General features: G+C 36.3%; 7 protein-coding genes across 7 annotated transcripts; 4 read left to right on the top strand and 3 right to left on the bottom strand.

The window, feature by feature from the left end:
* The first annotated feature begins 3386 nt into the window (after positions 1-3386).
* On the top strand, positions 3387-20445 carry LOC140154982 (uncharacterized). The gene is made up of 4 exons (XM_072177647.1): positions 3387-3714; positions 11608-11723; positions 14603-14793; positions 18036-20445. Exons 3-4 carry the CDS (start codon positions 14624-14626, stop codon positions 19108-19110), a joined length of 1245 nt encoding a protein of 414 aa, XP_072033748.1. The 5' UTR covers positions 3387-3714; positions 11608-11723; positions 14603-14623; the 3' UTR covers positions 19111-20445.
* A 15926-nt stretch (positions 20446-36371) lies between these two features.
* Positions 36372-39767, bottom strand: LOC140154984 (uncharacterized). The gene is given in 3 exon segments (XM_072177650.1): positions 36372-36891; positions 36894-37487; positions 39476-39767. Coding segments are annotated over 2 exon segments (1110 nt in total). The 5' UTR covers positions 37486-37487; positions 39476-39767; the 3' UTR covers positions 36372-36373.
* A 7222-nt stretch (positions 39768-46989) lies between these two features.
* LOC140154355 (uncharacterized) lies at positions 46990-70369 on the bottom strand. Its single transcript, XM_072176922.1, has 20 exons — positions 70262-70369; positions 70096-70173; positions 69277-69385; positions 68151-68267; positions 66383-66444; positions 64931-65083; positions 64164-64277; positions 63380-63457; positions 62621-62720; positions 61970-62046; positions 61093-61157; positions 60265-60448; positions 57790-57942; positions 56956-57024; positions 55779-55926; positions 54681-54826; positions 53722-53816; positions 52701-52779; positions 51118-51235; positions 46990-50088 (listed from the first exon to the last, which is right to left on the bottom strand). The coding sequence occupies exons 1-20, from the start codon at positions 70367-70369 to the stop codon at positions 49991-49993; spliced, it is 2151 nt and encodes a 716-aa protein (XP_072033023.1). The 3' UTR covers positions 46990-49990.
* Positions 70370-80052: 9683 nt separating this feature from the next.
* LOC140154986 (aminopyrimidine aminohydrolase-like) lies at positions 80053-85195 on the bottom strand. Its single transcript, XM_072177652.1, has 4 exons — positions 84997-85195; positions 84633-84759; positions 83609-83801; positions 80053-83179 (listed from the first exon to the last, which is right to left on the bottom strand). The coding sequence occupies exons 1-4, from the start codon at positions 85109-85111 to the stop codon at positions 82943-82945; spliced, it is 672 nt and encodes a 223-aa protein (XP_072033753.1). The 5' UTR covers positions 85112-85195; the 3' UTR covers positions 80053-82942.
* On the top strand, positions 80698-82769 carry LOC140154354 (uncharacterized). The gene is made up of 2 exons (XM_072176921.1): positions 80698-81308; positions 82757-82769. Exons 1-2 carry the CDS (start codon positions 80698-80700, stop codon positions 82767-82769), a joined length of 624 nt encoding a protein of 207 aa, XP_072033022.1.
* Positions 85196-95275: 10080 nt separating the features above from the next.
* On the top strand, positions 95276-96687 carry LOC140154353 (probable G-protein coupled receptor No18). Its single transcript, XM_072176920.1, is given in 2 exon segments — positions 95276-96202; positions 96205-96687. Coding segments are annotated over 2 exon segments (1077 nt in total). The 5' UTR covers positions 95276-95608.
* A 9125-nt stretch (positions 96688-105812) lies between these two features.
* Positions 105813-107243, top strand: LOC140154352 (5-hydroxytryptamine receptor 1D-like). Its single transcript, XM_072176918.1, has one exon. The coding sequence runs from the start codon at positions 105813-105815 to the stop codon at positions 106812-106814; it is 1002 nt and encodes a 333-aa protein (XP_072033019.1). The 3' UTR covers positions 106815-107243.
* The last annotated feature ends 20569 nt before the right edge of the window (positions 107244-127812 follow it).

Below are 127812 nucleotides of genomic sequence, written 5' to 3'. Positions count from 1 at the left end.
TCGGCATAGTTGATGATATCTGATTCTGATAATTCACTAGTAGCAGCGAAATTACAGCGCTTTGTATCCTCTGGTGCACTATATAAATCTTATATGGATTCATGTTATTTATTTATTTTATAAATATTTCTTGTAAACACAATCTAATGTGGTGCTCACTACATGTAGAAGGCCTGGTCTGCAAATGTTCAGTGCATAAATCTAGTAAAGATAAAGCTTCATATGTTTAGTGTAATCAAATGAAATACCAAAGCTGGATATTATACAATCGTGATGCATTCCTTCTTGTTATGGACGACAAGTATTAACTTTGATATTATTATGGCAATATCCATTCCCTTCTCAATAATTGATTATGCTTTCTTTTCGAAAAATAAACCATGAGGCCTAGAGGCCATGATATAAACCTATATTCGGTATGCGGAAACCTTCCACGGTTAGGGCGGCGCTTGCACTCGCATATTCGCTAAACTGCCGCCTCCTTCATTTGCCAACCTTTATCGAGGGGCGTGTTTGAGGTTTTATAGTCATACATGTAGGCCTACCATTTTCCAGCCTGATGTGGCAGTCAACGTCAACGTGTTGAAGCAGCTGTTTCGCTCGCGCATCTATGTGGCGTATTAAGCGTGTGCATGTGTACACCAGCGCTTTGACCGAACGCTAGTAATTATTTGGCTGTGCCCAATTAAATGCTCACTGTACTGACATCACTACCACATCAGGATGAAAAATCGCATATCGCAAACCAGCCGAATTTGTCATAGGTTTGAATTGTAATAGAAAAACCGTGAATATATGGTCTCAAACTCTGAAACATCTGAGCAGAAACGTGTCCTTTTTACTGGTTTAAAGTGAGTCTGTAGCTGTCGCCATCTTTGGAATATAATACAACATTCTCTGGCCAAACATCGGGTTAAATGTAAGTAAATAGTTCAAATCGTCTAAATTCAATAATATCAAACAGTCACGGACATTAAGTCAAGGTTACATGAGAAGTTTGGGGTAGGTCACGCATTTCCTTGGTATAAAAAACAGCCAAAAGGATGTCCAAAATTCCCTCTTTTTATCACAACGCGATTTATTACGAAACAGCATTTTCATAGGGCATACGCTGGTTCTTTCAATTCTAATTTAAAATCTGTTCGTCACATGCAGTCTGATTTGGTATCTATGTTTTCATCAAAGTCTTGGGAACTAATGTGGACAGTAGTTTCGTTTAAAAACGGATACTGTTTAAAATATCAGTATTTACGCGAGCGACATTTTGAGTGTGTAAAATGCATTGAAAATTGTCGGCTAAAGAATGCATAAATTAAAATCGCGAACAGTAATAGCAACAATAACTATCTACATTCCAAGCGGAAACGCTTTTCATAAGCATACCACCTATTTTTGGGCAATCGCTGCAACCGAAATATGAAATTCCAGGCCATCTGTAAAAAAGAGCGTGAGCATATTTTACTATGAACTTGGGACATCAAAACACATGTTTTAATTGGTGTCAGACCTATTTTAATGATACGATAATTATGCCCCCAATAATGGCTTTCATTTGAACTATTATTTGTTAAACTGCTATTTTTACTTTTTGAGAAATTAATGAATTTATCGAAAAACTCAACGGAGAGTGTCACCGTAACAGCTACATGCCTTAAGGCCATAATCACAAAAATAATCTACACGCGTTCCGTGTTTTATGGAAACTGGTCACGGATGTATATCCCGGATGAAGTAAAGCTACAAACCGCTATCTCAACTTAACCCTCGTACATCGTAGCTCCGACCAGAGGATGATTTAAGCACTTCCCACCACGCCACTGTGTTGACTTACGGTTAGCACAGCTTTGTGAGTGAACATGACACCACTGCTCACACATTGCATTGACGGGCATGGTTAAATTTGAATTTGGACAAATATATTTACAATAAAAACGCATTCAAAATGCTAGTCGATTTCACTTTTGATGTTACCTACAGAAGGTGTGAATTATCCTTTATGCATACATCACTTTTGTTCTAAAATCGACCAAGTAATAATGACACACGCACAATAACAACATCTTTTGTACAGAATTCAATGGGATTTGAAAAGTAAAGTTGAAAACTCTAGTATCATAACACGTTTGCAGTGCATGATGGGGCTTCCTTAAATCATCCTCTGAACTCCGATAATCCACCACAGTATTAAATGATGCTATGAAGTCATAATGTGAAATGTGAGCGTACCCTGGCAAAATTGTGAAATTCTGGCTTTGTACAAACTGATATAGGCAAAATTGATTCGGCTAAAAATTCCCGTTAAAATTCTACAAACACGTGATTTTCACCGGCTTTTCTCCTAAAATAGTAACCTGGAATGACTGTTTCAATCTTCCTAAAAGTTGGTATCTCAGTCTTGGAATAATTAAAAAAGAGCAGCATGAAAATCATGGATTTTACTGTAGAATCTGTATGGCCTCTACCCCACTGTATGGTCACATATTTAATGGTCGGCCCTATCCCCCTGGTATATGTGCTGGGGTAAAAATCACGAAAATGAACGCAAATGATGGATCCACGATTACCTCAAGTCATTTGGGTCCCGGGGTTTGGCGAAAATACCGGCGTTTTTTGACGCCGGATTAAAACCTTACCTCATCACCATGATCACCCACTTCGTGTAATGCGGGCGATGCGGCCCATACACGATCAAAATATTGATCAATATTGGGGATCATAGTATAGATGCAGAAGTGGATACAAAATCTACCATTGAGCGTGTTCAATGGTAGATTTTGTATCCACTCTTGTACTCTTTTTTTTATATTGATCAATAAGATTGAACGTTTATGGGCCGCATAATGCGGCCCATACACAATCAAAATATTGATCAATATTGGTGACCCTAGATGCAGGAGGGGATACAAAATCTACAATTGAGCGTGTTCAATGGTAACTTTTGTATCCACTTGTATTCAGGGTCTTTGATATTGATCAATAAGCTTGAACGTGTATGGGCCGCATTAGACAGGTCTAACCATATAGGCCTTTATGTTGTCGTTGAAGGTGTTTGGTTTAGGGGTTTAACATCTTCGCAAACTGGCAAACTAAATCAGTCCAAAGGTCATCAGCCGATATTTCTATTAAAACTACCGTTATCTAGTGTATAAGATGATATCTTGTGCTTCTTGGATATGGTTGCATAATAACAGCAATATCAGGAGGAATATTTGTGTTTTTTTACTTGCATGCCAATAACATCATGATCAAATTAATATCCTTTAGTATATTTAAACCTTTACTTCAGATTTTGGGACGTTCCCGTTGTCAATGAAGGATCTCTATGCACTACTATATATTATATAACATTATATGCAAATAAAATAATGGTCGACCGTCAACTCATCCTTTTGCAATCTAATAGCTGATAGCGGTTGCTTATGATTTTGGAGTGTTTTTCGCCACACACTATCAACGATCCGTTGCGGAGTAATTTATTGCAAGCAATATAGGTGATATTCACGCATCAATTATTCACTTCTTAATTACCGAGCAAGCAAAATGAATCAAAACTATCACAAACGTTCTGAAAGAGTGAATTGACTGAGTGATGTATTCAATATAATTCTTGAATATAGTAAGGTATTGTCGGGACAGTATAACTACATTGGCTGGTTCTGATTATCATAAATTTTGAATCTGCTCTACCTATTGGAGAGACCATTCTCAGACAAGGTAAGTTTACATGGTATAATTATAAATCTGTAATGGAGTAGTATATAGTTTAAGAAACTGGTTATCTAGGTCAAAGCGCGATAAGTGAACACAAACGCGAGATTATAATTCAAGAAAAATATATACAACACTAATATTTTGGGATTAAAAATATTATTCTGTTTTGTCAAATGAACATAACTTCTTTATCACTAACTTGTAATAAAAGTCCAATTTTAATATTTTGGTCAATTTGAGGCAATAATGAGCCAAAAACATAAATTGTGCATAGTTTTTACAATTACAATCATCAAATTCAAAGACTTGGTACAAGTATAAGGGTTCAAAATCTTGAGTATATTAAAAGGTTCGTATTCACGAAACAAGTTAGACCAGGTCTAACTTAAGACGTGGCTTTAGACGTGATTTAACCATCGAGATGTAGCTCGATGGTCCAACTATATGGAGATTAGTTCTACAACCCTGGACAAAAGGGTTGGAATGAAATTAGTACAGTATTGCAAATGAGCCCCCGTTCCCCCCGATCAATGTTGAATCCTGACATTTTGTTCATGTGCGCTCAGTAGTACCCAACATTGATTGGTGGGGCAGGGGAGGTATTGGGGGCGAGGGTAATGTTTAGACTTGACACTCAAGAAAGTGCCATTTCATCACTTAAGAAATAACGAAAATATGGCCATTACAAGGTGCACATTCTATTTTTCATTCCAACCTATTTTGTCTAGCATTGTATTTGAAAAGTTGAAAAAAAAATCATCTAATTTTGGTTTTTGGCCATAAAATGAAAAGTAAATAAGATATGGACCTGCAATTTGGAGGCTAAGCAGCTCTTATCATTATCAAATTAACAATAGCTAATCTGTCATATTTAGGGACTGGTCACTAAAATTCCTAATATCCTATTTTTGGCCCTGTTTTGAAACACAATTGATCACTTTAAATGCCAAAAAATTAAGTCTACAAACGCGTAAAACATTATTTAGATCAACAAAAATCTTAAATCTATTCTGTAGAAAATAAATACTAAGGAAAAAATAAAATGTCGGGATCAAAAAAAAAAAGCGACCATGCGGGATTCGAACCGGTGCGGTCAAATCTGCCCGTTTAACTGGTACGCGCTCTACCAATGGAGCTATTTAATGTTACTCGATTTGTTTGCGATAATTTAGACCATATCAATGTATGAGTTTCACGGTATGCAGCCACAATAAAGATTTTAATACTATGTCTCTGTACTGTTTACAGGCTTGCATACCGTGCATTTTTTTCTATTTATGTCAAGTTTTGGAATCTAATTTGTGAAGAACAAGTCTGAATACCGTGGTTCTCTATTCAATAAGCCAATTATTATTGCATAAAACAAGTGGATTAGTTTAAAACACGTTTTATTCATTTATAAAGAATCTATAGTACAAAAGTGCACGTAGAATTACAACGCCTCAATAGCTCAGTGGATAAGGCGACTGGCAGTTAACGGAAGGGCTTGGGTTCTATTCCCGGCATTTAAAAAACCCAATTTGTTTTGTTTTAATTTGCTTTTGCCTATGAATGAAATTAAATTAAATGCTTCGTTTTTGTACTGAACATTTGATTTTAATTTTCCTTTCTACAGCCTTACAATAAGAACAATATAGCTATAAAACCTGTAAAAAAACTATCTACTGAAGACGATCTAATGATTTTCTATGTATTTTGTATATTTTTTAAATTCAAAAAACATTTATTGCATTTATAATATTTCATTTACATGTAAAGGGTAAAATGAACATTTCTTGGACGTACAACACTTATAATGCAATATATGACGTTATATGAGCTACTTTAGTTGAATTGCATGAACTTCATATTAAAGGCTGCATGTACATATATTGACCGCTCCCTTACACTAGTGACACTAAAACAATTTTGGTTTTGTCATTGAAGAAAAGACAATTAATTTTTTTATTGTGATGTAAATTTTCATGTAAATCGGACGAAGAATAAAAAAACTATAGCTATAAAACATGTGTCATTATGTAATTTCGGGTAGCCTTAGAGACAACCCTGGACAAAAGGGTTGGAATGAAATTAGTACAGTATTGCAAATGAGCCCCCGTTCCCCCGATCAATGTTGAATCCTGACATTTTGTTCATGTGCGCTCAGTAGTACCCAACATTGATTGGTGGGGCAGGGGGAGGTATTGGGGGTGAGGGTAATGTTTAGACTTGACACTCAAGAAAGTGCCATTTCATCACTTAAGAAATAACGAAAATATGGCCATTACAAGGTGCACATTCTATTTTTCATTCCAACCTATTTTGTCTAGCATTGTATTTGAAAAGTTGAAAAAAAATCATCTAATTTTGGTTTTTGGCCATAAAATGAAAAGTAAATAAGATATGGACCTGCAATTTGGAGGCTAAGCAGCTCTTATCATTATCAAATTAACAATAGCTAATCTGTCATATTTAGGGACTGGTCACTAAAATTCCTAATATCCTATTTTTGGCCCTGTTTTGAAACACAATTGATCACTTTAAATGCCAAAAAATTAAGTCTACAAACGCGTAAAACATTATTTAGATCAACAAAAATCTTAAATCTATTCTGTAGAAAATAAATACTAAGGAAAAAATAAAATGTCGGGATCAAAATAAAAAAAGCGACCATGCGGGATTCGAACCGGTGCGGTCAAATCTGCCCGTTTAACTGGTACGCGCTCTACCAATGGAGCTATTTAATGTTACTCGATTTGTTTGCGATAATTTAGACCATATCAATGTATGAGTTTCACGGTATGCAGCCACAATAAAGATTTTAATACTATGTCTCTGTACTGTTTACAGGCTTGCATACCGTGCATTTTTTCTATTTATGTCAAGTTTTGGAATCTAATTTGTGAAGAACAAGTCTGAATACCGTGGTTCTCTATTCAATAAGCCAATTATTATTGCATAAAACAAGTGGATTAGTTTAAAACACGTTTTATTCATTTATAAAGAATCTATAGTACAAAAGTGCACGTAGAATTACAACGCCTCAATAGCTCAGTGGATAAGGCGACTGGCAGTTAACGGAAGGGCTTGGGTTCTATTCCCGGCATTTAAAAAACCCAATTTGTTTTGTTTTAATTTGCTTTTGCCTATGAATGAAATTAAATTAAATGCTTCGTTTTTGTACTGAACATTTGATTTTAATTTTCCTTTCTACAGCCTTACAATAAGAACAATATAGCTATAAAACCTGTAAAAAAACTATCTACTGAAGACGATCTAATGATTTTCTATGTATTTTGTATATTTTTAAATTCAAAAAAACATTTATTGCATTTATAATATTTCATTTACATGTAAAGGGTAAAATGAACATTTCTTGGACGTACAACACTTATAATGCAATATATGACGTTATATGAGCTACTTTAGTTGAATTGCATGAACTTCATATTAAAGGCTGCATGTACATATATTGACCGCTCCCTTACACTAGTGACACTAAAACAATTTTGGTTTTGTCATTGAAGAAAAGACAATTAATTTTTTTATTGTGATGTAAATTTTCATGTAAATCGGACGAAGAATAGAAGAACTATAGCTATAGAACATGTGTCATTATGTAATTTCGGGTAGTTTTAGAGACAACCCTGGACAAAAGGGTTGGAATGAAATTAGTACAGTATTGCAAATGAGCCCCGTTCCCCCGATCAATGTTGAATCCTGACATTTTGTTCATGTGCGCTCAGTAGTACCCAACATTGATTGGTGGGGCAGGGGGAGGTATTGGGGGTGAGGGTAATGTTTAGACTTGACACTCAAGAAAGTGCCATTTCATCACTTAAGAAATAACGAAAATATGGCCATTACAAGGTGCACATTCTATTTTTCATTCCAACCTATTTTGTCTAGCATTGTAGATTAGATTTACATACATTCTACAATATTGTAGATCGTATTTTGTGCATACAGACCTTACAGTTTGCTTAGACCTAGAATTTTATGACTCTATGTTAATTTTGATAATCATGATAATTGATTATAGCTAGTTTTGTTGTACAAATAAAAGAGGATTTAGCTATGTTTTCTTTGACAAAACAGGGTTATATATTTTAATCCAAAGAAAATTAGTGCTGAATTTTTTTGACATTCAACTGGGAGTAATACTTTTTTTTGTAATAAACAGACCATAAATAGACCAATCTCATATCTCTCATTTCAGTTCAGGTTTTATTTTTTCCAATTACAAACATGTTACAAAAATACATAATGATACAAAATAGTAAGAAACATGATTAATTAAAAAATATGACAAAGTATAAGCTGTGGATAAGGATGCCAGCTACTAAACACGCATTACAGCGTCATGTTGTGGGACACTTACAATGCCAAATTAACATGATTAAGCGAAAAAGACATGTGTAATTTAATGCATTATGAAGAACAAGCCTTGTACATGTTGTTAGTAGAAATTACGCAAGATGTATAAGTGCGAGATTCAACAAAAATATACAGTTGCAAACAATTATATATATATATTTTTATAACCAGTAGGCACGTCTATAAAATAAGTCATTAAACAATTTCCACAATAATAAATGTAGGTTATTTATTACACGCGTGCCATGTGTGCAGGGGTACACGTGCAAGTAAATGTCCAAGCTTACCCCAGCTTTAACGAAGGCGACTATTTACATACACAGTACTAGTCAGTGATTATTATAATGATATTAAAATGATAGTAATAATATTGGAGTTATATAAATTGCAAAATAATTTATTGGTGAAAACTGTAAGAAAACTTTACCCGTAAGGCAGATACAGCAAAATTAGCACAAACAGACGAAAAACAAGTTCGATCAGAAATCTTGAGTCTGTTGCTTAAAGGTTCAGTGATTTGCTCATCAAAATTCAGATTTTGGTACCTTTGTCATTGTCATAGATGTGCTAAGATAACCTGCTAGTATTTCAGCCGAAAGTTGTGTAGTTAAAACAAAATAAGGCATTTGCATGAATCTGTAATTTATATCTCTCTCTGGGTCAGATGGCACAGGATTGCGCTGCTGTGGCCTTCACTTCTATCAAAACCCAAACGTGTTGCACCATACAATCCGTGTGATGAAACATTCTTCACATCATTTGTCCAAGATGTTGATGGACGTCCCCTTCCACGATGGCCTTCCACGGCTCCCTGAAGAAGCTGCTTCTCAACCCCACCATCCTTTCTTACAATGTTGCCAAGAAGCGCAATGTCCTCTCAATGATGGACTTTCTGATGTTTAAGTCTGTGCCAATCTTATTCAGGACCCAGATGTTTGTCTTCTTGTCTTTCTAAGATACTCCAAACAGCCTCAGTAGGCCTACCATCTATCTTCTTCCTGTCATTCTTTATCATTGTCCAGGATTTGCACCCGTATGTAGCAATTGAGAAGACTGTTGCACGAAGTAACCGTACCTTGAGGTTGATTGATAAACCACGACTCTTCCAGATCTTGTTTTGATCTCAGATGTGCTATTATTACCTTTTTTTGTCTATCATTGAACCCAGGTATTCAAATTGTTTAATCTCCTCAATCTTTTGACCATCAAAAAGTCCTCTCCAGTTCCATTTCTATCAATATCCATATTTATATACTGTCAGTATATAAATTAGCTACATGTATTTGAATGGAGCTTCAACGTCATCAATTCTGCTGTTTTCGTTGTTATTTGCCAAATTTGTTCATTTCAAAAATACCAAAATGACAATTTGAATGACTTATCCTTCACTTTTAAGCAATTTACAAACAATTTGTTTTTACACTTGCGCTGGGATCACTGAATGGGTCTTTAAAACGTGATTCTGTATGAGCCAGCCAAAGAGAGTCGGTACACGTTCGGATGATACTTTTTTGAAGGAGAAACAAAAGGCGACTCTAGCTGCGAGTTGTTTTTGTCTGCCCAGATAATGTCGCAGAATGAGATGTAGGAACCACGGAAATATTAAGTGTAAATAATGATTCCCGAGGAAGAAAAGGACGAACTTTATGGATAATTCCATTAGAGACTTTAATGTTTCTATAACAGATGGTAACCAGAATGGGGGATTCCATTTGAAATCTGAACTTCGTGTGTTGAAGATTAAGGTCATTTATTTCACAGGAGGTACATATTTCAACTGGAATATCTTATTATACTCTCCTCATCTTCCCTATATTATCTCTGCCTGAAAACATAAACTTATCAGCAATAAGAGGCAAAAAGACAAAGAGACAAAGTCCCGTCACATGTACAGGGTCACATGACTATAAATTACTCGTACATACTCTTATTTTGCAGCATTGCTGCTTTTTGCAGAATTCAGTACACAGTTGTTATTTAGCAGACTTTTGTGCGATTAAGGCGATTTTAGTAGAAGATCAGAATTTGACACAATTTCGTAAAATTTCCTGCAATGGCCTGCGATTTTACAAAATTGGCCAGATTTGCAGTGATCGGTCAAAATAATTTAGCAAGATTAGTAGTAATCAGGTAAAATTTATAGCATAGTTTTATGCGATTTAAAGCTATTTTTGTGAGTACTAGTTCACCTGTAGCTGTGAGAGTAACTGATAGCGATGCTATTTGACCCCTGATGACCCCTAATTTTGACCTTGGTTGACGGCACTTTTATTTCGCACATATATTCCCCTCATATCAAGGATTCAACCCACCAAATTTGAGCCCGATCGGACAGAGTTTGAAATTTGAACCCTACGTGATGACCTTTGACCTCGGTTGACCTCAATTTTATTTTAGGCATACATTTCCCTTGTCCACCTACCAAGTTTGAGCCAAATCGGACAAAGTTTGAAATTTGACCTCTCCATAATGACCTTTGACCTCGGTTGACCTCGATTTTATTTCGGGCATACATTCCCCTCATATCAAGGATTCCACCCACCAAGTTTGAGCCCGATCGGACAAAGTTTGAAATTTTGACCTTTGACCTTGACCTCCGATGACCTTCAAAACCACCCGGTCAACATGCTTTTCCCGATCCCGGACACACACACCCCCACAGACTTCGCTGGTTATTTTAGCATAGTAGATATATTGCGACTAACAGCCATTTGATCGATTATTTCCCCCATGTGACACGATGCCTGATACATAAAGAGTGGCTAAAAATGGTAAACCTTTGACACCAATTTTAACCTATACTTCCCCAAAATATTTCAAACTCCACTTTACATATTATCAAAGTATTACCTTTAAACATAAGTGCTGAAAAATCTATGAAAAAAATTCAAGAATGTTCATGTGAATGAAAATATTGAACTTTGTCGATGGGTAACGCTATGTTTGCTGGTTGCTACTTCCAGAAAGCTACATTATTTGTGAGCTATTAACTCTCTCTCGCATGCTGAATTACCACACCAGTTTACCATCATATTATGGAACACATGAAATAGTAATCATGCAGCTACATGCTTGAACCATGATTGAACCGTATGATTTTAAAAGCCAACATTAACAATGCAGTAACTAGCAATTAACCTTAACATAACATAATTGCCCTGAATAAAATAAATATACGTAAGTAGTACATTGAAAGGGAGTTGCATATAAAGCGGAATTTCGTAAATTTTATTCAAATGAACATAATAACCAGATTGTCAAAATGTGGGTGTACCTTTTTTTGACAACCCTGATGTACATCTTGACGAAGATTAATACCAATTCCGTGTTCTATAAAGATTCTGGTAATATGAATCGTACAGTTGAGAGCACATTTATTTCATTTTATTTACAACCAATGATATTACCCGCATATAAACAAGTGACATGTTAAGTTGCTTCAATCATTAACAATTCATAAATGACTAGCTATACATACGGTAAAGTAATATTGTAAAGATTCTGAAATATATTTCCTTTATTAAAAAGCAATTCTTGCAGGGCCTGTAGCACTAGATCCGGGCACAAGATACCGAGGAGACATGTTTCTTCACACCGTGGCAACTGCTATTCAGTAACAATCTGAGGTAGATTGAAGAGCTCCTTTTTTAAATACGGTAAGTCAATTTGTATATATCTTTATTTATTGCCGGTATTTGGACTAAAATGTTGAAAACGAGACACTACGTGTTTTATTGTGATATCAAACTTTACACTGTGAAGCGCCAGTAATTTAACATTATTTTATGATGACCACTGCAGCATAACTTTGGTATATAATAAAATGACATCACAAGCATCCTTTAATTTATCTCAATTGTTAGTTAGTTTGATCACAATAATGGCCTGAAAAATATGCACGCCCTTTAGATCTGAAAATCCAGATTTTCAAAGTGTCTAAATACGAAAAATAAAGCAAAAATAATCCACACTAAAATTTTTTAATTTGAGGTGCACAATTCCGTGATTTTGTATACATTTTATTACATATCCAACCAAGCTTTTTGCAGTAAAATTCCAGGCGTTTTAAGAAAACAAACCTGGAAAACCAGAGATTTCTGTTATGGAAAATTTACTCCTCTATAGCGGGGATGTGCACGTATTTTCTGGAATAGCCCAAATTTATATAATTATCCACATGAATTATGTATACAACACACTGACAATTTTATCATCCGAATTTAATCCGGGTTCTCTCAAGGTGGATATCATAATCGTTTAAAAATACATTCAAGTATAGGGGGCTGCATGTGCAAGAATTATTATGAGCCCTGAGGGAAGGTAAAATGGGGGGGGGGGGCAATTTTTGGCAAGCCGATTTTTGCCACACATTCATGGAGCTCCTACCCCTAGGTGTTTCATCCGACATAAAAAAGGCCGCACGTATTTACGCCCAAGCGACTCGAGCTAGTCGTAGATCTATCCTTTGCGTTCATTTTGGGGATAAAAGTTTTACCCCAGCTCCTAACCCAGGGGTAGGACAGCCTGTCAAATATGACCATATAGAGTAGGGATTGGTGATCGAGGGCCACCACAAGATTCTACAGTAAAATCTATAATTTTCATTTTGCTCTGAAGAGATATCAACTTTTCCCTTTAGGTTGAAATTTCTATTTAGGACACAATCCGGTGAAAATCGCATGTTCGTAAAGGTTTTCGACGAAAATGAATTTTGTCTGTATTTCTGATGGGTGATCAGAGATTATCAAAACGGATTTGCCTTTTTGAGCAAAAAATACATAAAAACATGAATTTAGCGCGGTTTTGAGACAAATTTAACCCTCTAAACAGGATTACTGAAATATACCCCTAAGCAGGATTTTATCTGATTCTGAAAGGTACCACCCTTACAGGTTTTTGATAAAATAAACCCTTAATCATATTTTTTTAGCGCGGGAAAAACTGAAATAACACTCGATGTTAAGGGTATACTTTTTCACACTGAGAAAAATAATTGTTTAAAGTGCATTCCGTGAGATCACTAATGAACAAGATATCTAGCTTGAAATGCAAGTGGCCCCTACCCATTGCCTGATTAAGCAAAATTTAAGGGGGTACTACACCCCTGCTCAATTTTGTGCCTATTTTTGCATTTTTCTCACAAATTATAGCGCATTAGTGAAAAGTAAGATATGTATATTATAGGGGCAAGGACTACAACTACTGTACTGGAAATTTTATTTCAACACAGACAACAGTTGTGGAGTTACACAACAATAAATCAATAAATCAAGCCTTGAATTGCTGAATTTTCAGTGCAGTAGTTATAGTCCTTGCCCCTATAATATATATATCTTACTTGTCACCAATGCGCTATCATTTTTGAGAAAAATGCAAAAATAGGCACAAAATTGGCCAGGGATGTAGTACCCCCTTAACCAAGTAATGCTGATCTTCATTTACGAGATTTAATAGCTTGCTTAATTATATTATGCATATAATCAATATCAAGTTAATTAAATGTGATATGCTCGTCTGAAATATTCATGTTTTATTACATCCTCACACACAAATTGATTTTTAAATTAAATATTTCCCTAAGATATGATGTGAGTATCGATCAGTGTTAAATAAAAATCACTCTTCAGTTCATTAAAGCAACAAATCTTTTAAATTAATCATCCATAGAGTATTTTTATTTATTTATACAGATAATGAGATATATATACATGCCCTTATTGGAAGACATCGACCATTTTATTCACATGTAACTTGCTTTTTGAAGTCACATTGGATTCAATGAGGTCATAATCATAATAATGTGCAGAGTGCATCTATTAAACAAATAAATTTACCCAAATAATGTTTAGTTTTACAATTAAGATATTTTTGGTGTAAGGATACTTTTTGGCGCAGTATATTATTATTATTATTGTGTCTGTGGGTGTGGTCTTTGTGGGGGTTGGGGTTAACCCCATGTGTTCAGTGCTTTGCTAACTCAAACTTTAAAAAAAAATGCAACCCCTTAAAGAAATCCTTACCGAATAGGGTGCAACTCTAATTGAAACGTTGTAAACATGTTATATTTTTTGGGTTTTGATTTAGATGAAAACGTTTTAATACCATTAAATGTCGGGTTATACATGTATAAAGATCATGGAAACGTTTTAAAATGTTTTGTATGAAAACACACTACAACAATATTTTTAAAATGTTTTCAAAACGTTATTGTAAAATATTTTTGCAAACATTTTTGGCAAATATTAATTTGTCAACACTTAAATAACATCATGTTAGATTCTTATCAACAAAAAATGTTTTTGAATGTTTTATACACTTTATATGTTCTTTATATAACCCGACATTTATTACTAACCTTTTGCGAATGATGTCAAAAACGTTTTGTGTTTGCTGTGATAGTCTCATTTCAAGACTGCCATATCCCAACCCTAAACACTAACCGTAAAAAGACTGGACTCAAATCTAGCAAGTTGTACCCAGTTCGGTAAGAATTAACCTTTATACATTGAACATGTGTTTTAATATCTATATTTAGCTTATACCAACGATCTTCACTATGCGCCTCTCTTTCAAAAGGCTTGTGATATCTGTAGTCATCGGAACTATTTTGTTATCGTACACCTATAAAAGACAACGGTCTGCTGTCCAAGAATATAGCTCATCCTCTTCAAAACCTGTTTCCATGGTATCACGATCCAATAATACAGCCGCTGCAACGAAATATAGGTAAGACTTAATAACGCGGGGGCTATAGGGGGTATAGTGTATCTCGTCTCAAGTTGAGAGAAAACACAAATTACGTGGGTTTTTTTGTATCAAAACACATGATCATACGGGTGATTTTCAACCCAAACGCCAAATGAAACCCTTAATTTTGACTTCGTAGCTTCAAAAGACCCCCCTTTTCCTGTTCGCAGCTCCAAAAGACCCCCTTTTACCGATCAGACGTCAGCTCTCAAAGCCCCACCATCGCAAAATTCCGGGGAGCATACCCACCAAAAGATTATGATTTGCCATCCCCCTCCCCCGGGGAAAGCCATGTTGGTTTTTGCAGCGGCAGGGCGAGATCAGTGCGTTTACGCGGTTACGTCGCCAGCGTATGGACAATTAGCTCTTAATTACTATGCGTTGTATCGGCCCGCGGGATCCAAACGTAACTTTCAACTTGAGACGAAACAGACTACCGTAAGTTTATAACATTAAGGGGCCATTAAACTTTATGAGTACGTACCACTTTTAAGACCCATATTTTAAGCTCCTCCCATTTTCTGCAAAATCGGTACATTGTAAATGGATTTCAGCTCTGACGAATGTCAAATGCACCTCAAACCCCAATAAATTTGATAATAACAGAACAATGTTGCATTAAGGGTACTTGCCCATGAGTTTCATTCAGGGGCGTGTTTGAAAAACGGCACAGCGCATTAGTAAAAAGAATAAAAAATACTAAAATTTTCGCCGGGGTTCGAACCACTGCCAATTGCACTATGAATGCTAAAGATGCCTATACTGTGCCACGGTGACTGTGGTTAGCATTCGGCGATTTTCAAAGATATACATATCAACACGTTTCTAGTGTATTGAAAATCAGAATTTGGTAGGAATACGGTCATAGAAAGACATATGACTCTACTTGTCTGTTTGTTTTCATTTAATACAAATTAATTTTGATGAATTGAACTGGTACGACTCTTAGCACTCGTGATAAACGACGATTAATTTAGTAATAATAAAATGAAAACGCTGGGTCATTCACGACGTCATTTGTAATTTATGTCAAAACCTGGGGAGGACCACACACATCCGTGCTGCATGTATACGTGCGCAATCGATACTCAATGATCCAGACAATAGCGTTTGAATATACCGCCCTGCTTGACACATCGGGAAGATATACTATAGGCCTACCCTAATACCTTACAATAGATACCCCACCGTAAATAGCTCTGTTCATTACCTCGCTGTGCTAGTTTATACGCGTAGTGTACGCACTTTTGAACCATATTTTGTTCAAAAATGATAGGAAGGGACTGTTTTCAGCTAAAATGTTGGTTATCAGCAGATGCTTAATGATACCGGGAAGTGTTGCAGAAAGGTAAGCGTACTCTTTATTTATTCAAAATGTCACATATCAATGAATTTAAATTTGAAATCCAAAAAGGAAATGTCAGGTCAAAATTCTCACCTTAGAATTATTGTGAAATAAAATCAAACCAAATGTAGGCTCCGCAAACAACGTCCAATTATTCCCATTGGTGTTTGCTACACGTGCATATAATAAATTATGATTTGGGGCTAATTTGAGAAGAGTTAATGCCTCGAGTTTCAAAATACACCGAGTGATGTTTTTGATCAAAACATCGACAATTCAAGACTCTGTAAAAACAAATCAAGAATTTTCTGGGATAATTGCAACTAAGTATAATGAAAGTTATGATCTAAGCTACCAGATGCATCATTAATTTCCTGACTATGATATTTAGTTGTGGGATAAGATTACTTTAATGTTTTGGCGGGATTATTTCCCGCCAAAAATTTCAACCAAAAAGAGCATGTAGCCTTAAGTACGAAATTGTGTCCCCCATTTTACATTATGAGCACCACAATGTAAACTCATGGAAAGCCCATTTTCTCTCAAACCATTATTTTACACCATCTGGCGATACACCCCAATTAATATTTAGCGGTTTATACAGACCCCTTCCAGACCAGTCTTGGTACTTCATGAAGAAATATTCCATGTTAATGTCATGTCAAGTCTGCAGTTTGTTATGTTAGATCTGATAAGAATTTAGTATACTGGTTTGAGGCGTTTTTAAAGCATTTTGGCAAATATTTGTCCACCTCCATTATGTACTTGCAAAAGTGTAACCCCCGGTGAAGCATGATTTATGAGCATGGAAGAAATCACCTCTTTCTTGTTATGATACCTCAAAAAAAGAATGAAGTATACTGTTCAAATAATTAAACAGATATGAATTTCCACGGGCAAACGTTTGGTTCTCAAAAGATGATGTTTTATTGTTTACATTGAAAGTAGGTCCATGGTTCGTGTATTTTCCAGGGCAGTCTGTCTCATTCTTGTGGAAAACCAAACGAATCCAGCTTAAAAACAAATAAATTGTAAAAATAACATCAGTGCGCATAAAAATAAATAAACTCCTCAACAAAAGTTTTTTCAAGCACCTACATTTCAGGTTATTTGTGACATGTTCATATCATGCTGCATATAAATGGATAGCTACATTATCCCCCTTTACAATATTACACCACATTTAAAACAATCACTTTTTTTCACGGCTGAATACACGTCTTGTGAATGCAGTGGGGGTCTCAAACAGAATGTGCCAAATTGACCATTATTCTGTGCTCAAACAACACTAGTCAATAACCTCAATAGCGGTTGGAAAAACCATACGCAGCCAGAATAGCCATCACCTCCTCCTCATGTTGCTCACCAGCCTGGTCACACATTGCTGTAGGATAGCATTCCATTCTTTAACCAGGATTCGTCCCAGGTAATTCAATGTGGTTGCATTGGCTACTCTAGCACGCACAACACGACCAAGCTGGTCCCACAAGTGTTCAAGTGAGTTGAGGTCTGGGCTGATGGCAGCCCATTCCATTCTATCTACTCCCATATTCTGTCTGTGGGGGCGACCTTATCATCTGGGAGGATTGCACTAGGTCCCAGGTTGTGAAAATATGGAATGCAGCTTGGTGCACATAGTAATGGTCAATTTGGCACATTCTGTTCAAGAGACCCCACTACATTCACAAGACGTGTATTCAGCCGTGCAAAAAGTGATTGTTTCAAATGTGGTGTCAAGGGAAAGGGGAGTAATGTAGCTATCCATTGATATGCAACACGATATGAATATGTTACAAATAGTCTGAGATATAGATGCTTGAAAAAACTTTGCAAACTTTTGTTGAGGATTTTCTTTTTTCTTTTTGTTTAACTTCAGAGATCATAAAGAAGAAAATACATTAACCAAGATAATCAATCATAAACAACAAGGACACCACAATGATGTCAGGCTACCGTGGTCCATCCGCCGTACTCGTTACCTGCCGAATTTTTACACCCAAAAACATGCCAATGAAACAAAGCACTACTCAGATTCAACCATTGTTTACTTGCATCACAACAAAGCAGCAGGAACAACAACTAAGAACTGTTTAATATCATTGGCAACTTCAACTAAACGTAGAATAGGAACGCTTCTAAGCAGTCAAGGAAGAACGGCTTTAGATCGTTCCTGGAAGAGTCAACCTAATCGACTAAAGGCACATATTTATATGGGAGGATATGCTTTTGGAGTCTGTAACTACTTAACATATAAGCCTTGTTCATATTTTACAATACTCCGGGATCCATATGAGCGACTGATATCTTCATATAGTTATTGCAGGAGGGCAAGAAGAGATCAGATCTGTTCTGCTCTAGGTGCAAATAACGTATCGATTAGAGAATGGGCATTGCATCAAGGCAGTTTCTTCTTCCAACAACTTTTATTTGATCCTGCCTTTTGCACATCGCATTTTATGAAGAACAGGACTTTAATGGCGATGGGCGGCATAGCTCATGATATTGTAGGATCAGATAGAATTTATGCAGCACCATGTTGGTTTAGACAAAAAGTCATTATGCATAATGCTCTGACTAACAACCAATCAGAAATGTTGTTAAATTTTTGTCTTGAAAATCTTGAAAGATGGTTTGCTGTGATTGGCTTAGTTGAAGAATACGATACGTCATTGGCGCTATTACAAGGCGTGTACAATGTTCCATTCAAGAAATGTGCCACTGGAACGGCAATAAATAAAAGCAATTATTTGAACCTGCATCCTATGGAAAAAACAACTAAAAATGACACTAATGCAGCAAGAAAAGAAACGCTAAAACAATTAAAATTAGAACTTCAGCGAGATCCTCTTGTTTCTAAAGCATTGTCAGCTGATGTTAGACTATATAAAAAGGCACAAGAGATATTTGAACGACAAAAACGGACATACAGAGAACGATTTGGACAACTATAAATTAATACAATGTTATAACATACATACATCCTGTGAATTTTGAAATGTTCTAATTTCTGGGATAGAAGACATCATACGAGTATTCCAGTGCTCACTTTATTAAAACAACGTACGTGTCAGACTGAGATTGACACCGTAAGTAGTCTAATATGCACCTTCTATATGGTCAAATTAGACCCTTTCATGGTTATAATTTGACCACAATTTAGGGGTAAGGTGCATATTAGACTACTTACGTGATCAATTTGACCACGCTGTTTTACAGTGGCGAAAATGTCCAGGTTCCTTAAGAATGGTCGCCAAATGGTTTAATTTAGTTTCCACAACTGCAGGGTATCACGAAAATAGTTGTGGAAGAAGTTAAACGGATGTGGTGCTTGAGTGAAATAACAGTCGAAGATGGGGGAAGGTGGCCGACGTCTTCCAAAAGCGGGGGGACTCGGAGTTCCGGTTGCAATAATAGGGTCACTTGATAAATGGACTTGACAAATACGTACTGAATGCACATGACAATGTATTGTGTGAATGTGATGCAAGGTCATCTCATGCCTAATATGGTAGCTAGATCCCTCATACCTTGAAGGAACTTTGTCTTCTGCTACACATCCGTGAATCATTATCGCCACCATTTTCCTGATACGTTGGAGAAACCAATCAAACCATTTGGCGACCGGTATGTTAAAGGCATCTGGACATTGTTTAAACATCATTCCGATGTAAGCATCGGAATACGCGCATGATGTCACCATAGGGTGACACTTTTATTCCATTGATTAGCCTAACCTTACTTATTTCATGCAAAGAACATTTCCAGATAGTACTTTAATGTGAAGTGGACAGGATATTGAATGAATACCGTAAAAACTCGCTTAGAAAGAAAAACAATTCCAACACTCGGAACAAGACAGAACACATTCTCTTCAGTTAATCCGACTTGAAGCAGTAGGTTTTTATTTCAATTTTTCTAGTAAAGATGGTTTGATTGTTTCGAATGGATTACTGTTCAGGCTATGTCAACGAATTTTTTCAGTCAGTTACTGTCCCATAGATATGCTGCTGCCATTGGAACCATCACCAGCTTTTAAGATATTCCACAATTTCGCCGAATGGTTGAGATCTTTAACAGAATGGCAGGTAATGAATCAAGAACAGATCAGATGTACTGCTTTAATAAAGATTGACCGACGAAAATGTGTCATGCCTTTAGTCACTTTTAAAATGCTACCGCCGTCCATTCAGAGTTATTCAGTACTTGTAACTTTGCTTGCAACGGTCGTAGGAGATCCAAAAAGGTGTCAAAATGCGCAGAATAAACTTATTAGAAATATAAAGTTATCCAATGCTTAGGTTTAAAAATTATTGGGTCTTTTCCAAGTATAAAAAAATGTTGTGCATATTATTATATAAGCTAGTCATGGACGGACCGTAGCGGTGGCGATTTGGCAATCCTCCACATGGACCACATCCTACGTGCTGTCTACGAGGGCCACTAGGACCTTCACGAGAAGGTAACATAATTATTTTATTTTATATAGCATAGAATATAAATAGCCATAAATAGGCATATACGGATTTATATACCTCATCTAAAGTTTCCCGTCATCTGATTGGTTAAAAGCGCGGGCATAGTTTTGATTATATACCTCATATATAGATTCCTGTCATCTGATTGGTTGAAAGTGCAGTCATTGAATTAACTATGCCCGCAAAATGAACTATGGACCGGTCCATGGAAATGAACTATGGACCGGTCACGTGCGTCACGTTCAAACTGCGCGTTTTTCCCAGCGTAAAATGATATTACGCACGCGTTAATGTTTTCACGCGCTATCAATACGCAAAAATCGCAGATTGTAATCTGTGTGCCGTTCGCATTGAAACTATTAATTTCTCTTCCCAAAATCGATGCTTTTAACCAAACAGATGACAAGAATCTTAAGATTTGGTATATAAAACAAATATTGACTGCTTTTTATTCGGGACATGGTTAAAATTATAGGCCCGCGGTGATCTCAAAACCATGAATATTTGTATACTATGCCCGCAAAAGTAACTATTCCCCGGGCATAGTTCTGCGTGTGCGTTGTTCCCAGCGTAAAATGATATTACGCACGCGCTAATGTTTTCGCGCTATAATTACGCGGAAATCGCAGATTGTCATGATCTGTGCAGTTCGCATTGAAACTATGAATTTCTCTTCCCAAAATCGATGCTTTTAACCAAACAGATGACAAGAATCTTAAGATTTGGTATATAAAACAAATATTGACTGCTTTTTATTCGGGGCATGGTTAAAATTATAGGCCCGCAGTGATCTCAAAACCATGACTATGTCCTCGGCTACGCCTCGGGCCATAGTCATGGTTTTGAGATCACCTTGGGCCTATAATTTTAACCATGCCCCTCATAGCAGTCAATATTTGTATAATATTATCAAAGGAAATTTCTTGAAACATATCCAGTACTCATATTTTATGGAGCTACAACGTTTCGAGACCCCCTGTCGAGACCCAACTGGTCTGATCTCTTGATCACGTATGAGTGATTCCAGGTGCACTGTTGGTGTTTCTAGATGATGGAGTGTCAAGTGCTCTGGCTAATGTGGTCATACGCGTGACTTAGGTTGAATGCGGCGCCCCTTCATTGTTCATAACTGTATCCCGTCTGCGTCTTATCCAAATGGCTTCTCTGATCCAACTGGGGTACTTCTGGTCTTCGCGATGAAGGATCTTCCAGTCTATAATATGGTTTGTTGCAGCCATATGTGGTCGCTGATAGCTGATTTATGTTGGTCGGATACTGATGTGAGTCTGCTGGCTCTGGTAGGAATTTTGCCGCATTCAACCTAAGTCACGCGTATGACCACATTATCCAGAGAACTTGTAGAAATACTCCATCATCTAGAAACACCAACAGTGCACCTGGAATCACTCATCAGTCCCAGAACAACGCCCGGGGGGGGGGGGCACTCAATACATATGTGTTTTCATCACCGAGCAGAAATCCACGGGAAAGGGTACTTTTTTCATGCATAGTCGTGGTCCGCGCGGACCGCGAATAGGGTAGCTATTTCATGCTTTTTTGGGGAAAAGGGTATACATTTCAACACAGGTCAGCGTTTAGGGTATGGATTTCACGGACATGAGGTCAGCGATTGAAGGTACTGGATTTGGAGGACATGAAGGGCCGGTTTATTGACCACCTTTTCAGGCATTTCTGGTCAGTGAAAAGGGTACCTTTTTATGGTGGTCGGCAAAAAGAGTGCCTAAATATTAGTGGTCAGTGAAAAGCCTCCCTTTTTTACAAGAAGGTCAGTGATTAGGGTAGGTATTTTCACATGCTCGAGATCCGTGTTTAGGTGTGAAATTTGAGGGCCTGCTTGATGATGACAACACATAAAAGCATATAAGTGCCCCTGGGGGAACAACGCCAAATATGGATTAAAAGACCTTCGACCTTGGATGTACAACAGCATGTTATGATCTAATGGGAAACTGTGCACATCAACAAACACCATTTCTATCAATAAAAATTCCCTTTAAAAGGGAAGGCCAGCGTCAATGCAGAAGAGGTCTTGTAAATAGTTTGGGTCACCGTGAAAGGCATTTTTTAGGATCACGCTTACATCCATGTTACATGACAGTTCACCAAATCATCAATGGTGAGAACATGCACACTGAAACAGCAAAACACATTAACTCCTATAACTCCTGTCAACTCTTTAATTCATTACTCCAGATTGTTCTGTATTTTTGTCTTTACTGCTTTTTACCCATGCTTATTATAAAATCAAGAAATACACTGCAGTTGTTAGTTAATTCGCTATGTTAACTCAACTTACATGCACATTTTATTTTAAAATAATTTTATATTATTTCGCAATGTATAGTTTACTATAAAGTAGATAGTGGCAAGCACATGATAAAGGACTAATCATTCACTACAATCTTCACTTTTAAACTGTATTTTTTGAATGTGTTGATTGTTAGTCCGAAACTCCTGCAAAGCTATGGACATGGCATCTTACCTACTCCATTCTGTAGTCTGCATTGTGTGTTTTCTCAGTCTTCAATCATTTTGTTAAATGTAATTTTATGAATCAAATAAAAAAGATAGAAATTGGCCTCACTTTAGTTATGTGTCATTTTACAGTATTTATCATTTATAAAGTAAGACAATAATTTATTTATTTTCTATAAGTGCATGTCAAAATATGGGATATATTGTTCAATATTATAGCTAGCCCTAAAAACTTTATTTTCAATCGGATTTTTCCGTTGAAAAGACAAAACTGATGTTAAAGATAGCAATAATATCATCAATAACATTTTGAGTCAATTTTATCCATAAAACGATACAGGATAGGATAGATAATTACTTTGACTTCAATGTGGTCCATATAATGAAGATTTTGATTCCACAACATTATTAGATCTGTTATCAACATATCAATTATGCACTCACAGGCAACCAAACATCATGCTATGCTCATAGTCCACTGATATGACCTCGTGATCATTCCCCCGCTTTGACCATGTCATTTTTTTTGATATGCTGATTGCTGAACAAGTTTATGTTTATATGTGTAGGCCTAACCTATGATAACTTTTTAAGTCATAATTAATTCAAACATAACTTTGGCAATACTCAATCGTTTTCGTTCGTTGAAACGGCAAAACATACTTTCTTTTCCTTGCAAATCGAATAAGCAGACATCAAAACATTTCCACCACGAGAAGTAAAAAATAATTCATACCAATAGAAGAAGGCTATAATCTTAGCTAATCTTTAGTGTACACAAACCCCATCTCAGAATTAGGTACCAGCGCCCTATGCGCTGGCGAAAAGGCAACGGCCGATATAATTTGAAACCACATAAATTACTAGAGTTGGTTCTTCTCTTGGATTTGGACCAAGCTTTAGAATATCGACTGTTGCGTTTTGAAATAAAACAAACCAGAAATTTATCACCCATAGTAAAAGATATGGCACATGTACCGAATACATGTACATACATTGGCTGACCTTGTGGATTTCCTGGCCCAGCCATGTTAACCACATAAGGAGATTATACGATTAACCTAGTGCAGCTATTGTCATAGCAGGGTATTATTATGTAATACTCCTGATCCATATTTGGCGTTCTCTTGGACTGCTCATACGTGATCAAGAGACCAGACCAATTGGATCTCGAAATGTCGTAGCTTCATAAAATGTGAGTACTGGATATGTTTCAACAAATTTCCTTTGATAATCTACACGAACTATCCTGATGAATCTCTCAAGAATATACGGATACAACAAATTATCTTTTATGCATGCTTTTCGCCAGCCCATTGGGGGGCTGGTACCTGTTTCAGGTTTGGGGTCAGTTTACTCAAGAGATTATATTTTAGTGGTATTGGAATGATTTTTTTTTTTACTTTTTGTGGTTAAATTTTTTAAAAATATTTTAATTCGATTTGTTAGGAAAAGTAAGTATGTTTTGCCGTTTCAACGAACGAAAACGAGTGAGTATTACCAAAGTTATGTTTGAACTAATTAATTATGACTTTAAAAGTTTAAAGGCCTAAATGTAACAATAATAGTTAATATATATAGCATCATATGGTCAGCAGAAGAAAATCTGACATCACCTATGATGTCATATCAGTGTCCTTGACCGGGGTCCTTACTCCTTGACCACTGAACAGCGTGATATCATGTTGATAACAGATCTATAGAATCAAAATCTTCATCATATCCCCGGATCATATCACAGATTCTCAACAATCTGTGATCATATGGACCATATTGATGTGAAAGTAGTTATCTATCATATCCTGTGTCGTTTTATGGATAAAAATGACTCAAAATGTTATTGATGAAATGGTTGCTATCATAAACATCAGTTTTGTCTTTTCAACGGGAAAAATCCGATGCAAAATAAAGTTTTCGCCAGCCCATTCGGGGCTGGTACCTGTTTCAGGTTTGGGGTCAGTTTACTCAAGAGATTATATTTTAGTGGTATTGGAATGATTTTTTTTTTACTTTTTGTGGTTAAATTTTTTTTAAATATTTTAATTCGATTTGTTAGGAAAAGTAAGTATGTTTTGCCGTTTCAACGAACGAAAACGAGTGAGTATTACCAAAGTTATGTTTGAACTAATTAATTATGACTTTAAAAGTTTAAAGGCCTAAATGTAACAATAATAGTTAATATATATAGCATCATATGGTCAGCAGAAGAAAATCTGACATCACCTATGATGTCATATCAGTGTCCTTGACCGGGGTCCTTACTCCTTGACCACTGAACAGCGTGATATCATGTTGATAACAGATCTATAGAATCAAAATCTTCATCATATCCCCGGATCATATCACAGATTCTCAACAATCTGTGATCATATGGACCATATTGATGTGAAAGTAGTTATCTATCATATCCTGTGTCGTTTTATGGATAAAAATGACTCAAAATGTTATTGATGAAATGGTTGCTATCATAAACATCAGTTTTGTCTTTTCAACGGGAAAAATCCGATGCAAAATAAAGTTTTTAGGGCCTAGCTATAATATGGGCATAATTTATGCATATAGTATTGAACAATGTACCCCATTTGACATGCACTTATAGATAAATAAATTGTCTTACTTTATTAATTTAATAACTTCTTTATTATAAATAAAATGACACATAACTATTTGATTCATAAAATTACATTCAACAAAATGATTGAAGAGAAAACACACAAGGCACTAGGCAGACTGTTATAGAATGGAGTATGTAAGATGCCATGTCCATAGCTTCGCAGGAGTTTCCGACTAGCAATCAACATGATCAGCACATTCAGAAAAACACAGCTTAAGAGTGAAGATTGTAGTGAGTAACCAGTCCTTTATAAATGTGCTGGCCACTATCTATTATAATATAGTAGGCTTAAGGGATCTAAAATGAGCGTTTATTGCGTTTCGACAGTATATTTTTTGTGGGACATGAGAGCACCTCGGACCTATCAATTGCATTCTGAATACGAAGCATGTCTTTCTGATATCAAATAATTTTCATTTTTGAAAATCACAATATAATACAAATTTTATGACAAATTATAAAAATTTGATATTTTTCAAATTTTTGATATATAACAGTCCTCGAAGTAAATTATATAAATCTAATGATATATTCTTAAAGTGTATGTAGCAGGAGGAGGAAAAGCCGACGGTCAATTGAAAATTTTGACCTGTCATATTGAAGATATGGATTTTTTCCCCAAAAAGACCTAATATTTTTTGGTGTTTTGGGAAAAAAAATCCATATCTTCAATACGAAAGGTCAACATTTTCAATTGATCGTCGGCTTTTCATCCCACCTACATACACTTTAAGTATAAATCATCAGATTTATAAAGTTTACTTCAAGAACTGTTCAATATCAAAAATATCAATTTTTAATGATTTGCCATAAAATGTGTATTAAATTGCGAATTTCAAAAAATCAAAATTATTTGATATCAGAATGACATTCTTCGTATTCAGAATGCAATTCGATATGTCTGATGTGCTCTAATGTCCCAAAATAAATACTGTCCAAACGTTCATACCCCAGCCCTTAAACTATACATTGCGAATTAATTAAGTTATTTTAAAATAAAATATACATGTAAGTTAACTCAAACCGGCAGTGTATATATCGAAAGCAGTGAAATCGGACATTCCTAAGCGAAGATATTGAGTTCGTAAGTTCTGGTATTACAAAATTGGAAATTGAGATATCGTGGGTAAAAAGCTGAAAAGACAAAAAAACCCAACGACAACAACAACAACAACAACAACAAAACAAACAGACCAGAACAATTTGGAGTACATGTAATGAATTAAAAGAGTTGACATGAGATTAGGAATTAATGTTTTCTGCTGTTTCAGTGTGCATGTTCTCATCGTTGATGGTTTGGTGGACTGTCATGTAGATGTAAGCGTGATCCTAAAATGCCTTTCACATTGACCAAAACTAATTACAAGACCTCTTCTACATTGAGGCTGGCTTTCCCTTTTAAAGGGAATTTTTATACCATTTCATTCTTTCATTAAATACATAAAATAGCTGTCATTTTGATATGTACATTTTATTCATAAAATCTGTTTATGCATGCCTTTACCAACAGTATTAGCCTGTACCATTCAACTTTTACTTGAAATATATTTGTTCAATACATTTGAAACAGTAATAGCTAGTAATACAACTTATTTCAAGCTTCAGTTTTCATAACTTTTACTTTTTTCGCCAACGTAGCATTATGAAACTAACCTCCATTCAAATCAATTAAGGGAACAGGTCAAAAGATCGATGACGTCTTATAAACGAAACTAGTTTCGTTTAGTGGGGAGGGGGTAAAATTAAAAAAATCGATTACGTTTGTAAAAAAACATCGAAGAATATGTCATTATATATTTGTAAGTTTTCCACTTTTCCTCATCAATATGGTTTTTATTACAAAAGAAATTGCAAAACTGTTTTTCAAAAATATAAATATATTGCAATATTCAAAATTTCCCCATGATTTGCATCAGTTGAATACATTGACGCAAACAATTAAGGGCGCATGATATTAATTAATATGTGACTGGACACTACGAATGAGCCGTAAACTCGGCAAATTGTTTTCTGAGTTACAGTGTAAAATGTGCGTGAACGTCGTATTCATAGTATCTGAATTCGGTGCGACAAGTTATCTCGTTAAACACTGTTTAAACCAATCAATAATCCTATTGTTGAAGAGGATAATAAGCTTCTATAGAATCCTTAAATAGTTCTTGTCTTTGTTTGCATTGGCTAAATCCTGTTCAAGTGGTGGATAACAAACCCGGGATAACAAAGCATTGTATTTTGTCTAGGTATCTATAACCAACAATTTTAATTTTAAAACAATGAGAGGACATTCCTGAACCTCGTTGACTTGGGGATGATTTGAAATGATCGCCAATTATGACTGTTTGATATTTATTACCAGAAATGTGGAAAAAGAGACACATGTAGAACCGAAAAAAGGTACAATTTTGTTGAAGGAACAGAGTTCAACAAACCATCATAACCCCGCTTCTGGATATCGTTTGAAGACAAATGATATACCATTTTAAAGCTTATGATAGGCCTATATATTTTCTAAACACGAAATAAAACAAAATTGACAGGGCCGACTTTGCGTCTGATTCGTGGTGTTCAGTCACATATATGCGACAGAGACTTCAGCTTGGTATCACTCAAAACTTTCGCGGCATGCACGTCGTACTCAGCTATCATGAAACCCCGTATCGGTTACTCGTCATTTGCATACTTAAATTTGAACTTGCTAGCCAAGCGAAAACAATGACCCATTTTTGGAAAGAGAAGGAACCGGAGTACTTATCAAATAAAATACATAAACATTATAAGGGCCTACGCCAATAATAATTACCAACTCGCTTGTACTCAGTTTAGTAGAACTTCAAAGTGAAGTAGGTCCTATACACTCCGAATTACATGTGCTGGGATTGGGCGATGTTCTTGAAGGACTGATCAAACTATACTTCTTCTGAAATATGGTGAGAATAATAATAATTGGTATGGGTTTTAACAATATTTGATCAACTTTGATTTTCGCGGACTTTTGCTATGTTATTTAATATGCTTTTCTGATATGAATGGTGATTAAATGAATTCTGTTGCAATTAGTGGTGGGTTAAACCCCTTATTTTTCTTAATTTGACTATGCTACAAGTTCAGCGCAATTTTGAGTTTATGAGGTGCATTTTGTATTTGGTTATAATTGTTCAAGTTTCGTATTTATGTGTTAAACCAGTGACAACATCAAACTATAGTCAACCTTGGTGTTTTTTCACTAAAGAAGGAACCAAGCTTTTATCTGTAGTGTAACAATAGCAAAATTAATATTTACTATTATAGCTACCTGAGATTAGCCTTGAGACGTGCTTTGAACTGAAATTAATTTCAGATACATGTAATACACGTATAAGGCAAAAATGTATATTTTAATAAACAGATAAAGAAGGAACCAAACTCTAAGGCTTTTATCTGCAGTGTAACAATAGTAGAGTTGATTTTTAATTTTATAGCTACATGAGATTGGCCTTGAGATATGCTCTGAACCACTAGACTTATAAATTGGGCTTCATATCAATTTTGAGAATGTGTAAGAAAATCAGCGTAGTTTTGTTGATATGCAGGCTTTATTTAATATTTACCCACCAAAAACAATACTAGGGATAACCATATGTCCAGTTTAATATACCCCATTTATACCTTTAAATATATGACCCAACATTTTTAACATTTCAGAATTACGTTTCTGGCAGGGAGGGAGGGGTCGGCCCCCGGGGTCGGCCGAGAAACGAAACCCCAATATGGTTTGTTGCAGCTATGTGGTCGGATACTGATGTGAGTCTGCTGGCTATTTTGCAGCATTCAACCTAAGTCACGCGTATGACCACAGAGCACTTGTAGAAACACTCCATCATCTAGAAACACCAGCAGTGCATCTGGAATCACTCATATGTTATCAAGAGACCAGACCAGTTGGGTCTGGAAATGTCGTAGCTCCATAAAATATGAGTACTGGATATGTTTCAAGAATTTCCTTTGATAATCTACACGAACTATCCTGATGAATCTCTCAAGAATATACGGATACAACAAATTGTCTTTTATGCATGCTTTTACCATTTCATTCTTTCATAGCTTAAGTGTCATTTTGATATGTACATTTTATTCATAAAATCTGTTTATGCATGGCTTTACCCACAGTATTAGCCTCTACCATTCAACTTTTATTTGAAATATATTTGTTCAATACATTTGAAACAGTAATAGCTAGTAATACAACTTATTTCAAGCTTCAGTTTTCATAACTTTTTCTTTTTTCGCCAACGTAGCATTATGAAACTAAACTCCATCCAAATCAATTAACGCAAATGAAATGTTGTTGTTTCAGTTATGTGTGTGCTCTAAAGGAATGCTATATGATATAGAAAATGTTACTTCTACTTTCGACAAAACGATTCTAGTGTATCTTTTCCACGTAGTGCCCTGTTGCTTGTTTTTCTTTATAATAATAGAATGTTATAATATTTTAATTGTAATTGCACGCACTGCTAGAATAGCCAGTTGCTAAGCGATACATTCTGCAACCATGTACAGGGTGTCCCAAAAAAAGAGGCCCCTCATTGTGCCCTCTTTTTCTCCTGTTTCTGAAAAGTTGATCAAAACAATTATATCAATCGGCTCACAACTCTTGAAGATATTAGACTAGGAGCCCAGACATTTTATTCAGCTGAGAAGACACAAAAGGTTTGATGGCCTGGTTATGTTAGTATAGGGCCGAGATTCAATATTCCATATTGCTGCCGGGTCACAGCCTGTACGTTCAGCCTGGGGGTTACAAAATAGGGGGCCAAAAAAAGCATTTATTCAGCTCAAGAGACACATGGACAAAACTTGTTGGATATCACTCCCAGGAGGATACTTTTCATGCCTATAGCAATGACAGCAATTTGGGCCTGTACGGGGGCCCAGACAGTAGCCCCAAAGGGGCCCGCCCATATGGTGTTATTCAGCTGAAGAGACACATGGATGAATCTTTTTGCATTGGAACTATTATACATTGGGGTGCACAAAAATAACAATGACAGCAACTTTTTCCTGTACAGGGGCCCAGACAGTAGCCTCAAAGGGCCCGATGTCCCATAACTGATTTATTCAGCTAAAGAGACACATGGATGAATCTTTTTGCATTGTGACTATTACCCATTGGGGTTTACAAAAATACCAATGACAGCGCCCGCCAGACAGTAGCCTCAAAGGGCCCGATATCCCATAGCTGGTTATTCAGCTGAAGAGACACATGGATGAATCTTTTTGCATTGTGACTATTACCCATTGGGGTTTACAAAATACCAATGACAGCAACTTTTTCCTGTACGGGGGCCCGACAGTAGCCTCAAAGGGCCCGATGTCCCATAACTGGTTATTCAGGTGAAGAGGCACATGAATGAATCTTTTGCATTGTAACTAATACCCATCGGGGTAACTTTTTCCTGTACGGGGGCTCATCACGGTAGCCTCAAAGGCGCCGATGTCCCATAACTACTTTATTCAGCTGAAGAGACACATGGATGAAGCTTTTTGCATTGGAACTATTACCCATTGGGGTTTACAAAAATACCAATGACACCAACTTTTTCCTGTACGGGGGCTCGGACAGTAGCCTCAAAGGGCCCAATGTCCCATGTTAACACCCTGTTTGGTAAATCCACCAGAGTTAAATTGATGTACCAGTGCTGAGTGATAGGCGTCAAGTCTACACTATATCAAAAAGTCAAAGATTCTAGGAAGCTTCTTAGGAATCTGCAACCAGATACACGCGCATATGTTTTTGCAAGCGCTCATTATCTTGCAGAACTAGCAAGACCACTCAGCCTGTTGTTTGAGCTTTGCTTCTCCAAGGGAGTTTTCCCAAGCCAATGGAAGACTGCATCTGTCATCCCTATTCACAAGAGAGGTTTGAAGTCTAATCCACCTATGTACCGCCCCGTCTCTGTTCTGCATCATTAGCAAGATCGTGGAGGCTGTTGTACAGAATCCACTTCAGAAGTATCTCCTTGGAAATCTACTGCTATCAGATAGACAGTTTCGATTTAGACCACAGCACAGCACACATTCTGACCCAAGTGTGGTCCAACTCCCTGGACCGAGGCAACAAGCTGCGTCTGGTTGCCCTGGATATCAAAGGAGCATTTGACAATGTCTGACCATTATGGCCTTTGCTTGAAACTCATAGCAAAAGGAGTATCCGGCAAGCTGCTCAGCTAGATTAGGAGCTACCTGATAGATCGTTACATCAAAGTTGTCTTATCTGACCAGTCATCAAGTACTTCCGCCATCAATGCATCAGTGTCCCAGGGGTTAATACTGGGCCCACTTCTGTTCCCTGTCTTCATTGATGACCTGGGTGATGAGAGTAAAATCCAACTCTGCCTCTACGCAGATGATTCTACCTTGTTTTGTGAGATTACATCTAGAGACAACATAATATAACATAACATTATACATAATAGGCATTTATGGAGCGTCCACAAGAGAATATATGGTACATGGACCAGAGACATAAATTAATACAAACAATACAAAGCAATACAATGTCAAGACAATTTTGATAGGAGCATGAAAAACCAACTTGAACAGGTATGTTTTCAGATTTGCTTTGATTGGCTTCCCTGATGTCACGAGGTAGAAAATTCCATATCCGGGGTGCACATGATTCAAATGAATGATCACCAGTACGTGGATTGGTTTTGGTTGAGATAGAAGTGTTTTGTCCTTTGACGAATTAACGAGTGGCATGCACAGATGTTTTAACCGAAATAAGATATAGGACTATGCATTGAGGGAGGCAGTTGAAGGCAAAGAAGAGCAGCTTGGATTCCAGCTGGAGAAGAGAAGAAGTAGACGGATCGGACCTGAAGTGCTAACAGATTTAGATTTTGCAGACGACATCGCCCTAATCCACCAAGCACAAGAGCTACTGCAAAGGGTTGAATTATCTGTTGGAAAAGTAGGCCTCAAAATGAACGCTTCAAAAACTAAGTTCATGTCTTTCAACCAACATCAACAGATATCTATCCAGACAATGGCACCAAACTAGAAGAGGTGAGCGACTTCAAGTATCTGGATGCATTTTAAACGGCTCGCTACATCTGGCTGAATAACAAGTTATAGGACATCGGGCCCTTTGAGGCTACTGTGGGCCCCGTACAGGAAAAAGTTGCTGTCATTGATATTTTTGTAAACCCCAATGGGTAATAGTCACAATGCAAAAAGATTCATCTATGTGTCTCTTCAGCTGAATAAATCAGTTATGGGACATCGGGCCCTTTGAGGCTACTGTCTGGGGGCCCCCGTACAGGGAAAAGTTGCTGTCATTGGTATTTTTGTAAACCCCGATGGGTAATAGTTCCAATGCAAAAAGATTCATCCATGTGTCTCTTCAGCTGAATAACACCATATGGGCGGGCCCCTTTGGGGCTACTGTCTGGGCCCCCGTACAGGCCCAAATTGCTGTCATTGTAATAGGCATGAAAAGTATCCTCCTGGGAGTGATATCCAACAAGTTTTGTCCATGTGTCTCTTGAGCTGAATAAATGCTTTTAGCCCCTATTTTGTAACCCCAGGCTGAACGTACAGGCTGTGACCCGGCAGCAATATGGAATATTGAATCTTGGCCCTATACTAACATAACCAGGCCATCAAACCTTTTGTGTCTTCTCAGCTGAATAAATTGTCTGGGCTCCTAGTCTATATGCTCTTTTAAAGAAATGTACCCGTTTTTCACTCTGTCCACGGAGAAGGTTTGGCTACTTCAAAGATTGAAAAGGAGTACACATACCATGCATGAATATAAAACATTCCTCAATGATAACTTTATAAAATAACTTAATTTATAGAATGGGCTTTACCGGTGGGTTTATAAATGGGCAATGGATTTTGTTAATAATAGTGTCATTAATTTGTGGGTAAAATGGATGCCGAATGGGACTTATTTTGCTTTACTTGCAATTACTTATTTTTTCTTGGTTATTTATGCCTTTTTGTTTTATTAAGTTTTAAAAGTACTTTCTTACTTTGTTGTTTCTTGATTTCTTTTTTTAAAATTTACAATATAAGTCATTTCTCTTTTTAGGATAAAAGGTAGCCCTAAAAGGCTGTTTGGTTTGTCTTTGGTTCTTCTGAAGTGAGTTTACTGTGCTGCTTTGCCCTCTACCTGGTTGCCTGCTTGGCGAATACAGGTTTCAGCCCTGGTCCTCATTGCATCAATTGCATTACGTACCATCCTTGTGCGCCGGATACTTGCGAATGCATTCAGTAATACGTTTGTGAAGATCTTGGATTTTGCCACAAAGGAAAAAAAAATCAAGTGGTGTGAGGTCTGGTGATCGTGCAGGCCACTCCGCAGCATGAGCCATCCCGACCACTCTGTTTGCTATCCGTGGACAGAGTGAATAAAAATTCCTTTAAAAAAGGAATGTGGCGCCCAATGTGAACTTGGACGTGATATGGTGAATTCCATGGTGTGTAGATTTGGTATTATAATGAATTTTCTAGGGAAGAGTAGAAGATGATCAAATGCAAGAGAAATGTGTTTGATTGGGGAAGGTGTTCTGACAATCCAAATATAAACTTAGTCCACCTCAGTTGACCTGCAACAATTTGTGATTGACATTACTATTCACCTCGGATGACTTTGATCTGACATTCAACATTTTCGCGCTTACACCAATCATATCCATAACAATTTAAAGGAGTAATTCGTGATCCTAGCATCCTCTTTTTATGACATTTTTCAGTACATATCCACGAAAAAAGCATATTGATTCCGATATTGCGTTTGCGAGTTATGCATGATTATGTGTATTACACTGCTCCATAGACAATGCGTTGTAATTTCGTTCTGGTGCACCAGAACGAAATTCAAATTTCACGATATCTTGGCTAAACGAATTAATCTGCAAGAAATATTTTGTACATAAACATTATGTAGCCAGAGGTTTCCAGTGATATAAAAATCTCAACTTTTTTTGAGAAAAATGGATGAGGCTGTGGATCACGAAATGCCCTTTTAACTCTTACAACTTCCTGTCAACTCTCTAATTTAAAACTCTAAATTTCTGTCTGTTTGCCTTTTCTGTCTTGTACCATTTAGTACACTACAGTTTGTTACAATTATTAAGATAAGCAAACATTGCTGGGTAGATAACAGGATTTAGTTATTTACTTAATCCAATCATGGAGGGAGTAGCTAGTATACCTCCACGATCCAATCATGGCATTAACGTCAATTTTGGTCATACAACAATGTAGAACATGTATAATTAATATGCCGTGTTGTTTGCATACAGTTTGCCGCCCAATTGTGCTACCTATATTGCAACTTTGGCAATAACCGCTATATAGATTCTATGGTAATTAGCAAACAAAAGCCATCAGTTTAAGAGGCCTCGTTAATTGATCTTATCACTATGGACCACAAGAGTCTCATCCCAATGGCCTAGTCCAATAACCTCAATTACATAATCATAGTGCAAAATTTGACCTCAAGTTGCAGAGTATGAGTTTGTGTACCCAAATTTTCAAAGGATGAATGTACAAATGTATTAGGGTTTAAGAACTGTTCCCATGATAGATGAGCATGTTGTGGATCCTAGTGTATGGTCAAATGTCACCGTCTATCGGGTTCTAAGGCACACGGTAAACTGGTTGAACGCATACAAAGGTCAGGATTTATTTGGTGTTTTTTATAAATCCTAATTTTGTATTTTAAACAAAGAATACACGCTCACCATTTTATCCCGTGCATATCAGAAAACAATAATAAAATAAAATCCAAGCAAATTGTGGTTTTATTTCTGAGCTGGGCATAATTTTAGCAAAACAATTGCGAAGTCAATCTAGCAAGAGTGAAATTAGAAGCTTTTCACAAAGTCATGCCTATATTGTGGCGCCTCCGTAGAGGGCGCCACAAAAACGGGTACTTTTATTCAAAAGGGCATATCTTCAAAGGTTGTGAGCCGATTGAAATAATTATTTTGATTTATTAAAGCTAACGATTAAAGGTTTCTTTATACTCTTTACATACCAAAATATATTTAATCAACTCTTCAAAAATAGGAGAAAAAGAGGGCGCAATGAGTGAATGAGGGGCCTCTTTTTTGGGGGGACACCCTGTATTATATAGAAAACCAATATAACAAACGTACGAAGAAAAAACCCTATTGTACGAGCCCTCCTTATCACCGATTCTCCATTTACTTCGTCACCTGAAGCAACAACAAATCATTAATTAATGTTAAGGGTATGTACCGAACGGGAAAAAGAAACCGTCTTTTCATGGTCAGGCCTGATTAGCTGAATAATCTAGCCTTCTCCACTCCTGATATATTGACGTCCCAATATTAATATAAAATTGGATTGATTGAGCCCATATTTATTGGTCGAGCTATGAGTTTTAAAATACGTCGAGTCCACTAGTATCTTAAAACTCATAGCGAGACCAATAAATATTGGGTGTAAAGCATCCAATTTTATCATTATTATGAGTTGGATCCAATCTTTTCACACACTTGGATTCATCAATAAAGCCCGTGAAGAAGCCGCTACACGCGTACACAACATGTAGCTAAGCTAATAGACGGCGCCAGACGGCGCCTTTTGGATTTTTAGAGAACGTTTTTTGTGTTAAGAAGTAGCATTTACGCAATACCCCCAATGACGTTCCCACGTATATGGCCCATTCCAAAATTCCACTCCTTGGTTATAGCTACGAATTTTCAGACCAAGGAAAAGTCCAACGGCGCTAAAAAGTATTGTTGGCTTCAAAGCCCAACCACAAAAGTTTATTTGCTTGGTAAAACGTATTATTGGAGTCCAGAAATTGTTATCCTGTGCCAGTCTTCGCAAACGTACTAAATTATACCTAAAGTGTTCCCACAAGTACTGTAAGTTGAACCCCCCTACAGCGATGCATGGAAGCACAACAAACATGACTTTTTGTGACCAAATGAGAATGTTAAGTAACATAACATGCTTCAACCCATCTGTCGTAAAATTACATCGGGCGTAAATGGCGTAGTTCCACGTTACATGAGCGGTGATCCCCCAAGTTGCAACGGCCATGGTGAATGCCATCCAGAGTCCTACGAGATCTCGTAACACGCGAAAATCGGCGTAAACCTCACTAATGCGGTTACGACAACATTACTGTCTACATTTGCCGTCGGTGAACAATCCGATATGAAATGCAAGACTATGCTTAGTTCCCACTGCAAAGATCTGCGTAATATGTAAATGAGATAACAAAATGTTCCATATTGCAGATATCCTATTAATGCAGCCCAATGACTGATTTCTTCGTGGATTATAAATGCAACTGGCATTGTGTCGTTGGAACTGAAGCGTAACCAGTAATCATATGAAACTCGAATAACTCCGTTTGTCATTGGCCAGCTAATAAAGAGCGCGAATTTCAAACAACTCAAAACAGTACACGTGGTTGATCGTAAAAAGGTAGCGCGTCGAAACACTGATGTGCAATTTATCGTCGGTAAACATTGGGTGAAATGCGCGTGTCGATAAAACACTACAGAACGGATCCTCGTAACTAGGCAAGATAAGGGGATGGCAAGAACTTGGAAGAGAAATGTACAGTATGAAACTAAATGAAGTATCTCATCATGTTGGCCCCATTCGCTGACTAGGTACTGCACCAGATCGTATATCAAAATCCCTACGCTCAGTAAAAGATAAGCAAACCAGAAGACATGAGAAAGAACCGATTTGATTGTCGACATAACTGTAGAAATAGAAATAAGAATAATCAAAAGGGTTACATAACATATCAGATTGGGTGACTATACGTACACGGGAAGCGGGATTGCATCAGTGCCAACTGGGATGTGTTTCGTCGTGCTGACGGTATCGCGTCATGGACGCCCTACACGCACACCATACACACCTTTTGGGGAAAAAATTGGCCTTACTCGTTCACAAAGGGAGTGAGTATGCATTGCAAATTGAGTTACATGAATGGGTTTTTCCATTTTTTTCCTATAGAGGGTGTATGGAATTCACATGGAACATCCCATTTTACTGGACACCTTAGTCCACTTTCAAGCTACTTTTGTCACACTCTTGAACCCGCATTCACAACTTATCCTCAACCCTTGTAATTCACACCGTAATGTAATAATAAAACTTGCAATGTTGGGGTTGAGAAAAATATGGATGCCAAAGTACCAGGCCACAGGTAGACTGTCCCACAGTCTCGGTTCGGTCCGGCCTGGATAATGGAACGATACATAATTATATAATACCGGTAGCCTACCAAAATATGCCATAGACCTTCACCCCCCGATTCTAAATACACAGCCCAAAACCAATTCCTCTCTCTACACAAATGAGCTCAAATTAATGCCACTACACTGATCACACCTCCTATATTTGAACGCTAAAATTCAGTGACCGCTCCCCACGCCGAGACTGTTCCGAAGTGTTTGAGATTTCACTTCCAAATATTCGTTCAACGAAGCCCGGTGATTCTGATGTCAATTACGAAAGCCCCGCCCCAGTTTCAATTCAAATATGGTAGCACAAAGCTATGCCGCGGGATGTGACGCAAGATCGGATGGGACACTTGTCATTGCTTGTCAACAACTGAGAGGTATTGAGCTCAAGTGGCACGCGTCTGACAGACCCATGGTACGCGTAATAATAAAAGGCAACCACTCGACTCGGACTTAGGCCTATTGTCCATATTGCGTATATTATCGCGTGCGGTTTGCAAATGTTTGCACATTATTTAGCTATGGAAGCCTTTTCAAATATCCCCGCGCTGCCAAGCTGCGTTGATTGGTCGGATACAATATCGTTGTTTTAGTCGCTTACACAAACGTTAATGTAGTGAAAACATGGACGTGGTATATAGAAAGATTGCGTGACTCCAAATCCGTAAAAGTGAACTCCCAGCATTTTGTGGGAACTGGAAGTCAAATTGCTTACAGACTCGGGGAGGGTCCATGTATTGGGTTGATTTTTAATGCTATGTAATCTACATTACCAGTCGTTCTCCATGGACCCGAGGGAGGGTCTAGGCCACAGGATGCGTTACGAGGATGCGTTACGTGCACGCGTAACGTCAATTTGAGGTGAATCAAGAATGCTGATTGATTATAAATAGCGGTTGAAGTGACGTCAAAATTGGTGTCATGTGTTCATCGGAAATCTAATCCTGTGTTATCAATCGGAGCGCCAACTTCACTACAACGCGTGTGGAGTAAAGGTAAAGCCTAGATCACTGGTAACGTTTCCAGGTAAATAATCACATGCACAAAATGGTGTCAAAATTTGACACACAATTGCAGTAAAATTTGATATCAGTGAAACACATTCATTAATATGCAAATTTTCAAATATGCATCTGTTCTATAACACCAACAGTTTCAAATTTGAATCTAAATATTACGGGAAAATCATTCAATGTCTTCAGAAAGTATGATCTGGGAAGTACGTTCCACCATTTCCCTGATTTAGTATAGTCTCAATTTGGAATGCATGAGCGTTCCATTTGCGAAGATAAAAACACGTATAAACTGTACAAAAAATAGTGATTTAATAATGACCAATATCTTTTGGTCACTTTTGAGTATATTAGTACCCCGGGATTAGTACCATATAACGTAGATAAAATAGAGATCTGTGGAATCCCTTAGCAAAACAGGCGACTTTGTTAATATTCCTACCTCAATTTTAATGATTAACGAAAGTCTGTTAACAAAAGCTTACCTTTCCGAGGTTTTTGAGGATGATACGACGAATTCGAAGAGTTTCGCAGCTGACACAACGGTGTCTGGTTGATATCAATGGAACACGAATCACAATCTCCATTGCCTTGAAAACATTGGTCAGCTTCTGCTGTCAACAACAAATTATTGTTCAATTTTGATCTCGTCAAAGAACAGAATTCATACACTTTCTCCGTGGTACCACTTTCCCATAACCCGAGAAAACACAAAGGCAAACGAAGCGCTCTAATCGCCGCCTTGGAAAACCCAGACCTGAATTTCTCGGTATCAAGTGATCAGATTCTGATGACATGTCTGATTCATCCAAATTCATTTTATGAATAAAGTCTTCTATTTGACCTTTCCTTTCCTATGAAACTTTATTTCAGTCGATCCGGGGTAATAAATAGAGGGTGTCTGCCTTTTCCTATATCATATCCACGAATGAGTCTATTGTCAACGAGTGAAAAGATTTTATTTCAAATTAGACGCGAAACCAAAAGTAACAATAATTATTGTTGATGCAATGTTGTGCTAATTTCAGTTACGGTTTCATCTCATTTCGTTTACAAATATGTAAAGGTGCTTTCGATGTTGCTGAATATGGCATGCCTACTTATTAGGCAACATTTTTTATAGTGACCCCGTAGTATCAGGGATATGAGCGACATTCGCTGGTAGAATCAGCCCCTATTTTGATAGCTTTTGTGCACCCTTCACACTTTTATTTGCTTGGTATCACTTTCCCATGTCCCGAGAAAACTTTTCAGGCAAACGAAGTGCTCTAATTGCCGCTTTGAAAAACCCAGCGCCCGAACTTTTCGGTACAAGTAATTGAAGGAAACGATTCGAGGGATTGACCGTGTTATTCTGGTTCGTTTGGTGACGGTGGGGTGCATAAAACGTGCTGCATTATGCTATTTTTTCGCCAAAAACAACAACAACAACAACATCACCACCACCAACAACAACAACAACATGGATCGATTGAGCCCATATTTTGTTGGTCGAGCTATGAGTTTTAGCGAAACCAACAAATATTTGGGCGTAAAGCATCCAATTTTATCATTATTATGTGTTGGATCCAATATTTGCACACACTTGGATTCATCAAAACATAATAACAGTGCCGCCGACAAGGGGGGTAACCGGGGGCGTTACCCCGGGGCCCGGGGTCCTAGGGGGCCCGTAAAAATGAAGAAAAGATACTTTACTATGGGGCAGTAAAAGCAAAGAAAACAGCCCTCAGGGGCCCGTAAAAAATTCAGAATAGATACCTTGCAATTAAGGCATATTTTCTTTGCTTTACTATACGGGCCGACAAACAATGACAAAGGTCTCTTTTCTTAGCCCTAAGGTAGGCCTATCTCTTCTTTGCTTTTTACGGGCCCTCCGAGGTCTCTTTTTTCTTTTTTATGGGTCCATTAAGGTATATATCTTTTCTTTGTTTATTAAGCTTTTTTACATACTCACTAAGGTCTCTTTTCTTTCCTTCAACACGGGCCTATGGTATCTTTTCTTTGCTTTTTACGGGCCCACTACGGTCTCTTTTCTTTGCCTTTACGGGTCCATTTTAAGGTCTGTTTTCTTTGCTCTTTTACGGCCCATAAAAACCAAACAAGAGTAACGGGCCCGTTAAAAACAAAGAAAAGAGACATGCATTTTATAAAAAATACAAGATAGCCTTTGAAGCACACACTCTAAGAAATATTTCACTTGAATTTACTCTTTGCTTTTGCCAAAATGATCATCCTCGATATAATGAATCTTCGAGAAATTAGGGGAGTGCACCTTAATCGTGGGAACACAAATTGCAAATTTTCGCGCGCTTCGCGCGCATTGTGCCCTTCACTTTATTATTTGATCATTTACCTTAACATTGGCAATTTTTTCGCGCTTTGCACGGAGTTTGTTTCAATACGTCCAATCTGGGAGCAAAAGTTGCTAATTCGAATTACAAATTTTGGCGCGCTTCGCGCGCATTTGTCCAATTCACCGGTTCATACTTGGATCATTTTAGCTTCAAATTGGCACATTTTTTGCACTTTGCGTCGAAGTTGTTCAGAGAAACTTTATCTGGGAGCAAAATGCCGTTCAAATTGCAAATTTGTGCGCGCTTCGCGCGCATTTGTCTCCTTCAATGTTCATATTTGATTATTGGCGGCTAAACATGCTACTTTCGCTCCGCTGCAACATATGTTCAAGGATTTTACACCAACCTCCCTCCCCCATGTTACAAAGAAATTTATGCCACTGCCACCCCCCCCACATGACACCCTCACACTTATGAAGTCCTGCACCGTCATCACTGATCACTGCGTTCACATTGCCCCCGGGCCCGTAATGGCTCTCGGCGGCACTGCATAATAATGCAAGAACCGTGGCTTTGAGGCTGTGAAACATGAAGACAATTTGTTTGAGCACCATTGAGTGAAATGTGATGAACTCAGTTGTGCAGTTTATGTTTTGCTAGAACAATAATGGAACAAAATCTGTATAAAATTCAGTTCTCGCTCAAGGGTGCACCAAACAATTCAATTTTCTTTTTGAAAACGTTAAACCTGGAAATATTATAGCGCTGCCGAGAATACCATATTTTGGGGCTACAAATAAAACAGGAGATACTCTTTCAGAAACGGATTTAGGATTGCTTTATTATTTTTTTATTCCAAGTGTGTCTCTTTCAACCCACACGACCAATGACGCAATGCACCATTCGATTTCAATTTGTTGAACTCTATAAATGTGTCTTGCGACATTAAACCTTGATCTGAACTTTGATAACCAAAACTTTACTTTCAACTGCTACTACGTAAAGGATAATTGCTGTTGGTGTAAGTTGACGTCAAGGAGTAACTGCCGTGTGAACAAGACTATGAAAGAGGAAGTCCACTTTCACTTTTCGCAATATCCGTTTATTCAATACCTAAACAATGACATACATTATTATGTTTTGATGAATCCAAGTGTGTGAAAATATTGGATCCAACACATAATAATGATAAAATTGGATGCTTTACGCCCATTGGTCTCGCTATGAGTTTTGAAATATTGCTCGACTACGACTCGTCCAATATTTTAAAACTCATAGCTCGAACAATAAATTTGGGCTCAATTGATTGATACAATTTTATATCATTATAATAATAATATGCGATTTGAAAGCTTTTGAAGGAGTACGCAAAGTGCGTGAGCGCGTTTGTGTGTTATTGAAGGAAACCTCTGGACAAATATTGTTATTTTAATTGCATTTTTGTTTTGCTTTATATAATTGATCGCATCATTGTTTAATTATTCCTTCCCTGATTAGATGTCTCCGGGTGTTTTGCGGCATGGTGTTTACACGTGCAAGTCTGCGAAAGCACGCTTGGTGGTTGTTGTGATTTTAAATTTCGTTTTTCTCTCAATACTGTTGTTGTCAAAAACAAAACAAAAACCTTGCCATATGTTCTCATGTGTTGCTCTTTTGGCTTAAAAAATTAAAACAATTGTTGTGAATCATGTAGCCAAGGTTTTACTCTTTGTAAAGCGCATTGAGAAACTGTATTGTTCAGGGTTCTAAAGAGGTAAGCCCCCCAAGACATTTGGTATAATCCAAAAATCAATCAATCATTTCTGTTTTAGTTGTTATCAAGTGAGCCGGTTTTTTGCTACTTTTTTGCTACCTTATAATACAACTATTTTTGACATTTTCGGCCAAAAAGAACTTCAGTTACGATGCTCCCGATTTAGGTGTCACGCATTCAAAACGTGTTTTGTGGTTCAGTGAATGAATTAAAATGAGTACTGCAAGATGTGTTGCTAAGTCCTGGAACGTGGTGTTGTCCCGCTTGTAACAAGCCGAGTCTTTAAACGACTAACCATAGAAATGTTTTTCTTTAACAGGCATGAGAATGGCTTTTTTTAACTGCCTGAAAAGCGCGTAAATTCGGCCTTACTTAAAAGGCCCGAAACAGGCTGAAATAAATAAATAACTCAATGCATACATTTGGACAACAAAACTGCCTGAATTCAGGCGAAAGCCTGAAAATTCTCATGCCTGCTGAAAGGTTTCAACCATTAAATGCTCTTTTATCATCTTCACTGTGAATTGCAGCCATTTGTTAAATTTACATAGGCTTCAGTTATGCACCACTTTTTGGTTTGAGATCACTTTCACCAAATTGTTAAAATACGTCAAGGTGTTCGTGATTTAGGTTTCACACGTTTTATGCAGCTGCGTTTTATGGTTCAGTGAGAAAATATAGCCATTTATGAAATTTCATGCATAATAATTGTTGCACTTTTCTATATTGGCTTTTTGTATGTATCAGCATACGTAAATTTAACGTGTTTTTCATTCTAATTTCATTTACTATGAAAGTTCAATCTCTTTTGCTGGAACCCAATGCCTTTATTTCATTGGTCCATTCCTTGAATGGTTCAAGCATTTACCTTTAAGATTCTATGGATAGTCGTTTAAAGACTCGGCTTGTTACAAGCGGAACAACACCACGTTCCAAGACAGGTGGTGGCTGACATGATCGCCTGAGCCGGCAACTTGTGAAAGCGCCCGGTCGTATGGCATTTTCAATATACTTGGTTAGTTTTGTGGGGTTCATTATCGAACCCCAACGGTTTTAGCTTGTATTTATATTATATATTAACATACAGGCCTATTTGTTTGTGATATTTCAAGCGTTTTAAAATTTCAAAATAATCCCATTCAATAACACGGTTGACGATGAAAATTTACTGAATTTAGCCTATTTAGGGAATGCAATGCGGCCACCACCTGTTCCAAGACGTAGCAACATATCTTGCAGTATTTATTTTAATTTATTCACTGAACCATAAAACACGTTTCTGAATGTGTGACACCTAAATCGGGAACATCTTAATGAAGCTCTTTTTGGCCGAAAATGTCATAAATAGTTGTATTATAAGGAAGCAAAAAAGGTAGCAAAAAACCAGCTCACTTGATAGTTCATTCAGTGAACTACAAAACATGTTCTTTTTGGTCGAACCTTTCATAAATGGTTGTATTTCTCCGTGAAGATAACAAAAGGTAGCAACAAAAACCCGCTCACTTGATGCATAACTAATCAAGTCTGTGTTCCAAACTTTAAAACAAGAGAAATTGTCTTTTCTTAGGTTTTGGATTATATTGGATGGGGCTTACTTCTTGGGAACCCTGTATAATAAGTATTATATTGTTACCATCATTATCATTATTGCCAGGTTTTATGGGATATGATGCTCGACTTTCAAGGTATTTTTTTTGAAGGGGGGGGGGTCAATTTTCAAATAAAAAAGGGACTTTTACCCCTTTAAACTGGCCTTTTGGATTGGATAATATCGTTTCACTCAAAAAGGTGGTCCCAATGTGCACGTGGTATCATTTAGTGGGAAAGGGGTCTGTTTAATGGTTACTCAGATAAGGTTTTAGAATGTTCGAAATTCACAAAAGCAGTGGATAAGTAACTGCATAATTGAGAGTGCAATATTTACCAAATCAATTACTCTGAAAGTACACGGATTTGGGGTAAAGGGTCATAATAAGGGGTACCTTCCGGTGCAAAACCAAATACTTTCGAATCAGCTAAGAAAAACAGCACAGTAACGGCATATGCTCACACGTGAATTGATGTTACCCAGTGTACACATGGTGATCTTCAAAATGTTTCTCCCACAAATTACATAGAATGAGGAAACTTGCACGCGTGCCACATGCATTGTTATTACCAACCAAGTGTCTATAGAAAGTACACTTCTTCATAGATTGTTCAATCAGGTCCGAGATACTCTGGAGCTAGTTTAAGGACAGTACATTTGTGACTCCAGCAATCACAACATTATGCCTTATATAATAGAAAATTTATTATCAAAATGCGACTTTTAATAATTAATCAATTATCCTGCTTGTTGCTGTACTCAACATTGGTATAGGCTGTTTGACGGAGTGTCCTATATCAAGCTTTATTATTTCTGGTTCAATCTAACAATGGCAAAATCAGTCGAAAATCGGATATATTGATTTTCAGATACATCCAAACAAAATCAATAATTTCCTCTCTTGTATATTGTTTTGGAAACACTTTTCATTATCTCTGGAATTAAATATTTAATTTCCATGGGGCACACCGACATCGCCTTGATCATAATTACTTGGTACAGTAGAGATACTAAAATCAATACCCAGGATCGATACACGTGAATGTGCTATGCACGATTTGATATTCAGATGATAAATCTTTGGATACCGGGGTAGAAAATGATGAATATCTCCCATAATGTTTTTATTCTAAAGAAGCCATGTTTATTTCCTTGCATTTGAATATATGTGTTGAACGGATATGATAGTCGTTAGCTTGCGCCTTGAGAAACAACCGTGCGTCTTGAACTCAAAAACTGACAAAAATTCTGATTTTATATGTGCCGAACTATAGAGCAGTGTAGGACACTCGTGGAGGCAGCTAAAAGCGGATGACCTAAAGGCGCATATCACGCTCACTCACACACAGAGAGTCAGTCACCGGGCTATTGTCAATAGCCTTAGTCGGATGTCCCTCAGCCCATTATGCATCGGGACAAAATGGCCATGCATGGCTGTGGATTCAACCTACTATGGCGATTTCTGCCATGAAGATATCGGGGCGATGACACTGTGTGGGGTTTTCTGCAAAATGTAGCTTTGTAAATGCTTTATACAATTATGTAAAAAATTGAAAATTGAATACGCCCGACTTCAGATTGATTTTGCTTGATCACACCACAAATGTGCAAATATCCCTTTCACCTGGTCCCAAATGGCCCTGGTCATACTGATGATGAGGCACCAACAGAAGATTAAATTTGACATTTAATCTTTTAAATATGCCTAGTATTTGGAGCACTTATGGAAAACTTATTGTTTTCCTTTGTCTTGCTATTAAAGAAGAACTACACTATAAATGTTCAATGTTGACATCCACCTCTTTGCCATGTACAGGTTGAAGAGTCTTGTGACACAGCAGAGAGTAGAATGGAATATTACAAAACTTCAGACGATAGTTATAACTGGCTTGGGTTTCTGATTAAAATCAAAGTATAAGTTTTTACATATTTCTTGGTGTTTTACATCATCTTGATAGTCTATTATTGTAATATGAGAACTGTTTAATATTGCAATTGAATTAAATAAGGAGAAATTGGATCTATATATTAATAGGACGCAGTGGATACTTGGGATCTGGAGATGTGCTGTAAAATTATTGTATGTGTGTGTAATATGCTCAAATGTTTCACCATATTTTATTTATTAATTCTGTAGGTTTATATGTCAGATTTGGTATAAAAATAATTGTATGAGTTTTCTCGATGCGAAGATATCATCATGGTTGCTGCCGGTCGCTGAATACTATGATTATGAATGTTTAAAGGGAATGGTAAAGGGATTTTTGGGACACCCTGTAATTCACATTCTACATGAACCACACCATTCTAAAAATAATAATCATATAACATCAAATTTATAAAAAAATACTCGAAACCACCTTGTGATGTCTCATAACATGTCAGCATGTTCTATTTAGCATTTATTTTGATATACAGTATCCAAGATAGAGTTGTATAGCACTTTAGCAGGCTATTCCATGTAAAATCACACTCCCCCTGTAAAAGATATTTCTAACATCTTCCACTGAGGATGCATGATTTTGAAATGGAATAACCCAATAGCAGGCTATTGTGAATAAAGCATATTCTCATTTGCTGTTAACATACAAAACCAGTCATTAATATCGAAATATTACAAAATGTATTCAAATGAGTATAATACAAACATACCTTTTTATTGCACCTTATTCAGTTCTTACATAGCAAGAATCTATAAAACATTTTTTTTTCTTTGACTGAGACATCATTTTGCAGCCTCTTGTTTCTGGGCACTTGAATTCACAATCTTCTTGCGAACCATTTGCATCATCAGACCTTATCAGAAAACTGAACTAACATGCTCTAACCATCACAAGTCTACATTTATTTGTTTTTTAATTTAATCTTATACTGGAATGAACTTGCTTTTTGTTCAAATTGCTATGTTGGTTTAGCATAGCACTTAGCTTTTTTACGCAATGTGTCTGAGACATTTTTTTTTGCCTTATGAACCAGTGATTTGTCATTTACATTTTATAGGATGCAATGCAAATTTCCTCTTGTTCATATTTGATTTTGACTCCTGTATTACATGATGTACTTACTACACATTGTTGCCTTTCATCCTGCCTGGAAATACAGACTTAAGCTTTGCCTTGCCTTCTACCGTCAAAGGTGTTTATATCAAAAGCATAAAAATACTTTAAAAATAATTATTTTTCTATAAAAATACAATTCAAATTTATTAATGTAAAACCTGCAAATATTTCATGTGAATAATGATTGTCTAAAATAAAGTTTGTCTTGACATTCTTTGGTCTACACTACTTAATCATCTTAAGCTATCTTAATATTTAATCAAATATTGACAAAATAAATGAATGGGCTGAAATCCCAAATGTTTTGTGACAGTATAATTATCATAAAACTGACACCAACTGCCATGACATAATCCATGATTTCAATCAAGCCTGTAGCCAGTGGATGTGATTCATCATACACCCCCATCAATTGACAAAAAGGTTCACTTTCTAGGGACCAAATGTCCCCAAGCATAATTATCCAAATTATAAAAAAAATCAACAAAGGGAACACTTTGTCATTTAAAACTTCCCAAAAAAGGCCAATTTTCCAGGAAAAAAAAAATCATTTTTTTGCATGTATAAAGCAAATTTATTTAGGACAAGGTCCCCCTTAGGACCCTTAGGTCCCCCTTAGGACAAGGAACCACACCCTCCCCCAAAAATATCATGGCTACTGGCTTGTTACAAATAATTACCCTGTAACTTAATCAGTGATCAATGCAAGAAAATGCTTGTATGTGGACAACATGCATACCAAAACCTTCGCCTAATGGCGCACCTGGGCCCCTTTGCCTTGGGGTAAATTTCATGTACAAATAGAGAGCTCTCTCCTCTACAAATCCCAACAAGAATTAAGGGTATGTGCCCTTATTTGCTGGTGGAATTTTCATGGGAGGGCACTTTTACGATGAGTTTGCTCTTGATAAATATGGACAAAAATGCCAAAAATAAACAGCTGTCCTTCACTTGCCCCTTTATAGTGACCTAATTTTCCCCAATACTTTGTGGGCAAATCTGTCAAAAGTAGGAAAATTATCCTTTGTGTAAAAGAGCACCGCATTTGCTTAACACAGAAATCTTCTACTACAGGATTATACAGCTTTACTATGATGTAAGCTGCTTAAGGTTGGTCTTAACCCTGGAATTATGGAAACTTTCGGGCCTCATAACTGCTAAATTGTTGGTCTAAAGTATATAAAAGTATACATATTTAAAATGGTAAAGACTTGATAAATTCATCTGTGAGGTCAAATTTGGGCCAAAATGCTAATATTTGGCCCAAAATCCCCCAAAACTGGATTTTTTTTTGCCCACTTCTTTTTCGTTAAACGTAACAAAAAATTCTTGGGCTAAAAAAATTTTTGGTCAAAATTTAAAAAAACAGCTCCTAGATATTGTTATCTAGTTTTTAAAAATTAATGAAAAAAAAAATTGGTCCAAGAATTTTTTTGTTACGTTTAACGAAATAGAAGTGGACCAAAAAACCATTTTTTGGGGGATTTTGGGCACAAATTTGCCATTCTAAATATGTATACTTTTATATACTTTAGACCAACAATTTAGCAGTTATGAGGCCCGAAAGTTTCCATAATTCCAGGGTTAAGACCAAACTTAATTCCTCAATGGAGTATGTACACAACTCATGAATATCTTATACCAAGAATACGGTTATATGGTTTATTCCAGTAGAAACTTACACAATTCCACATCAGTGTCTAGGCCAATGAGTTTCACATTCCAATGTACATTTTGCATATACTTTGATCAGCTCGTAATCGGCGGGCCTTATAAAAATTGTCTTGTGACATCTCATCAGAAGCATCCCAAAATATTAGTCCAAATCTTATGCTTTGACTACTTTCTTTACACACAAAATATAGACCAGACAGGTCAACTAATAGGACTCTTAACTTGGGTCTATTTTTTAGCGTAGTGGTAAAAGCCTAACATTTCCCGCCTATTACGAGCTGATCAAAGTATAGCCAAAGGAGCTGCCAAACCTATAGCTAGACCATCCCTTCTGTGGGATGTTAGTCACCAAAATTGTAAAGATTTGTAAGTCTTTTTTGACCATATGTTACAATTTTTTTACCATTTTTGACAATATTTGCCAAATTCCCCCCTGAAAGTCAACTTTGTCCTTCTATGCCCCGCTGGCCCCTCTAAAATAATCCTGGCTATGATACTGCCTGCACGAATGAGAAATAAAATCCCAGAAGTCATAAACCTTCAGCAGCTTCTCAGTCCGAATGATACCATACAAACAATAGACATAATGTATGTAAAATTGTGTTATGCACCAGCTATTGTTGCCCCTGTCAAACAACATCATCTATGCATCCCTTGCCGTGACTCATATCAGGTGAAAAGAAGTACATGGATAACATGATGATGTACACTACACACAGTGTGGTACCTGAAACAGAGAAATACCCAGTCATAAACCAGTTCTACACAGTAACAATTTCTGTCCAAATATGACAATCATTTACAATAACTCAGGAATATCACATGCACCCTAAACACTTTCACAAACCATAACTCTTGCCCTAATCTTTTAATCCTAAACTGTATCCTAATTTACAGAATTGAGGGTATTACACAGCTATGTTAATTATTCTATTCCAATGACTGGACATGCTAATAGATTTAAAAAAAAGTAATATGATTTGAATACATATGAGAACACACATTTCAACATTAAAGGAAGATGTTCAAATTTCCCTTTTCCCCGCCCACAAGCAGAGTAACCCCTCACTGGTGTGTGGGCAAGTGTTAATGCTCTGCATGCAGGCCATAGGCTTCAACATAAAAAGTCCTAGTTTGAAGATATGTTCACAAAATATTAAGAGCTATCTCAAGAGCCACTAGACCAGACCAATACTGGGCTTGTTTGTACTCATTTGAATGCAAATTATATGCCGATTCCAAATATGGTCATGAAAATGTACAATTCTGAACTTTTTGAACGTTTCGGAAAATGTGGAACTTGCCTGCAGTTGCACCTGTATGGATGTGGATAAGGTACAGCCACAGACTTAAAACCAGAGAACAAAGACTCCCTATACCACCACATACAATAGCGTCAGATATGGTGGGAAAATTTGGAAGTATTCAGGTCCATGCCGACTGTGCGCGGAAACAAACGAAAACAATTCTGCATCTCATCTGAAGCATTTAGGTATCGCGTACAGGTCACATCAAGTGCGTCTCTCAAATGAGTCTGGTATGTAATGTTGTGCTCACATGACAACGCCTGTCTCAAAAATATTCCGAGCGAAACCGAATATGCCCACTTTTTGCTCCGTGCGTGTATTAAGATGGCGGTTGAGTCCGGTTCTCTGGTTTTAATTCTGTGGGTAAAGCCCTGAAGAATATTATTTATCTGTAACAATTATATGAATATGAAAACCCAAGCCAAATCTAATAGTTTTTGCAAACTCACCTTGGAAGTAATCAGCCTTTCCATCATTAAATACGTAATTCATGATAATTACACTGATGATCACAGACCATAAATGTAAGTCATTGAAGACCATATGAAAATGAAGCCCACCCCCAGGCTGTAAAAAAGAAGAAGTAAATTAAAAACTACTGTTAGCTACATAAACTGTTTAAAACCTTTTTTTACCAATTCCAACTAAATATATTCAGAGATGTTAATAAGTTTCAGAGTAGCCGGCAAATAAAAAGGAGTATCCGAAGGGTTGACCTAATGAGTTAACATTTTTTCCAAAAGACTTTGTGAAATTGTGAAAAAAATTTTTTTTGCTCATGCCGAAAATCTATCAAGGAGGTGATGCAGAATATTTGACACAGAAGGGTTAACAAATTGCTAGTGCAACAGCAATTAACACCCATTACAAGTATAAACTAAAACTTTGCTTTTTTGCTTCCTAAAAAGTAACCAGTGTTTTCTTCGGCTGTCTGGGCTCGGCCCTGGGCTTCTGGACATCTCTGTGTAAATATTCTCTGGACATACTTCATGAAAGATACCACCAAGCATGGGGTATGTCTTGTATAAAAGATTTATGTTATATTGCTAAGTGTCAATTTGTCCACATCTAAAGTGCAGAAAAATGACAAACATTTGAGCTCCACTTTCCTTTATTGTCATATTGGTAAGTACCAAACAGTGGAGGTGTTAGCTCAATAAGTTGGAAAAATAAGCTGTATTTCACTCAAATGGGTACCATGATTCATGACATTTCTTGCTATTCTGATCCCCAGCTTACTGAATAAATAATGCTCACTGCACCTGGTTTTTGAAATGGTCTATTGGCATAGAACAGACCTTTCTACTAGTACTTATGAATAAGCCCAATCGCCATTGTAACTTCCGGTTTTTGAGAGCACTTTTGGGACACTTTGACCTCTGACATATCGGGGAAATTGCTCTAATTATTATTCATTTATTTATTATTGTAATAATGTTATCTAGTAAATAATTAATTTATATAATAAACATATTTTTGGAATTTGTTTTTATTTTAGTAAAACTTTTTTAAATTATATTTTGTATGCACAAAAACCAATTTTTCTGAATTTTCGCGATAGGTCAGAGGACAAAGTGTCCTAGAAATGCAAAAACTGTCCCACAATGCACTGCAAACTTCTAATGCCGATTTGGCTTATTGGAAGTACATCTTACACATTTCAAAACTGTGTTTTAAACAGTTAATTTATTGAATTAAAGTTTTAACTTCAACACTACACTATTTTTCGCTCACCTGGAACGTTTTCACTAGTCCGACTAGCATCTGCAGCAGATGGTGATGCGGTGATGATATCTTGTCTACAATCGGGATATTCCTCACTGATGATGTCATGTGATTGACAGAATGACGTCACAGGATGTTACGATGTAGCGCCTATGACATGACGTCATCAGTGAGGATGCTAGTCGGACTAGTGAAAACGTTCCAGGTGAGCGAAAAATAGTGTAGTGTTGAAGTTAAAACTTGAATTCATTTTATCTACCACTACGTATGAATATCCACTCGTATAGTTAATTTATTATTGACTTACTATGAGTGCATTGGTAAGAACTAGCACAGGGATTTGTACCAGACACACTTGAACTGCAACAGAACTGCCAATATCAATACTGAAAACAAGCAAAAATATTTTAGAATGAAAATCAATGACAACAATAAAAATCTTATTTTAGATCATTTTTGTCAAGACTGAATGCAAAAGAGAGAATGAAAGTAATAAAGAGACATTGAACGAAGAAAGGGGACAGGAAACCCAAAATGAAGATGGAGAAAGAGGGGAAAGAAAAGAAACAATCGAGAAAGAAAACAAAATGGAGGGAGACTTCTCATCTGTAGAATCAGTTGAATTTTTCTTCTTGAGTGTAATTCATGTCAGTAATGCTTCTGATTCAAGTGTAATAATACTTTTTGTGCATGGGAGTATTAATTAGTTAGCTGCATGGCTTTTGATTGACAGAATTTTCTTTCTTGCAAACTATTTTTCTAGTATCAGTTTCACTTTCTCAAGAATTTCAGAATTGATTCTCGTAGGTTTCAGTACACATATATTATGAGTTAAAATTGCAGAATATTAAACTGAAACTAAAAGTACCTGTTTTCTACACCATTTGTGACACAATCTGGTCCATGGGGGAAAAGGTGCCAAATTTTTAAATTGAGATTATAAAAACCAAAATATGGAGTAAAAAAATCAATAAAATACATAGAAAAAAAAACATCACAAAACCTCAGAACATTAGAACCAAGTATGCTAGACCTTTGGTATTCCCAGTATATGATAGCCTAATGTTTGTATAAAGCCACTTTTGGTCCCTATGGAGCAGATTGTAACAAATTTGTAATCAAGAGTATCAAGAGGAATGAGTCTAATGTTGACAATTTTCAATTCTGATTTTAGTTTATTTATTCATTCATCATTTAAAAATACTGATGCATGGTCTAAACCCCATTAATATTGAATTTCTGGTTATAAAATTGCGAGTATTTGTATTTCTCTAAGAAAGACAAACTAAAACAATATTAGTGACATATGACTGGTAATACCTACATACCTAAGGCTGATGTTGTTTTTCATTGCAAACTGTACCCCATTCATAATCTCTGGTATATCAGGTACTACTGCCAATATTGTTACACCAATGAACATCTAGAAAATAAGAAAATAAGAATATTTGACACATTATGTACCATAGATCAGATACACTTACTGGAATTGTACTTCTTTAGACACAGATTTTGTTTAAAACTGATTTACCAAATGATCAACAAGGTTAATTTGATCATAATAATATGTTGTGAGTCACAATAGCACTGTATGGGGAGTAAGAGAGGGGCCCACTGTATGGTGAGTAATAGAGAGGGACCAAGGAAAGGGGCCCACTGTATGGCCAGTAAGAAAGAGAGAGCCCCAGGAGAGGGGCCCACTGTATGGCCAGTAAGAGAGAGGGCCCCAGGAGGGACCTACTGTATGGCAAGTAAGAAAGAGGGCCCCAGGAGAGGGGCTCACTGTATGGCCAGTAAGAGAGAGGGCCCCAGGAGAGGGGCCCACTGTATGGCCAGGAAAAGAGAGGGGCCCTATGGTAGTGAGGCTTTCAAAAATTTAATCAGGTGAGAACATGGTGCATACACTTCTTTCTACCAGGTATTGTTACTATTAACCTTACCAGTTCCAAGAAATCATGCTCATAAGTTTACAATTTTATTTTGCAACAAACTTCAAATGAAATTTTGTAGATTGTCAACTTCAACCGCTGCACCAATTCACATCAAGGTACAATTCTTTATCCTTTATGGTACAATTGTGGTTTACCCGGGGCACCCTGTGTTTTAGGGTTAGGGTTAAACTCACAGGGTATACCAGAATTATTTCCACATCAATATACACCATACCAGTTCCAATCATTTGTGCTCACAAGCTCATTATTAGATCAGACAGAGTGAGGGAATCGATGCCTAAACAGCCAGGAAGAATGCTGCATCCAGTGGATGCATAAAAAAGGTTGAAACTTACCTCAGAAACACCGCTCTCTGTTAAAATAGGTTCCATGTTTTGTACGACTACTTCAGCACATAATGACATAGCAACCACCGATAACAACAAGATGATGGCACTCTTTATTCTACCCCAGTGTGCTATGGACTTGTGTTGTGCATGCTCTGTATAAGAGAAGGTATAGGCAAACAGATGGAGTATTACATACACATAACAAGATGATGGCTCTCTTTATTCTACCCCAGTGTGCTATGGACTTGTGTTGTGCATGCTCTGTATGGGAGAGGGTATAGGCAAACAGATGGAGTATTACAACTTCAGGGCTAAAAAGATATTGAGTATGTGTCCTATTTCCTATAAACTGCTCCTATTCATAAATACAATGGAACAAACCTCACTATCTATAATTATGTGATGCAATCTGCATATACAAACATCTTGAAGATTAACAAAATACTGAAAACACTAAAGGTCTACCATACTTGGTTCTAAAGTTCTGAAGTATTGTGATTTGTATTTTATTATGTATTTTATTGTTTTTTACTCCATATTTTTGTTTTTTGCCCTTATCTCAATTTCAAATTTGCCGCCTTTACTTAGCCCCCATGGACCAGATTGTGTGACATATAATAAAACAAGAAATGGGTTGAAATAACATGTTTTGTAAGAGAGTGTATCAATTTCCAGCTTCACTTTCTAACAAAACTAGTTTAATTCACATGGCTTTGCTAATATTGTGGTTTGTTCTCTAAAATCAACTATCGTAATTGGCAAAGTGCTTTTGTACTGATCCTACCACTCTTCCTGATTATGGCATAAAAACAAACAAACTAGGTGACATGATATAACACAAGTTGTTCGGCCAATGAGGTGCTGATGTGATGATGACATGATTCAATTAGCTAAACAGCGCCAAATCTGCAGAGTGCTGAAAGACCTTGCTGAATATTTTAATACAATTAACATCATCATTCCTGTTCAATAGCAACCACATTAAGTTGGTACAAAATACACACATATGTCACTTTTCTCCAATATCCTGCATATTTTATATGCAAATTCCCTTTTATATCAAGCAGTTGGAAAGTTCAACAAAGTAAACAGGTTATGACTTACGTATTGCATGTAGATGTTCTTCCAGTACATGGGCATGCGTCTTCAGTGTGTACACAAGACCGACAACATATGCAAATAATGAAAGGCTTGCACAGATGTAAATCAAAGGTAACACTTTGTTACTGTAGAAGTCCCCATTCTTATCAACCTGCAAACAAAAAACAACGTTTAATACATAGCAGGATGTAATCTGGTATTGGACTCTGTCATACTGACATACATAAGCTTAAAAAGTTACCTTTTCAGAGTCTGTATTGAGCAGCGACGTAGCGGACGCTAACAAATGTGGAGTTGTAAATAAAATCAGCTGCCCCGAGTGCATGGACACTTATGTTGGTGACACAGCAAGAGCCCTCACCACTAGGGTCAAAGAACAAACAAGAACCACAGTCCCGCTGACAGCGATTGGTGAACATACATCAAAGCACAAACACAACATCAGTTTGGACAATGTAGAATTAATCGGTAGGAGGATAGCTTTTGAACCGAAAGATCAGAGAAGCCTTAGAGATCATGACACAAAGGCCTACACTCAACAGGGATGCCCTGCCTGCCATCTATGACGATCTGCTGTCACTGCATGGAGGAGTGTAATCACTACACTGAATGAAGACACTGTGAATGTGTCGCAAGCTACGTCGCTGCTCAATACAGACTCTGAATAGGTAACTTTTTAAGCTAATATGTTTAGTACGCTTTTTTTTGCAGTGAACATAATGATAATTTATTCCTCATGACCATCATCATCGTCGTTATCATATTATCCCTTTTTTTCTGCTAAGCATTTTGTATCACTTTTTCATTATTTGTAACTGTCCGCCACAAATGGGCTGTAATGTCGGCATTTTCACTTTTCAGATAATAACAGGCAAATTCTCCTCAAAATAAGCATCATCGATATATATTACATGTGCTTGTTTGCAAGGTAGTAAAATATCAGTAACAGAGTTGGGAAATACTTTGTTTTCTATTGTTTTTTAATGGACCATAAGCTCTGCCGACCTCTCAGCTCATTTGCAGTGGATGATGACAAATGAATTATCTCAAAACAAGCTCTATCAACATTACATTCCATTTGTGGTGGATAGTCACATTTATGAACTTTTTGAAATAACTTTCTATTTTCTAATATTACAAACATTTTCATATTATCTGTGATAACTACTGTAATACTCACTAAATTATTGTGGCACTGCAAACATGTGAGACTCTCTGAGGGTAAGTTGGTGCCATTGATTGCACATTGCTGAAAAGAAAAGAAATTGTGATGTGCTATTCCATTTGAAATGATTGTTTTTTAATAATTTTTTAATAACCCTCCGATTTTGGAGTTTTTATGTAGCATCATAAACACTCGAAATTGGAGGTTTTATGGCGATGCAGAACCTCCAAATCGGAGTAACTTCATACCTCATTATTCTTTGTACTTTTGATGGCAATAAAATTAAAATGAATGAAAATCCAATTGTTAAGAATTAATTAGAGAGCTTTGGGGCCTTTAAAAAAATTAGAATCACTTTGCATTAACATGTTATATAAGCCTTTCCCTTCTATTATAACTTGAAAGCATTATTTTACCATAATATAATTTTATTCTTATCATTTTGTTATTCAAGTTTATGAGCTTCTATATGATGTAATGAAACAAACAAGCCATTTACCAAGCAGGCAAATTGTGTGGATGGGCAGGTGTATGTGTTGAGTTGTTGTTGTTGTTGTTGGGGGGGGGGGGGTGAGGGTGACTTACAAATGAGGAAACACATATTAAAATACCATTGAAACTGTGGACAAACAGCAACCATGGTTTCCTTTCCCCTAATACTATTGCAAACAATGTAAAAATACATATAAGACCATGTTTAGTTTGCCGGGGGAAAGGGTCAGGTCTCAGCTGGTTTGGAACTTTGCTTTGAGCATGCCAGGTCCTCGGTTAGATTGGAACAAAAAGGTGTGTGTGTGGCGGCGGGTCCATCCATATTTGTCATTTTATATATAACTGCGACATGCTTACCTGACATATCCAGCTCCCATAAGTCTTTGAGAAAATGGTTGGAGTAAATGCACCAGCTACAGATATGAATAGAAGTGACGCACTAACAGCGGCTGACTTCATGTTGAATCTCTGCTCACTGTGCTTAATGCCACCTACTATCATACATATACCCTACAATGAGATGACAAGAAACATCAAAATGAATAGAAGGGATGCACTAACAGCAGCTGACTTCATGTTGAATCTCTGCTCACTGTGCTTAATGCCACCTACTATCATACATATACCCTACAATGAGATGACAAGAAACATCAAAATGAATAGAAGGGATGCACTAACAGCAGCTGACTTCATGTTGAATCTCTGCTCACTGTGCTTAATGCCACCTACTATCATACATATGCCCTACAATGAGATATCAAGAAACATCAAAATGAATAGAAGGGATGCACTAACAGCGGCTGACTTCATGTTGAATCTCTGCTCACTGTGCTTAATGCCACCTACTATCATACATATGCCCTACAATGAGATATCAAGAAACATCAAAATGAATAGAAGGGATGCACTAACAGCGGCTGACTTCATGTTGAATCTCTGCTCACTGTGCTTAATGCCACCTACTATCATACATATGCCCTATAATGAGATATCAAGAAACATCTAAATGAATAGAAGGGATGCACTAACAGCGGCTGACTTCATGTTGAATCTCTGCTCACTGTGCTTAATGCCACCTACTATCATACATATACCCTACAATGAGATGACAAGAAACATCTAAATGAATAGAAGGGATGCACAACAGCGGCTGACTTCATGTTGAATCTCTGCTCACTGTGCTTAATGCCACCTACTATCATACATATGCCCTACAATGAGATGACAAGAAACATCAAAATGAATAGAAGGGATGCACTAACAGCTGCTGACTTCATGTTGAATCTCTGCTCACTGTGCTTAATGCCACCTACTATCATACATATGCCCTACAATGAGATGACAAGAAACATCAAAATGAATAGAAGGGATGCACTAACAGCAGCTGACTTCATGTTGAATCTCTGCTCACTGTGCTTAATGCCACCTACTATCATACATATGCCCTACAATGAGATGACAAGAAACATCAAAATGAATAGAAGGGATGCACTAACAGCTGCTGACTTCATGTTGAATCTCTGCTCACTGTGCTTAATGCCACCTACTATCATACATATGCCCTACAATGAGATGACAAGAAACATCAAAATGAATAGAAGGGATGCACTAACAGCTGCTGACTTCATGTTGAATATCTGCTCACTGTGCTTAAAGCCATATTATAACATTTGCTGTTGAGGACGCCCTCACTGATTTTTTAAAATTCATTTTTTTACACAATTATATTGTACTTTATTAAACCAATATACCCTGCAAAAATCAAGACTCTAGGTGCTGTAGTTTTGTCAAAATCCGATATTTTGAATAAAGCGCCGGAACCGAGTCTTATTATTACGATGGAATTATTAGTCGAACGCATACACGATGTTCATAACACACAGTGCGGGACGGTGATCTACACAACAAAGGGTCGTACCATAACATGACCGAAGGAGTGGTACGTATTGGCGACATACTGCCGCTGGTAGTAAATTCCAATTTTCTTTGCTTTGACGTAGTTGTTCGGCTCAAAAATAAAAGGGATATATCTGACAGTAAAACTAACATTTTATGTCAAAGAAATGCTAATCTATTTTGTATGATAATGTTATAATATTGCTTTAATGCCACCTACTATCATACATATGCCCTACAATGGGATGACAAGAAACAGCAAAATGGTATGGTCTATTCATGTTGAAATCCATACATCCCCTATGGAAGACATGACCCTAGTCTCCCACAAAGGGAGTGTAGATTTCAAATAGAGTCACCCATTCAGGTAACCCCATTTAAAAGTCACACTCCATGTGTGGAAGATTAAGGTCATTTCTAGCCCAATGATAAAATATGCCACCTGTTACAATTCAGCGCAAGGGATGTTTTATAAAGTTAATTCTTTTTTTTTTTTGCACATAAAAACCATCTGAAACCGATGTGTGGGTGCAAAAGGGTTTCCCCACACATGCATGCAGGCTCACAAAATGGGTGCCCAAGTCACACATCAAAATATGAAGAAAATGAAAATAACTAAACACGCATCATTTTAATCAGGGCGATTTCACTTGGAGAAGTGGGGAAAAACACCAAATTAGTGTATTTTGAGCCGAAAACCTACTAGAATTTGAAGTCCGCCAGTTGCCACCCCTCCACCAAATCCCATCACATTGAAGAAATGCATTGTGGGAAGTGTAAGATATCTTCTCTACTGTTGTCATGGTCTTCAACATTTAAATGGACGAACCAAGGAAGCATGAATTACCACAGCATAATAGTGCAAATGTTGGCATTTCTTGTAAAATGATAAAAAAAACAATCGAACAAAACAAATAAAGCCAAACGTTGACTTACTGGCACAAGCAACATGGTAGCTAATAATGTCCCTGTCAAGGCTGACTGCACCAAGTCTTCATAGCATGGTCCTTCACCCTTCTTATACTTCAGTAAGGCTGATATATAAAGGACGATTTCTACTATAGATCCAAAGGTGGCATTCAGTACAGCCCCTACAGCATGTGTACTCTGTGCTGAAATACTACAAAAAATATGAAAAATGGGTGATTTATAGCACACTTAAACAAGCACTGCTCAGTATTTGGTCTATTACAATGATTAGAGAAATGAACTTGCACTTATATAATATTCGAGACTCTCTAGCTAGTGATAATGTCTAAACACAACACAATTGTTTTAACATAAAAAAGCAAAAATTATGAAGACAATTTGATAATAAAATTGGGTCATTTATGAAAAAAGGGAAATTTGCTTGAAATTATAAACTTCACAGACCAAACACTAGTCAAATCATAATACAGCTACAGTTAATTCTAACCAAACAATGATTCCAACAGGCTCAATCATCCTTACGTTACAATGTGAATGCAGGAAGGCATACATATACCAAGAAAATACTCTCATTTATTGAAAATGATTCAAAAATCAAGTGTGTGTATTCTTTATTTATCAAACTAAAATAGTATTTTTCTTCAGTCCCAACAGAATGAAAAATATTGTCAATTCCATGAATTGCAATTTGGAGTCATTTTTGTAATGGCTAATTTTCAATGGTGTCTTTCATATTTTATTCTCAAAAATGTTTTCCATATTTTTATTTCTATTTATTTTCAATCAATCAATCAATCAATCAATCAATCAATCAATCAATCAATCAGTCCTTACCTGGCAATTCCCATTCCAATGTAATAGGCTAGAGGAATGATAGCTAGCAAACCCATCACAAATTTCTACAAAACAAGACAAGTATAGACAGTAACAATAAACAAAATTTTCTAAGAAAACTACATGTAAATTGCAATTGTATAACAAAGTAAAAAGAAAGTAGGCACTTGTCTAAATTCAATTCAAAAGAGAAAACAGATATGGATCAGCATCTTAAAAGTAGGCACCTATTGCTCCTGTGCCCGTGGATATGCATACCCTTGGACATATGCTGGCTTATATTTAAATCTGTTGAAAAAATTGATTGAACTTAAGTAAACAAATTTTTTGAGGGCATAAGTCTGATTGATGCTTTTTAAAGATCAAAGTAGGGTGGGCAAATTTATTCAAACGATGGGCAAACATCAATTTCTGTATAGAATTTTGTTAGCTATACTTTGATGCCTCACTTTGATGCTTTACTTTGTAGTAGAAAAGAGATTCAAATTTATTTAAAAATATAAGATATTTAATGAAATTGGTGCAGCTCAAAGAGTTGCAAACTATAATAATATACACCTTTACTGCATGTATTTACAATCCCGGATAAAATGGTTTGACACTTTGATAACGATATTTTCCCCCATTCCCCTCAGGTCAATGTTGCCAGTTGTTTATTTCGCCATGCACCCCTTAGAGACACTGGTTTACTAACTACTTTGACCAGGATTTCAGTACATAGGTACATGATAGGTACATGTGCACACCACGTATGCACTACTCTGTAATCAGTAGGGGCAATGCACTGGTCATGAACTATAAGTGACATGTTCATATTTATTATATTTTCATTTCAATTAACAAATCATTACAATATTACAGTTTTTATACTACTTACCACATTAGTATCTACTGCATCCTTAAATTTATCTAAAAATCCAAGCAGAAGTGTAATGACAACAAACACAAGTAAATCTGAGGAAGAGACTGGTTAAGGATTATGATAGTTCCAAACTTCTATATCTGACCAAAATTGTAGTAGTAGATAAAATGATTAAAGAGTTTAACTTCAACACTACACTATTTTTTCGTTCACCTGGAACATTTTCATTAGTTCGACTAGCATCTTCAGCAGATGGTGATGCTGTGATAATATTTTGTCTACATTTGGGATATCTCTAACTGATGACATCATATGATTGACAGGATGACGTCATAGCATGTTACGATGCCCCCCGGGCATCAGCAAGTTAACCCAGATAGGATCTATTTCTAGACCTTTGTCACAATTGCTTCCAGAACTCTACGCCTACGGGAATACTCTTTTTGCTCCCGTTCAAGGACTTTTACATTTTCCCAGTCAATCTGGTGTCCTTTATATCTTACGACATACTCCCTGACAGCCGATTTGGAACTGCCAGCGGTGGATTTGTGTTCGCTGATCCTTTTCTCGAGCTTCCTGGCCGAATATTAAAAAAAAAAAGATTGGAACTTCATCTTGGTCATCTGCAGTCAACACCCATGTGGAGAGTTAAACTAAAAAGGATACTGACAAGAATGACATTCATTCCATCCACAGTGTATTTGTAGTAGTACAGGTTAACAGCTTCATACGCACACATGATTACTTCACTTGGACCATGGTCATGCTGAAATAAGGAATCATGTTGGAATTAATGGCTAACACTCAACATAAAATTGAGTTTATCATACAATGTAGTTCAACAACTTATATGACAACTTATGGTGGTATTTGAGGCATTTTAGAAGTGCTTTATGCATGTTTAAAACAGATTAATTGAGTAGAGCAAAGCACACTTATCAATATGCCTTTTGTTTGAAACAAATTGGACATATGGTTTTCATCTGTTTAACACATGCTCTGAGCATTTATTAATTTCCAAAAATATCCTCATATACCACCTTAACTTGATCAATGCTCAAATAGTGGTTTAATTTTACCAGAACAGATCATTCAATTACATAAACATAGGAATGACATCCAATGTAAAATATTGTGTTCTTTTTAATTACATGACAATGTTTTGCATGATTCTGTAATATATGTGTTCTAATTTTGCTCAAATATTTTTTAAATGGGCTTATCCATAACTACAACAAGCAAGCCTTGGGTCTTTTTTGTTGTTGTTATTATTATTATATATTATTTGTTTTATTTCCCCCAATACTGTTCTATCATCTTCTTAACAGAAATTGTACCCAGTGTATTATCTGCTGGACTCATCCTCTTTACATCATTATTGAGTTATCATTGTATCGATTCAAGATAATGTAAAAGCTACTTTACCTGTACTGTACTGGACTTGTTTATATGAAGTTTCTCTGGTGGCATCAATAGCACCTTTCTGATGGTGATGATGTTCACCTAATACAGGAAGAAAATAGAAAACATTAATAACATCATGGTGGTTGTTGAGTTTGTATTAAGAATAGATTTTCCCGCAGCTGGGGGAAAATCCTAGGATCAAGTAACTGTTTCACTTGCACAGAGTTTCACTTATTTAAAAGGGCATTTTGTGATCCACAGCATCATCCCCCACTTTTCTCAAAAAAAGTTGAGATTTTTTTATCACTGGAAACCTCTGGCTATATAATGTTTTTGTACAAAAAAATTCTTGCAGATTAATTCGTTTAGCAAAGATATTGTGAAATTTGAATTTCGTTCTGGTATACCAGAACGAAATTACATTGTCTATGGAGCAGTGTAATACACAGAATCATGCATAACTCGCAAACACAAAATCGGAATCAACTGAAATTTTGGGAATAAGCTTTTTTTCGTGGATATCTACTGAAAAATGTCATAACAAGAGGATGCTAGGATCACAAACTACTCCTTTAACTGTCATCATAATCAATATTATAAGCCATGAAGGAACTTTTTTCTTTCTCAGATGTGAGTTAACTGTGAAGATAGAACCCATGGAAAACAAATGAGAGGATAAACATGATGAGAAAGACATGGACATTTTACGTGTGCTAACTTGTAAAAGTCAGGCAAGTGGATTTCTATGTGGACTTAACTGGCGGGTCAGTGAAAATATTAAAATTCTATTAGTCTGGTTACCTACCTTGCTCACAGGAATTAACACAACTGTAAACCATGTCAAAAATATAACGATACAATGTATTATGAGTAGCAATGGCATACCAAGCAATAACCACACATAGGTAGATGGCCTCTTCTGAAATAAAACAATATAAAAAATAAATGTCAGAATTTATATAGTGCCTTTTCAATTTGTTCGAAGCGCTTTACATTGATTCCGCTACCGCCAGGATATATCACACTATGTGGCTGCCAACAACAATGGTGCTGGTATGACTACCCTTAACAGCTCCCCATTACGCACTTAGACGGAGTGGAACAAGCAAGATGAAGTGTCTTGCCCAAGTACATATTACATTGGCCCTGACAGGGTTCAAACCCACATCCCTGTGATTATGAGTCAAACACCCTAACCGTTACGCTACCTTGCTCTCTATAATGCAATATGCATAGAGGAAAACAAATTATCAACAACAGAAAATATAGTAAAGTAAAACTGTGTCACATTACAATGCATCTTTTTCAGTTACAATAAACAAAGTAGGGAACCTTTCCTAAAAATGGGCACCTTTCACCCCAAATTGGTGATTTTTGCCCAAAATAGGAGATTTTCACCCAAATAGGGTGATTTTCTAGAGTGATTTTTGCCCAAAATATGGCTAATTTCACCCAAGATATAGCCATATTCACTCAAAGTTTTTTCCTGGGGGAATGAAGGGGATGTCCTCTTGGCCCCATTTATTTTGATTCAGAAATACAAAATTGTTTTAAATATGACCTATTACTTACCCAGTACTTGGCTGTATTAATCTTGACATAGTCAGCTCTTGGTCTAGTCAGTGAGAGTGGGGTATTTTCATCCAGCTCTTCACCATCCTTGTGGTAACCAACATTGTTGTCTACAACATGTCTTTCATTATCTTCCAGCTGGTAAGTTGTTTGCTGCCAAAAACAAAACATAGGATTAAGCATCATTAATTTCTTACTCTTCCCATAACCCTTTGCAATATGATAATAAACCTCATTTGAATCCCAGAGTCACATTACTTTGCACCTGTTCCCTCTGTTTTCATTCTGAGAATAGACTGGTTAAACATGGGTCAATAGTCAAGAAATAAGCATATTTTGCAAGATCTGGATGTGCTCTGTTCATTAAGGTATGTATATCGAACCATGTTGCACATAAGATTGCAAATCAGCAAAAGAAATTAAAATGGGAGAAATGCAACATGGGAAGTGTAAGATACTGTTTATTACATCATAAAATGCGACGGCGTCCATGTCAAAAGGAGATACCAGATTTCATCAAATAAACGCCCGGGGCATTGCATTTTCGAAAGGGGGGGGCGCTTATTTAAGGTCATTTTTAGAACGATAATTCCCATTAAAATCATTAGGTAAACTTAAAACTCAGGCTAAAATGATGAACTATGAACTAGAAACACTGACTTCTGGTTCACTTCCGGGTTTCCGATCCAGATTTTCGCTGATTATTGACACTATTATCGACCATGTGGGCAACTTGGTAAGCTTACTACACAAGATAACATGGAAATATCAGCATTTTTTACACATCTTGGTTGAAAAAAGTGATGGGGGTCTTTATATGAGGGGGGTGACTATTCAAGGAAATATGGTATTTAAGATATATGTAAAAACCTCAAAATTGATAAAAGTGTCACCTTTTGACATGGCATGTCACAAATAGGTCCCAAATGACCAGTAGGCCTAACAGAATTGCCTACAAATTATATTCATGTGCATTTTTCTATAAGTTTATCATGTCCTTTATGCGGGTGTTTTGTGGGCAGCCAAAGAAACCTAAGATGGCACATCATTTTAAACACTTGTTTCATAATATCCATCTGCATTTGAAAAGTTCTGATGCTAAAGCTGATTAACACCATTTTGATACTTTTTTCGTTAAGGTCACCAACATCTGTCTATAATGCTACCTTTCTACCTTTTAATTGACATTCTACTTTAAAAAATCTAATGTATATTTCTGAAATTATGATAAAAAACAGCACATATTTTCTTATTTTTGTTCTATATATTTGAAGAGTTACCTTCACCTATATCTCAAATGGAGAAAAACAGATATCTCTCAAATCAAGAAAAATGGATATATCGGTTTTTGCATGTGAAGTCTTCATTTATGCTTGGATGTCATCACAGAATCACAAGAAGCAATGAATGAAAGCAACAGAAAGTCATGCAGTGATGTGTTAATTGGCTTACCTCCTGCACAAAATATCCAAATGGCCATAAGAAATATCGTGCCAATTTGAAGCAAAATATACCTGTGTGGAAAACAATTAATATTACATTATGTTTTGTAATGCTTTTTAAATTGTTTGTACTCCCCCTAAAATTATGAGGAATTATAGCAATGCCATTCATACATAACAAAATTGAACTTTTCCAATATATTGATAATTCTGGGACGCCCTGTATATCTTGATGCATTTTCAGATTTGTGCATACTAGCCAGGTAGCGTGGTCAAGGGGTTTGGGTTTGATAGTGATTTAAAATAAATGCAAATATACTTTTGCTATTTTCAAGTCTTTGAGCATGCAATAAAACCTGAATAATATAAGATAATTATTACCTGTATTCAATCTACACTTTTAATGTTGAAAAAAAACAAACCCATTTTTTGATTTTTTTTTAAAAACGTTTGACCCATGTCTCTGTTATTTTGCACAAATGTATGCATATATTTACTTTAATATAAGAATCTGCAAAAAAATTATTATAGTCCGGAAATAGGTAAACATTCTTTACTTGTAATTAAACGATTCATGCCAGAGGCTATATAATATCATTTAAGCATCAAAGTAGATTTTTTGATACAGAGAAACAGAGTTGACACATATAGTTAATATAATTCACACGTTTATCATGTTTATTGTGACAGTATCAGATGGAGCATTTATTCCCTTAGAATAAAAAGCTGTTTTGATCTTTACGCCAATATTTCATTTCACTTTATTTGTTGGAGGTTTTGTGTGACATATCTCTCAAAAGGTAACATCACTACCGCAACAGATTGAGATAACATAACATAATAACAATAACGATTTATGAGATCTAGGCACTTAGCAAACAAAATATATAACAATCTTGCAGATACAACTAATACAAATACCAGAGTCAGAAAAATATGATGAGAACAAATAACAGATCTAGAATAAATTACGAGAAATAACAGATCTTTCTTGGAAGATGGTTTTTAGTTATTTTATTTATATTGTAGCAGTAAAATATAAAAACAGATGAATCATGAACATATCATGAAATAATTTATGTTGTGATATGAAATAAGAAACATTCATATCAAGTTTTGCAATTGGATATATATAATACGCAATATTTATGCACATTAAGCTCAAAGTCTTTTAAAATGAATATCTTATAAATCACGATTATAATCTAGGAGTATCAATTTTTTATTATGGACAATAAATACATCCATTTTCTCTGTTGACACGGCATTTCAAGATCATGATTATGTTCACTTTCATTCATACCGGGTAATACTAACAATCTAATCATTCAACATTGATGAAAATAAGTATTATTATATAGTCTATAAATTAGGCTTATACTTTAGGGTTTGATCACTTTCATGATATTAAATCAGTTGGCAAGAAAAAAAAGCCCTTCATGCAATTTAATGTTTCTCTTCTTCTATTTTCCCATTGTTTCTTCTTCTACTGAACTACAGCTAAATATGTTTACCACAATCTAAAAGGTACCCTAAATGTGTCCGAGACGATTTTTAAGACTACCCTTTTTTTTTTAATATCAGCATATTTTCCCCAATCCAGATTTTCGCCAATTATTGACGCTATTATCGACCATGTGGACAACTTGATAAGCTTACTACACAAGATAGCATGGAAATATCAGCATTTTTGAAACATCTTGGTTGAAAAAAGTGGTGGAAGCGTTTATTTGAGGGGAGGGCGACTATTTGATCTAAATACGGTAAGTATAACTTACCATGATCTTTTCCAATCACTGTAACAAACATAAGGAGTGATACTAATGAATAGACCAAAGCCAGAATCCAGCCAATGAGTATCACATACAAAACATTACCAACGGTTATTGTAGATTCTATTCAAAGAGAAAATAAAAAGAACATCATATCAATTATGATACAAAGATGGAGCACTTTATGATATTATTTTTATTCTTGTGTTGATCTTCTTCTGCATGTATAATTTGTCTCTTTAGTTACTTTTAAAATGTTCAAATAAACTTTTCCCTTCTTGTGTGTAAAAGGAATATCTAACAGTACAATAAGAATCTTCTGAAACTTAATGATTTGTCCAAACGTATCACTTGAGGGCACATTATCCAAAATAAATGCGCCCTGACTGCATCTGAAATGCAATTCCACGCAGGCAATTACACGCAGTTACATAATTTGTCCATAATATGCGCACTGTGACTTATGCTATATGCATACATGCTGCTACATACTTGGTGTAAACATTTACAACTTAAATATTGGGGCAAAAAAGTAACATTTTCTCTTTAAATCGCACTAGTATTTCTATGGTAATTTGCCATAAGTATTGATGTAACAGGATTAATTACCATAGCAATACGGTAGGTAAAAAAAATTTTGAATTGTATTGTTGTGCACTATATAAGTAGACTACACTCATTACCTGTCATATACAGTACCGCTCTTTTCGAAAACAAGTGTGAGTGAACATACATTGATGTGAAATATCCATTGAATTACGATCCAGTTCTTTATTGTCCAGGTCTTTATGCATATTCTTTGATAATCAATGGTGCAATGCAGAGTTACAACGTACATCCAGTGCAGGGCAATATATTCAAAAATTATTTGTACCTCGATCGCTATGGTAATTAATCTTGTTACATCACTACTTCTATGGCAATAATAGAATACAAATAAAGAAAGTTTCAGTATCCTTTAAAACCTTTTTACATAAAAAGATTTTACAATAAACTTATTTATATACACTGTAATTGTCTCAAACACATTATTTGGGTGTAGAAGATATACTCTGTATTTCTATTATATCACGGTTCAACAAATCAACAATGAGATTATGAAAGGTGAATAAATGTGGATCATGATAATTACCTGAAACTAGTTTGATTTCCTTTGGTTCCTGGTACAGCTTTTTGACAACATCTGATCTCTCCTGAAGAGGACGTACTGTAAGATGACTCTTCCATTTCTTGAAACCAAACTAAAACAGGAAAAGAAACAAAACTATATGTATGGTTGTCAATCGAACTGGCAGTTAAAGATGGGTGACCTGATCGATAGCCTCGTGCCCCACTTTTTCCTATCAAAATGGAGATTTTGAGAGAAGAAAGCTCACATTTTTCTCATAGAGGAAATTTTAGACCCAAATCATAACGTGGTAGCCTCATTCCATATGGTATACCCACTCACATACCGATCTATGGGCCATTGTAAAACATGTTTTTACTTCCAATACCAAAACGGCCAGGGCAATTTACCTCAAAACTTGGGAACTGGATTAGTTATAGTTTAATAACTGCGCATCAGTTATTTGGTACATGTTGTGATAAATCTAAACTGTTTGGGTTTTCTAAGATCCAAAGCAAATTTTTTAGATTTTTCACAAATTAGGGTAAACATATAACTGATGCAACGTTATTGACTGAATTCATAACCATCACTTTTTAACTTCTCACTTTAAATCTCAAGCTTTTATTGTCTGAAACTTGTGGAAATTTCGCCTTCAAAAATCAAATAGGCTAAAACAGACTAACCAATTACAGGTGTCAATATGGGTATCAATAACGTCTGTGCCTGCATGCGTATGTCATCTAACAAGACATGTGTACATTATTGATGCAAGCGAACATGAATGATAACAGATCTTCTCACCATTTATTTGGAGAGCTAGCTTTAAATACCGGTACTTACCATATAGTTTTGTGTCATTTTAGTTTCCTCCACTTCATTATCAGGTAATTCAAGGAAAACAAACTCCCTCCCAAAAAACTATCTTGTCTGGCACCGCCTGGCATCTCTCGCCTTGTCTGTCTTCTCCCCTTTTCCGTCTTTGTGTCAGTGTAACCTCTGGAACCACCTGTGGACTTTCAGCACTTGTTATAGCCATATGATCATTAGGATCTGTGTCTGATGTACTGGACAGGTTAGAAGGCGGACCGTCTCTTGTTTCCACGACGACCTCCATGGCAACAGATGAAGATGGCAATACTCTCAATTATGGTTTAAAAAAACAACTGGTTTTCTACAAAATACAAACAGAAAAAAATTTTGTTGAACATTGAAACAAATAAAGTCAATAGTGTAAAGCTCATGATCAATTTCCAAACACCACAAAAACTTGAAGCTGGTAAGATATAAAGCATTACTAACATTGGTTTCATACTGCCATGCCACTTGCTGCTGAGTGGCCTGACGCATGCAAAATGCAGACAAAACAGACACCACTCAGGCACTCAAGGATGAAAATGATGAAATCACTGAAATAGCTTGTGATCTGATTAATCAGCAAAATATAATCTGAACCAGTTCTATGTAAATTCATTGTTATATCACAACTGCATGGCACATGTCTTTATGAAAACAAAATCACAATATTTTAAACATCACATGCATGCACCACTTAAAGGAAGTGTCAAGCAATCACAACATCATGCTTTGGTTAGAAAAATAATTATCAAGCACGAATCACATGGTTTTATTGAAAACAAACTCATATTACTGGTCGATCTCGATAGGATTTCAGTCATATTCATGTTAAAGTCTGTTCGACTTATCAGGGTTCCCGCACCTTGATGCCTTTAAAATTCAATGACTTTTCAAGGTCCAAAAGCATGATTTTCAAGGCCTTGTCAAACCACGAAAATCATGATACGACTCTCCATGCAGCACATATTAACGAAAGTGACAGCTCCTCTCCACTCTCCAAAGTTTGTCAAAATTATACTTTAGGTAAAATAAGGTTTTTAACGACTTTCAAGGACCTTGTGCAAATATCCAGGACTTTCAAGGCAGAAGTGATTCAGCTTTTGTTACTACGCGTGTCAATTAAGTCCCAACTCACGCTTGCGTAAATTTTGACCAATTGAATGATTATTTGAGGTGCTCAAGAATCTAAAAAAAAGAGGGGGTAGGAATAACAATTTTTTTACAATGCATGAGATTTTTTTACTCATTTGACAGCTCCTTGTGTAATATTTGCTATCTAGACGCAGGCGTGAGATAATACATAACATACTACCTTGGCTTGGCGTGAGACCATGGCATGAGAAAGTGACCGATTGTGTGAGAGTTGACAGCCCTGTTGTCAGGTGAGTGGGAATTGAGCGTTTTCACTCACACCACATACTGGCAGGGACAGGGTCCCCACTGTAAAAACGGACCAGCCAAATTTACACGCTACAGAGCTTGAAAAATAAGATCCAGTGAATCACAAATTAACACACGTATGGGAGCTGCCATGGGGTGCTAACGGCAACACAGGGGTTGCGGGGGTGCTAACGAACGCGTCGCCAGCACAAGCTACCTACGCAATCAATAACGCGTTTAGGACGCATTCAAGTGCGCCGTAATCGACCGGTAGTTCCTGATATGTGATGACAGGGTCAATGGCCGCTTCCACGCAGCAGTGTCGACACCCTATATTATAAATATAAACTTAATACTCCGTTGGTGAGCGACGGGCGAGTGGTATTTCACCGAACGAAAGAAAAGGAGTATTGGCTAGCAATCGATCGCTGGATCGCTCAGTGGTGAACTACAAACTCAAAATGGAGCGATGTATTCAATTCGATTGAAATCGATATTCTATTATTGACGTAGATAAGGAAAGTGGCATAGTATTGTATGACTTGCGATTTAATTTTCTAATACATGTGTTCCTTTATAGAATTGGAATTAACAGTTGAATATATCACAATTATTATTTTGAAGATCAAAATCGTTACTTATAAAATGCAGTAAAATATATCCACAGCAAAATACCGGTCCCCGCTAATTAGTGTATTTAATTCCCAGTTAGTGTATTAAAAATAAAACCTGGGATTTACCTGACAACAAATCAAATTATCTTGTAATCTAGAAATATCATATGGGATACTGATCATGCATAAATCGTAAAAACATAAAATAGAAACTGTGTGGCAGGCTCTGTGGAATGGTATGCTTAGCCTGAGTCGCTTGGCCTATCTCGAACAAAATCGCCATGCGTAGCTGTTGAAAAACGAGAGGATTCATTGTACTATCACAGCAATTTTTGACATGAAGATATGGGGATGATGAGTGATGACGCTGTGCGCAGTAACATAGCATACTCCTGAACTTGCTGTCAGCGTCCTGATATTGGGCCTTACCTGCCCTGCACTGAAGACTGTGTGTATGCAGACTTCACTCATGCAATACACAATCAGCTATAAAATCATAATGCATGTCTTTGCATGATGAGTCATGACTCATGACATAAATATTTAAAAATAATTACCGGTATCATATTAGGGGGGTCACACATTAGCTCATTAGGTGTCTGCATACGACCCATAAATGAACAATGGCATGTTTTGAGCATAAAAAAATATCAAATTGTTTTCTTCATAGAGACCTAAACATTTTCAAATATTTATTTAGTATATGTGTAGTTACAAAAAAAAAATATTTTTAGGTCTATTGACCTTTTGAATTTTACGGCGGCTCTGTGAAAGCACCAGATTATTTATCAGCAAAGACCAGTGTCTGGATCCGCAGAAGAAATTAAGAAATTGCCTTTAGAAAGTGAGTTTTTCAACCGGTGCCAACGATGTAGTGAATTTTAAAGTTACTTTTTCTGAACCATGAGAAATGTATCTTTATTTTGGCACAACTTGTTTTTTTTCTACGATAAATTTGAAAATTTGATGTTTTTTTGCCCGAAACGTGTGTATTTTCCCATAGGAAACGCTGTCCAAGGGTGAAATTTTGATATGATGACTGTAGATGATGAGTTACCCTACTGTGTGCCACATGTGCAATCAAATTGAGACTCCTTTTTCCTGATCTCCACAAAAATATCTTTCTTTTGACGTAAACAAGAAATTTCTAGGATGTTGGGTTAAAAAATGGCAATATATCAGTGTTCGATTTACCACCTGCATACCTGCACCAGTGCATGTAACATTCCCTCTGTGCATGCAGCTTTTCACTACCTGCCTGCACGCGTGCATGTACGATTTTAGCGCTAGCATTATGACAAGGCAATATACAAAAGTAAACAAGCAGTCAGTCCGATTTTGAAAAACCCAATCTATTTTTAGCGCAACATCCCGACTTCATTAGAAGGGCTGGCGCAAATCACGCAATTGACAATTCCCGATACCCCTATCACATGAGAACTGCCACTTTTTTTCATTGACTTCCCTAGTCTTCTACACAGCTAGTTTGCGTCGGTCTGATACTTGTCGATCCTAACGAACATTCGAGATAGCCACATACAGTCTGGTCCAAGACTATGACTTCCCTTAGAGGGGCTAGCGTAATGTGACGTCATCCACCAATTCACGATACCCTCGCACATGTAGAAGCTGTCATTTTCATTTCATTGAAAAAAAAGAACCGGAATTTAAACCGTGGGAAATATTTGTTTACGTACGGAAAATAATCATAATAATGTCCAGCAAAAAAGGAAATAGCTCAAACACTTGCATCATTCTGGAAATCGTGCACCTCGTCGGCGACTAGTTCTAGAACAGATGAAGCCACAGCATCCAGTGTTTAGGTATGCTAGGTGAATTCAAATTTGCCATCAAACTGCATCATTTTATATATCAAATCAAAGCCCTTGAGTAAACAAAGCCAAAACTGAAAACCATTTTTTCATAGCACTTTCCGTAGCAAAGTTACATCTTGTCAAAGATTGACTTTCATCAAAAAGTTTCAGCTAGCAAAATTCCCCAAAACAGCATTTCGGGGGTGTTTCTAGATCTTAGTCTCATTATGATAGCAGCTTTTTTAATGGAACTGCTATCCAAATCCTCTAAAATTCCATGTGCGAAAGTGACTTATCACCATAAAAAATCATATATTTGGGTCAAGTGAAGTATAGAAAACATATTTATGTACGTTTCCTTCTTCGGCCAGTTGTTTTAAATTTCTATGTAAATATGCATTGACATTGTCGGCGCATTTGGCTGACTAGCAGTAGCAAATGTGTTAACTAAGGTTTGCCTGGGTTACCTACAGTGTTTTGGCTAAGAAATCGGCGAGTGATCGGCATAAAAATGACAATGACAGTAGAGCCGGGAATATTATTACAAGCTTAACTGACAATGATCGTGATTCAATGTGATTTTATGTTTGCTTTAATTTTGGTGCATGCACACTTTTTGCTGTGCATGTAGAAATTTTGGGCTACATGCACCAGTGCAGGTAGGAAAAAATTTGTAAATCGGACACTGCAATATATTGAAACATTTGTTTTTTGGCCATTTTCCTGTGTATTTTCCCATAGAAATTGTTGACCTTACTTGTGAAGTTTTCATATTTTTCCATTTCTGGAGTGTAGTTATCAACATATTATGACCAACTTGTTGTTTTTATCTACTGCAGTGGTCCAACTTGAAGTCCTAGAGTTGTTTTACCTTGAATATGGATGTACAAAGTTGATATTTTTATTCCGAGGGTGTCCGTAACTTGCTGTTTCATTCTGTAGCACTTTTTTACATTGAGCGGCAATTTCCTTGATTTTCTAGATTTTTCCCACTTTGGAGGCAATTTCTCACAATATTTTGATGCACATGAAGCTTTTGTTGTTGTTTTTGTGTTTCAACCCAAGGGTTAGAGTTGGCTTAGTGTAAATGCAGCCATTCACAATTCATATTTTTAATCTGAGATTGTCGAATCTGCAATTTTATTCTGCAAGGGGTTAAAATGAGAGTGCGACGATCCTTGATTTTGGTGTTTTAGTCCATATTTGGAGTAATCTTTTTCAAAAACTGAAGCAAATGATGTACCTCTTGACATATCTATGTTGAAAGACTCAGTTATACAGCAACTTTAAGTGAAAATCGGACATAGGAAGCATATAATTTTGATTTTTTAGTCTTCAAACATGCCATATTGTCGAAAACATGCGTTTTATCAAAATCATGCTGAAAAACAGCCATTTTTCTTTTCTTTTAAATTGGCGTAACTCGAAAACGCTTTATCCAATTTGAACCATTTAAATTGCTATCTTCATCATTTTGCAAGATGCTTCTGAAAAACTTAATGCCAAACATTTATATTGTAGATAAAAGAATGATGTGACCCCCCTAATCATATAATATAAATAATCATGCATGCAAACTAATTTTCAAAAAACCTATAAACCGAGGATTACCTACTTGTACTCTTGCTCTTGCTAATGAGTTCTAATGATTAAGAAACAATACATTCACGTCGAGTTTAACCTGAATTTCACTTTACTTTTATTCAGTAAGCTTACCTATCTATCGATGTTGAAACATGATTGCATTTGTTTTGATCTGATCACGAGAATTAAAAATATCTTTGCAATTATTGTACTGTACGCAAGTCCTTATGCCTGCCTTGCCTGTATTGAAGAAAAGCAGAGGGCCATAGAAGAAGGCTAAAAGTCCAGGGAGGGGTGTGGGGATGACTATGATAAATTATAAAAAACAAAATAAAAACAAACAAAACTATAACAACAACAAAAATCATCAAATAGAGCCCAAATGAATGAATAAAAAATAACTTATGAATGAATAAAATGAATAAATGAAAAAACGAATGAATGGATAAATGAAACGAATAAATGAAAATAAATGAAATAAATAAGGCTAAGTAAAAAATAAAACATGTTTCACGTCCGGGTTTTTGAAAAAAAGGAGGAAGAGGGGGCTTTTTATTTTCTATTTTTTATCGCAAAATTGGTGTAAATACCCATACTTATAGAGCTGTTTTAGCGTACAATCCGTACATACAATAATGCCTGGAAAAAGGAGGAGGCCCTTTTTTATTTGTTGTTCTGAGAGTTACACCCCCTCAAATGATCACAAAACCTTCCTAAAATGTTTCTTGTATCTTAACAAGGCTATAGAAAGCATCCCAACTTCCTAGACATATTTTTTGAAAAGTTATAACTGAATTTCAAAAAATAAAAATTTATTTGAGAAAACCTCAAAAAAGGAAGCGGGAGGGGACGTGAAACATGTTTATTTTTTTATTTGGCCTAATGAATAAATTAATGAAATAGGCCTAATAATTGAATAAATGAATTTGGCCTAATGAATAAATAAATGAATAAGTGAATAAATGAAAAGTCAATTCCGGATAGCAACGTTTGCATAGTATTTTTCTGGGACATGATGAGAGCAGATCATCACATAGGCCTATAAGTCGAATTGCATGAATTAGATGTCTTTCTGAACGGTCAAATAATTTTGATTTTTTTTTTTTTTAAACTCGCGATAAAATACAAATTTTATGGCAAAGTTATTAAAAATTGATATAGGGGCCTATTTGATATTTAAGGGGGTACTACACCCCTGTCCAATTTTGTGCCTATTTTTGCATTCTCACAAATTATAGTGCATTGGTGACAAGTAAGATATGTATATTATAGGGGCAATGACTACAACTACTGCACTGGAAATTTTATTTCGGCACAGACAGCAGTTGTGGAGTTGCAGTCAAAAATGAGGGAAAACCAGTATTTGATCAATAAATCAATAACTACCGTACAGTGCCTTGAGTTGCTGAATTTTCAGAGCAAGTGTAGTCCTTGCCCCTACAACATGCCTATCTTAAATTGTCATCAATGCGCTATAATTTTTGAGAAAAATGCAAAACTAAGCACAAAATTGGCCAGGGGTGTAGTACCGCCCCCTAAACAGTCATTGAAGTAAAATTTTATAAATTTAATGATATGTAGGCTAGGCCTAAAGTGTAGGCCTATGTAGCTGGGAGGAAAAGCCGACGCGTCGAAAACATTTTGACTTTTCGTATTGAAGATACACATTCCCCCCCCAAAAAAAAGACCTCAATTTTAACATTTCGTATTGAAGATAAACATTTTTCCCCCAAAGACCTCAATTCTTTTAGATCTTTTGGGGAAAAATGTGTATCTTCAATATGAAAGGTCAATTTTTTTTAAATGAGCGTCGTCTTTCCTCCCAGCTACATAGGCCTTACTGGCCTACACTTTAAGTACATTATCATACCGATTAAGTTTAGGCTACTTCGAGGACTGTTAAATATCAAACATAAAAAAAATATAAACCCAAAAATCTCCCCTCCCATTTTTGACGTGCCAAAAACCTTTACCCCCTCCCTTAGTACCAAAATTCTTTGCCCCACCCCCCTATACACATGCAAGATTTTGGGGAACCCGAATTTCAAATACGGTAAATTGTCTTATATAGTCATATAAATGCGAGTGCAGCGAGCAGGAAATTTTGCATATTTGAATGTGTTCCTAACGTTTTCCTACACCTTTTTAGGGCGTAATATAGAAATGGTGCCCAAAATATCTGTGCCAAAAATTGCTTGATCCCCTTTCGACCTGCCAAAAATGCTTGCACCCCCCTTTTGGTCTGCCAAAAAATCTTTGCCTCCCCCCCCTATAATTCACCAGACCGGGGGTACACATAATTATTGCACCACCCCTAAATGAATTAATAAATTAATAAATAGATAACGAATAAATTAGTATAATTATGAACAAAGAGGACTTTCCCAATCACACTGCAGGTTCCCCCATGATCGTAACACACAGATCCTAGAAAGAAATAATTCACAGCGTCAATGAGACAAAATCTACATGGGGTAACGTGGGGGATGAGGCTGGCAATCAGGTTCATGCCAGTGGCGTAGCGTGGGTCATCACATGGGAGGGGGGGGGCACCGACCATGATTGCGGGCACCGGTTCTGATTGGGGGCACAGGCCGTTTTTCGGCAATTTTCCTATGAGATTTTTATGATAATTTCAGATAGATTGGGGGCACACCTGCCCCCCCCCCCCCCCGTGCCCCTATGACTCTACGCCACTGACCCATGCCACCTTTAATGAGGGAGGCAGTTAGCATTGTTATGATTGTTAGTCAGTCTTTTCCAACAGAGCTCATTTTTTTTAATAACCTCTAATAAACTTAATTATGTAGGTTTTCCTAAAGTAGGCCTATTCCAAAGTCTAAACATTTTCGAATCTAAAAAAAAAAAAATAGGGAAGAATTTGATGTTAGTATATCAAAACAACAGCTTACAATAGTTTCCGCATCTGACAAATCAGGGGCGGCGGAACGATTTTGAAAGTAGGGGGCAGTCAGGGTGATGTGAAAAATTGAAATATGGCCGCGATGCAGCCATCGCGTCGCGCTTGCGCGACGCAGGGGGTGTCTGAGGGAGGATGTGCCCCCCTCATAAGTGAGAGACTTTTGCAAACTGAAGGCCCAATTGTAGCCATTTGGTGGACCATTCTAGCACTATTATTCCGCTGATGTTTGGACAAAATTGGACACGTTTTTAATTTCGACCCCTGTGTAAACTTTGACCTTGATATCTCGAATTGTCCTGGGGTGACAAATTTACACCCCTCGGAATCTGAATTTGTACCACCCGTAGAACAATAATCCACAAACAAAAACACTTTAACTGGCAAAACCAACCTACTTTGGTCTGCCACCGGACTAGAACAACAGTAGTATGGTAAGACTTACATTATTCAAAATTATAGCAACCATAAAATTTCCCTGAAGTTTTGGGTCCATTTCAGTGGGGAAGAATCTGAGAAGGATGTGGCCTACAGCGTAAGGGAATAATAATTTTAGATTTTCAGGAAGAATAATAGACACCTCTGGTAGACTGGTTCTATTTTGGAAAAAACGCGTTCCTATAGCGACAAGTTGCGAAAAAGGCCTCCAAAAGACCCCATAGGATCGTATGGAGGCAAAAATTAATTTTATTCTAATAACAGTTTCAAACATGTCAAATTATGCATCTGGCCCCACGGATCCCAGAAAATGTAGGCCTATAACGTTTGTGCATGTACGAACTATCGTTAAGAAATTATTGGGCACAAAAGGTCACGGGTCGATTTGCTTGTTGTGTATGGAAGAAAAGTGAAAGTTGTTCCAATTTTCGTAAAAGTTGAGGCAAAATGTTCGCCTAGCTTAGAGGTTTCAGAAAAAGAATAGTTTGCACTATCTGCGATATCTAGTTATCATATTACACAGCAAAGTGTCAAAAAATATGCAGGATTGCATAGGATTAAATGGAATTTGTACTTATTTATCATCTATCTTTTGAACTTGACATCGCAGATAGTCAAAACTATTCATTTCCTGAATCCCTTGAACTTGAGGAACAGATTGCATCCATTTTTACGAACATCGGAGCAACTTTAATTTTTCCTTCGATATATTATAAAGCCTTTACTTGGTAACTAATTGTGTCCTACGCGCATGTTACATTTTGTAGATCCTTAGACCCAGACGAATAATTTGACATGTTTTTAGTGAATTTGGAGCATGTTTACCCCCCCCCCCCTTTATGAGCATGTAGGGGGTGGGGTCTTTTTTAAGGGTCACAAGGTTCCAATAAAGCTTGGCAGACAAAATTTATGAATTCAACATACCAGAATTGACCAAAATAATTGGCTTGCCAGCTTTTACGCGAACTTGCCGCTTGATGCTTTTAAGCATAAGCACATATTTCCAAAATAGAACAAGTCTATTGGGGTTATTGGAGCAGAATTATTTTATTTAGAATATAGCTTTGCATATTTAATTCTTATGGATTGTTTTCCAAACAGGAGTATTTACTTCCTATGAGTGACTGCATTGGTAAAGAAGACAAGAATAAAGAACATATCTGAACAAGTATTATTTAGTGATTTTTTATTTAACAATACTGAAAAAGATATGAATATAAATATTTAGATAATAATGTTTTAACTTCGAAAGAGCAATGAGCAATGAAGATAAAGCGGTAAAAACCGCGGTTTTTTTCCACCTGCGAACCCTGAAATGTCACGTTTTTGGTTGTATAGGGGTAAAACTCATTTCGATTTTGGCAAATATTGTGTCAAATAATTGCTCGTCTTATTCATGTGCAATGGAAGTCAAAGAAAAACAGTGGCCTCCAATGGCCTTTGACCTTGGTTGCCATCTATCTTAACTACTACTACATTATCCCGTAGATCGCAGAGGAACAGTTTGGATTTGTTGCTGGTAAAGGGACAACTGACGCAAACCTCACTTTACGAATTACGTAACATCATTGAGAAAACAGTGCAACGCCAAGATCAACAACTGTGGCTGATGTTCGTCGACTACAGCAAGGCCTTCGACACGGTCAATCATGATGTCCTGTGGAAAACTCTCTTGGACTTCGGCACACCAAATCACCTAGTCTGGCTACTAAACTCAAAAGCGACTGGTGTTATTCGTGTAGCAGATAGCCACACAGACCCATTTCCATTTGAACAAGGAGTTCGGCAGGGCTGTATTATGTCCCCCATGCTGTTCAACGCCTGTGGTGAATCGATCATGCGACAGGTGAATGAGGTTGTAGATGAGAGATCAGGCAGCATTGTCGGTGGAAGAGCAATATGGAATATTCGCTATGCAGATGATACGAAGGCAGAACTTGAGAAGCAAGCAGTCGAGTTGCGGGAGAGGTGCAGTCACATCTTTGGTCTCCATATTAACGCAGCCAAAACCCATGTTATGACCCATGGTAGCAAAGAGACAATCTCCCTGGGTGGAAAGCCAATCAAGCAGGTTGAAAGGTTCAAATACCTTGGCTCAATGGTAGGGTGTGATGGAGACTCTACACCGGAGATCAATGCTCGACTAGCAATTGCCAGAGATGCCACCAGCCAATTAATAGGATTATGGAAGGCTAAAGCGATCAGCCTGAAGCTGAAGAAACAACTGGTGAGATCCCTTGTCTGGAGTATAGCCCTGTATGGTGCAGAAAGTTGGACCCTAAAACAACGCGATATTAAGAAGATAGAGTCGTTTGAGCTGTGGGTATGGCACAGAATGCTTCAGGTCAGTTGGAAAGATAGGAAAACCAATGCATGGATCCGTCAGAAAGTGGGCATCACAGAGAAACAAGGTCTGCTCAGTCAGCTGAAGAAAAGAAAGATATCCCTGTATGGTCATTGGAAGCGGCGTCCAGATAGCATTGTTCAGATAACGATTGAAGGAGAAGTAGAAGGAAAAGCCAGGCCAGGTCGAAGGAAAACAGGATGGATTGATAACATCAGAATGTGGACTAATGGTGGAATGGCCGTGGCAAGCGAGAATGCCGACGGTTCTATGAGGACTATGGCAACGCAGCAGCAGCAACTTAGCTCAGTAGGTGTACAAGCAAAAAGGTGATATTTTACTCCAAAATTGGGTTTTGTATACGATAAGTCCATAACGATAGGTCGTAGATAGCACAAAACCGACATTATTTTAATCATTGTAATCAGACGAGTAATTTGGTATGCCTTCCAACAAGATCGGAATTCAAAAATCTACTTCCATACTTTTTTTTTACAAATAACAAAACACACATTATGAGAAAATTTCATTCAAATCCGTCGTAAAATGGCCTCCCCGCTCCCGGTACTATTTTGAAGGCGCAAAAATTTATAGAAAAATCCTAGAAACATCTAGAAACACGTTTTTAAATTTTTATGGCAATTTATTACATACAAAATGTAAAAGAAGCAGGCACTTGATTTATTACAATTTGTTGTGAAGATAACATGATAAAACCTTATCCGGGAAGCTTATTTGCTTTTTGAGATACAGATTTTTGACTGTAAAATTGTTATATATCGCCACTTGAAAAACAAATACATAATAAATATCACTGCTTGAAAAACAGTATTAAAATACATAAATAGGCTACATTTGATCGCAAAAGGTGCTTCACTTCAAATTGCAGTTTCTTGGGAACCGTAAACTTTGTGCGATTTTTGTGGAATAAAAATGTGAAAGAAAAAAGTCAGCTCTTTTAAAGGCCTACCTGGAATGACGATGAAATACATAAATTGGTGTTTTTGCTGCGCTTCTTCCCTTAAAGCCATAACATTTTCACACAAATTTAGTGTCTCTTAGCCATAAATGTCAAGTTAGCTTTTACTGTCAGATCATGGATATATCCCCTTATAATTTTGAGCCGAACAACTAAGGCAAAGAAAGAAAATTGGAATTTACTACCAACGCCGATGTCGCCAATACATATTATACTAGGCTAAAATGATGCAATCTTTAAAAACATTTTCTCAAGAAACATTTTATGTCCCCTTCGATACACATAAAACGTTTTGTCCCCTGTCGAAAACATCCCCCTATACTTAATCAGCTCCCTATAATGTATGAATTTCCGCTTTTTTGTAGTAATCAGAATACCCGGTCTGCGAATGCATACTTTCATTCTTTCAAAATACATACTCTCATCTAAACATTGTTAAAGAGTGAAAAACTCACTCTCAAAAAGAATGGCAAGAATTAAAATCACTCCAAAAGAGTGAAAACCTTTGGACTATAATGTTGGCGGTAGGCTAATTGTACAATTATCATTGTAAGTTATTCAATACCAAACTAGCAAACCAAAATAGACAATACACGGAATCACGGTAATAATAATAATAATAAAAAAAACCCATATATTTGACTGTTTTCATTTTTCTGTATACTGAGTGACGCACACACGTATACTTTATTGCACAAGTCATGTCTCCTCCAAAAGACTTTTCAGCATCATGGCTACCACCGTGAAGTACCAGTGGCTTCAGGCACTAGCAAGCCTGACTGGTAGCTTTGCAGTGAGATTGGAAATGTCACTAATTTCTTCTCCTGTTGCTGATTTGAAGAAGTTCACCTCTGCTGTCATGCACGTCTGGTATACAAGGAGTGATGTTTGCTCGTCCAGTTCACTCACACGCTCGGCAACGAAAGATTCAAGTTTGGCGGAGCAACTGTCGCTCATGTTTTCTTTCGCCCAGAAACCGTACAGGTTAGGGTTTACCTATCGGATCAACAAAAAGAACAGAAGTTACGATAATTAAAGGTGATCTCAGAAGGCCTAAAACATGCTCACGGTGTTGGGTTTTTTTTGGTTGGATGACAGAGAGGTGGGGACCGTCAGCGTAATTGGCGGGGCCCAGCTTTACTCCTGGGATTGCTCTTCCTGGCCAGCTTTTATCATGGAAAGGAATTTCAAGGGGAATCAACCCCTTCTCCCCTTATAGTCATAGTGCCGCCACCGCAGGCAACTGCGATGCGACTTGCGCCAAACCGTGTCTCCAAATGAATCATCGATTGATCAATCAATATTCAATCAAGAAATTAATCAAGGATTAAGCAAGCAAACGATCAGGCAACAGTCAATCAATCATTCAATCAAGTGATCAATTGAACAATCAAGCAAGCAGGCAAGTAAACAAGCAATCAATACCTCTGAATGTTGCATTTTGCGGGCTAACCACGGCCAGAGTTTAGAGCAGGGTATCATGGCGACCATGAAGTACAGTGGATCCATGCCATTGGCTACTCGGTGTAGATATTGACAGTACTCCTCTAAAGTCTCTCCAACTCGAATAGCACTCGGATCTTGGATGAAAAACTTCTCACACATTTCGTTAGCGCACCTGTTAAAAGATAGACAAATGAATAAATAATAACATAAGTACACTATGCGGTTCGCTTTCAAGAAGTCAGGATCTTAATTGTGATAATTTGATAACTATTATGACGGCGCTTGTAACGCAAGTTCTATAAGTCACGAAGTTAGGATTTCGAGATCCTAACTTCGTGACTTTAGCCAAGAATTCACGAACTGGTGTGTGAGTTCTTGAGTTCGTGAGTTCGTGAGCTCCTGACGAAAATAGGATCTCGAGATAGCAAAAGTGGTTGGGCTTACAATTAAAATACGCCATGGAAATTTAAACAGATTTCATGAGTTGCTGAGATCCTGATGAGTTGTCTTAACTCTTACTTTATTTTTATATCTTTATACTATTTCTTTATTTCAAACTGGCTAAGTCAGGAACACAAGAAGTCGGGACTCGTGATCACAAGATCTTGACTCCCTGGGTTATACAAAAAGAACCACGTGGCCCTAAATGATTTTCATCATGTACCGGTATATGGGCCAGGTCATTTTGCCACAAAATTGGCCCAAATGAGCCACACAAATCCAACTCATTCTTATCATCTTATATTTTTTCTCAAATAAATTCCTCTGGGTTAATTTCTGAGCTATATGGGTTTTTTTTAATCTTACATTGAGGCGTATCACCAAAAACAGACAAACTACCGGTAACAAACAAAATAAAAACCAAGTATTCCAAGTCATTGTTGAGTTAAATCTGACCAAAGATATTTCAAGTTTACATTGACAAATCATGCACGTCCATACACATGATACATGTGATTACAAACCCGAATTGACGATCGTTTTATATGATAATAAGTCATACCTGAGAAATGATTGCTGTCTGTTTCTGGCAAACATTTTCAAGTCTTCGTCTTTTGCACGAGTAGCTACAGTGTCAAACAACTCAGCCGCCTTGAACACGTAAGCGATGTCTTGATTCATAAAGCCCGCTGTTCAAAGAATAACATGGATAAATATCGTCATTAGTCTGAAATATTACTGAAGCATTTATAAACATGATAAAACTCAAACACCTACTAGACTTACAATAAAATTGAACTTGAACTTGAACTTGAACTTACACATAACTTTAAAAAATTGCAACATCTTTTGACAAGCAACGAGTTGATGGTGTCCAAAACAAAATAAAAAACGAAAAAAAAAAAAAAAAGTTTGAGGTAACTTACAGTAAGATGTTGGATCAAGAGTCCCTTTGCAGATTCCTTGGATGAAGGCAGTTTGGTATCCTTCTTCAGCAATGTGTTTACATTGAACCCACATCTCGTCGCAAAAAGAACTCATTGTTAATTCGAACAAGAACTTCGGTTTAGCCGCACTGATTTAAAACTTGTGTTCTTTTCTTTAGAAGATCGTTGAATAATTTCATTTTGCGAAAAACGTCTACTTTTATGTCATATGGGTGCGTCAGATGAGTGATGGTTGGGAATTCCTTTGACTGAAACCACATCCCCTATATGGTTCGATGATGTTGTAACTTTGAGGAATACAGACGAGGAAGTATACAAGATCCGAATTAAGTAAGATCGGGGATTCCCTCGGTCATTGCAATGGATAGATTGACGAAGACTTGGTCATCACATAGTCGAGGGATAAAAGCATTTATAAAAGTGTTTTTGTTGGGACAGCCTTTAGCATGGGCGTCAATTTTTTTTGGGGGCAGGGGGACGTGTCCCCACCTTTTGTCAAAATGACCCATTTTTGTTCTTTTTAGCCGCCACTTTTCCCCCCACATTTCAAGACGGATTGGCGCTAATGGCCCTTAGTCGAGGACTTACAAGTTTACGCTGTTAAAAAAGACTATAATGCAAAAATTAATCCAACTGGATAGTTTTTTCTTTTCTTTTCTAAGTGAAGTCTACGCTCCTTTTCATTTCCAATTGCCATTGTCAAAGCGAAGGCGAGAGACACCCACCACAAACAGATACGAGGATATTGGCTGATATTATACCTCCTGAAGAACGCCCGACCCGTAGCAAAAAGATTATATCAAAAGTAACGTCTTTAAAAAAACACCCTTTTTTCAGGATGAAAAACAGCTATTTGACACGGAACTTCGTTTTCTTGGTTTTTCTAAAGATATGACTTATTGACGATAAACTGAGTTTTCTAATTGTTTAGTTTAATTTATTTGGCATTTGACCTGCCGTACACGTGTCCTTTAAATTTAATCTGCTCTTGTAAGACTTATCCTTCAGTACACTGCGAAAAACAGTGTTTATCATTTAAACACTTTTATAAACACATTCTTGCCTTCACTTTATAAACGTGTTTAAATACTAAATATATTTAGAGTATTGATGGATAATGTTTAGCCATTGAGCAGTGAATTTTAGGAAATCGGAGTAATGCTATAGTTTCTAAGCATGTTTACAAAGTGAAGGCAAGAATATGTTCAATGGTTAAACATAGTTTTTGCAGTACTATAAGGTTTATATGATGAGGTTCATTATTTCTTCACACATGTATATCAAAGTTTGTAGGTGTTTTTTCCTGGATGTAGGGTTGCGGAGTGGGTTGCGGGAACTTGCGGCTACCGTTAACGTGGTTTAAGTAACCCATCTTTTATATACTATTGGTTATTGTCGACGTTTCCCAGGCTACGTTTTGCATAATCGTACAAATAGAGAGATTGCGATTTCCAAACGTACGTATTCAAAATCACTCTCCTGTGACGGATTTTGAATAGATTCCACGGACGTTCGATGCTACGATTCGAAATCGCAATCTCTCTATTAGCAGTGGCGGCGCCAGGATTTTTTTTTTTGGGGGATTAGGGGCAAAGTGAATTTCGGTGGGGTGGGGTATTTTGCACAAAATTACCGCAAAAGTTGAATTTTTCGTAATTTTGGGTTTTTTCGGGGGGCAAGAGTTCTGACCGGGGCATTTGCCCCCCCTGGCGCCGCCACTGTCTATTAGCTAGCGATAGTCGTGTTCCCCCGCGTATTCTACGGGCCGCTGCAGTGATCGGGAAAGTCCAGTGACCTCCCACCCGAAAAAAAAAGTTTCTTTTATTAGTTAATGGCTCTCTGAACGATCGGGGTTTCAGTATAAAAGTTGGAAACGGGTACACGTAGTACTCGGACAAAAAATGCAGTGAGTGATCTCTCCGGAATCCGCGACCGTTTCCTATTTTGTTAGTGCTTTGATGAACCTGATCCACAATTTAAACATAATCCTTCACTATCTATTGCATTGACCTAGCAATTAGCAATCACGTTAAAAATTGCATGGACGTGCTGAATGGTTTCTTTGTACCGGATTTGGTCATTTACCATGATTAAGGAAATGACACTCACTTTGCATCCGTACATATGTTTGTTTTGTAGACATAGTTACTTAGTAAATCGTTCATTTCGTGATTTTCATGATTATCATGCTCATGCAATTGGTATTACCATAACGAGTCATATTTTATATCACGTCAGCATGAGAACCATTTGTTAAATTAGAAATACATATCCCCAAGTTATATCTATAATACAGCACTATTTGAAAGAATGGGCAAACTGGGGTTTTCAAATATGTATCAATTTATATTTTCTTTGTATATTATTGTTTGTATTTATAATATACCGTATGTCTAATAAATAAAGTTAAAGAGCGAAAATTATTGAAAAGGCTCATTATATAATATTTGCCAACATTTGCTAAAACTTGTTCCGGGTACTTTTATTTAGCATACTTTTGCCTTGAAACTTATTCAACATGTTTTTGATATGTTCTAATGTATTATATTGTCTAGCCGCTCTCTAATTTGCATAATTGCATAATCAATGAACTAATATGCATAAGTGCTAATTAATTTGCCAAAAAATTGGCATACTCCGTTTCAAGTTTTGTGCATGCCTACAAATCTTGCCGATGGACTTAACGAACATCACTAACACCAGACCTAACACGAAACGCATTTGTACGTAGGGCCGATCCTGTGATGTGTGACAGGCGCATAAGAAAAAATAAGCTAAAATATCAGGATAGAGGTATTGCATTTATTTCCGCAAGACATTCTCATTTTGGTTCTTTGGAAATTAGACACGATCTTCGAATTTGTAGCCTTGCAGCATTTGAGTAACATGTTTTTTTTTTTTGCTCTTAAAATGATGCACATTTCCTATGGGAAATTAGTTATGTTTACTGATGAATATGAAACGGTGTTTGTTATTTGCTCTTAAAATGGTGCAAGCCTACACGTCCTGTGGGAAATTAGTTATATTTACTGATGAATATGAAAACGACGCCTGTGTAATTGCTCTCGATGTGTACAGAAGTAACAAGCAGACAACTCTTCCCTCTCATCAACGAGACTTTACGATGAGTAAATTTGTCTATTTACACATGAGCAGTAAATACGAAGGAAGTCCCCGCTGGTTTGAGTAGTCATAACTTTGAGTACAATTAATTTAAAGCAATGAAATGTATATATATATGAACGTTTGAATAATGTAATAAGCTGCAGTATGATACAATGATACAAGTGTTTAACGATTGAATGTATAAATTTGTGCGATTCAAAAAGTTGCAGTGTCAATACCTCATTTCAAATATTGAGTTTTAGTTTTGGTTTTGGTTTTGGTCACGTGGTTTCCTATTGTCCTGCCTAACCACTTGAATCACAAGATATCGAACTCATTGTTTCTACCTTTTGTTTAAAACTAAACATTTGTGACAGGTAGTTTCGGTTTTGGTTTCAGTTTCTTATAAGTGGTGTGACGAATAAAATTACACGATTTTTTCGAGTTACCTGATCTAAGTATACAAAAGAAATGTTTAAATTTCGCAGTGCAATATTCACGAGCAGAGAAGTCGAACAAAGCAGTCTACATTTGAAAGCATTGATTTAGTTTGAAAGCATTGACTTGAGACTACGAAATAGCCTAAGCTGATTTCACTGTGAAAATATATAGACCATCGAAATATTTCCACAGACATTACAATAGTCACTTGACAGATTATGACTTCAGTGATATAAACACTATTATACACAACTCTATTTATGTGCATGTCGCATGACGGAAGATCAATATCATAGAAAGCTGGTTTAAACTGACTTTTATTCAATTTATTTATTTGGGAAGAGAGAGAGAGAGAGAGAGAGAGAAAAGAGATCGACAGGGAAAGGGTGGGAGTGTGTGTGTGTGTGTGAGGGGAGGGGGGGAAGGGTAAGGGAGAAAGAGAAACAGAGGGGAGAGAGCATTGGAAGTGGGAAGGGAAGGAGGGGGAGAGGGAGCTCAAGAGTGGAGTGGAATAATAGGGAAGAGTCGATATCGAGTGTGGGGAGGGGAGGGAGGAGGTTATATATAGGTGGCGGAGGAACATAGGTAAGAGGTATGGGTTGTGCTTTCCGGGGAATAATCTAATTCATAATCAAATCATCTACATCATCATGCATCGTTTATATTTCAGACAAATAAACAAAACACCCCCCACCCCTCAATATATGCACATGATTTCTACATGTAGGCCTAGGCCTCGTATATATCCATCCTTTATGTCTCAACGATGTCTATGCATAACTTATCAAACGAATCTCGGAACTCGGGTGTAATTTTATGGTGTCATGGAAGTGTGCCACCTACGGCAGAGAGCATCAAAAGTCGCCCGCGTTGATAGATATCGATAATGAAAATGTTAGCACAATAGGCTATTATATACGTATGGTTATAGGCCATAAAAGCGAAGAATAATTAAAATGTCGTAATTGAATATTTTATTACACGAATTTTCGGGCCTCGCCCTTCGTCAGGTGACAAAAATAGTGTTGTGAGGCCTACACAAGAGAAACATTTAAAACATGATTAAAACGCGAGCGCAGGTGAATTGTGGGAGCGACACGCAAACGACACATGAGCGACAAGCGGGTAAAGGCCATTATACTTTTGATTATATATACCCTCTTGTGTCCTCCCAGCACAATAGTGTTATGATTGCATACCAGTTCATCTCCACATTTTAATCCCTTGATTTTTGGTTTCTGAACAATAGAGAAACCAAAACTATATATTTGAAATGAGGGATTGACCGTGTAAAAGGATACGTTTAAATGCGTGTCAGCCATGCATGATTCTCTCCGAATTGAAAATACCGCGATTAAATCGGTTCTTATCGATCAACGACACACGCTGGCCGCCGTTCACTTCAGGTTAGTGGAACATGATCAATTTTACACTGCGTAATCTGCGTGACTTTGTAACTTTTATATTGCAGCCAATTTTACGTTAATTCATCAATGTCTCGATTCGTTTTTACACTATGTGGTATAATGCAGCCAACAAAATTCTCCATGCGTTCGTATCAAATGTATAGCTTTTATTTATTTGTGTTATGACTACTCAAACTAGTGGAACCTTTTTTGTTGGTTTTTTTTCTTTTGACATAGTATGTCAGGCAAAATGCCTTTTATTCACATTAAATACACTATAAATATTATAACAACAAAAGTTATTGCACTGCACATAATCCATATTATAATAGTAGATGTTATAAAACAAATTTACATACATGTATATAATAAGAAAATCAAACAAATAATTTAAGCAAAATGACAGAGCCAAGAACAGACACGGAAGTCATCCAAGTAACTGTTCATCTGCGATCAACTAGCTAAAGTCATCGCAGACCAAACCTCTCATACGAAGTTCCTGCCTAAAGAGGAACAGAAGACAAGGATGATCCCCGTATCTGAATTTGCCAATGCACATTTTGCCAACACATATAACATAATTGATATATTTTGACCGATCACTGGTAATGTCATTATGATAATTAAATAAAACATTTTCAACAGAAAGCCTAAAGTTCTTACCAAGCCTTTGTGTAATAACCCTGTTAGCAAATTCCCAAATAGGAGTGGTCTTATTACAATGAAAAAGAAGTGCTCTGGATGATCAACAGCATTACAGGAATTGCACAAATTTGTATCTTCTTTCCCCATTTTACATAATAAAACTTTTGTAGGATAAATGTTATGAATAATTTTCCAATTAAGTGAAATAAGTCTGGCCTCACTGGTACAACATGGTATTGAACCCCAAATCTTTTCCCAATCAAAATTGTAATTGGGGAATCTTCTACACCAATAGTTCATACAAATTGGTGGAACATAAATCTTATCAACCATGGCATGTCTAAAAACTTTGAAGAACAGGCTTCTATAGGGACTGCATTAAAGACAATTGCTTCAGTCCTAATTTGGTCTAGAATTGGTGCATTCTTCCAATCATTCGGCAGAGCATTGCAAAGAGCGAAGTACTGAAAAAGAATGTTGCCAGTGCGCGGAATGCGGTGCCTAAAATACTCAAGTGAGTAGATTGAACCATCATCATCAAAAAGATCTTTTATAAAAATAAAGCCAGCTTCAATCCAGTCTCTATAGAAAAGTGTTTTCTTGTTAACAGTTACAGCATCATTGTTCCAAATGATTTGATTGTAGTAATCAGATATGTCAGCTTTATTTGAAGTACATTTAGTATTAAACCAGACTTTAAACATGTTGTTATAAAAAACAGGAAAGGTGTCAATAACATTCTTGCATACAGTGTTGATTTGGTTGAAGCTACAATTACAATTAAACACATTCATATCCAAACCAAACTTGTTGACATAGTAAAGTGGAATGTTCTTCCAGCAAGCAGGACTAGAATTGTTTAGTTTTTTGATCAAAGACATCTTTAAAGCATTGAAAAACATCTCAACCTGAAATATGTTTATACCACCTCTTTCATAATCTGCAATAATGGTGTTCCGCTTCACCGCTTCCATTCTATTCCAAATAAATTTAAAAACATAGTGTTTAATTTCTTTACAACTCTCTCAGGAAGGTCTACAACTGGAGCAATGTATGGAAGTTGTGACGCCAACAGTGTTTTCACGATCAAGTTTCTACCAACCATTGACAGGCCTCGCATCTTCCATGCACGGATTGAACACTCGATCTTATTCATTTTATCCTCCCAATTACAAGACAAATGATTTATTGAGATACTTGGGGAGAAATACACACCAAGGATTTTAACAGTGTTATTTGGCGCTAATTTCCAGTTAACATTTCCGATGCCGAAATTATTATTTTCCAGGACCCAATCCATACGGCATCACTTTTGGCATGATTTACTGAAAGACCAGATAATCTTGAAAAGTTATCAAATACATCCATAACCGTTTTAACACATTCAGGGTCTTTTACAAAAATGGTAGTATCATCTGCAAAAGTAGAGATGCGAATTTCTTTACGCTCATAGTTCTCAAATGGTAAAGTAATACCCTGGATTTGCTTGGATTGACAAATTTTACAAGCGAGCAACTCCGCACTAAGGACGAAGATCAAAGGCGAAATCGGACAACCCTGACGTACGCCACAATTTACATCAAAGGAACTTGAGATGTGACTATTATTAATAATACAATTAGTGGTATTGGAAAAAATAACTGAAATCCATTTTCTGAACATTGAACCAAAATTCAATTTTCTGAGCGCATAAAATATAAAGTCACGTTCTATACTGTCGAATGCTTTTTAAAATCAATACACATCATAACACCAGGTAAATTATTATTATCAACATATCTTAAAACATCTTCAATAAGGCGGATATTTTCGTGTATACTTCTACCCTTAACAAAACCATTCTGATCAGTATTCACAACAGACTGAAGAATGTGTTTAATACGAGCAGCCAATGCTTTAGTGGCTATCTTATAATCAATATTCAACAAAGCAATTGGACGCCAGTTATTAAGGGAATCTGAAGTTTGTTGATTGACTTCTTAGAAGCATTTTTTTCTCCAAATTCAGAAAATATTTAGTACATTTCTCACCTTCTTCAATCCATTTCTCTTTAGATCTTATTTGTAACCCTTTCATAAAATGACTGTACATAACTTCATACTCCAGTTTACAAGCATTATACTGCAATTTCAGGTTCTCATCATCCGTCTGATTGATGCAATTTTCATAAAGCTTTTGTAGTTTACATTCAATTTGCTTTAGCGCACTCATCCTCTGCTTTTGTGAGCCTTTTGCAAAATCAATGGTAAAACACCGGATTTTAGTTTTACATAAGTCCCAGAAATGTTTAGGGACAATACATCACCATAATCAACAACACATTCATCAATAAGTTTGTTAATGCCATGGTCGTAATCAGCATTTTGTAACCATGTATTGTTCAGTTTCCAATAACCATTACCTTTCACAATATCATTGTGACAAATAGTTAAAAATACAGCTAAATGGTCTGATCTAGGTGCAGATATGATATCAATTTTTCTCACTGTGTGCTCAATAGCATTAGGAATAAACCAATAGTCAAGTGTGCACTTAACTGGAGGAGATTTTTGTGTCCAGGTGAATCTTTTTTATCACCATTCCTTAGCCTCCAAATATCATTTAACTCATAATCATCCAACATTGTTTTAATAATATCAGAACAAGCACGATTAGGAATATTACCACCTATTTTGTCTAACAGTGGGTTCAGAACAGTGTTGAAATCACCACCCAAAATTGTGTGACCCCCTACACTGTATTTATCAATAATATTGCGCACATGCTCAAAGAATAATTTTCTATCTGGAATATCATTAGGTGCATACACATTCCACAAATTGTAATTGACATCATTAATAGAAAGTTTTATACCAAGTATTCTACCTTCATTATCAGCATAGATTTTTTCAACATCAGTTGGTAAATCAAATTTATTAGAAATACCAATCAAAATACCTTTACTATGATTTGTACCTGTACTACTATAAAAGGTACCATTGTATTCTTTTTCCCAGGTATCAATATCATTTTGACAGCAATAGACTTCCTGTAGAAAACAGACATCACATTGTTTGGTGTTCAACCAGTGAAAAATGGTCTTGCGTTTTTTCTGGTTTCGCAAACCACGAACATTAAATGTAACAAGATTAAACATGATAAAATTTTTTGTTGTTGATGTATTTATGTAATGTGTTGGTGGCTTGTTCAATGAAACAAGGACCTTTTCGCACGAAAAACACATTTTGTTCAGTGGCGTAGATTTCAGGTGCAAAAGTGGAATAAATAGATCACTCGCACCTGTAGTATCTTTAAAAAGACCGGTATTGTATTCAACCTATGATTGTAGACGTACACAGGTGATGAGTACAACCTTTTTACCTTTCGAGTCTATTGCTAGTTCGAGGCTGCTCTCCTTGCATGGTGAAACCGTGCAATGAGCGAATCTGTAATCAACACAAGTCTTAATCAGCAGCTCAATGTGCACCATAAAATACATTCAAAAGGAAACAATATCACAAATATTCTCATTTTTTATGACAAATTATTTGAAGCCGTGTTTACTTATAATTATATTCATCGATGTTAAAATAAAGATTGCGTGTCTGGATTATGTGACATCAAATATAATGCTCTCAATTTCTGTTTAAGGGAAGTTTTAAGGAAACGCTGTAGTTTTACAAATTCAAGGACATCATAATATATTGATTTTTATCTGAATTTAAAAGGATTATTACTTGACAGGCTTATTTTTGTTAATTTTAAGGGAAACTGTAGTTTACACATTCAAAGACATTATGTATAGCTTGTTTTTTATTTTGAGTTTAAAAGAATTATTACTTGATAGCTTCTTCTTATACGTCCGTTATTCTTTGTTAATTTTAAAGGGTAAACTATGTATACATAAAAAGCTTAGACTGAATGTTTGATGAAAACCTGAAAGAAGTGGAATACCCCATAGACCATAGATAGAAAACCGTCACAGATGCAGCATAAAGGAACGGGAATCAATGCAAATGTCATTCCACATTCATTAAAATAAATTGTAATATACATCAGAGTGAGCTCAGATTGCGCCGCGCCGCGATTTGCTAAAAAGCTTACCTTATTCATAATCTAGTCGCTGAGACAAGCGATTGACTGTTTATTGGTTTGATATTTGCTGCCTCAAAAACACGACAAATCTCATTGGGCGAAAGTCAGTCGGTTCAGCACTAGTGATTGGCGTATGAAATAAAACGCAACTCGTTTACTAGCTTTTACCCGTGCTCATCTGCTTTATTATCACATCTTTTATTAAGTCTGCTGATGGAAGGTGTTCAATCTATCGCGTTAGAAGGTGAATTGGTATAGATCAGAAATAAATTTCGACTGAGCCATTTCGCTTATTTTTTATTTTGTAATATCGACTTGTTCGGTAAGTTGGATTAATACTGTTAAAGCGGGTGTAAAAGCGTATTATTTCATCATTATTGTCATGGTAACTGCAGTTATCATCCTATAGAGCTTTCACCTTACGTCGGTTTCACATTCAAGCTTTGGGTAGTATCATATTTATCATAGATACTCGCTGAGACTAGCTGAGAGTGGATACTTAATCCACAAGAACCTACTTCATTACTTACAAGAACCTACTACCATGACTACGTTACTTATTCAATCTTAATCAAACGAGTGGACACACCACAATACAGTTAATGTGGATTGATGATTTGCTGTTCAACGAGCAATTACTCATGGTTCTGTTTACATGTCTGCATTTTCACATACATTTCATTTAATTAATATCATTGTGTTTTATCTTTGCGTCAAATGAAACATTCATTGCATCATTTTGCTTTGTGACATTTCCAGATTGGTTATACGTCGCGTCAGGGAGAATGAAACATTCATTGAATCATTTCGCTTTGTGACATTTCCAGATTGGTTATACGTCGCGTCATGGAGCAATAACATACACACCCGTTTTCAGTGAGTGACTTTGTTTGTTTCTCATATTCGTTTTCTATTGAGCAATGGAAAACAGGTCCAATCAAGAAGTGGATGACGAAGGAAGCGTTGACAAACCTATCTGGGCAGCCGTTATCATACTACCTATTCTAATCGTCTTTGGCTTGGTTGGTAACAGTTTAATCTGCGTCGCGGTTTTCAAATTCAGACGCTTACATAAAGTTCCCAATTACTTTATCGTTTCTTTAGCTGTGGCAGATTTGATCGTCTGTGGTGGCATTATGCCATTTGGTTTATATCAACAGATCCACGGTGGTTATTGGTTATTAGGGGTCCTTAGCTGTAGGATCTTCACCAGTTTTGACGTGGTAACAGCAACGGCTTCCATATGGAATCTTTGCGTTATTTCAATCGATAGATATATGGCTGTCACGAAACCGGTATGGTACTCAACAAGACGCACCACAAGAACAGCGTTAATGAGCATATTAGCAGCTTGGTTTCTTTCTACAGTTCTGGCAATACTGCCTGCCATACTCATCGAAGGTCTGCACACTGATGAAGGTTCTTATGCATGTGTACCTGAAAAAGATACTGCATTTTTACTGATGTCATCAACTTTTGTATTTTACATACCATGCATTGTTACCATCTCATTCTACCAGAAGGTTTTGAAAGTTGTGACTGTTCAAAGCAGAAAAGAATTGCACCGAGTGTAGACAATGAATCGCAAAACTCGAGGATATCAAGAATAAATGTTTCAAACGCGCAAGAAGTTTCATTGAACTCGTCAACAGTTCATAGAGATGTGGCAAGAGCCGAGTCAGGGGTATCATCAGCAGGAGCAGGGAATTCTGATTTAGCAAATGCTGTAGAAGGACGCAATAGCATATCCCTTGCTGGGGAAAAGAAAACTCTCACTGTCCTTCTGGTTGTTTTAGGATGTTTTATATTATGTTGGCTACCTTTCTTCATATTCTTAACATCACAAGGTTTGTGTACATCGTGTGCAATGACACCAACTGCCTTCCATGCAGTTCGATGGCTGGGTTTGTGCAATTCCGTTTTTAATCCCGTTCTTTATTCAATATTCAACCGGGATTTTAGAAATGCTTTTAAAAGAATTTTATTATGTCGGAAGTAAAATTAAGTACATGTTGTAATTTTATATTTTAATCTTCTCTCGTCCTATCCGAGCTTTAAGTTAGAATTAGAATTCTCTTTTTACTTACTGCAAATAACAAATAAGTGTCTCTATTAACATTATAACAAAACCTTACTTCTTAGTCAAAATGGAAAATGTTTTGTTCAGTTATTAGCAAGTCGGACAGGTGACCAATAGCAGCGCAATAGGAACCTTTGCCTTGAGCCTGATATTATACTTGTTAATAGTTACTTAAATATGTGATTTTCTTGGTGTGGATCAGGCCGCCGACACTGAATAATTTGCATAGCAAAATGACCCGTCTCCTCTGCAGCCAATTTGGTTCCGCTCCATCGAAATCAAGCTGGTCACGGAGGAGACTACCCTCCTTTGTGTTTGTTCATTTGTGTATGGAGATCCCTTTTTGGAGTCTATAATGACTTAGGCTACGCTCTCAGCTAGAGTCCGACGCTGCATTGTACTAGAAATACCTTTTTTGTGAAATCGCTATAAAGCCAATCGGGAACACGTATTCGTTTTGAAAATATAGCATTAAAATTAGTATCACCCTTGGCCCCGGCCCCGTGCAGTGGAAAACCTGAATTCTTTCATTAAAAGGAAATGAAAATTAAAAAAACACGGATCTACCTGTGCACCTATAAAATGGGCACAGCAATTTGTCTCAAATATGAATGAATTGAACATTGACCTGACGCCATGATAGTAGGATCTATTATTCGTTTTATATACAATGTGTATACCGTATTGTCATAATACCAATATTTGTCATTATATATGATGAGTAATATTTAGCAACGTAAATGTGCAGTTCATATGCACAAACGAATACTGATCTTTATGATATTCAGGTTTTGTACATCGCATATAACATGTCACATAGGAGGTCATACGTGTTGACCTTCATCTATTGTATTTGTTCATCTGTGTATGGAGAGGATTAACGCCATTAAACGCCATTAAAACTCCATCAGTATTAGTGCATAGCTCAGTGAACTCACCGGATCGCTATTCCAAGTACTTTGATAATACAGATAATATGTATTAATGGGTCGAGGCGATTGCATTGAAAACCTAATCAATTATTCATAACAGTTACGTAATCAATCGATAGTGCGGGCACTTTTCATTTGCAAACCACCAAAATTCGTGATCTTTTAGCGTTGGAAAAGAAACCACGTGAATAGAGTGCCCTCTCAAGAATATCAACTCTCTGGTGTGGATGTCGGGATGAACATGTAGTGCCAGTTAATTTTACAATTGAGATCTCGATCGATTGAGAACAAATGCTATACAATAAGTTGCGACAACGTTGGCGGCACTATCGCTATGGCAAATTAATCCTGTTACATCACTACTTCTAAGGCGATAGCTACTCAATGACCAACTCGTTATACTTGTTTTGCACACTCTTACGCCAATCGGGTCCACGTAAGATTACGCATGTGACTTTATTCGTAATAATGGAATCGACAGCCACTATACGCTGGCGAAGTAACGTAATAATCGGATTAACTACCATAGCAATCTGCTTGTAGTGCAGGGCGATATACAAAAATTGTATTCATCTATTGCTTTGGTAGAATCCTGTTACATCATCACTTCTACGGCGAATACTATGGTCGGGTTGAAGCGTTAAGTGAGTCACTGTCGATTGAAGTTGTTGTATGGAAGAATAAAATGCAAATTTTAACAGTGTAGCCGCATTCCCCATTATCAGTAGTGTTATACTTCATGCATATTTAATAAGCTAGATGTAAGTCTTGAAGGTGTGATTCCGCGTAATAAAGTCCATTAACATGATTAATGCCGACATTCACGGGTGCACGTTTTATAGGTTATATAAAATCTTTAATCAAAATTAGCTGAGATAATTCTTATCTATAAACAACTAAAAATTCCTTTAAAAAGGAATGGGCGCCTAATGGGAGTTTTGATGTGATGTTCTGAAATGTAACCGTTTGGATAAAATTTTCTTCTTTAAAACAATTGAGTGGCCCAGTATAAAAACGGCCCATGGCACATTTTTGAAAAATAGAGGGCGCTGTTGAAAAATGTCAAAGGTCACCAAAGGTCATCCATACAAACATAACACATCATGAATGTAACTCGGGAATGTTGTCAATTTAATCTTTTAAGCATCAAATTTCTTATGTATTTTATTGAACATTCGTACATTTACAGTGCCGATTTCTCCCAATGACGAAAAATGTGCCATGGGCCGTTTTTATACTGGGCCACTCAATTGTAACAGTAGCATAATATTCAAAGAAAGATTAGGAAATGTAAAGCATATCTATTGCAGTGGGAGAGGTGTAAAATCGCACTGCATGTGATGCAAGAGGATTTTTTTCAAGAAGAAAGGAGTAAAGCTACATATAAATTAGCTACATGTATTTGAATAGGGCTTCAACTCAGGGACTATTTTAGGAAGAAAAAGTCACTGCACGTTGGTAAGTGTTACTTTTGTCGCAGTGGGACCGGAGTTGACGGGGGGGGGGTCGAGGGTTTCTCCTTGAGCTTCTTGAGAATTTTAAACTGAATCACGTGTTAAATTAATGCTAATTCATCTTTGTTGTCGTTTTAGAAATACACCTTCTTTGACACCTCTTGCCGTTGGAGGTCATTGATGGGAGCTTTGATATGAAAGATCACCTTAAAAATGTTACTAAAGGCTGCATCCTTCGCCATTTATAGAATTGGCAAGATTCGCAAATATCTTCATCAGTGCGCCATTGCGAAGCTGAATCGTAAACAAAATCGTGCGGCTAGATTGGCGTCAAAGAAATATCGCGACCACATTACGCCAGTGCCTTTTAATCTTCACTAACTGGTGTGTACCATAATTGAGTTTGCTTATTACTTTCTTGCGAATGGTAGTGAGCTTTGGCAAAAATTGCATTGATCATTTCATAGCGAGTGTGTAGAAGAATTTAAATATCACATATATACTTTTGTAGGTCCTGTGGTTCTTGAGTTATGTTGTTAAGAGGGCTGAAACAACAACACTTTTGTAAAACGTACATAATTCATTAAGAGCAATGCATCAAGCAAAAGTACATGATTTATAGAATGAACTTTTGCCAAACTTCAAAGTGTTATTTTTCAATAATATATTGATTAAGACCAACAATACCTCGTCTACCCTTAAATGGGATTGCTCCATCTTATATTGCTGTTCTTTTAATTATCTTTGCTCCCGCAGTTTGATATTGCCTTTTTCGTGTTTAATTTTGTTGTATTTTTAAATGATATTGCTGAAGCTTGCACATATTGCTTGGTTTGCCTGATTTAGTTTGTTTCACAGCATCTGCGTTTTGATATCGCTTTTTCTTGCTTAATTTTGTTGTATTTTGAAATTCACCCAGATTCAGGACTTCCCGCTTCCAAAATACCATACACCTCATGGTCACTGTCAATCAATGAACTAAACTCCTCAACAAAAGTTTGGAAAGATTTTTCAAGCATCTGTATCTTAAATTATTTGTGATATATTCATATCGTGTTGCATATCACTGGATAGCTACAATGACACACCATTTCAAACAATAACATTTTTCACGGCTGAGTACACGCCTTGTGAATGTAGTGGGGTCTCAAAAAGAATTTGCCAAATTGACCATTATTCTGTGCAGCAAGCTGCAATCCCATGACTTCACAATCTGGGACCTAATGCAATCCTCCAAGATGACACCGCTCACCCCACATAGTCACGGTAATCAACGACTACCTACAGAATATGGGAGTAGGGTCAAAATGGCCTGCCATCAGGCCAGACCCGGTGGCCAGACCTCAACCCGATTGAACACCTGTGGGGCCAGCTTGATCGTGCTGTGCGTGCCAGAGAAGCCCATATGCAACCACATTGAATGACCTGCGACGAATCTTTGTTGAAGAATGGAATTCCATCCCACAGTAACGTGTAACCAGGTCGGTGAGCAGTATGAGGAGAAGGAGCCTGACTATTGTGGCTGCCTGTGGTTTTTCCACCCGCTATTGAGGTTAGTGGCTATCTTTGTTTGAGCACAGAATAATGGTCAATTTGGCAAATTCTGTTTGAGACCCACTACATTCACAAGGCGTGTACTCAGCCGTGAAAAATGTTGTTGTTTCAAATGGGGTGTCATTGTAAAGGGGAGCATATGTAGCTATCCAGTGATATGCAACACGACATGAATAATAATTGGAGATGCTTGAAAAAACTTTCCAAACTTTTGTTGAGGAGTTTATATCTACAGAATATATCCATAGCTAACCATTGCAAAATGTTAAAGGACATCAAGAATATTTTCTAAGTTATTTATTGGGCGCTCTATCGTATGTCAACCAGTAATACATTCAAAATCTTTAAGTATAGGGTAAAGGTTAGCTCATAATTTTAATATTACATGTTATTTTTGCTAATTGGTTATGCAAAAGATTGGAAAATGTGTTTTCCAAAAATTAGAATACATAGCTTGAAATATTAGTCTTTGTTCATGTCTTTGGGCTTGATAGTCACAGCATACGAAAAAGGTCTAAAACGCCCTAAAAATGCATGTTTTGGGCCCTTATTCCAAATAATTGACCAAATATTAAAATTTCTTTTATTTTTTGTAACTAAAAGATTAGGATTTCACTATGTTTCATTTGGCAAAACAGGATGATATCAAACAAATTTAGTTCTGTATTTTTCTTGAATGGGGAGTAGCAACTAGCAATCACGTTAGTCCTATAAATAATTGCATGGACGTGCTGAATGGTTTCTTTGTACCGGATTTGGTCTTTGATTACGCCCATTACCATGATTAAGGAAATGACAATCACTTTCCATCCGTACAATCATATGTTTGTTTTGTAGTATTAGTTACTTAGTAAGCAGTGGCGTAGATTTCTTTTTGACAGGGGGGGGGGGATGGAGTTGGAAAAAATTCTTAAAGTATAGTCACTGCAGCACCCTTTGGCGACAGAATAAGTTTATGGTACCAATGCGCGCGTAGCGCGCGAAATATTGCTATTTTGAAGCTAAACTGATTAGATATGGTGTAAAAGTGGAATAAATGCGCGCGAAGCTCGCGAAAATTAGCACTTTTGGGGCTAAAATGGGCAAACATGACGTTAATTTTGGTCAGAAACCCATTATCAGGCGTCAACATTGGGGGATGATTGTATGGACCATCGCCTATGTTAGTAAGTCACTCATTTCGTGATTATCATGCTCATGCAATTGGTATTACCATAACGAGTCATATTTTACATCACGTCAGCATGAGAACCATTTGTAAAATTATGAAAAAAAACCAGGTCATCATATCTATACCGCCAATGTCAGAAAATACAGCACTATTTGAAAGAATGAGCAAACTGTGGTTGTCATAAATGTATCAATTTATATTTTCTTTGTATCTTATTGTTTTTATCAATATGCTTAATCAATAAAGTTAATGAGCTATAATTATTGAAAAGGCTCATTATGTAATTTTTGGCAACATTTGCTGAAACTTAATGCATATGTTCCGGGTACTTTTTATTTTGCATACTTTTGCCTTGAAACTTGGTCAAAGTGTTTTTAATATGTTCTAAATGTACCGGTATTATATTGTCTAACCATACCGCCCACTAATTTGCATAATTTGCATAATTAATTAACTGATTTGCATAAATACAAATTAATTTTGCAAATATGCAAGTTAGAGGGCGGCTAGAGTATATAATATAACATTTTACTTTGACCAAGTTTCAAGGCAAAAGTACGCAAAATATAAAAAGAAGTTCAAGTTTTGTGCATGCCCGCAAATCTTGCCGACGGACAGCTGGACGGACGGACTTAACGAGCATCACCATCATTGACGAATTTATTAAACCGATTTACTATGATACCATCCGTTTCTTGTACATAGGGCCGATCCGGCGATGTGTGACGTGACGAAAAAATAAGCTAAGATATCAGGACAGAGGTATAGCATTAATTTCCAAGAGACATTGTCATTTGGTTCTTCGGAAGTTCAAAATTAGATACGTTCTTCGAATTAGTATAGCCAGCACACCAGCAGCGATTATTACCTGAGTCACAAGTGTTTGTTTTTGCTCTTTAAATAATGCACATGTCCTATGGGAACTTAGTTATATTTACTGATGAATATGAAAACGTCGCCTGTGTAATTGCTCGAATGCTCTCGATGTTTACAGAAGTAACAAGCAGACAACTCTTCCCTCTCATCAACGAGACTTGAAGATGAGTAAATTTGTATATTTACACATGAGCAATAAATACATAAAATAAAATGTATATGAACGTTTGAAGAATGTAATTTGATCAAAGTGATACAACGCGTACCTTTGAGTTTGAATGATCAAGTGTTTAACGATTTAATGCATAAATTTGTGCGATTCGAAAAGTTGCGGTGTCATTGACTGTGTAAAAGGATACGTTTGAATGCGTGTCAACTATGCATGATGCTCTCCGAATTGAAAATACCGCGATTAAAGCGGTTCTTATCGATCGACGACACACACTGGCCGCCGTTCACTTCAGGTTAGTGGAACATGTTCAATTTTACAATGCGTAATCTGCGTGACTTTGTAACTTTTTATAATGCAGCTAACATAATTCTCCATGCGTTCGTATGAAATTTAATGCTTTTATTTATTTGTGCTTAAAGTTATGATTACTCTAACCAGTGTACTTCGGTTATATACGAGTATATATAAATGCGCTTTTATAAATGCGTACGTGACCATCTCTGCGCTGCCATAACAGCTTATTGACAGTAAGTCTCGAAGCGACCTTCTACATAGCGAGTGGTCTTTCTATACATTTGAATGCAAAGGCGGAACAACATGAGACTGCTGTGCAGCAAAATTGTCTATTTTGTTCAACTTTGTGATTATATTGTAAACGTGAATATTTGTTTCCGTCGTCAAAATGTTGTTTTTGATAACATATTACAAATTCGGCATTGCAAAATGTGTAATAATTTTGCAATTCAATTAATACTTAAATATGATGATATTTATCTACGGAGTTCCTGTAACTTTCTGTATAGTGGTCAATGCATGAGGATTTGGTCACGTCGTATCTTGGTATGTCGTGCCCATGGGTCACATGCGTATTTATAAAAGCGCATTTATAGATATAACCGAAGTACACTGCTAACTGGTGGAGACTTTGTTTGTTGTTGATGTATTTATGTAATGTGTTGGTGACTTGTTCAATGAAACAAGGACCTTTTCGCATGAAAAACGCATTTTGTTCAGTGGCGTAGATTTCTTTTTGACATTCGGGGATGAGGTTGGAAAAAAAATCCAAGATGTATAGAAAATCCAGCCCCTTTTGTCGACAAAATAAGTGTATAGTACAAATGCGCCATGTTTAAGCTAAATTGATGAAATAAGGTACAAAAGTGGAATAAATAGATCACTCGCACCTGTAATATCTTTGAAAAGACCGGTATTGTATTCAATCTATGATTGCAGACATACACAGGTGATGAGTGCAACCTTTATACCTTTCGAGTCTATTGCTAGTTCGAGGCTGCTCTCCTTGCATATGGTGAAACCGTGCAATGAGCGAATAATGATCTGTAATCAACACAAGTCTTCAGCAGCTCAATGTGCACCATAAAATACATTAAAAAGGAAACAATATCACAAATATTCCCATTTGTTATGATAAATTAATGGATGCCGTATTTGCTATATAATTATTCATCGATATTAAAACAAGTGTTATTCCATTTGGTCCAAAATGTAGCATTGGTATACAATGTAAGGGCAAAGATTGCGTGTCTGGATTATGTGACATCAAATATAATGCTCTCAATTTGTGTTTATGCAACTAGCAAGTTTTTTAAAGTTTTAAATTAAGAGAAACTCTGTAGTTTTACACATTCAAGGACGTCATAATATATTGATTTTTATCTGAATTTAAAAGGATTACTAAGTATTATATACTTGGTAGGGTTATTTTTGTAAAATGGGAAACTGTAGTTTTACACATTCAAGGACATTATGTATAGCTTGATTATTATTTTGAGTTTAAAAGAATTATTTGATAGCGTCTTCTTTATTATTATACGCCCGTTATTCTTTGTTAATTTAAAAGGGTAAACTATGTATACATAAAAAGCTTAGACTGAATGTTTGACGGAAACCTGAAAGAAGTAGAATACCCCATAGACCATAGATAGAAAACCGCCACAGATGCAGCATAAAGGAATGGGAATCAATGCAAATGTCATTCCACATTCATTAAAATAAATTGCAAAACATCAGAGTGAGCTCAGATTGCGCCGCGCCGCGATTTGCTAAAAAGCTTACCTTATTCATAATCTAGTCGCTGAGACAAGCGATTGACTGTTTATTGATTTGATATTTTGGTGCCTCAAAAACACGACAAATCTCATTGGGCGAAAGTCAGTCGATTCAGCACTAGTGATTGGCGTATGAAATAAAACGCAACTCGTTTACTCGAGCTCATCTGCTTTATTTTCACATCTTTTATTAAGTCTGCTGATGGATAAGGTGTTCAATCTATCGCGTTAAAAGGTGAGTTGGTATAGATCAGAAATAAATTTGGACTAAGCCATTTCGCTTATTTATTATTTTGTAATATCGACTTGTTCGGTAAGTCGGGCTAATACTGTTAAAGCGGGTGTAAAAGCATATTACTTCATCATTATTGTCATGGTAACTGCAGTTATCATCCTATAGAGCTTTCACCTTATGTCGGTTTTACATTCAAGCTTTGGTTAGTATCATATTTATCATTGATACTCGCCGAGAGTGGATACTTAATCCACAAGAACCTACTACATTAAAACTGTTACTTTTCAATCTTAATAAACGAGTGGACACACCACAATACAACTAATGTGGGTTGATGATTTGCTGTTCAACGAGCAATTACTCATGGTTCTGTCCGGGGGTTCTGTTTACATGTCTGTATTTTCACATACATTTCATTTAATTAATATCATTGTGTTTTATCTTTGCGTCGAATGAAACATTCATTGAATCATTTCGCTTTGTGACATTTCCAGATTGGTTATACGTCGCGCCAGGGAGCAGTAACATACACTCCCTTTTTCAGTGGGTGACTTTGTTTGGTTCTCATTTTCTACTGAGCAATGGAAAACAGTTCCAATCAAGAAGTGGATGACGAAGGAAGCGTTGACAAACCTATCAAATTCAGACGCTTACATAAAGTTCCCAATTACTTTATCGTTTCTTTAGCTGTGGCAGATTTGATCGTCTGTGGTGGCATTATGCCATTTGGTTTATATCAACAGATCCACGGTGGTTATTGGTTACTAGGGGTCCTTAGTTGTAGGGTCTTCACCAGTTTTGACGTGGTAACAGCAACGGCTTCCATATGGAATCTTTGTGTTATTTCAATCGATAGATATATGGCTGTCACGAAACCAGTATGGTACTCAACAAGACGCACCACAAAAACGGCGTTGATGAGCATATCAGCAGCTTGGTTTCTTTCTACAGTTCTGGCAATACTGCCTGCCATACTCATCGAAGGTCTGCACACGGATGAAGGTTCTTATGCCTGCGTACCTGAAAAAGACACTGCATTTTTACTGATGTCATCAACGTTTGTATTTTACATACCATGCATTGTTACCATCTCATTCTACCAGAAGGTTTTAAAGGTTGTGACTGTTCAAAGTAGAAAAAGAATTGCACCGAGTGTAGACAATGAATCACAAAACTCGAGGATATCAAGAATAAATGTTTCAAACGCGCAAGAAGTTTCATTGAACTCGTCAACAGTTCATAGAGATGTGGCAAGAGCCGAGTCAGGGGTATCATCAACAGGAGCAGGGAGTTCTGATTTAGCAAATGCTGTAGAAGGACGCAATAGCATATCCCTTGCTGGGGAAAAGAAAACTCTCACTGTCCTTCTGGTTGTTTTAGGATGTTTTATATTATGTTGGCTACCTTTCTTCATATTCCTAACGTCACAAGGTTTGTGTACATCGTGTGCAATGACACCAACTGCCTTCCATGCAGTTCGATGGCTGGGTTGGTGCAATTCCGTTTTTAATCCCGTTCTTTATTCAATATTCAACCGGGATTTTAGAAATGCTTTTAAAAGAATTTTATTATGTCGGAAGTAAAATTAAGTACATATGTTGTAATTTGATAGTTTAATCTTCTCTCGTCCTATCCGAGCTTTAAGTTAGAATTAGAATTCTCTTTTTACTTACTGCAAATAACAAATAAGTGTCTCTATTAACATTATAACAAAACCTTACTTCTTAGTCAAAATGGAAAATGTTTTGTTCAGTTATTTAGCAAGTCGGACAGGTGACCAATACCAGCGCAATAGGAACTTTTGCATGGAGTCTGATATTAAACTTGTTAATAGTTACTTAGACATGTGATTTTCTTGGTGTGAATGTCGGGATGAACATGTAGTGCCAGTTAATTTTACAATTGAGATCTCGATCGACAAATGCTATACAATAAGTTGCGACAACGTTGGCGGCACTATCGCTATGGTAAATTAATCCTGTTACATCACTATATACTCAGGGGCGTAGGAAGCGGGGGACAGGGTGGACGAAGTCCATGGGCCCCCGAGGGTTCAGGGGCCCCGAGCACAAAAGCGATAATTAAATAAGAGCTGATAATGGAGATCAATGCCGGATTTATCTTTGGGCCAATAAAAACCAATAACAGCATGTTTTTTGTCCAAAATAGGGCAAAATTGTAAAACAATTCGCGCTTCGCGCGCATTCAAATAGCAAGATTCATGTTGATCTGGGGCTAAAATAGTCTGAAATTGATTTTTTTCGCGTGTTTTGCGCGCAAATGTCCTATACATCGAAACATGTTAGTTCACCTCTATATTATACAGGATGGTCGATTGCAGATCTGTCGGACAACGCTTTTTCAATGGGAAATGAACTTTGCTGCTTGGATGATGTCACGATGAGGTTAGTATTTATGCATTTATTCCGTATTGAAAAGCGTGTTCCGACCGATCTGCACTCGACCGGCCTCTATGCGTAAACCAAAACTTGGCCACTGACTTAAGGGATGGGGTATGAACGTTTGGACAGTATTTATTGTAGGACATGAGGGCACATAAGACATATCGAAATACTGTCGAAACGCTCAAAACGCTCATTCCAGATCCCTTAAGTGCACATGCCTTCCTCGGCACGTGCGTTCGGGGCCTCCAAATTTTGGCCTGGCCCAGGGTCCCCATAAGGTAAATCCCGCCCTGGTATATGGGCCCGTATTTCTCCTTGTCCATGGGGCCCCCGATGCTCTTGATACGCCCCTGTATATACTTCTACGGCGAATCGGCGATAGCTACTCAATGACAACTCGTTATACTTGTTTAATTGGTTTGGCACACTCTTACGCCAATCGGGTACATGTACACCTAAGATTACGCATGTGACTGTATTCGTAATAATGGAATCGACAGCAACTATACGCTGGCGAAGTGACGTAATCGGATTAACTACCATAGCAATAGGATAAAACACTTTTTGAATATTACGCACTTCACTAGTACGTTGACGCGGTAACTCTGCATCGAACCATATCATGCTGATCACTCACACCTGTAAGATTAGTATCTTTGAAAAGAACGGTATTGTATTCAATCTATGATTGCAGACATGCACGGGTAATGAGTGCAACATGCTTGTAGTGCAGCGCGATATAGATTATTCAAAAATTGTTTGACCCTATTGCTATGGTAGTTAATCCGATTATTACATCATATCGCCAGTGAATAGAAATGATGATGTAACCGGATTAACTACCATAGCAATAGATTAAATAATACAATGTTTAAATATATCGTCCTTCACTACAATGTTCACGCGATACCTATGTATTGAACCATAGATGTCAAGGAACAGGGATAAAGACATGGATCGTCATTCTATAGAATATTCATATCATGTTGATCACTCGCACCTGTATCTTTGAAAAGAGCGGTATTGTATTCAATCTATGATTGCAGACATACACAGGTGATGAGTGCTGCTTGTAGTGTAGGGCGATATACAAAAATTGTATTAATCTATTGCTATGGTAGAATCCTGTTACATCATCACTTCTACGGCGAATACTATGGTCGGGTTGAAGCGTTAAGTGAGTCACTGTCGATTGAAGTTGTTGTATAGAAGAATAAAATGCAAATTTAAACAGTGTAGCCGTATTCCCCATTATTCACAACAAACGCTTTAAAAGTAGTGTAATACTTCATGCATATTAAGTAAGCTAGATGTAAGTCTTGAAGGTGTGATTCCGCGTAATAAAGTCCATTATAAAAACATGATTAATGCCGACATTCACGGGTGCACGTTTTATATGTTATATAAAATCTTTAATTAAAATTAGCTGAGATAATTCCTATCTATAAACAACTTTAACTAAAGATTCCTTTAAAAAGGAATGGGCGCCTAATGGGAGTTTTGATGTGATGTTCTGAAATGTAACCGTTTGGATAAAATTTTCTTCTTTAAAACAATTGTAACAGTAGCATAATATTCATAGAAAGATTAGGAAATGTAAAGCATATATAATGAAATTTTATATCATATAGATAGCATTCTTAAAAATTGTGCATGTTTGTTGTTATTATATCTGTAATTTTACCATGTAATTTGACCTTCGGGTCACCTTTTGAATTTGTTTATCCCTGAAATTGGATACGAAAGGACACACACATGTGGAAAGGACACTAGCCGCGAATGCGAGGGCATCCGTGAGCAAACTCGTTGCTGGTGATTCTCGAGTAATCGCGCGCCTTATTGTTAATTTTGCACCTTCAAACATACAAACCATCTCAAAAGTTAGGTCTTTATTGTAGGAAACTTTCTTGCGCGAAGGCACCATGTCAACATTGCCTAGAAAAGTTGCTTTTTGCCTTGTAAAAGTACGTAATATTTCGCCATTTTCTGCTATTTACGGCTATGCTTCCGATACTTGTATTCAAATAGACAGTCTAGTACATCAGCTGTGGTCCGTTTCGTTGCTGCAGATAATTGAAATCGATATTGATATTACAGATCATGTGATCTTTCGATATGATTCGAATTGTCACGTGATCGTCAAACCTGTATTAGAAGGTGTCAGGTCTCAGGAGCTGACACAAAAAACACGCCCATTAAATCGTAATTAAAAATAACGATGTCAGACATGCAAAATGTGAATTATTCTTCACGTGCAAGTCTTGTAAAAACATTCAGTGCCAACCATTTTGCACACACAGAAAACATCCACTGATTTAAAGGCCCATTCAGTGATTTGGTACCTTTGTCATTGTCATAGTTGTGCTAACATAGCTTGCTAGTGGTTCAGCCGAAAGCTGTATATTTAAGACAAAATAATGCATTTTACATGAATCTGTAATTTAAATTATAGCTGTACGTATTTGAATGAGACCTCGAGTTTGTCAATACTGCCTTTTTCCTCATTTTTTTGCCAATTCTGTTTTTTTTTCATTCAAAAATATCTAATGACAATTTTAATGACTTTAATATGGTTCATTTTATAATTTTTTTGCACTTTCGCTGGGATTACTGAGAGGGCCTTTAATTAACTGTACGCTTGCATATACTGAAAACGTCAAGGTTATGTTATTCGAAGGATCGAATGTTTACTCAATAACAATGACGTAGAAAATCACACAAAAAGTTTAATGAATTAGTATGAAAGTTGCAAATAACCTTGTTTCCAGACCTTGAAAGGTAAAAGTAGCACAATTTGTATGTTTTTATTATTTTGTTACATGACAAAATTATTATCTTTAATAAATTTATTACTTAATTATTGATTATTTTAATCGATTCGTTGAGTGAAAGTGGTGATGGGTATATTATATTATATTTCAGGTATATTTTTTTAATGTCATAGCAGTATTAAAACACTGAATTGCGACACAATTTACAATTTATAAACATCAAAATTTACACATTAATTAATACAACATAAAAATATATATCTATGTACAATTTCAAAGTAATATATTACTACATCAAAAAACATATCATACTGCAGTTACTGTCCGTTTTCCTATACACAATACACAGTGCTCTCACCATAGACGTGTGACCTCAACAAATGATGTATGTTGGGAGAATGGACACTTGCCTAGTTAACATCACTGTGTGAAAAATAACCAGCCAATATTTTATTCATTCTCCAAAACTTCTAGCAAATATATTTCTCTAACATGACCTAAAATTACAGCTAGGTTAGATGTTCACAAATGGTCGCACTTTTGTAAAATATGAGTGAGGGCAAGGCATAGCTAGCCAACTCCCCGTGTTAATTGAATGGAGATTTGACCGAAAATATTGGTATCGGACCGCTCACTTCTGAAGGATGCCACAAAAAACGGTAAAAGCTACATTTAAATTATTCTAAATAGGTTCTAGAAAATAAAGTTTTGTAACATGTCCTAAATTTTTAGCTAATTTAGATGTTTGGAGAGGGTCGCACTTTTGTGTTTTAGGAAGGATATGTAAACGACAGATAACACCAAAAATATGAAGAAATTATTTCCAAACCGTGTTAAGTCAACAATCATTATGTTGCTCATTTTGAAGAATGCTGGTTAACAAAAAGCAGGTCTTTGTCTCATTTCGTGAACAATGGTACACATACCATTGTTTCCTTTCATTCCTTTATAATCGGTTACCCAACTGAAGCTGTAATACCAGCTTTATTGCGATGTCGCACATTGAAAACAGACACTTGTACACAACCAGAGAAGATCTGATTTAATCAGTTGAGCTGCTTCAATGAGTGTTATCTTGGTTTAATAGCTTTTAATGGGGTTTAAGTCCTGCAAAGGTCGAGATGAATTCTACTGTAGACATGACTGCATCATGTTTAAAAGAAAAAGGGATTATAAAAACACAATTTAAATCAAATTCATAAAAAGTCAAAGAGGTAAGAGTAGTGCACATAATTGAGAGAATATGTAGTGTAGAACTATAGCTTCAAATCACCCCGGGGACACTCCCACTATGGAGGTGACGCGTTTGTAGGGCTGTGAGAATAAGACCCCCCCTTTCAGCACCGCTGTCACCCAAAGACCCCATGGCTGAGTTCGGAACAGCTGTAGTCTTCGGCGAGTATGTTTTCATATTTCCCGCATGAAAGCTTCCGTCTACGTCTATACTAGCTATACTGCTCTGGATACGTTGGTTTCGTTTTCGTTTTTGTAGAGTGAATGATGCTTTCGACTACCACGGTCATATGCACCATTAGCTAGATATCCGTTAAACTCTAGATAGCTTTATTCCACTATAATACGTTCTATGCTTCACTGCACCTTAGTTATTTCCATTGTGCAGACCGCGTGGTGCCACGTTGCACATGTCTCCTGTGTAGTTTCTTGTACGGTGATTTCATTTCGCATCCTTGCATTTCAACAAATCAAACGGAATCTTCTCAGAGCCACACCAGGCTGAGTCAGCCGAGGAGATGGTTAGGCCGTGGCCAAAACTCAGCATGATCCTCCGGCCAGCTGAAATCCTCCCATCCAACCTGTTCCCCATTGCCCAAGTTAGAGCTGTACTGTCATCTGTTATAAAGCATCCAGTTTACGACTGAATTGTTTAGGACCTGGCCAATACATAATCCTACAAGGAACACAGTAGTTTGACAATTGAGTGAAAGACCCATTATTGATTAGGCGCGGATATTAAAAGCACAGCTCCTTTGAGTGTATAGCAGAAAATTATAAATAATGGAATGTTTGGAATTTTGTAACTAAAATACTAACTACATTCTGCATTATGTATTTATTTATGCCAAGGGCGGCGGAACCGGGGGCAGGGGGCCAGTGGCCCCTCCACTTTTTTGACCGGGGGAGCCTCCCCCCACTTTTAACCCATAATGTGCTGTGTGTAACGTGTCTGGGTGAACATAAATAATCAAATCTCTATTATAGACACTTAGAGAAAGTGTAAAAATAATGCACGAAATGGCTTCAATTGGCCCTTCATTTTGCACAATTTTCCAACTCCCCTGTATTATTAGGACACCCAACACTATAAAAAGCAATGATTTATACAATTATAGTGAAAACTTTCTCACTTCTGAGGGGGGCACATCACCCCTCAGACAGCCCCCCCTGCTTTCGCCCTTTTTTCTGCTTTGGATACCCGACACGTAATGTTTACAGTAATAATTTATACAGTTAATAATAGTGAGAACTTGTCCACTTTAATAGCTTCATTTCACCAATTTTCGGCTTTTTCAAACTCAAATTATACACAATAATAGTACAAAAATAGTCCATCAAATTGTTTCAATTGGGTCTTCATTTTGCAAAAGTTTCTCACTTCTGATGGCGGCACCCCCCCCCCAGACACCCCCTGCGTCGCGCAAGCGCGACGCGATGGCCGCTTCGCGGCAATTATTTCAAATTATTTCAAATAATTAAATCAAATACAAATTTTACTACACCAGTTACACTACAGATCATAGTAAAAACTTGTATCGAGTTCGAATTGTTCTTTAGTACAAGTACAAGAAACTTATGTTTTGCCTTATATCAGAAATTAAGTCCGGTTCAGAGAACATCTTACGACGCAGCGCGCAGGTAGCTACAAAATGAGATATGAATTTGACTACTGTTACACTACCATGACTACAGCTTGACTACAGCTTTTAGAGTTTGATTCCTTCCTTAATGGAAAGCAAGTACAAAACATCAGGCTAAATTTTGCTTTATATTTTTTTAAATTAAGTCCAGTCCAGAGCACATCATGTACTTATAAAATTAAGATTTTTCAATTGTTACCTTACAGATAAAGCTTTTAGAGCTTGGTTCCACTTTTATTGAAAAACATGCTTAACATTTTTATGTTGCGAATGACAATTAAAACACAACCATACACCTTCTGGAAGTTCTGTATTATATTTTGTGTATGAAAATCCTGCTTTGTTAGTGTATGCTACTAATCTTAATACAGCGTTTTAAAGAAAACACATTGTGTGAGGCGTATTGTAAGAGTTTGTCCATAACGAAAATTTTATACAGCAATCATAGGTATAATCATGATTTTTTTTTAAAGGTTTAAATGAAGAACCTTAATTAAATTTTAGGTGCGTGAAAATACGATACAAAATGCAATATGTTATACAATAATAATAAATTATTTTATGAGGTTCGTGATTCATTTGGTATACATTACTGGTGCTAGATCATTTTCACTCCTAAAATAGCCCCTTGTTGGTGTAGTGGTAATGCATTGACTTTCACAACCAGGAGGTCCCGGGTTCGACTCCCAGCTCTGCCTATTTTTATTCAAAAGCTTGGGGGAATTGGCAATTTCTGAACTGCCAACTTTATTTGGCAGGTAATCTGAACTAGTCCTTTTCTGATGGCTGTGTCTCTTACAGGCACACTCCCTCTGCAATCCAAACCAGGTTCTCGCCCTCTTTACACCCCTTAACACGATTTTATGGATGCTGTGCTTTACAAATAAATCAGTGAATCACTGTTGTTTGATTGATGTGATCATTTATTAATTTTTCTAACAAAACATTATAATGTTCAATTCTAGACTTGAATAATACCAATAACTATCACACTAATAAACTGTGCAATTTTTAACATATATTTTTGTTTCTATATCAAATTATTCATCTTTTTCTGCTTTTTTGTGGTAATTTTAATCTATAAACCGTACCTCTGTGTGAAAATTGAGGGCGCTGTTTACATATATTTTAAATTTGAATTAGCCAAATAATATGAGTTGTACTTTACGTTTCATGATAAAACGTTTTTTGTAAAATTCCCTTGTCATTTGTTAGTCTGTTTGCTGATGTTCTAATACCATTTTACAAGTGTCTACCCCTTGTAAAGATGCAAACAAAATTTTAGATAAATAGTGCCAATATTGTTCAACTTTTCTTTAAAATGACTCAGTATTACATGCCATCAAACAACCGTGAAATAAAAACAAAAATGGTCTGAACATTTACTACATGTGCTACTGGCTTTATTTGTGATGATAATAATCATGAGGAGTAGAGCTGGAATCGATGTTATTGGGAGTGAAGTAGTGTTTGTTATGTTGTGATTTGTGAAAACCCTGAACGGACGAATAGTGAATGGTATTGAATGAAACCTAATTAATGTCAGAGCATGCGGATTGGAAAATGTTGATCTGAATAGCAAGCCTCGGAACAAACCCCATTATAAATGTTATAATTCACTTCATCCTGCGAAATAATGAAATTATAGATGATGAATTGATTGGGCTCTGGTCGAATGGGTTTGTCGAGCTAGTTTAACTATAGTGTTCAATTCCTCTCCGCAAAAAGCCCATAAAGTCTTGCCTTGGTATATTCTGTAAAATTAAGTAACGGTTTACAAATTAAATAAAAGTGTTAAATTAGATAACTAGGACATGTAGGAGGCTGAGCTTTTATGGTATATCTACAATCTATGCCAAAATATTAAAGTATCCGGCTTTCCTATGCAGGAGTGACTCTATACTAGGTATGTCACAGTGGCTGCACAATAATTCTGCTACACTGTGCATGCAAGCATAACAGTGAATTGAAAAGGGCGCGCTTCAAATTTGGCCAATTTTAGAAAACATCCATGTCGATAAATGAATTTCCTCATATGCTTCATTTATCCAAATTGTTTAAATTTTTAATATATGGTGTGTGAAGCCTTTCCAAAATTAAAAATTGTTTTGTTTAAGAGCTACTGCCTGTTTTTATGGATTTTTGAAGATCGCTCATAAATCAGTAAATATAGGCCTATTGAAGTAAAGGAACCTACCACCATTTAGCTGAAATAATAATCTTTCTTAGCATGTAAATTATTTCAGTCGACAACGAATGAAGCACTTCCCTAAAACCAGTTGAAGCAAAACATTAATCAATGATATTTGTAGGAGTAATTTTCCAAACCACAATAGCTCTAAGCCATTGTGTGTGTCCAAGGCCATACTATTTTTGCATACGCGGTACAGTAAAATGGCTGTTCCATTTACCGATTGTCCTCCCATGTTAATCCAGATGACAAAATGTTAATTCAAAGTCTCATTGCAACTGAATTTTAAATTTTACTTTTCGGACTTGGCTTTGAGTAATGGTGACACATACCATGTTTACAGTAAAAATGAAAATTATATTCCAGACACCGTCAAAATGTCAAACTTTTAATTTTTTTGTATTGTTTTTAAATAATTAACTGCAGTTCATTTATTCAACCTCATAACAGGATCATACTTAAAAATTTATGATGAATGAACAGACGTTCATTAAATATTGAAAAAAACTAAAATTACTCATGCCTAATTTGCATAATAATATCATAAATACATAATTAGCTGTAATTACCTAATTTGCATAATTAATTACTTTTTGTGTATTTTTTGTTATCAATTGAAAGAACCCGCACCTTTATATCATGTACGGTTTTCTATTGGCATCAATTTTGCATATTAATTAGCTGAACTCATTAGTCATTTTTTGAGATTTAATTTGTCTGCAGATTGGCCGAAATTGCTAAAATAGTATATTTGGTTAATTTATTATAATTATTCAATGATAGATTTTTAAATTTTGTTTTCTGTAACGAAGTCAGGAAAGATAGGCATTTAACATGTGATATTTAAATTAACGCTGCTTTTTCAAGCAAGCGTCCAAATACACCTTCAAAATCTCGAAATGTGCCAATTTTGTCATTACAGCCATTTGTGGCAGGATTTCATTCCATCTACGAGCAACTTTAAATTGACACTACATCACAATGCATTGACCGATTTCAATTCTGTTTTTTGATTTTTGATGCTTTAATAAAGCTCAATAATGTAGGAACATTAAATAACGTGTTTCTGCTGCGATTATTTTTGAGGTGATATGCCTACACACATTACAGAACGCATCTAATTATAAAATATTGGTTGGTGTAGCATCTTCTCATGTGCAGCTATTTAACGCTCAAGATGGGAAAAAGGAAGCTGCAAAAGAAACATCAGTTGGCAACTTCGGATAAAAGAAGAGAAATGGACGAGGGGATCTTTTAGTAGACTTTACAGAGGCAAATACAGCACTGAAAATAGGGAATACTTTTTCAAAAAGAAAGAAAGCCATAAGTGGACATGGAAGCGCCTACCTTTGCTCGATACTCAACAAATTTTCAAGGCACCCTGCCCCCCTTTTTTGGGGGGGGGGGAACTACAAGGCTCTTAATAAAATAACTTCTTACATATAGGTTACAAAGATGTGTTCAAAGGTGCACTCAGTGGGTAGAATAGTAACAACTCTATAATAGCTCTACAGCGACAAAAGTCTTAGGTCCGGTATGTGGCACTCTTATTGCACCGAAGATGTGCATTTTGCCCATTTTTTCCCCAGCTAGAGGTCAAAGACAAGAGCCCCAGGGGCCCAGGGGCCCAAATATTAAAACAAAGTAAATTAAAGCAAATTTAGCAGCTGCATGGTTTTGATATCTTCCATAACACTTGAGCAACATACCTTTACATGGGTACACGAACACTTGAGCAACATACCTTTACATGGGTACACGAACACTTGAGCAACATACCTTTGCATGGGTACACGAACACTTGAGCAACATACCTTTACATGGGTACACGAATACTTGAGCAACATACCTTTATATGGGTACACGAACACTTGAGTAACATACCTTTACATGGGTACACGAGTCTTATGTCAAATATTATGGGCCACAGGGCCCTTATTATTATAACAAACTGCTAGCATATACCGCGGCTTCAGGACACTGATACTGATAGCCTCTGAGAACTATACATTGGCAGGGTACTGGACCCCCTTATGTTCAATGGGCAGTTATTCATGCGGACATATTATAAGGCCTACGGCGGGCCCCTGACAGGACTATACCCGTACACAGCTTTGCGCCACGGCGCTCACGATGTTCACAATGCATCATGCAGTTATTGTTAACTACATGTATGCACACAACACAAGGGCACTCACAATAGGCAATTGAACCCTACTGGTAGCGTTGTGTTGTAGCTATAGGGGATGAACTAGTTCATTCAATTACTTATTCTTTTCCAAATATCTGAATCTTCAACCCGGTACAAGCTTAAAGACCCATTTAGTGATTCCAGCGCAAGTGTTAAAAAATTAAAATTATTTATAAATTGCTTAAAAGTGAAGGATATGTCATTCAAATTGTCATTTGGTATTTTTGAAATGACACATTTGGCAAAAAACGAAGTAAACAGCAGTACTGACGAAGTTGAAGCCCCATTCAAATACATGTAGCTAATTACAGATTCGTGTAAAATGTCTTATTTTGTCTTAAATACAGGGCTTTTGGCTGAACCACTCACAGGCTATGTTAGTGCATCTAAAAGGTACAAAGGTACCAAAATCTGAATTTTGATGATTTTTACGATCGTCCGGATGAGCAAATCACTGAATGGGCCTTTAAATAACGGGGGAACATACATTTTTATTAAAAAGAAATCCTACCATCTATCCAAACTCGCGGTGTTATTCCAATGTACATTTTGCTTCACCGGGCAGCCCTGGCTTGGTCGTATTTGGAAGATTGGTGTCATAAAACCGTCATAAGTACAAATTTAGTACTTTCTGTCAATCAAGTATGGCTTATTCTCTACATGTCAATGTTTAAATAATTAGCATATTCCTTATAATAACGGTGGTCCTCCTTGATGAGAAAATGACAGCAAACCAGTGAAAAATACCCCAAAACTCAGTCAGTGGACCTCCGCTCGTACATGTCAATAGCGTCATTATCGATTGGATTAGTCGTCCGTAGCGGACAATTCGGTCGCTCATTGGATTAATATTATCACGTGGTAATAAATTTGCATTGGACAATAGATTACTATATAATGGTTTAGTACTGCATATATCGGTTTAATCTTCAATAAGCGAGTTTATGGCTGGAAAGGTCACGGTGAATTTGCCGTGGACGTAACTGCACTATGGTATGAGATTACAAATGTTTGAGCGCTTCGCGTGAAATGAACCCAATGTGTATCAACTTTTAAGCCTTTTTAGGATGATACGGAAAATTTTCGTCCGTTACCATTAATTTTAACACCCTATTAAACATGTTAAAATTTACTAAAACCGCACACGATTACCCGTGTATTGTTTTCTTTTACCATGCATTATAAGTACTTAGGAAAGGGGCATTACAGAAAAAAGGCTCTACGAAAAGTTTCATCTAAATTTCCAATTCTTTTTCAACTCTCAATTTCTTTTTGAACCAAAAGGCGACATCCCTGGCTGAAATTTGATACACTTTTGATACACCACTTTTGATACGTATGAAAAATGTATGAAATAAAAGGCTTTGAATTGGAACCCTCATTTCATACACTTTTAGGTATCAAAACTGTATCAAATTAACATTGCATACACATTTTATACATATCAAAAGTGTATCAAATGCCAAGATAATGTATCAAAAAAGTATCAAATGAAATGTATCCTTTCATTTCATACATATTTGATACATAATTATATCAAAAGTGTATCAAATAAGTAACTGTATCAAATCAGGGTTCCAATTTAAACTGTATCAAATTAGCGTTCAAATTTTTATCCTTTCATTTCATACATATTTCATACATAATTTATATTAAAAGTGTATCGAATATGTTACTGTATCAAATGAGGGTTCCAATTTAAACTGTATCAAATTAGCGTTCAAATTTTTATCCTTTCATTTCATACACATTTCATACATAATTTATATCAAAAGTGTATCAAATATGTTACTGTATCAAATCAGGGTTCCAATTTAAACTGTATCAAATTAGCGTTTGAAATTTTATCCTTTCATTTCATACACATTTCATACATAATTTATATCAAAAGTGTATTGAATATGTTACTGTATCAAATTAGGGTTCCAATTTAAACTGTATCAAATTAACATTCAAATTTTTATCCTTTCATTTCATACACATTTCATACATAATTTATATCAAAAGTGTATCGAACATGTTACTGTATCAAATGAGGTTTCCAATTTAAACTGTATCAAATTTGCGTTCAAATTTTTATCCTTTCATTTCATACACATTTCATACATAATTTATATCAAAAGTGTATCGAATATGTTACTGTATCAAATCAGGGTTCCAATTTAAACTGTATCAAATTAGCGTTCAAATTTTATCCTTTCATTTCATACACATTTCATACATCATTATATCAAAAGTGTATCGAATATGTTACTGTATCAAATCAGGGTTCCAATTTAAACTGTATCAAATTAGCATTGAAATTTTTATCCTTTCATTTCATACACATTTCATACATAATTTATATCAAAAGTGTATCGAATATGTTACTGTATCAAATCAGGGTTCCAATTTAAACTGTATCAAATTAGCGTTCAAATTTTTATCCTTTCATTTCATACACATTTCATACATAATTTATATCAAAAGTGTATCAAATATGTTACTGTATCAAATCAGGGTTCCAATTTAAACTGTATCAAATTTTCTTTGAAATTTTTATCCTTTCATTTCATACACATTTCATACATAATTTATATCAAAAGTGTATTGAATATGTTACTGTATCAAATTAGGGTTCCAATTTAAACTGTATCAAATTAACATTCAAATTTTTATCCTTTCATTTCATACACATTTCATACATAATTTATATCAAAAGTGTATCAAATATGTTACTGTATCAAATCAGGGTTCCAATTTAAACTGTATAAAATTTTCTTTGAAATTTTTATCCTTTCATTTCATACACATTTCATACATAATTTATATCAAAAGTGTATTGAATATGTTACTGTATCAAATTAGGGTTCCAATTTAAACTGTATCAAATTAACATTCAAATTTTTATCCTTTCATTTCATACACATTTCATACATAATTTATATCAAAAGTGTATCAAACATGTTACTGTATCAAATGAGGGTTCCAATTTAAACTGTATCAAATTTGCGTTCAAATTTTTATCCTTTCATTTCATACACATTTCATACATAATTTATATCAAAAGTGTATCGAATATGTTACTGTATCAAATCAGGGTTCCAATTTAAACTGTATCAAATTAACATTCAAGTTTTTATCCTTTCATTTCATACACATTTCATACAAAATTTATATCAAAAGTGTATCGAACATGTTACTGTATCAAATGAGGGTTCCAATTTAAACTGTATCAAATTTGCGTTCAAATTTTTATCCTTTCATTTCATACACATTTCATACATAATTATATCAAAAGTGTATCGAATATGTTACTGTATCAAATCAGGGTTCCAATTTAAACTGTATCAAATTAGCATTGAAATTTTTATCCTTTCATTTCATACACATTTCATACATAATTTATATCAAAAGTGTATCGAATATGTTACTGTATCAAATGAGGGTTCCAATTTAAACTGTATCAAATTTGCGTTCAAATTTTTATCCTTTCATTTCATACACATTTCATACATAATTTATATCAAAAGTGTATTGAATATGTTACTGTATCAAATCAGGGTTCCAATTTAAACTGTATCAAATTAGCATTCAAATTTTTATCCTTTCATTTCATACACATTTCATACATAATTTATATCAAAAGTGTATCGAATATGTTACTGTATCAAATGAGGGTTCCAATTTAAACTGTATCAAATTTGCGTTCAAATTTTTATCCCATTTCATACACATTTCATACATAATTATATCAAAAGTGTATCGAATATGTTACTGTATCAAATGAGGGTTCCAATTTAAACTGTATCAAATTTGCGTTCAAATTTTTATCCTTTCATTTCATACACATTTCATACATAATTTATATCAAAAGTGTATTGAATATGTTACTGTATCAAATCAGGGTTCCAATTTAAACTGTATCAAATTAGCATTCAAATTTTTATCCTTTCATTTCATACACATTTCATACATCATTCATATCAAAAGTGTCTCGAATATGTTACTGTATCAAATCAGCGTTCCAATTTAACCTGTATCAAATTAGCATTGAAATTTTGATCCTTTCATTTCATACACATTTCATACATAATTATATCAAAAGTGTATCAAATATATGTCACTGTATGAAATCAGCGTTCCAATTTAAACTGTATTAAAGTAGCATTGAAATTCTTATCCTTTCATTTTATACACATTTTATACATAATTATATCAAAAGTGTATCAAATATGTCACTGTATCAAATCAGCATTCCAATTTTAATGCTGGCCAGCGGGACCGCCCTATTTTTGATACATGTCATTTGATACACTTTTGATATAGTTTTTGATACACTTTTGATAGTTTTTTGATACACTTTTGATAGTTTTTGATACACTTTTGATAGTTTTTGATACACTTTTGATACAGTTTTTATGCACTTTTGATAGTTTTTATACACTTTTGATACAGTTTTTATACACTTTTGATACAGTTTTTTATACGCTTTTGATACAGTTTTTCAAATTTCAAAATTGGTCCAATCAAGCTCAAATTCAACAAGAATTATCCTTACATTATCTAAACATATTTTCAAACATTAATGACCCCAAAGCTCAAAGTGAAGGGGTCAAAGGTCAAATTTTGAAATTAGTCTAATCAAGCTCAAATTCAACACTGCCCTCTACTGCCAATGCTGACCTCTAGCACTTTCCCCCATCACGGAGCAGCTCAATGCACTTCCCCTATCAACGTTCAAAATTAAAACACAATAGGACAAATGTGTGAGAAAGTATTGCAAAAAAGAAGCAAAACCCAACCAAAATGGAACATACATACATCAGAGGGCCTGCTTGGAAAGCAGTGTTTTTCACTGAAGTTGTTACCCTCAATAAAGAGACAAAAAGCTACCAATAACAAAAAAAGATTCAGCAGGGTTTTTTACTATACAGGCATGTGCTATATTCATGCTTAATACATATACATAGAGGCCCTATAATGTAATATATAGTAAGCTTACCTTATCAGCACAAAGTCAATAAAATATCCTCTTTAATCACAGTCCCTGATTACAACTACATTGTAACCTAATGTGCAGTCTACAAGCATGTTTGTATCTTCATCATGATAAATAAAACACCATAATTTGCTCTAAAATACAGTACATTTCCAAATGCAAATCCTGGTGTTAACTGCATGCATGCCACATGGGCAAATTTGAAAATGATGAGTCATTATCTAGACATGTGATCAGTTATTGATACAGTTTTGATACACTACAAAAGGTCAGTTTATGAAAGCCCAATTTGATACACTTTTGATATACCTCTAGCCACCCAAAATAAACTAAGTCCAATTTAATATGCTTTTGATACACTGTAGGCAGCCAGAATTTGACTAAGTCCAATTTGATACACTTTTGATATACCTCTAGCCACCAAAAATTAACTAAGTTCAATTTGATACACTTTACATACACTAAAAAACAGGCAAAGTCCAATTTAATACACTTTTGATACACTGTATGCAGCCAGAATTTGACTAAGTCCAATTTGATACACTTTTGATATACATCTAGCACCAAAAAGTTAATTTTGATACACTTTACATACACTAAAAAACTGCAAAGTCCAATTTGATACACTTTTGATACACCACAAGCATGGCCAAAATTAACTAAGTTCAAATTCTATACACTTTTGATACATTTTTGATACAGTTAGGTGGTATTTGATACAGTTTTGATACCCTATATTTTCAGTTGATACATTTTCAATACACCCTTTGTATATCAAAACTGTATCAAATTGCCGTTTGATACAGATTTAATACACTTTGATACACTTTTGATACACCTCTTGCTGTATAGAATTTCTGCTAGGGATTGCATTGCTTTATGCCAAAACAATTAGTTTGCGCATTGTCAACAAAAGAGCTTACAGTACTCCTTTCAATGCTTCGCGACTTACTTCCTTTGAAGTTTGTTTGAATTTTGTATATTAAATAAAAGCATGTATCTTACAATATGACAGCAAGAATTGTCATACTTTGAATTGTTTTAATGTTTTTTATCACTGTTACTTTAGATAAAAGCTTTTAGAGCTTTTTTGATTGGCCAACATCATTTTATGCGGATGCGTGTTTAATTGTCATTCTCACACCTGATGTTTAGCACGTTTTTCACTAAAGAAGGAACCAAGCTCTAAAAGCGAAAAAGCGCTCTAACAGCTTTATCTTATCTGTAGGGTAACAATAACAAAATTATATTAAATATCAAGTTACATGAGATGAGCTGTTAGATGTGCTCTAATTCTTGCGTTCACAATACGATGCGCCGCCAGCGGTTGCTTTTGGCAGTCAAATTTTCGACTCCAGTCCAGAGTCGACATCGCCGTTGTTCTAGCTGCTATTGCATTTTCACGCGAGTGTGATAATAACTATGTTGAAAACAGCTCCACGAAGGATTCTCTGTGATCAATAGAAAGAAAATGGATCTACTATTGTTGTTTTAGTGTGCATTCGCATGTAACATCATTATAATGACATTTGAATTCAAAGTGATGCATGTTCCTGTATTGTATTCGTATACCGCGGGCCACACCACTCCACGCCATACATAAATTCTCCCAGTCACATTTCCCCAATATGAAATTTAAAAAAAGTTAAATTTTAATTCTTTTAAAGTTTGGCAGAGGCGGGGTTCGAACTCACGGCGCACCACGCCGCTTTGGATATGCTCTATGAGCCTAGTGCCTTAGACCACTCGGCCACTTGTCTTGATGGAATCCATTTGAAACTTATTTGAACATATAATCGCAACTTCAATATAGGCCTACCACGTGACAAGCAAAAGCAGAAAACGTACCATATTTTGGAATTTTATTTGCCTAAAAACATTAATGTGTATTAATAGCGCTCAATTGTTGTTAATCCGACAATAAACACGATAAATGCGCGTCTATATGGACAATACATTATATCGATTTTGACATGTGCTCGCACGGTGTCAGTACATTTCCATGGTCAGTAAAATACTATATAGGAACCTACCATTTTTCTTGTATACACGTTCGATGTTTTTATCAATTACATAAAAAATCCATTTTAGACCCCAAATGTTTCTTCAGGAAATAAAAGATTAGATTACCATAAAAACGAAACAGTAATCTTTTGCCGGGTCTAATGTTATTTATACATAGAATATCAATTTTCAACGTTTTTTCTATCCTTATTCTTGCTCGATTAAAAAATATTTTGGCGTATATAAAATTGAAATAAAATTCTCTGCCTCATAAACGACCTCAAATTGGGTATCACGAATCGTTATATATGATGTGCAGTTAATATTCATATTTTCTTTTATACAACGGATGCTTCAGTTTTGACAGGAAAAATATTTTCTTGAAAACCCTCTCACTCGGTTATTTCAAAACGGTAACCACGCTTCCCTAGCATGTGCAATAATTTAGCATTAAAATTTTTCTTATTCTAACAGCAAGCGTTTCTAGAATGCAGTATGGCGAAATGTGGTGTAACCGCGGGCTTTGGATGTCGACTCATTTTCCCATAATGCACTGCGTATTTTGGCCTCGACCCAGCGACCGCTGGAGGCGCATCGTATTGTGAAACGCGAGAATTTCAGATAATATGAGGCAAAACTGTTTTTGAAGTTGTTTTTCATCAAACAATTTACCAAATACATGATAAATAGATAGTTGACAACTTCATTGTATGCGCATGGGTGTTTAATTGTCTTTTTCACATTACAATATTTAACATATTTTTCACCAAAGAAGGAATCAAGCTCTAAAAGCTTTCACCAAAAGTAACAGTGATAAAATTAAAAAATTTGTAGCTACCTGCGTCATAAGATCATGTTCTCTGAAGTGGACTTATTTTCTGTAAATATCAGGCAAAACAGAAGTTTCTTGTATTTGCTTTTCACTAAACAAGGGGTTATATTTGGTTTTGTAGTTTCTTGTGGGATGTGCACTGAACTGGACTTAATTTCAGATAATATAAAGCAAAATTTGTGGCTTCATTTATGGATTCCCTGAATTCTTTTAGGTTTTGTATGGAATTGGCTCAAAATAATTCTAATAATGTTAGCCTCCTATGCCATTGTCTAGATGTGATATTTATCCCTGCGCATCCGAAGTTGTAATTGAACTTCAATGAAATAAATATGACGAATGTTATGAAAAGATACAAGCATGACCAGATGTGGCCGCTACATTGCTTGATTTTAATTATCAGTGGAACTGAAAAACAGATTTGAAGGATTGGAAGTAGAAGAAAGTGTTGAAAACATATATGAAGACATGTGATGCAGTAGCTACAAAGGCACATGAGGTGGCTACTTCCAAAAGAAAAGGAAATACAGGTAAGCTTATTCAAGAAACCAAACATCTGCTAAGTAAAAGGAGGGACATGACAGCACAAGAAAAACACAATACACCAGGATATAAAGAGCTATGTACCGGTAAATCAGCAAGAAAGGATAGTAAAACTGACATTCGCAGTTTTAACACAGAGCATGTCAGAAGAGAAATGGAAAATAACACGAGTGTAAAAAAGCTAAAAGAAGCTTAGAAAAATCAAATGAAAAAGAAGATTGTACCATCATCAATGACAGAGAATAATCAAAAGAGCAGAAGACTTATATGACAGTAAAGCCCCAGTACCTGATGAAAATCTAGGTCCAGAACATGAGTCCATATCCATGATGTGGGAGCAGATGAGGTGGAGGCAGCTTTGAAGTCAACGAATAATGGAAAATCTCCAGGGCCAGATGATATCGTGCCATAAATGCTAAAGTGCGGAGGAGAAAACGTCGAGGTAATGTTATTCGGAGGCAAAACTCTTTACGAAATATCTAAGAACCAACATTATACCATCAAGTTGGAAGATTGCTAATGTAATTATTCTGCACAAAAAAGGCGACACTAAAGATCTTAAAAACTGCCGGCCAATTAGCCTTATCTCGCACACGTACAAACTCTTCACCAAAGTGATCACAAACAGACTGACCACTCAACTGGACGAATATCAAGCTGCATAACAAGCTGGATTCAGAAGAAACTTATTCACAATTGACCACTTACAGGCAGTGAATCAACATGTTGAAAAATCTGGGGAATACCAGCTGCCCTTATGCCTCGCTTTTGTGGATTATGAAAAAGCTTTTGATTTGGTGGAAACAAATGCAGTCATCCAAGCACTCAAAAACCAAATCATAAACGCAATCTACGTTAAGAGCATCCAGGAAATTTATACTAATGCCACAGCTATACCAGTATACTAAGACTTCATAAGGACAGTGAATCAATTGTTATCAGAAGGGGAGTACGTCATACCAGGTCACCCAAGTTGTTTGTGGCAACCCTAGAAGAAATCTGCAAGAGATTGAACTGGGCAAACGTATCAATGTCAATGGACTGCAATTAAATCATCTAAGGATAGCAGATAACATTGTGATCATATCTGGAGATGCAGTCGGGTTGGAAGAAATGTTAATTGATTTGCAGATAACAAGGAAATCAAAATTGGAAGTGAAACACTGGAACAGATATTCAACTAGAGGCAAATGGTGGTCATAGACCACAAACCTAGCTGGGGCATGTTGGTGTTGTGGAGGTATCTGACCCCTGCAAAATGTTCCAAAAATGTTCCCCTGTCATGAGGTTTGTTGTCACCGAGTTTTGAGTCCTGTACTCCTCACAGATGTCCAGAAAATGCAATTCTAAGATTTGACCCAGATGACCTTTGACCAGACCCCTGCAAGATGTTCCATAATTCACCCCTTGTCATGAGTTGTCACCGAGTTTGAGCCCTGTACCTCTTACAGATGTCCAGATAACGCAATTCTAAGATTTGGCCCCAGAATGATGTCTTTTGAGCTGACCCGTGCAAAATGTTCCAATATGTTCCCCAGGTCATGAGGTTGTCACCGAGATTGAGCCCCGTACCCCTTACAGATGTCCAGATATTGAAATTCGAAGATTTGACCCCAGCTGACCTTTGACCTGCCCCCTGCAAAATGTTCCAACATGTTCCCCTGGTCATGAGGTTGTCGCCGAGATTGAGCCCCGTACCCTTACAGATGTTCAGATATTGAAATTCGAAGATTGGACCCCAGCTGACCTTTGACCTGATCCATGCAAAATATTCCAAAATGTTACTC

Source organism: Amphiura filiformis, chromosome 6 (genome assembly GCF_039555335.1).
Source record: "Amphiura filiformis chromosome 6, Afil_fr2py, whole genome shotgun sequence".
Taxonomy (NCBI): Eukaryota; Metazoa; Echinodermata; class Ophiuroidea; order Amphilepidida; family Amphiuridae; genus Amphiura; species Amphiura filiformis.
Note: the sequence above shows the minus strand (reverse complement) of the source record. Positions and strands in the feature narration are given on the sequence as shown.

What these genes read in the sequence shown, in the direction of transcription:
- LOC140154982 (XM_072177647.1), top strand. Translation starts at nt 14,624, where the DNA reads ATGCGCCTCTCTTTCAAAAGGCTTGTGATATCTGTAGTCATCGGAACT. An exon ending in GCCGCTGCAACGAAATATAG is followed by an intron (nt 14,794 to 18,035) that starts GTAAGACTTAAT and finishes GTTTAACTTCAG; the next exon opens with AGATCATAAAGAAGAAAATA.
- LOC140154355 (XM_072176922.1), bottom strand. Translation starts at nt 70,369, where the DNA reads ATGGAGGTCGTCGTGGAAACAAGAGACGGTCCGCCTTCTAACCTGTCC. An exon ending in AAATGACACAAAACTATATG is followed by an intron (nt 69,386 to 70,095) that starts GTAAGTACCGGT and finishes TTCCTGTTTTAG; the next exon opens with TTTGGTTTCAAGAAATGGAA. An exon ending in CAGAGAGCGGTGTTTCTGAG is followed by an intron (nt 53,817 to 54,680) that starts GTAAGTTTCAAC and finishes CTTATTTTCTAG; the next exon opens with ATGTTCATTGGTGTAACAAT.
- LOC140154354 (XM_072176921.1), top strand. Translation starts at nt 80,698, where the DNA reads ATGCGACAGGTGAATGAGGTTGTAGATGAGAGATCAGGCAGCATTGTC.
- LOC140154986 (XM_072177652.1), bottom strand. Translation starts at nt 85,111, where the DNA reads ATGAGTTCTTTTTGCGACGAGATGTGGGTTCAATGTAAACACATTGCT. An exon ending in AGACAGCAATCATTTCTCAG is followed by an intron (nt 83,802 to 84,632) that starts GTATGACTTATT and finishes ATCTTTTAACAG; the next exon opens with GTGCGCTAACGAAATGTGTG. An exon ending in GCAAAATGCAACATTCAGAG is followed by an intron (nt 83,180 to 83,608) that starts GTATTGATTGCT and finishes TTGATCCGATAG; the next exon opens with GTAAACCCTAACCTGTACGG.
- LOC140154352 (XM_072176918.1), top strand. Translation starts at nt 105,813, where the DNA reads ATGGAAAACAGTTCCAATCAAGAAGTGGATGACGAAGGAAGCGTTGAC.